This window comes from Salvelinus namaycush, chromosome 21 (assembly GCF_016432855.1).
Source record: "Salvelinus namaycush isolate Seneca chromosome 21, SaNama_1.0, whole genome shotgun sequence".
NCBI lineage: Eukaryota > Metazoa > Chordata > Actinopteri > Salmoniformes > Salmonidae > Salvelinus > Salvelinus namaycush.
The window spans coordinates 45,153,513-45,297,691 of record NC_052327.1 but is presented as its reverse complement, the minus strand read 5'-3'; the positions used below and the strand labels follow the sequence as shown (position 1 = coordinate 45,297,691).

The 144,179-nt window shown below is 42.0% G+C and overlaps 3 protein-coding genes and 1 pseudogene across 11 annotated transcripts; 1 reads left to right on the top strand and 3 right to left on the bottom strand.

Moving 5' to 3' along the window:
* Positions 1-4,509: 4,509 nt before the first annotated feature.
* Positions 4,510-62,263, bottom strand: ppfibp1b (PPFIA binding protein 1b). 4 transcript variants are annotated; one of them, XM_039017765.1, is made up of 26 exons: positions 62,129-62,263; positions 33,884-33,968; positions 32,447-32,658; positions 30,274-30,363; positions 26,147-26,260; positions 25,877-25,996; positions 24,917-25,009; positions 23,224-23,341; positions 21,556-21,617; positions 21,375-21,456; positions 20,884-21,029; positions 20,318-20,430; positions 19,745-19,801; positions 19,530-19,590; positions 16,065-16,263; positions 11,477-11,636; positions 10,899-11,036; positions 10,339-10,489; positions 9,769-9,880; positions 9,442-9,530; positions 8,856-8,978; positions 8,443-8,568; positions 8,042-8,230; positions 7,672-7,836; positions 7,240-7,305; positions 4,510-6,518 (listed from the first exon to the last, which is right to left on the bottom strand). In XM_039017765.1, exons 2-26 carry the CDS (start codon positions 33,945-33,947, stop codon positions 6,435-6,437), a joined length of 2,934 nt encoding a protein of 977 aa, XP_038873693.1. In that variant the 5' UTR covers positions 33,948-33,968; positions 62,129-62,263; the 3' UTR covers positions 4,510-6,434. The 4 variants fall into 4 exon arrangements, with proteins under 4 accessions (XP_038873693.1, XP_038873694.1, XP_038873695.1 ...); XM_039017766.1 differs by having other exon boundaries at positions 16,065-16,242; XM_039017767.1 differs by lacking the exon at positions 19,745-19,801.
* A 525-nt stretch (positions 62,264-62,788) lies between these two features.
* On the bottom strand, positions 62,789-64,749 carry LOC120065921 (annotated as a pseudogene).
* Positions 64,750-70,536: 5,787 nt separating this feature from the next.
* Positions 70,537-93,788, bottom strand: arntl2 (aryl hydrocarbon receptor nuclear translocator-like 2). 5 transcript variants are annotated; one of them, XM_039017763.1, is made up of 16 exons: positions 93,315-93,788; positions 86,837-86,963; positions 86,324-86,377; positions 86,170-86,211; positions 82,698-82,855; positions 82,133-82,305; positions 78,832-78,949; positions 78,017-78,166; positions 75,601-75,850; positions 75,141-75,247; positions 74,588-74,738; positions 74,385-74,431; positions 74,142-74,256; positions 73,172-73,262; positions 72,959-73,070; positions 70,537-72,684 (listed from the first exon to the last, which is right to left on the bottom strand). In XM_039017763.1, the coding sequence occupies exons 1-16, from the start codon at positions 93,370-93,372 to the stop codon at positions 72,527-72,529; spliced, it is 1,911 nt and encodes a 636-aa protein (XP_038873691.1). In that variant the 5' UTR covers positions 93,373-93,788; the 3' UTR covers positions 70,537-72,526. The 5 variants fall into 5 exon arrangements, with proteins under 5 accessions (XP_038873691.1, XP_038873689.1, XP_038873688.1 ...); XM_039017761.1 differs by having other exon boundaries at positions 74,385-74,434; positions 93,315-93,787; XM_039017760.1 differs by having other exon boundaries at positions 74,364-74,431; positions 93,315-93,787.
* Positions 93,789-109,491: 15,703 nt separating this feature from the next.
* On the top strand, positions 109,492-137,957 carry slc17a8 (solute carrier family 17 member 8). Of its 2 annotated transcripts, XM_039018221.1 has the most exons (12): positions 109,492-109,592; positions 118,971-119,223; positions 121,179-121,297; positions 122,475-122,589; positions 122,836-122,923; positions 125,177-125,263; positions 130,958-131,100; positions 132,668-132,817; positions 136,041-136,173; positions 136,510-136,620; positions 137,049-137,176; positions 137,469-137,957. In XM_039018221.1, exons 1-12 carry the CDS (start codon positions 109,492-109,494, stop codon positions 137,808-137,810), a joined length of 1,770 nt encoding a protein of 589 aa, XP_038874149.1. In that variant the 3' UTR covers positions 137,811-137,957. The 2 variants fall into 2 exon arrangements, with proteins under 2 accessions (XP_038874149.1, XP_038874150.1); XM_039018222.1 differs by lacking the exon at positions 132,668-132,817.
* The last annotated feature ends 6,222 nt before the right edge of the window (positions 137,958-144,179 follow it).

The window sequence follows — 144,179 nt, the reverse complement described above, 5'->3', positions numbered from 1 at the left end:
CTGTTCACCCACGACTGCATGGCCAAGCACAACTCCAACACCATCATTAAGTTTGCTGACGACACAACCGACAACGATGAGACAGCCTACAGGGAGGAGGACAGAGACCTGGCAGTGTGGTGCCTGGACAACAACCTCTCCCTCAAGATGAGCAAGGCAAAGGAAATCATCATGGACTACAGGAAAAGGAGGGCCAAACACGCTGTAGTGGAGCGGGTCGAGAGTTTCAATTTCCTTGGTGTCCACCTCACTAACAAACCATCATGGTCCAAACAAACCAAGAAACTTGTGAAGAGGGCACAGCAACACCTTTCCCCCCTCAGGAGACTGAAACGATTTGGCATGGGTCCCCAGATCCTCAAAAAGTTCAACAGCTACACCTTCGAGAGCATCCTGACCGGTTGCATCTCCTTCTGGTATGGCAACTGCTCGGCATCCGACCATAAGGCGCTACAGAGGGTAGTGTGTACGGCCCAGTACATCACTTGGGCCAAGCTTCCTGTCATCCAGGACCTATATACTAGGCTGTGTCAGAGGAAGGTCCAAAAAATGGTCAAAGACTCCAGTCAACCAAGTCATGGACTGTTCTCTCTGCTACCATACGGAAAGAGGTACCGGAGCACCAAGTCTAGGTCCAAAAGGCTCCTTAACAGCTTCTACCCCCAAGCCATAAGAAGGCTGAACAATTAGTCAAATGGGTACCCGGACTATTTGCATTGATACCTCCCTTTGTTTTTACACTGCTGCTACTCGCTGTTTATTATCTATGCATAGTCACTTCAACCCTATCTACAAATTACCTCGACTAACCTGTACACCCGCACATTGACTCGGTACCAGTACCCCCTGTATATGCAGTACCGGTCAAAAGTTTTAGAACACCTACTCATTCAAGGATTTTTCTTTCATTTTTACTATTTTCTACATTGTAGAGTAATAGTGAAGACATCACAAATATGAAATAACCCATATGGAATCATGTAGTAACCAAAAAAGTGTTAAACAAATGAAAATATATTTTATATTTGAGATTCTTCAAATAGGCACGCTTTGCCTTGATGACAGCTTTGCACACTCTTGGCATTCTCTCAACCAGCTTCACTTGGAATGCTTTTCCAACAGTCTTAAAGGCGTTCCCACATATGCTGAGCACTTGTTGGTTGCTTTTCCTTCACTCTGCGGTCCTACTCATCCCAAACCATCTCAATTTGGTTGAGGTCAGGAGATTGTGTAGGCCAGGTCATCTGATTTAGCACTCCATCTCTCTCCTTCTTGGTAAAATAGCCCTTACATGGTCTGAAGGTGTGCTGGGTCATTGTCCCGTTGAAAAACAAATGATAGTCCCACTAAGCCCAAATCAGATGGGATTGCTGTGGTAGCCATGCTGGTTAAGTGTGCCTTGAATTGTAAATAAATTACAGTGTCATCAGCAAAGCACCCTCACACCATCACACCTCCTCCTCCATGCTTTACGGTGGGAAATACACATGCAGAGATCATCCATTCACCCACACCGCGTCTCACAATGACGCGGTTGGAATCAAAAATCTCCAATTTGGACTCCAGACCAAAGGACAAATTTCCACTTGTCTAATGTTTCTTGGCCCAAGGAAGTATATTCTTCTTATTGGTGTCCTTTAGTAGTGGTTTCTTTGCAGCAATTCGACCACGAAGGCCTGATTCACACAGTCTCCTCTGAACAGTTGATGTTGAGATGCTCTACAGAGTTCAAGTAGACACATTTATTTGGGCTGCAATTTCTGAGGCTGGTAATTCTAATGAATTTATCCCCCTTTTCCTGTGGCGGTCCTCATGAGAGCCAGTTTCATCATATCGCTTTATCGTTTTTGCACTTGAAGAAACTTTCAAAGTTCTTGAAATGTTCCGTATTGACTGACCTTCATGTCTTAAAGTAATGATGGACTGTCGTTTCTCTTCCCTTTTTTGAGCTGTTCTTGCCATAATATGGACTTGGTCTTTTATTAAATAGGGCTATCTTCTGTATACCCCCACTACCTTGTTACAACACAACTTATTGGCACAAATGCATTAAGGAAAGAAATTCCACAAATTAACTTTTAAGAAGGTACACCTGTTAATTGAAATGCATTCCAGGTGACTATTTCATGAAGCTGGTTGAGAGAATGCCAAGAGTGTGCAAAGTTGTCATCAAGGCAAAGCATGCCTATTTGAAGAATCTTAAATATAAAATATATACTGACACTTTTTTGATTACTACAGGATTTCATAGTTTTGATGTCTTCACCATTATTCTGCAATGTAAAAAATTGTAAAAATAAAGAAAAACCCCTGAGTGAGTAGGTGTTCTAAAACTTTTGACTGGTAATGTAGCTTCATAATTGTTATATTTTTTAAAATTATAATTGTATTATATTTTACTTTAGTTTATTTAGTAAATATTTTCTTAACTCTAATTTCTTAAAACTGCATTGTTGGTTAAAGGCTTGTAAGTAAGCAATTCACAGTAACCTGTTGTATACGGCGCGTGTGACAAATACAATTTGATTTTATTTCAGGTCGCCCAAAAAGTGACGTATTGCAGCTTTAATGTATTCTGTACAAATTAGGAACAACATACACTGAATCAGATCATATTATAAGTAAATTGAAAGCTTTATTTAGGGCACTAATAATAACACATCAACTACAGTAAATTAAATTAAATAGTCAACAACTGTTCAAATGCAAGGCAAATGCCTGATCTCCACCACTAAATTACAGTGCAGGTATAAATCCTGGTCATTGACATTTTTATCCTTAACGCTTGCATTCCACTATTGCCAAATTAAATAAATGAGAGGACAGCACTCAAACATTTGTTTAATTAATCAATGTTAAATGTCTGTTTTTCCTCAGCCAGCTCCTGAGTTTCCCAGGCCCATGTTGGTAGCAATCATCAACCTACTCTACTGAAATCTAAAATCTAAAATTTTACCTAGAGCAAACTTTTTAGTCTACAGTTGTGGCCAAAGGTTTTGAGAATGACAAATATTAATTTCCACAAAGTTTGCTGCTTCAGTGTCTTTAGATATTTGTCAGATGTTACTATGGAATATTGAAGTATAATTACAAGCATTTCATAAGTGTCAAAGGCTTTTATTAACAATTACATGAAGTTGATGCAAAGAGTCAATATTTGCAGTGTTGACCCTTCTTTTTCAAGACCTCTGTAATCCGCCCTGGCATGCTGTCAATTAACTTCTGGGCCACATCCTGACTGATGGCAGCCCATTCTTGCATAATCAATGCTTGGAGTTTGTCAGAATTTGTGTGTTTTTGTTTGTCCACCCGCCTCTTGAGGATTGACCACAAGTTCTCAATGGGATTAAGGTCTGGGGAGTTTCCTGACCATGGACCCAAAATATCGATGTTTTGTTCCCCGAGCCACTTAGTAATCACCTTTGCCTTATGGCAAGGTGCTCCATCATGCTGGAAAAGGCATTGTTCGTCACCAAACTGTTCCTGGATGGTTGGGAGAAGTTACTCTCGGAGGATGGGTTGGTACCATTCTTTATTCATGGCTGTGTTCTTAGGCAAAATTGTGAGTGAGCCCACTTCCTTGGCCGAGAAGCAACCCCACACATGAATGGTCTCAGGATGCTTTACTGTTGGCATGACACAGGACTGATGGTAGCGCTCTCCTTGTCTTCTCCGGACAAGCTTTTTTCCGGATGCCCCAAACAATCGGAAAGGGGATTCATCAGAGAAAATGACTTTACCCCAGTCCTCAGCAGTCCAATCCCTGTACCTTTTGCAGAATATCAGTCTGTCCCTGATGTTTTTCCTGGAGAGGCTTCTTTGCTGCCCTTCTTGACACCAGGCCATACTCCAAAAGTCTTCACCTCACTGTGCGTGCAGATGCACTCACACCTGCCTGCTGCCATTCCTGAGTGAGCTCTGTACTGGTGGTGCCGCGATCTCGCAGCTCAATCAACTTTAGGAGACGGTCCTGGCACTTGCTGGACTTTCTTGGGTGCCCTGAAGCCTTCTTCACAACAATTGAACCGCTCTCCTTGAAGTTCTTGATGATCCGATAAATGGTTGATTTAGGTGCAATCTTACTGGCAGCAATATCCTTGCCTGTGAAGTCCTTTTTGTGCAAAGCAATGATGACGGCACGTGTTTCCTTGCAGGTAACCATGGTTGACAGAGGAAGAACAATGATTCCAAGCACCACCCTCCTTTTGAAGCTTCCAGTCTGTTATTCAAACTCAATCAGCATGACAGAGTGATCTCCAACACTCACACCTGTGTTAACGAGAGAATCACTGACATGATGTCAGCTGGTCCTTTTGTGGCAGGGCTGAAATGCAGTGGAAATGTTTTTTTTGGGATTCAGTTCATTTGCAAGGCAAAGAGGGACTTTGCAATTAATTGCAATTCATCTGATCACTCTTCATAACATTCTGGAGTATATGCAAATTGCCATCATACAAACTGAGGCAGCATACTTTGTGAAAATGTATATTTGTGTCATTCTCAAAACTTTTGGCCACGACTGTAGAGCTAATGAAAAAGTGTTTCCCCCATTAGAGCCAAAATTTTAAAGACAATCAAAAATACTAAAACCATTTACAAGACTCTTAGATGAGTTGTGTTATTTTCCTTCAATGAAACCTCTAGTCATTCCTTCATTATGGAGTCACAGTAGTATCCAAGGTTCAGCTCAGCACCAATATATCATGCTGGAATATCAAGAGGATTTCCATGCAAAACACATTGTTCAGACTACATCAATAGCAGCCAGCTGTGAATGAGGTGGTTCAGTTATGGTTTCACATGAGCAGCATACTTTACTTCTGCCTGAACAGAACTGGAGGAGCAATGCTCCTGCCCCTAATGTATTTTACTTTTAATGCGTGTAAATGTGTTCATGTTCATCATGCTGCAAATAATGGCTTGTCAAACCTTTAATTTAAAGTGCACACAATGGGTAGGCTACAGTGTACACAGTTGTTCAATTTGGGCAACTACTAACAAAAATAAGGGTCTGTACGTGTTGACAAAAATAAGGGTCTGTACGAACATGGATGCTTTTAAATGGTATTGAATCTGCACTGCAGAGTAAAAATTACCTATACACTTTATGTTCTACATTTCCAAGCCTCCTACTTGAGCATTGAAAGACATCACTTAGTTTAAATTACTTTATTAACCTTAGAATTGGGTAAAACCTCAACCAGTACACAGTATACACTTCCTTCTCATGTGGTTAGGACGTTCCATAATAGAATCTTTGCTTTTGAGACATTCTTGCATTGCTTCAGCTCTCAACACGCTACAACGTAGCCTGGGTGCCAGTCACTTTCTACTCTCTTGTCAACTCCTTGTCACTCCAAACAATATGTTTGGCATGACAATTCCATAAGGAGTTGGCAAGAGAGCAGAAACAGACAGGCACCCAGGCTAGCTACAATACTCTGAAAATAACTATGCTATTTGGCAATTTTTAAGAATAGTTCTCAGTACAATGATAAAACAAAGTCTGTCTTCTGTTGGCAGGTGTACAACATTTTGGCTACAAGAAAGGCTTCAATAACATGCATTGATGACACTTAACAGGAATAATTTGCATTGAACTGTGTATTGTACTAAAATACATACAGTACGGTATCGGTGCCAATGCATGCAAAGAAACACCATTACTGGGAGTGTCTAGGATATGGCGCGATATGTTGAAAGTATAGAAATGATGCAGCTAATAGCCTGGTTTTCTGCATAAACCATATCAACTGTTTTGGGGCATACCACTTAACTTGGGCAAATCTGCACAGCATATACCGTTATTTTTCAACTGTCAGTAAGTTCGTTCAAAAGCCAAGCATATTCTTTAAAATTATATATTAGATTTTGCAATAGTCCTACAGTACATCTTACTGTAAAAAAAGTATGAGATATTGATATGGCTCACTTTAATACTTAATTCCACAGAAAGATGGCCAGTATACAAACAAGGATTACAAATGTCTCCAGTATCCAGCTGGCGTATTGCTCTGAAATAAATCCTCTCCCAATAGGTCTGTTAAAATGGATTGGCACCTTACAAAAACAGTTCACATGACATCAGACATGGTCTTGAATTTCTTTAAAATATAGATTTTTTATACCTCATCTAAAATACTAAAAGGAGTTCTGGTGCTTGCTCTGCGAGGGTTATAGGGGTTACGGTGGAGTCTGGAGTGTGTGCTAGTGGAGGACCCGGGTTGAAATCCGTTGAGCGTTTGCTTTAGCCTGCCTGGAGTGATAGATGGGCAGACTTTTCTATTCCCATTGTATTCCAACAGGCAAGCTCAAACAAGCACAGCTGAAGTATTTGAAATGATTTCAAATAGTATTTGAATCCTGGTCTGCTAGTGGAGAATGTTTCGTTCACAACGGCACTAGGGAACAGGGTCACATGGCGACGGTCAGCGTCACATGTTGGAATCGTCATCTGTTATGCTGGGGTTGGGTGAGTTGGAGAGCTCTTTGAAAAATTCATCGTCTTTCAGCATGCTCTGGAAACACAGGGACACAATGCATGAAATAATAAATTAATACTGGAGAATAAATGTAAGAACCTATATTTATGTCACAAATGCCTTACATATTTATACCGTGCCTTCAGAAAGTATTCATACCCCTAGACTTATTCCACAATTTAAAATTGATTTAATAGATGCCTTTCGCATTTATACACAATAATGACATTTTTTTTTTTAATGTTTGCAAATGTATTGAAAATGAAATATGCCTCGTCACAATTCTAGTTCCTTGGACTTCATGGTATAGTTTCTGCTTTGACAACAGTGGGACCTTTTCTAGATAGGCGTTTCTTTCTAAATCATGTCCAAACAACTAAATTGGCTCCAACCAAGTTCTAGTGACGACTCAAGGATGATCAAAAGACAACGGATGCACCGGAGCTCTAATTTGGAATGTCATAGCATAGGGGTGTGAATGAGATATCTTGATTTCATTTTCAACACATTTGCTAAAATAAAAACATGTTTTCACTTTGGCATTATGGGGTAGTGTGTGTAGATGAAAAAACATTTCCCCCCCAATTTTTAATTCAGGCTGTATTTTTTTTGGTAATACATCAAGTGGTATGAATACTTCCTGAAGGCACCGTAGCGCTTATACCCTAAATATTGTTATCCACAAACCATATCAACATAGCACAGCACATCAACATAGCACAGTTAAAACAGAAAAAAAGAAAAGATTCCTTTTTACCGTCAAGTTTTGGATGCCCTCGGAGAACGCTCCGATCTGCCTCACAGTTCCCTCTGAGTCCTCCATCTGCAATAACAGATATGGTTTGACACTCAACACCATTACTAAGAAGACCTGTCTGTGCAGCTGCTCTGAGTGAATATAGAAACTAGGCAGTGCTGCCATCTCCTGTCACTAGGCAGTGAACTCTCAAAAAGGTCTGTATGTAATACAGGCAGACTGGAAACATCGAGTAGAGAACAATCTAAAAGGTGGAGGTTGAATCTTAGTATTGATGAGATGACTTACTAATTACTTGGAGAACTTATTAAGTGTGTACTGAGCACCATGCAACCTTTACAGAGAAATGCTTTGCCAAAATGCATGGTCTGACAATGACCATAGGAGTTGGCAAGACAGCACAAACAGACTTAGGACCAGACTAAAGTTTACCTGCTCTAGCCGGTCAATGTCGTCCTCGTAGAGCTGAAGCTCATAGCCTTTCTGGAAGCTACGTCCCTTTGGCATCTCCACGTCCATGGGGCAGACATACTCCTCACTGTCATCCTGCCTCTTCTTCCTCAGGCTGCCGAAGCTCCCGAACGACATCTTCCTCGGCTGGTGGGAACAGATTATTTCTCAAATGATTATAAATTGAGACCACAGCTCATAACCAAAACCTGTGTCAAACACATGAAAACAATCTTACCACACCCAAACACACGTCTTCCCCTTCTCCATCACTCCTTACCCCTACCCAAAACCATGGTTGCATCCAAAATGCACCCTATTCCCTATATTGTGCATTACTTTTGACCCCTACCTTGACCTTGGCGGTGGCGGTGAGCAGGGTGTAGTCGGGATTCTCCAGACAATCCTGTTTGAGCCCCTGGGCCTCAGAGCCTACTAGCAGGTTGAAGTGGGTGGCCAGGTGCCTCCGCAGCAGGGTCTTGTTGGGGGGAATGTTCAGCAGCAGGGCCATAGTCTCCACGTTGAACCGTGGCTCCAGCACCTGGGGGAAGAGGGAACATTGTAAGATGTGAGCTAGGTTGAGACGCATTCCATTCTAAGATAAAACCCCATTGTCATTTCTATGTAGTCTCCAACTGGTTTTAGCCATTTAGTAATTTTTCAAAAACAACAAAAAACATTGGTCTTATTTAACCAAGACCACTGTGGGCCACATTAAACCTGATCACATGCTCTCTGATAATTCTCTCTCACCATGAGTCCCCCGTGAACGCCGCTGCCCCTCAGGTTGGGGGCGTACTCCGCCAGGTCCACTGATCTCAGCCACTCCATCACTCTGTGATTGGTCCACTGGGAGATCTCTGCCGGCGTGATGTTGTTCTGACCAATCAAAAGACAGAGAGAGAAAATAATGTGTTTATCAACCAACCAAATGATTGTGCGCCAATATTTGTTAAATATTTGTTTAGCTTGAAGAAGTGGAGAAGGAGTACACAACAAAAAGTGGATGGTACAGTAGCATTGACTAGTGTTCATGTATTCCTGGAACCAGGGTTGTCTTCATTAGGGCACACACCGGAAAACTATATAAAACATTTGCAACAGAAAGCAAAAATGTGCCCGTTTTCTTCTATTTGGGGCATAATGAAAACAACCAGTGGACCTACCTCGTCGGAGGGCCGTCGGCGCAGGCAGTTGGGCTCGTAGTTGTTGAGGCGCAGCACCTGAATGGCTCTCTTGATGCTGAGGTGGTGGAGCACACTGCCCACCTTCAGAGATAGCAGGTCATCCTGACAGAGGACACAGGAGCAAGAATGTTAAAAAGAGTGTCAGGTCAGATGGAAATAGTTAGCAGGAGGACTCCTACATTGAGTTAGTGAGGATTTTACCATTGCGAAAGAAAAAACTATTTCCCAGCAGGTAAGGTCTGACAATCTAATGAGATTATTTTTTGATTGTACTAATAGTATTGGTATATGGCTACTGTTTGTTTTTGCCGTCTTGTTTCAAGCCATTGTGTAGTCATTGCATCCACAGAGGGTGAGACAAGGCCTTCTCCAGTGTTACTAATCACACTCTGTAGTCCATGCTGTACAGTCTGTTCAGCTTAATGTGAACTGGCAGTGTGATCATTAGGCCTAGAGCCATACAGTATCTCAATCTGTGGCTCTGAATCTGATCAGGCCTATCCATGCATGGCCTGAAGACAGGAGTGTCAGTGTGTGCGTGTCTGTCCATCTCTTCGACACTCACTACTGTCATGTAGTGTAGCATGCGGCCGTCCACCCTCCCCTCATCAAACTGAGTCTTATACTGAGGCAGGCCAATGTCATCCAGCCACCCTATGGGAGGAGATGAGAGAGAGGGGGGGGGGGTCTGTCAACCTGCCAGTCAATTTCCACATTAGAAATCAAATAATCAAAACGTACATCTCGAGAGCACTTGAATCAAATTCAGAACTTGTTAATCGGATTACAATTAATTTGAAACGCCCACCATAGAATTGACAACATGAGATGTTAAGCATAGTAAAACCCCAGTATAAACCATGACTCCCATACTGGCAGTTCATCTACTCACTGGTCACCCAGTTGTAGTCCAGTTTGCCCTTGTTGTCATCCTCCTCAGAGCCCAGGGCCTGCAGGGCCAGCTGGAGCTTCTTCCTGTGCAGCGGGTGTTTAATGCCCAGCTCCTAAACACACACACACACACAGAGATAACAACCACCCAGAGCCACACCCCAGGACAGAGGATTTGTTCCATCCACTTTCTCCGGTCATAGAGTACAGTATTTTTGGCCACAGAGTATAAAGAGAGGCAGTGCCTAGGTTAACAATAAAGTGCTGAATGAATAATATTTTCATTTATGTGTAAAGTCACCCTTAGTGACCCATCCCTTACAGGATTATTTGAACCCATCCCTTACAGGATTATTTGAACCCATCCCTTACAGGATTATTTGAACCCATCCCCATCCCAGGTCCTTAACGTACAGTAGTTACCCGGGTAGCGTCAACCACAAACCTAATGGGGCGAATTGCCTCATAGGGGATCAATACAAATGACATCTGGCTGTACTGCGGAGTCCAAGTGTTTTTATTCATACAGGTTAGTCTCATTGAAATACAATCTCTCCTTCTCAGTGCTCACCCTCTCTAGGTCCTGCTGTGAGCCCTGCAGCAGAGTCTGTCCAGAAGAGATCCACACGCGGGCCATGTTCAGGTAGAGCCCCAGCCCCTGCTCCTGCAGCCAGTCACACACCTGCTCCTTGGACCAGCGGGCAAACGGGGTGTCCAGGTCACTACGAGCGAAAGAATGAGGACATGCTGTCTTAACGTGGGTCACCCGCTCATAAAGGAACACAGTATTGCCTTCTAACAATGACTTGACCATGGTAGGGCGCAAAACCGGACTAGTTTAGATTCAACTTCCTTTTCATCACATTGCCTGGTCCCAGATCTGGCTAGGCTCTCTATGCCTGTAGGAGTTGGCAAGAGATCACCAACAAATCTGGGACCAGGCTACATGATTGGATAAGAGTAGTGTAAGAGAAAGTCATTTCTAGCATTGTTTTTCCTCTGTGTATTTCAGCACACAGAAAGCTAAAGGAAAGCCAAGTGACGCACATGATGTTTCTCAGTGCTCAACGGGAGTGCACTGAGCACAAAAACTGGTTTCTCATTAAAGGTGAAATCACAGTGCACACTAACTTCTTGGGTAATCGCTGTAGGTCACGGGACCAGCCCAGTCTGGGACCTGCTGTGGCTCGGACTCCGCCTCTCTTGAACTCGACCGCCTCTGATAGGTTGTCATCCAGGTTGAACGTGGTGGACTGACTTCTCCTCAGCCTTTAAATACATAATTTAAATTCAAGTCTGGTCATGGTTGAAAGTTAAGCACTTATGACTCCAAACCATGGTTGCGGTGGGGTTACCATAGCTGAAAGCATATTATTTTTTTTTATTATAAAAGAATACACAAAACATGTTTCTCTTCCTTATATTGCAAGCTTAGTTTTTTGATTAGTCAAGACTTAAGAGTTTTAAATCAGATCAATATTAACCAGGGTTGTATTCATTAGGGCACACCGTAGCAAAATGTTTTGCAACAGAAAACAAAAAAAATAAGCATTTTGTATTGAACAAGTTCAAGTACTCCCTCCCCGTTTCAGTCAGTTTCCTTCTGTTTTGGTGCCTAATGAAAATGACCCAGGCACCCAAAACTCAATATTGATGTCTTACAGGACAGTGTCATTAAGAGTTCTGTACCAAACAAATGTAACACTTACTTTCCAAAGAGCCCCTTGATTCCCTTGGACTTCTTCTTGCACTCGGGGGATGTAGTGGAGGTCACACTGGTCAGTGTGTTGGTGCTGTCGCTGTTGGCTGACCTCTGGGGTAGACCGGCCAGGTCCAGATGGTCAGTGCCCTCCTCTCGCTCAGTCTCAGCTGTAGAAACAGGACATCAGCAATGACAACAGGGCATCAGCACCGCCATGTCACCATGGTGACAGCCATGGGGTGCATCCAAAATGGCATCCTTTTGGCTCTGGTCAAAAGTAGTGCAATATAAATCAGGTGTAGGATCTTAAATTGATCTTCCTGTTGTTGTAGGAAATGTTCTGCACAGCAGGAAATGCAAACTTGTAGGTTTAAAAAGGATTCTAAATGTGTAATTTTCACTTTAAAATGTTAGACTTGATTTGCCCCAAATAAAAATGTATCGACCCCTACAAAAATATCCATTCATTATAATCCACACAATTCACATTTACTGTTGCTGCAGGATTACTTTCTTGCTGTGAAAAACCGGTCAAAGATTCCTCACCTGTAGGGAATAGGATGGCATTTCAGATGCAGCCATGCACAGATATCTGCATCTCAGGGCCAGAGGCTGTGGCCCAGAAACACCCCGGCCAGCCACACAACTCCCAGACAGAGAAATCATAGGGATGGTATAACACTAATACCCAGACAATGCTACTCACTGTTTATTATCTATGCATAGTCACTTCACCCCCACCTACATGTACAAATTACCTCAACTAACCTGTACCCCCGCACACTGACTCGGTACCGGTACCCCCTGTATATAGCCTCGTTATTGTTATTTTATTGTGTTACTTTAGTTTATTTGGGAAATATTTTCTTAACTATTTCTTGAACTGCACTGTTGGTTAAGGGCTTGTAAGTAAGCATTTCACGGTAAGGTCTACACTTGTTGTATTCAGCACGTGACAAATAAAGTTTGATTTGAATCTGTTCTGTTAATGTCTCCATGCAATGGAGTGGAGACTCCTGAAGCACTAAAGAGTTATTTTATTTTAGTTGCAGTCAAAGACTAGTTGTGCACTGGTGTATAGACAAAACATGCATAGAATTCAAATGTCAATATTATACTTTTAGAGATATTGGAAGCATCCTAAATCTTGAACAGATTGTTTATTTATTGAACCTTTATTTAACTAGGCAAGTCAGTTAAGAACAAATTCTTATTTCACAATGACGGCCACTCCCTGGTCAAACCCTCCCCTAACCCGGACGACGCTGGGTCAATTGTGCATCACAACCGATCAGGGCCGGTTGTGATACAGCCCAGAATCGAACCAGGGTCTGTACTGACGCCTCTAGCATGGAGATGCAGTGCCTTAGACTGCTGCGCCATTCGGGAGCTAAAGAGTGTAATTCATGCACACACACATTCCTAAATGAGACTCACTAGGCCTCTGGTTACAGCATGCATGACCGCTTCACTGAACACAACTTGTACATGGGAGAGTGAGGTGGTCTAAGTTAGGAAACCACAACATAATCAGGATCTAACTATGTTATGTGGGTTTAAGAAAAAGGTTATTTGAATATTTGGAGTTGAATTTAGCTTTCAGGAATAGTGAACAGCATATCAACTGATAAGAGCCAAAACATCAGGAAGAACATAACATTCAAGTAAAGAAATGTACTTCATGAAGACTATCAGGGAACATCACTGCAGATGACATCTGGTTATAAAACCGGGATATGGTTTGTTGCGAGGGGCGTCTGAACAGAAATAGAAATGAGCATATACATGCAGTTTGCCGACACACAGAACAAAACATACAAAAAAGGCTCCGATCTTTGATGTTATCTAGCCATGTTGCAAAGCTGTTTGCCTCAGAACAATTGCTGGTAACATGGGTGTGGTTGCATGTGAGGATGTCTACTGTAGAATTATATACCAAAATAGCAGCAACGATAATGCCTTGCCATGGGCTAATGGTTGCCGGAGAGTAAGTAACCTCTTTTCAAATGTCTAATGTTTAGAGTGGAAATTCAAACCTTCTATGTGAGAACTCCCAAGTTATATCTACATGAGCATGCTTCATTAAGTCTTGAAATAACGAGGTCACCACCAAGACCTAGCATAAGACTTGGGTTAATCATTAAATATATATATATATATAAATTCCTACCCTTACATCTCTATCAACATGAGCCTGCTTATGAAATATGTAGAAGTCACCTTCAACTCATATTCCATATAGAGCGGTCACCGAAGAAAGAAAGAAATTGTCCATTTTTTAACTAAGTCTGGGGAGAATCATGATTTATGAAATTGAATTACAAAAGACAGTTCAGCTCACATAACATTTGTGAGTTAGGTGAAAGTAGAAATTCAACAGTTGGTTGAGAGGGTTTGGGAAGGAAGGGGACGGAGGGAATGTTATGAGGTCAAGGGTCATATCCAGTAGTGGTAATTCCCCCAGGGAGGCCATACTGCTGCCCTGCCTTGCCCTGAGGACATGATGGCTCCATTATACTGTACCTAGCATAGGCGCACTCGCACTCCGGCTGCGATCTTCACAATGTGTTACACAAAGCAGACATGACACGAGAGGAACAAGACAAAGGTCAAAGGTTACCGAAGGGAAAAAACAACAGGGGAGAGTCACAGTATAATGGTAGGAGGAGGAGACAGATAAGATACATATAACACAACTACAAAGCACACACAGTAGGCAAAATTTTCATAATTAGACCGGGAGAAGTTTCTGGGACTAGTCATTATGGTGTTCGTATGTATTTTAACTATGGGTGTGGTTTTGGGGAACATAATTTAAAAAAAAATAAACATTAAAAGCTGCATAGAAAAACCAAGCTCTTTGTTAAGAACCGCTCAGACTTCAGAATAAACCAAAAGGCTGTGCAGCGCTGTAATGGTAACATTCCCCAGCACGTCACATACGACACCGTTTCCACCATTTCTCTCACTTGCCTGTCTACCCCTCTAAGTTCCTTACTGTCTGAATTAAGTGGCAGAAACACCTAAAATATATATACACTATATATACAAAAGTATGTGGACATCCCTTCAAATGAGTGGATTTGGCTATTTCAGCCACACCCATTGCTGACAGGTGTATTAAATCGAGCACACAGCCATAAAATCTCCAGAGACAACCATTGGCAGTAGAATGGCCTTACTGAGGAGCTCAATGACTTTCAAATGTGGCACCGTCATAAGATGTCACCTTTCCAACAAGTCAGTTCGTCAAATGTCTGCCCTGCTAGAGCTGCCCCGGTCAACTGGAAGTGCTGTTATTGTGAAGTGAAAAGTGGTAGGCCACACAAGCTCACAGAACAAGACCCGTGAAACGCGTAAAAAACGTCTGTCCTTGGTTGCAACAATCACTACCGAGTTCCAAACTGCCTCTGGTAGCAATGTCAGCACAATAACTGTTCGTCGGGAGCTTCATGAAATGGGTTTCCATGGCCGAACAGCCGCACACAAGCCTAAGATCACCAGGCGCAATGGTGTAAAGCTTGCCGCCATTGGACTCCGGAGCAGTGGATACATTTTCTCTGGAGTGATGATTCACGCTTCACCATCTGGCAGTCCGACGGACGAATCTGGACTTTGAGGATGCCAGGAGAACGCTACCGGCACTAATGGATAGTGCCAACTGTAAAGTTTGGTGGAGGAGGAATAATGGTCTGGGGCTGTTTTTAATGGTTTTGGCTCCTTCGTTCCAGTGAAGGGAAATCTTAATGCTATAGCATACAATGACATTCTAGACGATTCTGTGCTACCAACTTTGTTGCAACAGTTTGGGGAAGGCCTTTTCCTGTTTCAGCATGACAATGCCCACGTGCACAAAGAGGTCCATACAGAAATTGTTTGTCGAGATCGGTGTGGAAGAACATGACTGGCCTGCACAGAGCCCTGACCTCAACTCCATCGAACGCCGACTGAATTGGAACAAAGACTGAGCCAGGCCTACTCGCCCAACATCAGTGCGCAACTTCAGTGCGCAACTTCACTAATGCTCTTGTGGCTAAATGGAAGCAAGTCCCCACAGCAATGTTCCAACATCTAGTGGAAAGCCTTATCAGAAGAGTAGAGGTTGTTATAGCAGCAAAGGGGGGACCAACTCCATATTAATGCCCATGACTTTGGAATGAGATGTTTGATGAGCAGATGTCCACATACCTTTGGCAATGAAGTGTATTTTTTTTTTAATAAAAAAAAGACTACCATCTCACAAATCTAATCATACCCAACATGAATTGGTCAAAATGCACAAGATACCACATCATACAAGTCAAAAGAGCCCAAAAGAAGCAGAGTTAGCAGGCAGAAACCAGTGAGTAGCAGTGTTTTACAGTATCTGGGCCTAATTCATAAAGCATCCCAGAGTATGAGTGCTAAACTAGGATCAGTTTGGCCTTTTAGATCTTATTAATGAATAAGATTATACAGACGGGGAGGATCTGATCCTAGATCAGCACTCGTAGTCTGATACGCTTTGTGAATATGGGATCTGTTACCACAAAGCTTCCACCTGAGACCCAGAGCCCATCCACCCACACCAGGCCCATCCATCCACCCTCTCTTACCCAGGTTAGGGGTGCTGGCTGTCCTCTTGCCTCCCTTGATCTTGAAGAAGCCCCGGCCGAAGGAGGAGCGAGCCTTCTTGTTACCGAAGCGGTCATCCTCCGTGGTCACGGGGTGAGACGAAGAGGGAGACTTGGGCAGGCTCTCGCTGATCTTACTGATCTCCTCCACAGCCTTATTCTGAACAGTAGCAGAAAAGAGCTGACATCAAATGTACATGTTGGTCATTTAGCAGAAGCTCTTATCCAGAGCAACTTACAATCAGTGCATTCAACTAAGGAAGGTAAAAACAAACACATGACAATCATTGAAAGTCAAATTATTCTTCAAAATAGCCACCATCTGCTAAATCAGTGCACACAACGCCAGAACCATGTCACATCACACACACGCAATAACAGATTGTTTTATATATGGGAAATTGGATTTGAAAATACCAGACAGTGCAGAGTTGGCTTAGTGTAAAGTCATACATTTCAATTGAATGTGATAAAAGGCAGTCAAATGCATGCAACGAAACCAAGGTGACACACACACGGATGGGAATAAACATTTTTATTTTGCTGTTCGAGAGTACTCAGATTTTACTTCAAGTACTCAAATGAATAAATATTTATTTATTTTATTTGTTACATGCAATGGAATTTCTCTCTTGCGCATTTATCAATATTATTTTTTATTTAACTAGGCAAGTCAGTTAAGAACAAATTCCTATTTTCAATGACGGCCTTTTTACCTTGTCAGCTCGGGGATTTGATCCTACAACCTTTCGGTAACTAGTCCAAAGCTCTAACCACTAGGCTACTTGCCGCCCCAACAGATCGGAACAACGCCTAATTTATCGTAACCATTACAGATAACACATCCTAATTGCCCCATATACTGTATATTCAGTCAATAAAAAAAGCAAGTGCCATTTAAGATTAATTTATTGAAACCGTAATATCAACTGGTTATATAACATTGTGGAACACAATCTTCCAAAAGGCAGTAACCTCAGTAGTGGAGATGAGCAGAGATGGGTGGGATGGTCTGAGGGAAACTGAGGGTTGGGATGTGGAATTGGAGACAAGTTGGAGAGGAGTTGCTGGGCGGGGGATAGAATGATGGTCAAAGATTAAAAGTATAAAAAATAAAACATAATAAAAAAGTTTGAATGATACTGAAAGGCAGTGTTTTTACAGCCAATGCCGGATTGCCTGAGGCTGATGCCGTGCAGGTGTTTGTACACACGCATACACACACACACACACACACACACACACACACACACACACACACACACACACACACACACACACACACACACACACACACACACACACAAATACACACATACACATGTAAATAGTGCCAGACATGCACTCAAACATATACAGTTGGCCTTGCTGTTATGATTTTATTTGTCCTTTGTTTATTTGCATTGTTTACTGTTTTGTCTTTTTCTCTCTTTAGTTCATTTTCTTGGTTGTTGGTGCATTGGGGGTGGGGAATGGAATTATTTTTATTTTTTCTTGGGGGGGGCGACGACTGTGGGAGGGATCTCGGATGGTTGAGGGGTAGCTCTTGGGGAACTGTGGGGGGGAATCTTGGAGGATTCAGGTCCCCGTTTTTGGCCTTGTGGGAGATCTGTCGATGTGCCCTTGAGCAGGGTGTTGAACCTGGATGCTTCTGTGTGTCACTCTGAATGGGAGTCTGTTGGATGACTGGTATGATGTAGTTGTTGAGCGTCTTCACTGCAAGTATATTGTATGTTTTGGATATTCAATCAAATAAAATGAAATAAATGAAGTCGTGGTGATAGCTTGTAGAAGCCTATCGCTGTACAATGGCAAAACCTTGTTTTGTTAATTTAGCAGACAAGACGCTCTTATTTCCAGTCAAGACACCCATTTTATGTTTGGGGAGTAGGCATATGCTTAATGATTCTAATGAAAATACGCTCTGTCTTGATCAAACTAATGTTATTGCATATTTTCAGTGTGGATCCTGTCCATGTTTAGGTGGGTAATAACCTAGGCCAGGGGTATTTAACACTTATCCTACAAGGTCCAGAGCCTGCTGGTTTTCTGTTCTACCCGATAATTAATTGCAAGCACCTGGTGTCCCAGGTCTAAATCAGTCCCTGATTAGAGTGGAACAATAAAACAATGCAGTGAAACTGGCTTTGAGGTCCAGAAATGAGTTTGAGGGGCCTAGGCTAACCAATTCTAAATAACACTAGCAGTTTGCAAAGTAGCTTAAGCAGAAAATAGACAGGACAAATTTATTCCATAACTGCAGCTCGTTTTGGAACACATATTTCCTACTTCAATCAACCAGTCCATTTTGAATGTGTGATAAAAGTCATTTGGCAAGGAATGTAGCGTGTGTATCCCATCATTTAGATATACGTTTTTATAGGCATTTACACAGTCTCCAAAACATTAGCAACACCTGCTCTTTCCCTGACAGACTGACCAGGTGAAAGCTATGATCCCTTATTGAGGTCACATGTTAAATCCACTTCAATCAGTGTAGATGAAGGGGAGGCGACAGGTTAAAGAAGGATTTTTAAGCCTTGAGACATGGATTGTGTACGTGTGCCATTCAGAGGGTGAATGGGCAAGACAAGATTGAAGTGCCTTTGAATGGGGTATGGCAGTTGGTGCCAGGTGCACCGGTTTGATTGTGTCAAGAACTGCAACGCTGCTGGGTTTTTCATGCTCAACATTTCCCCATGTGTATCAAGAAGGACATCCAGCCAACTTGACACAACTGTGGGAAGCATTGGAGGCAAAATGTGGATGTGGAATGCTTTGAACCCCTTTATAGAGTCTATGCCCCGACGAATTGAGGCTGTTCTGAGGGCAAAAAGGGGGGGGCACTCAATATTATGTTTGTATACTCAGTGTGTTTCTATAGGCCTAAAAGGAGCTTGTATGCACAGTCAGCAAGCGTGTATGGAGGGAGAGGTCGGAACGGATGGGAAAGGGAATTTAGGTAAAAGAACGGTGTGATGCTTGGCTTGGTTTCTTTTTTGTTGTGCCCCGCAAATGCACATGTACAAAATGGAACACGAGGGTCAAAGAAAATTTCACTTGCCACAAATCACATTCCACCAAATAGTTTTTACAGTATTTGAAAAAAATGTGAGCTCTCGTTAAAGATCCAGCTTTGTCATCCGTTCCAGTACACATGTCCATCCCTACACACACACTCATAAACATTAGCCTTACTGAGGATGCTAACCTTCAGGAGGCTTTCTAACAAGACGGAAGAGACAAAAAGGAAGAGAATATAAAGAATGATAAAGAGAGGATGAGCAAAAAAGTGTCTGACTGAAATTTGGAAAGAAGACCAGAGAGAAAAGACTCTCCTCTGTTGGCTTTTCATCCATCACCAATGTAATCTGGCACAGATGATGAGATGGAGTGTTAGTGGTGAAATTCACTGAGGACTTTAGAATTCATCAGAAATCTCTTTACCTTTTCGCTGTTGCTGACATACAAGTTGTCCTGACTCCCTGAATTGGGGCTATCCAGGGTCCTGAAATGACAAAGTTCATCACAGTGAACATTAACAACATCTGGCCAACATATGTACTGAACCGCTGACCTTTGGGAGGAAGGAATTCTGACAGAAGCTTGAAGCGTAAATCGACAGGATATGACATGCAGCTTCACACCATAGACATACTCACTGTGGAGTATCACATGAAAGGGGGGCCTCCTGTGACTCTTCCTGGCCCCCTGCCTCGCTGCAGGGGATAAACAGACAAGTGTTGGGATGCTAACCCGATGCTAACATGGACAAGATGCGAGCAGTCTGCTGCACGCTATACTGTATACTGGCTGTGGTCAAACCTGGGTGTGGAGGCTATAAATACTTGTCCAAGGAAGCCATTTTACTCATTCAAGCTGATTTATACACCCTTGTGAGACACATTGGACCTTGTGGTGTCGACATGTCATCGATTATTCCGCATTTGTCATGCTAAGGGCGAGATGAGATAGCTCGCCTAGATATTGACCTTTTCCAAGGCCGGTCTCATTTCAGGAAGTAGGTCTACATCATAGCAAAAACAAACGTTTACTAAAGTAAGAATTGGAGAAATTCAGGTAGGTCCGTTCCTGTTTGGTTCCTAGCGAAAACACCCCAGCACTGGACAGACACCAATGTTGTTCTGGAAGAAATTTGGAAATTGTCCCACAGGTTTAGACAAAGCCTGTTGTTTTGAGGATTATAGAGCATTATTATCTCTAGTTCAGCTCACCTCTCTGGTTCAGGTTGGTCCAGCTCTGGACCACTTTTTGGATCGCATGCTGACTGGACTGAAGGGCTGAGTGTGGGCGAAGACACTTCAGTAGCTCCATAGTGCATCTCCAGCTTCGCAATGAAGCAGAGGACCAAACGGGAAAGAACATTTAGTAAAGTACAACTGCCAAAAATGCCAGAGTTGACCTTTCTCGTGTCAGTGTTGTCACAATTTAGTAGATTAAGGGTAACGAGCAGTAAAGATGGTGCTTGTCATAATTCAAAACAGACAACCATCCAAAGTGTCATTGCAAAGTGATATTGAATGTTATCATCCTAATTTGACGAAGTGACAGTGACTCAACACCTCGTTCAATAATGTGTAACTGGCTGTTTTCTTGGTTGGAGGACATCTGAAGGCTTTGAGGTTTTCTGAGGATGAAACATTCATTCATAGAAATATAATCTGTTCTGTGATCAGATGGCCAGAAATATAATCTGTTCTGTGATCAGATGGCCTTGACCCGTTCTAGTCAATATATTTCTATGCATGAAGCTAAGTAGTTATGACATGTCATCTTGTACCTCGTCTGGGCTTTTCCCTGCTACTTCCTCGTCTCCGGCTAGAGCGTGCCTTTCCAACTCCATGGCAACCAGGGGGGTTGTCGTTGACATCACGGAGAGGGAGCTGTCGCTGTTACTCTCTTCACTCTCGCCGTCTTGGGTTTTCTCTGGAATGGAATATGAAAGTTATTTTTATCAGGCAGATATTTATGTAGCCCAGAGAGAGAGAGTTCAGAGTTGGCCATTCTATTGGAGCCCACTGCCAGATATTTGAGGCTTTGACGTTCAAATTCTTAAAATATTTACCTCAAGAACATTTCTATCTGCTCTTACAAATCACTGCTAACATTAAACTGCATCTGACTGATCATTCACAAGGTCACTCAGCATTGTTTGTAGTTACTTCTTTGATCCTGAACAAACAAACTACAGTATGATAAGAGTGTTTCTCACCTAGAAAAAGAACATGATAATAGCACATTGTTTTAGAGAGAGAACATGGTTTCTCAAACCTTTCTTCCCTTGCATTGAACTCCTGTCCTGGACCTTTTTGTAGCGCAGCAGCGACTGCCTCAACTCCTCAATTTTACGATCCTACAGGTGCAGAGGAGTCACAAAGATCAAACTTGACAAAACTAACCATCTAAGAATCATGAGATGGAGGGCGGTGGGGTCAACTGTAGTTTACAGTACCTTCTCCTCATTGGCTGCCATCAGTGATTCCACTGCTTTTTTCATTCTCTGCACTTCCACATCTGAAGGGTAAAGAAATGGATTTTTGCCAGAGAATATACTGCTGGGTCAACTCTGGGCAAAGGTATGTCTGGGGTCCTCTGACTAACTCAACCATAGTGATCTATGGTACAACAGTACATCTATTTAGAGAGTTGTCAATATATATTAGTATCCAACAGTACCATCTAAACAGTCAGGGAGACCTCCTGAGGGACATTTTGACTCCCTATCCATGTAGTCTAACTACTTTCTAGCCTCACAGTGAAATAAGCACCACATCTAACAGTTGAGGGAACCTTGAGGTGAAGGATTTGGACTTGGTGGGTAAAACTATGTCAATGCGCTTTTCTATAGCTGTCACAAAGACATGAAGATGACAAGGATGATGGACTGCCGATGAGGGTTAGCAGACAGCACGCTGGGTGTTGATGGAGAGAGCAAGTGGTGAGAGGAGAGAAGGGTAAGGAAAGGGTGAGGAGGAGAGGTCTGTGGTAAAAGGAGGTGTTGGTTAAAGGAGAAAGCAGGAAGATGGGAGCACAGGCTGAACAGTGAGCGAGCGGGCATCTATACCATAACAGATGAGAGGAAGGGACGTTTTTACATGTAGACGGTCTATCATCGTATATATTTATAAATCCCTAGGGCAGTCTTAAAGGCACAATCCATAAATTCGATTTACATTGTAATCAATATGTTGTGTAGAGAGCTTTTGGGACCGTTGCAATCACAATACCAAAGAAGAGCAGGTGAATAAATTTGAACAACATATTTCTTGTTGTTGTGTATAGGTTGCGTTTTACACGTTTAAACTTCATCTAGTTGCCATGGAGGACAGAGAACTAACAGATTGCACCTTTAAGATACTTCCATTAAGTCAACTAACTTTACCATTCTTACAGTACATAAAGGCAAAAACCTTTCTGCAATACAAACCACTGATATCATCTTTTCATTCACTTATTTGAGTTCTAAAATATCGGTGGCTGAACTGATAAAGTTATTTCACAGAGTATATACACTGTATTAAATAGCTTTCCAATGGGTTATGGACAAGCAAAGTTCAGATGGGCCATTCATGCCCATACATGCAAACAGGGGACAGATGTGCAAGAGCAAATAATAATAAATACAAGCATTGATAAAACGCATAACCTTACATTTCTCTTTCAGCCTCAATTTAAGAGTTTCATCTGGGTGAGAGACTAAACAGGACACAGAATTACTGGCTTCAGTTTCTGAAGACTTCAGTTTCATCACGACTTCTATCAAGACTGTATTCTTTTAAATCATGTTGATTGGTTACAAAATATGACAAACTGCAATTTCAGAGACATAATATATTATAAGCATAATAATAAGACAAATGCTCATACATGCTTATGAAACATTATAATGCATTATACCGGTCTGCTTTCAGTAAAGTGTTACCAAAATGTTATCTTTGCTTAATGGAACTGGTACATGTGTCTTACAAGGTGGGTTTCCCGGACACAGATTTAGCCGAGTCCAATGGAAAATCTCCATTGGGCAGACTTTTTAGTGTAGAACTAGGCCTAACCTGTGTCCGGACACCGGCCCATTGAGTAAAGACACAGACAGAAAGTCAACTGCGGCCCATGATCTCACCTCTGTCTCCACTGTCCATTCCAACCGGTGTGATGCCTCTGAACCCAGTCTCGTCGTGTAACCTCCTCAGCTCTCCGTCCCTTCCCTCCAGATGCCTCCTCAGCATTGCCAGCTCCTCCTGCTCAACACACAACAGTTAGTCAGCGACATCCTCACAAAAAACACTGGTTGCATTCCAGGCCACCTACACTGCAGACGTACTGCAGCATTGCATCAACAAATGGTTGTGTGCCACGTCATCGACTGCGCAGTCAATCAAGAGAATGGTCGTGTTCCCCTGCTTTGACGTTGCATTGCATCAAACAATGGTTGTGTGCCATGTCATCGACTGTGCCGTCAGTCACCAGATTGCTATAACATATGTGGTTAGCTGATATAAAATACCTATCCAGGGGTTGTAAATTCTGGCATGCATCAGCAACACCTGGGCAGAGGAACGCACCCAATAACTATGGTGTGGTTAACCGATATGTTAACCACTTATCCAGGTGTTGTGAGATCTGGCAGGCTTCTGCAATGTAGTCAGCCAGGAACATGGCCACTGACTTAACGCCCCCTCTCCCACCACCATCCTTACCAAACACCCACCATCACAAACAAACCACAACACAAACATTCAGATGCTGACTTGACAGGCAGAGACAATGATACACACACACCCAGAACAGGTGTGACTAAGGGAGGAGGTGGGGATTTGGGGGTCAGTGCGGGGGTCTGGGGTGGTTGATGTCTCATCAAGTGTTGGAGGAGCCATTTTACATGGCAGTGTCATAATAGCCTTGCCGCAGGCCTGTTTGTGCCGTCTTGCCAAATCCATTGACCACAGGTGTTGGCAAAACAACACAAACAGATCTGGGACCAGGCTAGTGTCAAAATGTCATGGGATAGAACATTGAGCATGAATTATTTCAAAACTAAACAGAGAAAGTACATTTCATCCATAAGAAAGAGGGAGGGAGGAAAAAACAGACTTCTAAAAGAGGTCACAAAAGCCCAAAATGAAGACATACCTGTGGTTTACATTAAATATGCTATATGCTTAAATTAGTGTCTTGTGGATGTCGCCTAAAGGAAGTGGTGTATTTCAGGATATGTTTAAATTTGTATGTATAAGTGCTTAGCTTTCTGCACCGGCACCAAAAAAAGCACATCAATTTAACCATTTGGATCATTCGATTGTTTTCTATGATAAGTCAGTTGAGTTCTGCTAACACACCTTTAATCTTGGCTAGAAATATGTAAAAACAAAAAAAACTGAACACCACACAAAAACAAGGCCAAAAGCCCATATCAGATGGCAACAAGCAGAAACCCTGGGAAAAGCCAACCTTCAGGGCCTGCAGTTTGTTTTCCTTCCTCTGTTTCTCATACTGTATCTGGCCCACTTTGATTTTCAGGCTAGAAAGCTTGGCCATTAATGACTAGTAGCGGTGGAGAAAGTGGTAAGCCAAGGAAAGAGAGAGAAAAAGACAGATGTTATATAAAAGAAAAGACAGCAAAAGGGGGAGGAGAAGGGGATACTCAAGATTTGAAAAATAGTAAAAGAAAGAAGAGGATATATGTGTAAAGAAGAAATAGGCTATTGGGAAAAGTTCTCCTTCTGGAGGTAGATTTCTTTTCGCAGAATGAATCATTCATGCTTACATATTGCAGTGTAGGTAGGCCTACTCCACAGGACCACATGATAACTCACCTTAGTGGATTTCAGTTTCTTCTCATACTGTAGTCTTTCACTCTCCATCTCGGTCACTCTGTACCTCAGTTCATTCATCTCCAGAACCATGTCCTGATAGGGGAGAGAAAGACCGCATTACCCACAGTGTACTGGGGAAGGAGGGAAGCTGCATACAACATGCTTGTTCAATCAGAGAATTTCTCAAAGTTAAAAGGAGTCCTAGAACAGTCACCTCGATGGCTTGATAAACCATATAGTAAGATTGCTTGTTCCTCATGCGCTACTTAAGATACGTCAAAACTTGGCCAGGGTTTTCATTTTATCAAAATAAATATTTTGAACCCTGAAGAAGGCAGCTTAGCTGTCGGCTTATTAGACTTATCACATCGAAGCGATTCGAGTGTGCAGGTTTGCTTTTTCTTATCAAAAGAAGCCTATACAGAGAATTTTCTCCCACATACTCCAAGGCCAACTACTGATCCCCACGGAGACCTTATCAAGTGATGAGGGACTACTTTCCAGGGACAGTAGAAATCCCAGAGCTGTTCTGCTTTGCTCCGAACTGCCGTGCAAACAAGATATGAACAACCTTTTTGGTCTTTGTTGGCAACCATACAACCAGAGGTAAGCCAAATCTTCACATTTCCCCATTATCAAAACCCTAATGCCAGACATTTATGTGTAAGAGCAACTCATGCATATCTTCAAACAAGGCACAATTCCAGTGCCCCTGGCCATGGTAACTGGCATTCTCTTGGCAGTGAACAATCTCTTCACTTGCCCCAACACACTGCGGCTTTGAACACATGATGACATAAGCCTCCCCTCCCCACACAGTTTTCAGGCAGCAAGAAAGGGTGTGTGTGTGTGTGTGTGTGTGTGTGTGTGTGTGTGTGTGTGTGTGAGTGAAAGAGCGAGAGGGAGAGAGAAATACTGCAAGAAGAATTAATCCTAAAGCAGAGGCCTCCCATTCCATACCTCATTGTCGCTGAAGTCAAAGTGCAGTCTGTCCTTCTCAAATGAGTTCAGCTTCAGGTTGGACACCTCAGCCAGCAGGTCCTGTTTCTGAGTCTCTAGAGCCGTTCTGCACAGGAGTTCCTGCGAAACCACAAAACACAGACTAAATATAGACAACACACACACGCACAGAGCTTGCCTTGCTTGCTTGGTTTTGCTGATCAGCAGTGGTGACAATAATATAACTTCAACAGAGCCCCATGTTCAGGGGCCGTTCTCCTCCAAACTGACCTGTTGCAGCATCTCCTCAGTGGCGTTCAGTTTCTCCCGGTGCTCATCCAAACACATGTCCAAGTCCCTTATCTTCTCCCCCTGCGCCTCCACCTGGTCTGTCAACACACTCACCTGCACAGGAACACATGGGTAAGACTAAGTTGCTCTTATACCTGTGTAGTAATACAGTAATTACAATATTAACATAAACATTATTATGGTGCATAGTAATGGAGTTGAGTTACGACACCAAGTTCATTAAAGCCTGGTCCCAGATATGTGTATGTGCTGTATAGCCAATTCCTCAAATTTTATTGGTCACATACACATGGTTAGCAGATGTTAATGTGAGTGTCGTGAAAAGCTTGTGCTTCTAGTTATGACCGTGCAGTAATAACTAACAAGTAATCTAACAACTTAACTTCCGGCGCCGACAAAGATGGCCGCCTCCTTCGCGTTCCTAGGAAACTACGCAGTATTTTGTTTTTTTACGTGCTATTTCTTACATTGGTACCCCAGGTAATCTTAGGTTTTATTACATACAGTCAGGAGGAAGTACTGAATATAAGAGCAACGTCAACTCACTATCATTACGACCAGGAATTCGACTTTCCCGAAGTGGATCCTCTGTTTTGCCCACCACCCAGGACAATGCATCGGAACCCAGCCGGCGAACCAAAACAACGTCGCCGTAAAAGGGGCAGACGAAGCGGTCTTCTGGTCAGGCTCCGGAGACGGGCACATCGCGCACCACTCCCGAGCATACTACTCGCCAATGTCCAGTCTCTTGACAACAAGGTTGATGAAATACGAGCAAGGGTAGCGTTCCAGAGAGACATAAGAGACTAACGTTCTTTGCTTCACGGAAACACGGCTCACTCGAGACACGCTATCGGAGTCGGTACAGCCAGCTGGTTTCTTCTCCATCGCGCCGACAGAAACAAGCATCTTTCTGGTAAGAAGAGGGGCAGGGGGGTATGCCTTATGATTAACGAGACGTGGTGTGATCATAACAACATACAGGAACTCAAGTCATTCTGTTCACCTGCCTTAGAATTCCTCACAATCAAATGTCGACCGCATTATCTACCAAGAGAATTCTCTTCGATTATAATCACAGCCGCATATATTCCCCCCCCCCAAGCAGACACATCGATGGCCCTGAACAAACTTTAATTGACTCTACGTAAACTGGAAACCACATATCCTGAGGCTGCATTCATTGTAGCTGGTGATTTTAACAAGCCTAATCTGAAAACAAGACTCCCTAAATTCTATCAGCATATCGATTGTGCTACCAGGGCTGGTAAAACCCTAGATCATTGTTATTCTAACTTCCGCGTCGCATATAAGGCCCTCCCCCGCCCTCCTTTTGGAAAAGCTGACCACGACTCCATTTTGTTGCTTCCAGCCTATAGACGGAGAATAAAACAGGAAGCTCCCGCGCTCAGGTCTGTTCAACGCTGGTCCGACCAATCTGATTCCACGCTTCAAGACTGCTTTGATCACGTGGATTGGGATATGTTCCGCATTGCGTCCAACAACAACATTGACGAATACGCTGAGTCGGTGAGCGAGTTCATTAGAAAGTGCATCGGTGACAGAATACCCACAGCAACGATTAAAACATTCCCAAACCAGAAACCGTGGATTGATGGCAGCATTCGCGCGAAACTGAAAGCGCAAACCACTGCTTTTAACCAGGGCAAGGTGACCGGAAACATGACCGAATACAAACAGTGTAGCTATTCCCTCCGTAAGGCAATCAAACAAGCTTAGCGTCAGTATAGAGACAAAGTAGAGTCGCAATTCAACGGCTCATACACAAGAGGTATTTGGCAGGGTCTACAGTCAATCACGGATTACAAAAAGAAAACCAGCCCCGTCGCGGACCAGGATGTCTTGCTCCCAGACAGACTAAACAACTTCTTTGCTCGCTTTGAGGGCAATACAATGCCACTGACACGGCCCGCTACCAAAACCTGCGGATTCTCCTTCACTGCAGCCGACGTGAGTAAAACATTTAAACGTGTTAACCCTCGCAAGGCTGCCGGCCCAGACGGCATCCACAGCCGCGTCCTCAGAGCATGCGCAGACCAGCTGGCTGGTGTGTTTACGGACATATTCAATCAATCCTTATCCCAGTCTGCTGTTCCCACATGCTTCAAGAGGGCTACCATTGTTCCTGTTCCCAAGAAAGCTAATGAGGCTAAACGACTACCATCCTGTAGCACTGACTTCGGTCATCATCAAGTGCTTTGAGAGACTAGTCAAGGACCATATCACCTCCACCCTACTTGACACCCTAGACCCACTCCAATTTGCTTACCGCCCCAATAGGTCCACAGACAACGCAATTGCAACCACACTGCTCTAACCCATCTGGACAAGAGGAATACCTATGTGAGAATGCTGTTCATCGACTACAGCTCAGCATTTAACACCATAGTACCCTCCAAACTCGTCATCAAGCTCGAGACCATGGGTCTCGACCCCACCCTGTGCAACTGGGTACTGGACTTCCTGACGGGCCACCCACAGGTGGGGAGGGTAGGTAACATCTCCACCCCGCTGAACCTCAACACTGGGGCCCCACAAGGGTACGTTCTGAGCCCTCTCCTGTACTCTCTGTTCACCCACGACTGCTTGGGCAGTGGCTCGGGTGGTTGTTGTCCTTGATGATCTTTATGGCCTTCCTGTGACATCGGGTGGTGTAGGTGTCCTGGAGGGCAGGTAGTTTGCCCCGCAGTGATGCGTTGTGCAGACCTCACTACCCTCTGGAGAGCCTTACGGTTGTGGGCGGAGCAGTTGCCGTACCAGGCGGTGATGCAGCCCGACAGGATGCTCTCGATTGTGCATCTGTAGAAGTTTGTGAGTGCTTTTGGTGACAAGCCGAATTTCTTCAGCCTCCTGAGGTTGAAGAGAAGCTGCTGCGCCTTCTTCACCACGCTGTCTGTGTGGGTGGACCATTTCAGTTTGTCCGTGATGTGTACGCCGAGGAACTTAAAACTTATTACCCTCTCCACTACTGTCCCGTCGATGTGGATAAGGGGGTGCAACCTCTGCTGTTTCCTGAAGTCCACGATCATCTCCTTTGTTTTGTTGATGTTGAGTGTGAGGTTATTTCCCTGACACCACACTCCGAGGGCCCACACCTCCTCCCTGTAGGCCGTCTTGTCATTGTTGGTAATCAAGCCTACCACTGTAGTGTTGTCTGCAAACTTGATGATTGAGTTGGAGGCGTGCATGGCCACGCAGTCGTGGGTGAACAGAGAGTACAGGAGAGGGCTCAGAACGTACCCTTGTGGGGCCCCAGTGTTGAGGTTCAGCGGGGTGGAGATGTTACCTACCCTCCCCACCTGTGGGTGGCCCGTCAGGAAGTCCAGTACCCAGTTGCACAGGGTGGGGTCGAGACCCATGGTCTCGAGCTTGATGACGAGTTTGGAGGGTACTATGGTGTTAAATGCTGAGCTGTAGTCGATGAACAGCATTCTTACATAGGTATTCCTCTTGTCCAGATGGGTTAGGGCAGTGTGATTGCGATTGTGTCGTCTGTGGACCTATTGGGGTGGTAAGCAAATTGGAGTGGGTCTAGGGTGTCAGGTAGGGTGGAGGTGATATGATCCTCGACTAGTCTCTCAAAGCACTTCATGATGACGGAAGTGAGTTCTACGGGGCGATAGTCGTTTAGCTCAGTTACCTTAGCTTTCTTGGAAACAGGAACAATGGTGGCCCTCTTGAAGCATGTGGGAACAGCAGACTGGGATAAGGATTGATTGAATAGGTCCGTAAACACACCAGCCATCTGGTCTGCGCATGCTCTGAGGACGCGGCTAGGGATGCTGTCTGGGCCGGCAGCCTTGCGAGGGTTAACACGTTTAAATGTTTTACTCACGTTGGTTGCGGTGAAGGAGAGCCCGCAGGTTTTGGTAGCAGGTTAGGAGGTTATGGTCATTGTCATGCCAAAAATTTTTGTAAGTTGGCTATTATAAGCACAATCAGTTCTGGGACAAAGCTAAGTTCATTACAATAAAAAGGTAATTTACTGACAATTAATTTTGTTGTAACGCCCTTAAATGAGCCATTTAGGCTGCCTGGGTAAGATGGCTACTAGCTATGACATGTTGTTGTGTACTGTACACTACCTGAAGCACCAGGGATTCCTTGTCACCCTCCAGCCGAGACAGTCTCTCCTGGTAGAGGTCCCCACCCATGGAGATGTGGTGACCATTGGACTGCAGGCGGGCACAGAGAAGACAACATGAAGAGTCAGTGAAAGAGTGGCACTTGGGATTGGTCTGTGAGTATTAACATACATCCTCCAATAGTATTTTGTGATAGACTGTTAAACATAAATGTTCATCAAGTTATGAGTAGCTGGACAGCGTGGACACAAGAGGTGGTTTTGTGTTCTGAGATGAAGCCTCTATTACACTGGTAAAGCTTTACGACATGCTCAGTGCTTAATGTGTCAAGATCAAGTCAGATCAAGCTAAAGATCGATGCTGTGGCACCATTTGTCACTGAGGTACACTGGAGTATGTCCTAGGGTGAACACTGAGGTACACTGGAGTATGTCCTAGGGTGAACACTGAGGTACACTGGAGTTTGTCCTAGGGTGAACACTGAGGTACACTGGAGTTTGTCCTAGGGTGAACACTGAGGTACACTGGAGTATGTCCTAGGGTGAACACTGAGGTACACTGGAGTATGTCCTAGGATGAACACTGAGGTACACTGGAGTATGTCCTAGGGTGGAACACGGCATATTTGAAGTGCCTTAAACACGGACAATTATCAGACAACATATCGCACAAGAGTCTTTCGAGTGACAGCTTTGTGTGATTGATGCTGCATTTGCCCTTTCCTTTGCCTGCAACACCTTAAATGGTCGAAGAGACTAGTGTACACACAGAGTGAGTTTCAGCACAGAGTTACTGGTGTACACACAGGCTCTGGCATTTCCCTGGCCCAGATCCTAGATCCCAGTGGTCTCTGCAGCAAGCAGTTGGTTCCCACCACATCAATGGTTTGTTTCTCACAGCGGTCTGTCACAAACCCTGGCTTTTAGCTTATTGACTACAGCATACCCTAAGAGTTCAGCGAGATGTTTGCTTTGTAACCACCGAGGACCTGTTCGTGGACATTGGAGACTCATATTAGAGGTGTTCTTGTAACATTCAAAGCGAGGACAGGCTGAAGAACTGCGAACAAGATGATCAATGGCCAGATGGGCTTCACATAGTTAGTTTGAACTCAGTGTTCCAGAAACATATCTGCTGTAAAACAGAATGGAACGGAGAGCACACACAGAGAGCAAAATATATAGGCTTAATCATTCATATACTATTAGTCGGCACAAAGAATCAACGTTTTTACCAGTTAAGCTTTGAAAAGGGTGTGCTGGCTGGTTGCTCTACAGCCAGATCCTCTAGCTGCCCAATGGAGCTTCAACCCCAACCAACATTTCCCCTCACCAATATTTAGAGGGTTTATATATTACTACTCTGCTGCTAAAACTGACCAGGAAATGTCTCTGATAATGTATCCCCTCATACCATACTTCTCCTTTCACCCTCATACCATACTTCTCCTTTCCCCCTCATAACATACTTCTCCTTTCACCCTCATACCATTCTTCTCCTTTCACCCTCATACCATTCTTCTCCTTTCACCCTCATACCATTCTTCTCCTTTCACCCTCATACCATTCTTCTCCTTTCACCCTCATACCATTCTTCTCCTTTAAACAGCAGTAGAGCTCTTCAACGTACCATCCCAGATTCCCCACCAGACATGTTGTTTTTGTAGTGACACAGGAGGGAATAACAGGAGGGACACCACAACAGAGGTCCCCTTTGTGGATCTAACCTTATCACACCGTAAATCACCACAGCAACAGCAGGCCTATATTTACACATTCCGTGACATGTCTGGACAAACACCAGCCGTAACTCGACACCGCTGTGGAGACTAATGTGATGAGGGATGTCATCGGAGCTGAACATGAACTTTAAATGAATGCAACAGTCGTCTCCCATGTCGGTTTACAGTACATCTGACATTCTCTTAGTCCTCTCATCACAGATGTGTGTCTCTCCCTCGTCACTAGATATGACAAAGGATTTCATACACATGGCTTTGAGAAGGTGCTAGATAAAGTACATTTTAGCACCAGCGAAACCAGGAAGACTTTGCAGTCCACACACTGTGATACAGTACATTCAACCACAGAGATGTATCATCAACATCATGGGTGGATGCATCTGAAACAGCACCATATTCCTTATATAGTGCACTACTTTTGACTGGTCTCACCATCAGGTGTCCCTGCTGCAGCCAGTCCACCAGGCTGTCTGCGGTGGCGTCAGGGATCTGGCAGCGCAGGCCCTCCCTCTCCTCTGTGTCCATCAGCTCCAGCACGCCCCGGAGGTCCTCCAGCAGGTTCAGCGCCCGCAGGCTGCCCATGAAGGGAGAGGTGGGCGACTGGCAGTCAAACAGCCCGTTGGAGTAGTCCATAGCCTTGGAGCCTGGGGGGGGAAACACTCAATTAAACAGTTTCCATACTTTAAAGATGGAGAAATATGCTCTATTTGCACTTAGCCTCCCCATGAAAGAAGTTCAGTCATTTATAAGGTATATTAAATGGTATAACTTCATCAAATGACTATGTTGTATTTTAGCCCAAGAAAGAGGACAGTCTGTGCAATGTTTAACAGGTTCACAACAGCCCTGAGTAGAGTGAAAACAACGCTCGGTTATACCATTACGTCACTGCTCCTCATTACAGGAACTAGCCGACACGACAAGTGAGGAAATCTAGCTCATTTACACACAAGACTCTACAGGGAAACACAGCTACAGGCCAGAGAAAGAGTGGGATAGCGAAAGAGAGACAGAAAGAGACAGAAAGAGCTTGAATGAGGACAGAAGAAAGGCTAGAGTTACTTGGGAAACAGACATGTGATCGGACAGTTAACTGAAATGTCAGGCCTATAATTAACCCAATGCTGAAAATAAGATTAGCCTTAAAGCTTGTCTATGCTGACTCTGTGCATTAACATTACTGTACTAATACAGCCATACTGAAGTACTGAGATGGGCTTGCAGTTCTGAAATGGGCTTCACATTTATCCCCATCAGCTACAGTACTACATTTAACTGCCACATGTTGAATTCATCTATCAAACCACAATGGGAAATGTCCACTTCTTGAAGAACTTTAGGGAATGGCCTGCCATAACAGTTCTTGCCTGAAAACATGATCATCAAAAACAGTTAACATTAGGGATAGAGACATGAGGGGATAGTACTTGCTCAAACTAGCCTGAGTGTGTGATCATCACAATGATCTGGTCTTCACAGTTAATTAGTCAGTCTAAAAATGTTCTTCTGCCTCTTGAAATGTGTGTTGCAGAGCTACACTGGTTGGGCCGGGTATGACCATTAATCCTTCAGTGAGCATTGAGAAAGGCATATTGTACTGTAAATGAATTTCTGTATGTATCAAGTGTCTCAGAGGAAGAGTGCTGCTCTAGGATCAGCTCTCCGCCCCCGTCGATATAATCTTATTCATTATGATCCAAAAGGCAAAACTGATCCCGAATCAGCACTCCTACTCAGACTCTTTGTTAACACAGTCCCAGGTCTAACTATCCAACTCCGATAGTGTTGCGCCAGTGAATGTGATGCTGAGAGATCAGTCCTTGTTCTTCAGCATGCCAACGCAGCAGTGACAGAGACAGATATTCTTACCTGCTATTATCCCATCCATCTGCTCCAAGGCTGCTGCCAACATGTCACTGGCATCAGACATCATCTTCAACACTCAGTGGGCACCCTGGGAGAAAGAAAAGGGACAATGAACCATTAAGCTGTATTTAATTAAGGGATAGAAGTTTTTCCTGACCCACTAGGGTTAGGCAATACATGCCACTTATTATTGACTTCACAGGAAGTTGGTGGCACCTTAATTGGGGAGAAAGGGCTCATGGTAATGACTGGAGCGGAGTCAGTGGAATGGAATCAAATACAATAAACATATGGTTTCCAGGTGTTTGATGCCATTCCATTTGAGCCGTTCTTCCCTCAGCAGCCTCCACTGACTGACTTACTTTGCAGTGAGTGCATACATTTTTTGTATGTGATCCCTGTGGGATGGAACCCATGACGGTGGCATTGCTAGTGCCATGCTCTTACCAACTGAGCCGTGGTCGGGAAAAACTGCTGGCCATAGGTATAGGCTTGTAGGTCTACTTACACCTTATTACTTAGATGTAATCGCCACATCACTAGAGCAAGAGCTTTTAAGAGATTTTGAAGTCATGAATAAAAAAAAAAATAATAAAAAAAAATACATTAAAAAAACTAACTATGGAGTCTGAAAAGGTAGGAAGTGAGGGGAGGAAATTCCTGCTAAGATATATGCAAAACTTTCTTATCGTCAGTCGGCTCAGTGTTTCACAGGAAAATATAATTACTGGGTTTCTGACACAAAAGCCATTCTAAGAGATTGCTAAGAACCAGAATGCGCAAGGACATAAAAAAAAAAAACATGGCTAGGTTTTGGCTATTTTTATTTAACTAGGCAAGTCAGTTAAGAACAAATTATTATTTACAATAATGGCCTACCAAAAGGCCTCCTGCGTGGATGGGGGCTGGGTGAAAAAATAAATAAATAAATAAATAAATATATATCACAACAAGCGAGACACCACAACACTACACAGAGACTTAAGACAACATAGCATGGTAGCAACACCAAATGACAACATGGTAGCAACAAGAAGAATACCATTAGAACTTAAAAGGATTCCTCTTAGTCATACATGGCTGCTGACAACATAGCCGGTCATGAAAACACATGGTTGGGTAGAATAGTTTTCACTAAGTAGACAATAACTGTTGAGGAGACAGAAATATGCAAGTGTAGACTTGCAGTTAATAACGTCATATCATGGAGGAGACGTGACAAACGGAGCATCATCATCATCTTAGAGAAATGTCATTCATAGATCTGTATTCTGTAAATAGTCTGTATTTCACATGGACTTGTCTCCACAACACCGTAAATGTCAGTCATCATAAATAAGCTACAGTACCACAGTGGCTCTGTGTGTATACAAGGGCAGCAAAACAAGGAACTGAAAATAATAAAAGTATAAAGAAAATAAGTGCAGGGCATTCTGGACCAGAATCATGTTGTAAAAATGATGTTGTGCATAGTTAATGTTACTCTTTTGGAAAATACAAATAGCCAGACATCTTTGGATTTAGTAGTATCAAATATTTGAACAACTTTTGAGCAGCCATGTAGTAAATCCAGAGCAGTCTTAAAACAAAGCCACAGCAGCAGCTCCCGACTGTACACCTCAATAAGGAGCTGTGTTGATAAGCCTGTCATTTCATAATCTATCCACCCAGAACTTAGGCCCGGCCTGCTCAAAGGCAATGGGAATGGATGCATGACATTAGAAAATAGCCTCTCAAATAACACGTTTCAGTCCTATTATATTATACATTTGGCTGTTAAATCAGTTTGGCCAGAAAGAAAAGTGTAAGAAAAGTGTAAGAAGTACTGCGGGTTAAATTTGACTGCACATAATAACCATTAGTACTAGAGAGTGTTTTCTACAGGTGCGTAAGTTTAAGAATCATAACGCATTAAAAATCTAAAATAAACATGCACACAGTTTTGGCTGGAGCCATGAAAGACCGTAAGATGAGGAGGATTTAGCAAAACATGAAAGTGTCGTGATACAACATCAAAAGTAACAACTTTTCTACCTACTCTGGCACTGCTTCTTTTAAAACATTTGAACCTGAACGTGTTTTTAATACATGGCAGCCGGTGGGGTTCAAATGAACATCCAAACGAGAAATACGATCTCCTTCTTGTGCTTGAGGTAAAATGTTGGCCAATGTTAAGCCCTTCCTGTGTTCCCTAGGTTACCCTGTCAGGCGTGGGTCATTGGACACACATTTAGAATAATAATTAAGCCTTTTACCCCACTTATTGGCACAGTGAGTGAGCCACCGCTATGGACACTGGACACTTTGTTTTGGAGACCAGCGAGGAAACATCTTCTGGGACCTAGCTTGGAGAAAGGCCCAAAAAGCACAGCAAGGCCATTCTCTCAGTCTAGCTTCCTGATCAAAAGGCTGCGCACACACACACACAGAGAGACTCTTCATCACTGTAACAATACAGGCCTTTTCTATGCCAAAACTACATTCTCAGAGAATTAATGTTTTGAGCTACAATGGTCTTGCATGAGTACGACACTGCTTTACAATTTGAGTCCATAAGGTTCGGCCTGCTTCTCAGACAATCATCACGGTCAATTTAGGCAGCCCCCCGCACTGCTCTGATTCAGAGGGATGGGGTTAAATGCGGAAGACACATTTCAGTTGAATGCATTCAGTTGTAAAACTGACTAGGTATCCCCCTTTCCCCATGTTCTCCATGGTATGGGCCAAGGTAAACTCCACTCCTGAGAGCTTTCCTTCACTGGCTGCTGACTCACTTCCTGGGGGGAGGACCCCAATGTGTTAGGGCGTAACACTGTTCTACTTTTTTATGGAAACCACCCAGCCACCTACCACTGTCATTTCAGCATTCCTGTGGTCAACATCTTCCTTATGGAAAATACATGCAATGAATGCATCAGGATTTTCCCTGCTTACAGTGTTGAAAATGCTGTTGAAAACACCTACATCATACAACGTTGTTTTATCGTTATCAGATGATTTATGAGTCATTCATATCTTCAGCAAATTGTGGTGTGTAAATTGGAGATTTTGTTGAGATGATTTAGGCTACAGTAGCTAACAACCAAAAACCTCTGCCTAGGTTTTTGAGAGAAGGCCTGAAATGAACTTCACACTAACGTAACGAGCTGTGTTAAGTAAATTAGTATTTAGCTGCCATTTTCAAAAGAGCACAAAAATGTGTGCTTTGCTAACCCCCCAAAAGGTCTCCATACATAATTTGGGGCTAATCAGCCATTTTAAAGTCATTAACAGGATTTCTGTTAAACACTTTCAAGAGTTGCCGTTCTAACAACCTTTTATCTTTTCTCTCTCCCAGAAATGTAATTCCAGAGTTCCTGGTAAATCTTTATTTAGTAACTTTCAGAAGCAGTCGTTTTTCTAAATAGTTTGGATTTGTATCAGGCCATTGGTTGCAGTCATTTCAAAAGGTAAAAATATTCCAAAACTCATGACCAAAAATAGAACTAGCCTAGTCATGTCACCAAGACAATGAACATCAGTGACACAAAACTGTCATAAAGCACAACAAAAGTCAGTCGCTTTTCTTTCTAAAAAGTTGCATCTTCACTGATGTAAGCAGCAAAACGTTCAACACTTTAAAGATTACAGAGAGATTGGAGATTGAAACAGACTTGTCTCACGGCAAAAATCAGTTAAAAAAAATTATTTTATTTAGTCTTTTCACTTGTTAGACAGCCACAGTAGACTGCACTTGACTCAGCACAATAGAAAAAAAAAGACCACGAACTCTTCAAGGTCAAGGGAAATATGCTATTAGGCCCCATTCCCACTACGAGATATGAAGGAGAGTGAGGAGTGGGGTGGTGAAAGAGATATCTACTTTTCAAATCACATTACATCCTTGCCTTTCGTTGTCTGGCAATGCGACATTCTTGGTCCACAGCTCAAATTTACCGTAAATATCAAAGTAACCAGTAAGCACAAACTATTCAACAATGACAAACTTTTCCTCTTAAACATATTACACTTAAGAAATAAGGCACATCGAAGGGCTGTTCTTACGCACGTGCAATGCGGAGTGCCTGGACACAGCTCTTAGCCGTGGTATATTGGCCATATACAGTACCAAAAACCCGAAGTGCCTTATTGCTATTACAAACTGGTTACCAATGTAACTAGAATAGTAAAAATAAAATGTTTTGTCATACCCATGGTATACGGTCTGATATACCACGGCATTCAGCCAATCAGCATTCAGGGCTCGAACCACCAAGTTTATAATTAAGCAATAAGGCACGGATGGGTGTGGTATATGGCCAATATACCACGGCTAAGGGCTGTTCTTATGTACGACGCAACGCAGAGTGCCTGGATACAGCCCTTAGCATTGGTATATTGGACATATACCACAAACCGTGAGGTTCCTTATTGCTATTATAAAAAGTGGTTAACAATGTAATTAGAGCAGTAAAAATAAATATTTTGTCATTCCCATGGTATACGGTCTGATATACCACGGCTGTCAGCCATTCAGCATTCAGTGCCTGAACAACCCAGTTTATAATATTGAATAATGCAACCAAACCATATTACACTCTTGAATAATGCAAGATGTGAGGACAATTAAAGGGTTTATTTTCCCGTCTGTTGGTTTCACTAATTACATTGTAGCTTCAAGACAAAAGCACAGAGTGGCTAAGAGCAATTCTTCAAGTAAAGTTAGCCTACCAAAAATGAATGATTAATTAATACGAAAATAAAAGTACAGTAGGCCTACCTTAAAAAAATTAAGCCTGGTTTGTTTTATCAATATCATGCAAATCAGTACATGTGGTAAAAGCAAATTGCAACTGAAAAAGTGAATTCAATGCAACAAGTTGTTTTATATGGAAGACCTACTGCCCCTTTAAGAGCTAGAATTTATTTTGTACCCCGTTGTGATTTTCACCAAAAAATGTTGCCTTCTCACACTATTCAAATCCCACAATCGAATTAACAGTTAATGAAGCGCTCTTAGCCTATGAATTACATATAGCAAACAAATAATCTTTACTACAAACTCCACACATACAGTTGAAGTCGGAAGTTTACATACACCTAAGCCAAATAAACTGAGTTAAAATGTTTCACAATTCCTGACATTTAATCCAAGTAAATATTCCCTGTTTTAGGTCAGTTAGGATCACCACTTTATTTTAAGAACGTGAAATGTCAGAATAATAGTAGAGAGAATGATTTATTTCAGGTTTTATTTCTTTCATCACATTCCCAGTGGGTCAGAAGTTTACATGCACTCAATTAGTATTTGGTAGCGTTGCCTTTAAATTGTTTAACTTGGGTCAAACGTTTTGGGTAGCCTTCCACAAGCTTCCCACAATAGGTTGGGTGAATTTTGGCCCATTCCTCCTGACAGAGCTGGTGTAATTGAGTCAGGTTTGTAGGCGTCCTTGCTCACACACTTTTTCAGTTCTGCCCACAAATTTTCTATAGCATTGAGGTCAGGGCTTTGTGATGGCCACTCCAATACCTTGACCTTATTATCTTTAAGCCATTTTTCCACAACTTTGGAAGTATGCTTGGGATCATTGTCCATTTGGAAGACCCATTTGCAACCAAGCTTAAACTTCCTGACTGATGTCTTGAGATGTTGCTTCAATATATCCACAATTGTCTTTCCTCATGATGCCATCTATTTTGTGAAGTGCACCAGTCCCTCCTGCAGCAAAGCACCCCCAAAACATGCTGCTGCCATTCCCGTGCTTCATGGTTGGGATGGTGTTCTTCAGCTTGCAAGCATCCCCCTTTTTCCTCCAAACATAACGATGGTCATTATGGTCAAACAGTCCTATTTTTGTTTCATCAGACCAGAGGACATTTCTCCAAAAAGTACGATCTTTGTCCCCATGTGCAGTTGCAAACTGTAGTCTGGCTTTTTTATGGCGGTTTTGGAGCAGTGGCCTTTCAGGTTATGTCAATATAGGACTCGTTTAACTGTGGATATAGATACTTTTGTACCTGTTTCCTCCAGCATCTTCACAAGGTCCTTTGCTGTTGTTCTGGGATTGATTTGCACTTTTCGCACCAAAGTATGTTCATCTCTAGGAGACAGAACGCGTCTCCTACCTGAGCGGTATGACGGCTGCGTGGTCACATGGTGTTTATACTTGCGTACTATTGTTTGTACAGATGAACGTGGTAACTTCAGGCATTTGGAAAGTGCTCCCAAGGATGAACCAGACTTTTAGAGGACAACAATTTTTTTCCTGAAGTCTTGGCTGATTTCTTTTGATTTTCCCATGATGTCAAGCAAAGAGGCACTGAGTCTGAAGGTAGGCCTTGAAATATATCCACAAGTACACCTCCAATTGACGCAAACGATGTCAATTAGCCTATCAGAAGCTTCTAAAGCCATGACAATTTTCTGGAATTTTCCAAGCTGTTTAAAGGCACAGTCAACTAGTGTATGTAAACTTCTGACCCGCTGGAATTGTGATACAGTGAATTATAAGTGAAATAATCTGTCTAAACAATTGCTGGAAAAATTACTTGTGTAATGCACAAAGTAGATGTCCTAACCGACTTGCCAAAACTATAGTTTGTTAACAAGACATTTGTGGAGTGGTTGAAAAACGAGTTAATGACTCCAACTTGAGTGCAAGTAAACTTCTGACTTCAACTGTATATTCAAATTTTTGTGCATCATTGACAATCGCTAATCAATATCCAAAAACAGCACATGTATTTTTCTGTGAACCTGCACATCACCCCTCTTTTGTGGCACCAATGTGAGGGTTTATGGCAAGGGAAACAGTGTTGCAGTAGTCTAGTGTGACTCCTTTGGAGTGTTTACACTGCGTCCACAAAAACTGGCTGAAAGGGACCAAGTTTGAAAACACCCTTGGTGATAGCTGGGTTCTCAACACTGCACTGGAGAATCCATTGGAAAAACAGAGTGAGGACGATTTACAGCAAGGCTATGATCTACTAAGCCACAACATCACAAAGCCAACCCCCCCCCCCCCCCCCCCCCCACCCCACCAAAACCCTATATTCAGCACATCTCTGGAGACAAATAGTGGCATGCCTGCCTGGCTCACACCTGCCAAACACTTGGGCCCTCAACACACTTCAAACAGACAGGCATCTCCACAACAGATGTGCTCACTGCTCTTAAGTTTTCTGCCCACTTGCCATCCACTTTAAGTTCACAGGTTTAGGAATCATGTCTGAACACTTTTAGCTGAGCTGTTTGGACATTGTATCAGCCTTCAAGGCCTCCATGCATTCAACGTGTTAGTGCTGTGTACGCAACGGCTCGACAACTAACAAAGCATGCTTAATTAGACCACAGTGCTCAGCCCTGGTCTTGGAATGCCTCCATTGTCTCGCCGTATGTAAACACAGAGCTTACTCCAGTTGAGCATGGCTGGCCTTGAATAGTGCTGGGGTGCTTACTCTGCAGGTATGTTCCACTGATCGCTCATAAACAACTGTTTGCAGCCAGCATTTACAACACAGTGAAAGCCAGCCCTGGGTTCAAATACTGTTTAAATAATTACAAAAACTTCAGCTGGGATGGATAGAGCTTGCTTGGTACAATGGAACCAATGGAAGTCACACAAATGCAAACACCGCCCATCTGGCAGGCTAAAGCAAACACTAAACATATTTGAACCCAGGTCTGCTGAAAACACATTGTGTCACAGCGTCTGTTGATTCACAAGGATAATCACAAGTAGGTTTGGGCAATATCCAGATTTTCATACCGTCATAATACAATTTCTGTACCATACCGGGGCATGCGGTATTACCGAATGTGCACACAAGGTGTGCTATTTAAAAATAATTTTAAAAATCATATACACTGAGTGTACAAAACATGAAGAAATCCTTCCTAATATTGAGTTGAGCTGTTCATTGACTACAGCTCAGTGTTAAACATTAGTGTGCCCCCAAGCTCATCACTAAGTTTAACACGGAACCCAAACCGGCTGCGTGCGTGCGCCATCGTGCATAAATGTATTTTGTCCCCCACACCAAACACGATCACGACACGCAGGTTAAAATATCAAAACAAACTCTGAACCAATCACATTAATTTGGGGACAGGTCGAAAAGCATTAAACATGTATGGCAATTTAGCTAGTTAGCTTGCACTTGCTAGCTAATTTGTCCTGGGATATTAAACATTGAGTTGTTATTTTACCTGAAATGCACAAGGTCTTCTACTCCGACAATTAATCCACACATAAAACGGCCAACCGAATCATTTCTAGTTCTCTCCTCCTTCCAGGCTTTTTCATCTTTGAAATTATATGGTGATTGGCATCTACACTTTTACCACGACAACCAGCAAAACATTTAGTCTTTCAATCACCCACGTGGGTATAACCAATGAGGAGATGGCACGTGGGTACCTGCTTCTATAAACCAATGAGGAGATGGGAGAGGCAGGACTTGCAGCGCGATCTGCGTCAGAAATAGAAAGGAGTTCTATTTTAGCCCTTGGCAACGCAGACGCTTGTTGGTGCGCGCGAGCACTGTGGGTGCAACCAGCGACTAAACACCTCCCTCTGCAACCTGATCCTGGACTTCCTGACGGGCTGCACCCAGGTGGTGAGGGTAGGCAACAACATATCTGCCACGCTGGCACCCTCATGAGTGCTTAGTCTCTCCTGTACTCCCTGTTCACCCATGACTGTGTGGCCACGCATGACTCCAATACCATCAATCAATTTGCTGACGACACAATGGTGGTAGGCCTGATCACCGACGACGAGGCAGCCTATAAGGAGGTCACAGACCTGGCAGTGTGGTGCCAGGACTACAACCTCTTCCTCAACGTGAGCAAGACAAAGGAGCCGATCGTGGACCACAGAAAAAGGGCCGAGCACACCCTCATTCACATCGACGGCGCTGTAGTGGAGCAGGTCGAGAGCTTCAAGCTCCTTGGTGTCCACATCATTATGAACCTATCATGGTCCAAACACACCAACACAGTCGTGAAGAGGGTACGACAACGCCTATTCGCCCCAAAGGAGGCTGAAAATATTTGGCATGAGAACTCAGATCCTCAAAAAGTTCTACAGCTGCACCATTGAGAGCATCCTGACTGGTTGCATCACAGTTTGGTATGACAACTGCCTGGCATCCGACAGCAAGGCGCTACCGATGACAGTGCGTACTCCCCAGTATGTCACTGGAGCCAAGGTTCCCGCCGTCCAGGACCTCTATACCAGGCAGTGTCAGAGGAAGGCCCTAAAAATTGTCAAAGACTCCAGTCATAGACTTTTCTCTCTGCTACCGCACGGTAAGCGGTTCCAGAGGACCAAGTCTGGAACCAAAAGGCTCTTTTACAGCTTCTACCACCAAGTCATAATACTGCTGAACAGTTAATCAAATGGCTACCAGGACTATTTACATTGACCCCCTTATTTTATTATTTTTTACACTGACTCTCTTGCTCAGGCTTGATGTACACTCACTGGACTAACCATACACACACACAGCTGCTGCTACTCTCTTCTTATTATATACAGTGCATTCAGACCCATTCACTTTTTCCACATTTTGTAACATTACAGCCTTATCCATTTTTGAATATGTAGCCTGTACCAGCCCCATTTCTCCCACTGGCCGGTATAGGTCTGTGACTTATCTTCTTCCTCTCACTGAGGTCAATGGTGCATGAAGATCCCTACAGGGTTGAATCCTCAGGGTACATTTTACAGGTGAAAGAGTGTAGTTGATGTCTAGAAGTTATTTTCAGTCATAAGAGACGGTAGCAGCAACATTATGTAAAAAATCAAATAAAAAGTTACAAACAACGCAAATAAACGGACAAAAAAAAACTAATCGGCTGGGGCACGTAAAACTTCTGCTTCCTTATCCGGCGCCATCTTCTTGTATTGTCGGACAATTCCTTCAACTGTGGGACCTTATATATAGACAGGTGTTTTCCTTTCCAAATTATGTCCAATCAATTGAATTTACCACAGGTGGACTCCAATAAAGTTGTAGAAACATCAAGGTAAACAGGAAGCACATGATCTCAACTTCGAGTCTCAAAGCAATGGGTATGAATACTTATGTAAATAAAGGTATCCGTTCGGAAAAACTTTTTTTTGCTTTGTCATTATGGGCTATTGTGTGTAGATTGATGAGGAAAAAATATTATTTAATACATTTTAGAATATGGATGTAACGTAACAAAATGTATAAAAAGGGAAGGGGTCTGAATACTTTCCAAATGCACTGTATGTATAGTCACTTTACCCCTACATACATGTTAATATTACCTCAACTAACCTGTATCACAGCACATTGACTCGGTATTGGTACCCCTTGTATATAGACTAGTTGTTATTTTATTGTGTTACTATTTTTCCTTTATTTCGCTAATTTGTATTACTTTTAAAAAACTGTTGGTTAAGGGCTCGTAAGTAAGGATTTCAAGATAAGGTCTATCTACACGTGTTCTATTCAAATCAAATTTTATTGGTCACATACACATGGTTAGCAGACGTTAATGAGAGTGTAGTGAAATGCTTGTGCTTCTAGTTCTAACATTGCAGTAATATCTAACAAGTAATCTAACAATTCCCCAACAACTACCTAATACACACAAATCTAAAGGGGTGAATGAGAATATATACATATAAATATATGGATGAGCGATGGCCGGAGTGGCATAGGCAAGGTGCAGTAGATGGTATAAAATACAGTATATACATGTGATATGAGTAATGTAAGATATGTAAACATTATTAAAGTGGCATTATTTAAAGTGACTAGTGATCCATTTATTAAAGTGTCCAGTGATTGGGTCTCAACGTAGGCAGCAGCCTCTCTTGAGTTAGTGATGACTATTTAACAGTCTGACGGCCTTGAGATAGAAGCTGTTTTTCAGTCTCTCGGTCCCAGCTTTGATGCACCTGTACTGACCTCGCCTTCTGGATGATAGCAGTGTGAACAGGCAGTGGCTCGTGTGGTTGTTGTCCTTGCTAATCTTTTTGGCCTTCCTGTGACGTCGGGTGCTATAGGTGTCACGGAGGGCAGGTAGTTTACCCCCGGTGATGCGTTGTGCAGACCGCACCATCCTCTGGAGAGCCTTGCGGTTGAGGGCGGTGCAGTTGCCGTACCAGGCTGTGATACAGCCTGACAGGGTGCTCTCGATTGTGCATCTGTAAAAGTTTGTCAGGGTTTTGGGTGATAGGAGGCTAAAGAAATTTGGCCTGAGGTCTGTGTGGGTGGACCATTTCAGGGTCTGTGATGTATACGCAGAGGAACATTAAACTTTCCACCTTCTCCACTACAGTCCCGTCGATGTGAATAGGGGGGTGCTCCCTCTGCTGTTTCCTGAAGTCCACGGTCATCTCCTTTGTTTTGTTGACGTTGAGTGAGGTTATTTTCCTGACACCACACTCAGAGGGCCCTCAACTCCTCCCTGTAGGCTGTCTCGTCATTGTTGGTGATCAAGTCCATTACTGTTGTGACGTCTGCAAACTTGATGATTGAGTTGGAGGCATGCATGGCCACGGAGTCGTGGGTGAACAGGGAGTACAAGAGAGGGCTGAGCACACACCCCTTGTGGGGCCCCAGTGTTGAGGGTCAGCGAAGTGGAGATGTTGTTTCCTACCTTCACCACCTGTGGGCGGCCCATCAGAAAGTTCAGGACGCAGTTGCACAGGGCGGGGTTGAGACCCAGGGACTCCAGCTTGAAGATGAGCTTGGAGGGTACCATGGTGTTGAATGCTGAGCTGTAGTCAATGAACAGCATTCTTACATATGTATTATTTTTGTCCAGATGGGATAGGGCAGTGTGCAGTGTGATGGCGATTGCGTCATCTGTGGACCTGTTGGGGTGGTATGCAAACTGAAGTGGGTCTAGGGTGGCGGTGGTATGATCCTTGACAAGCCTCTCAAAGCACTTCATGATGACACGGGGCGGTAGTCATTTAGTTCAGTTATTTTTGCCTTCTTGGGTACAGGAACAATGGTAGACATCTTGAAGCATGTGGGGACAACAGACTGGGATAGGGAGAGATTAAATAGGTCTGGAAACACACCAGCCAGCTGGTCTGAGCATGCTCTGAGGACGCGGCTAGGGATGCCGTCCGGGCCAGCAGCCAATTGAGGTTTAACAAGTTTAAATGTTTTACTTAGCCACTGAGAAGGAGAGGGGGGCTGCAGTCTTTGTTAGCTATCCACAACGGTGGCACTGTATTATCCTCAAAGCGGGCAAAGAAGGTGTTTAGTGTGTCTGGAAGCGTGATGTCGGTATCTGTGACGTGTAGTTAGTGATTTCTTGTAGACCCTGCCACATACTTCATGTGTCTGAGCCGTTGAATTGCGACTCCACCTTGTCCCTGTATCGGCATTTCGCGTGTTTGATTGTCTTGCGGAGCGAATAACTACAATGTTTACACATTCAGCCATAACTCCAGACCTTTTTCCATGGTTAAATGTGGTGGATCGCGCTTTCAGTTTTACGCGTGACGTGGCGCATGTGACAAATAACATTTTATTTGACAAGTGAAATCAATAACGGATCATAGTTTGTGCATGTCATGGAAGGAGCTTTGTGTTTTGTACACTCAGTGTAGACAGTACCAGTCAAAAGTTTGGACACACCTGCTCTTTCAATTTTTTTATTTAAAAAATATATTTTCTACATTGTAGAATAATAGTGATGACATAAAAACTATGAAATAACACATGGAAACATGTAGTAACCAAAAAAAGTGTTAAATTAATCTAAATATATTATATATGTGAAATTATTTAAAGTAGCCACCCTTGATGACAGCTTTGCACACGCTTGGCATTCTCTCAACCAGTTTCATGAGGTAGTCACCTGGAAAGCATTTCAATTAACAGGTGTGCCTTGTTAAAAGTTAATTTGTGGAATTTCTTTTCTTCTTAATGCGTTTGAGCTAATCAGTTGTGACAAGGTAGGGGTGGGTATACAGAAGACAGCCCTATTTGGTAAAAGGCCAAGTCCATATTATGGCAAGAACAGCTCAAATTAGCAAAGAGAAACAGTCCATCATTACTTTAAGACATGAAGGTCAGTCAATGCAGAACATTTCAAGAACTTTGAAAGTTTCTTAAAGTGCAGTCACAAAAACCATCAAGTGTTATGATGAAACTGGCTCTCATGAGGACCGCCACGGGAAAGGAAAACCCAGAGTTACCTCTGCTGCAGAGGACAAGTTCATTAGAGTGACCAGCATCAGAAATTGCAGCCCAAATAAATGCTTCACAGAGTTCAAGTAACATACACATCTCAACATCAACTGTTCAGAGGAGACTGCGTGAATCAGGCCTTCGTGGTCGAATTGCTGCAAAGAAACCACTACTAAAGGACACCAATAATAAGAAGAGACTTGCTTGGGCCAAGAAACACGAGCAATGGACGGATGATCTCCGCATGTGTGGTTCCCACTGTGAAGCATGGAGGAGGCGCGCTGGTGTAGGGGTGCTTTGCTGGTGACACGGTCAGTGATTTATTTAGAATTCAGGGCACACTTAACCATCATAGCTACCACAGCATTCTGCAGTGACACGCCACGCCATCCCATCTGGTTTGCACTTAGTGGGACGATCATTTGTTTTTCAACAGGACAATGACCCAAAACACACCCTCAGGCTGTGTAAGGGATATTTGACCAAAAAGGATAGTGACTGAGTGCTACATCAGATGACCTGGCCACCACAATCACCGGACCTCAACCCAATTGAGATGGTTTGGGATGAGTTGGACCGCATAGTGAAGGAAACACAGCTAACAAGTGCTCAGCATATGAGGGTGGCAACTTTAAAGAATTATTTCATAGTTGATGTTTACACTATTATTCCACAACGTAGAAAATAGTACAAATTAAGAAAAACCCTTGAATGAATAGGTTTGTCCAAACTTTTGACTGGTACTGTATTGCATGTTGGCAAATGTTTGAAAATTAAGTTTTATTGGTTGCTTCCCGGGCACGTTGTACGGCACCACTTTTTCCTAATGGAAACCCTGACACGCACATCAAGTCTCTGTGCGTTCCATAAGCGCCACTTCTACTTAGTGCAAGAAGACACAATCAGCTATTGTTGACGCTGAAAGGGGTTTGAACTGACAAGCTCAAAGACTATAGGCTATAGACTATAGCAAAACATCACAATGACGATACCAAGCCGCAACACACTGCACAGTAATGGCAGCTGTCTGACTGAATATGCTTTTCAGACCTACAGTACTCTACTGAGTAAAAACATTATTCAATAGTCACTCACAAACACTCTTGTCCTCAAGAGGAAACTTCTGGCATGCAATCCACTGGGGCAGAGTAATGAGCTCAAGGGAAAGAAGGGAGAGAGACTCACTAATGGCTTTTCAGATCCATCAGCTTTGGGCTCTTCAGGCTAAGAAAGCATCACAACCCATCCTCTGCACAGCACAAAGCACTAAGCTAGTCCCAGATTATATTTAATCAGGCACCAAACAGAAGAAAATGGACTGAAACAGGGAGGGACAACTTGGACTTGTCCAATAAGAAATGCTCATTTTCATTTCAGTTGAGAGACGTTTTAAAATGTTTTCCGCTGTGTGCCCTGATGAACACAACCCTGACATACAAAACCCTGTCCTATCCTGAACTCTGTCTGCCTGCCTAACATAGAGAAACCCATCTCCTGGTACATGCTGCAAAAAAACACTGTCCTGAGGGCCACTCATCTGGGAAGAAAATAAGCATTTATAGCAGCCATGCAACTCTGGGAGCTGGCTCTGACTTCCAAGAGATCGAGCTGAGACGCGTTGCGATGCATTGTTTCTCTGGCAGGAAAGTGCTCTGTATAGGAAAGAGGATTTTATGACGTTAGCACCAATTCCTATGTGTAGCATCAGACAGCCAGTGAGGGACAGTAATGTTTATCCAGTTGACAATAAAATAAATGCAAATCTAAAGATACTCATAAACACACAAATCTCTGATTCAGCCAGTGCTGGATCTACCGAAGAGGTCATTTAAAGAGTTGTAGAAAGACTTCCCTTTGAGGATATGATCTCGAGTTGACTCATATGCCTTGACTAAACTCCTCCCCCCATTAACGACACTGAACACGCAAACCTTTTGACCCATTCTGAGCCTTGCTTTCTTACTCTATAATATTCTCCTCTTAGCTCCCAGGCGTAATGCACTCCCCAGCACAGGAAATAGCAACACCAGACTGCTGTACTGAGGATGAAGGACAGACGGTAATAACATTGCTAAGTGACAGAGCACTGGAGGTTACCTGGATCTTTTCAGTCACAAAAGTTATTTAGCTCATGCCATATCTCTTGCTATTCAGCATGCAGCACCTTCTCGTACAGCAGTATTCGCTGCGGTCTAGTGATGTTTTTCTACTGTAAGTTTGGTTCCCCAATAAATCTATTATATAGCTCTCTATTGTACGTGCCCCATTTATATATGCCAATGTACGTGAAACAAACACAGTGCCAGTATGCCTACATGTTGCCATTTACACTAAGGATTACTTGCGAGAGTATTCTTTTTTTTTGTGTGCCTATTTTATCTAACTTGCGCGAGTCGGTTTGGCTACTTTCACCCTCCCCCTAGATGTCAGACACACCGACCTCTGCTCCTCTCGTGCCCCTCCCCACCTGTGTGTGAGGAAACAAGAACAGTTGACCGCGTGAGCAAGTCCCCATTGAAGTAGAAAAAATGAAATGTCTTTAAAAAACACATGCATTGACTATTCGGATATCCCGAACCCCCCAAAAATTATACACTGCTCAAAAAAATAAAGGGAATACTAAAATAACACATCCTAGATTTGAATGAATGAAATATTCTTATTAAATACTTTTTTCTTTACATAGTTGAATGTGCTGACAACAAAATCACACAAAAATGATCAATGTAAATCAAATTTATCAACCCATGGAGGTCTGGATTTGGAGTCACACTCAAAATTAAAGTGGAAAACCACACTACAGGCTGATCCAACTTTGATGTAATGTCCTTAAAACAAGTCAAAATGAGGCTCAGTAGTGTGTGTGGCCTCCACGTGCCTGTATGACCTCCCTACAACGCCTGGGCATGCTCCTGATGAGGTGGCGGATGGTCTCCTGAGGGATCTCCTCCCAGACCTGGACTAAAGCATCCGCCAACTCCTGGACAGTCTGTGGTGCAACGTGGCGTTGGTGGATGGAGCGAGACATGATGTCCCAGATGTGCTCAATTGGATTCAGGTCTGGGGAACGGGCGGGCCAGTCCATAGCATCAATGGTCTAGCAGGTCTAGCATTGTCTTGCATTAGGAGGAACCCAGGGCCAACCGCACCAGCATATGGTCTCACAAGGGGTCTGAGGATCTCATCTCGGTACCTAATGGCAGTCAGGCTACCTCTGGCGAGCACATGGAGGGCTGTGTGGCCCCCCAAAGAAATGCCACCCCACACCATGACTGACCCACCGCCAAACCGGTCATGCTGGAGGATGTTGCAGGCAGCAGAACGTTCTCCACGGCGTCTCCAGACTCTGTCACATGTGCTCAGTGTGAACCTGCTTTCATCTGTGAAGAGCACAGGGCGCCAGTGGCGAATTTGCCAATCTTGGTGTTCTCTGGCAAATGCCAAACGTCCTGCACGGTGTTGGGCTGTAAGCACAACCCCCACCTGTGGACGTCGGGCCCTCATACCACCCTCATGGAGTCTTTTTCTGACCGTTTGAGCAGACACATGCACATTTGTGGCCTGCTGGAGGTCATTTTGCAGGGCTCTGGCAGTGCTCCTCCTTGCACAAAGGCGGAGGTAGCGGTCCTGCTGCTGGGTTGTTGCCCTCCTACGGCCTCCTCCACGTCTCCTGATGTACTGGCCTGTCTCCTGGTAGCGCCTCCATGCTCTGGACACTACGCTGACAGACACAGCAAACCTTCTTGCCACAGCTCGCATTGATGTGCCATCCTGGATGAGCTGCACTACCTGAGCCACTTTTGTGGGTTGCAGACTCCGTCTCATGCTACCACTAGAGTGAAAGCACCGCCAGCATTCAAAAGTGACCAAAACATCAGCCAGGAAGCATAGGAACTGAGAAGTGGTCTGTGGTCACCACCTGCAGAACCACTCCTTTATTGGGGGTGTCTTGCTAATTGCCTATAATTTCCACCTTTTGTCTATTCCATTTGCACAACAGCATGTGAAATTTATTGTCAATCAGTGTTGCTTCCTAAGTGGACAGTTTGATTTCACAGAAGTGTGATTGACTTGGAGTTACATTGTGTTGTTTAAGTGTTCCCTTTATTTTTTTGAGCAGTGTATTATTCTAATAGTAGTGAAATCATTTCCATCCCTAATTTACACATGTGCTGTCCTCACGATCAGAGCTGTCCAGAAGTATTCCCACCTGCATATGATCATGGCATTGCTATTCGCCAGGCAGCAGATGCATTTGAGCCATCCAGGGCAGGCAGCCTCTAGGACACTGGCTGATCTGAAATAGCCCCCAGCTATTTCAAACCTGGGTCTGGGTGAGATGGCAAAATATATCACAAATGTTATACCCCACACAACTATAAGAAAAGAGATGGCTAAAGGCTAAATGGGGCCTTCGTCTGTACTAGAGGTCGACCGATCATGATTTTTCAACGCCGATACCAATTATTGGAGGACCAAAAAAAGCCGATACCGATGTAAATCGGTCGATTTTTTAAATTATTTGTAATAATGACAATTACAACAATACTGAATGAACACTTATTTTAACTTAATATAATACATCAATAAAAATCTATTTAGCTTCAAGTAAATAATGAAACATGTTCAATTTGGTTAAAATAATGCAAAAACTAAGTGTTGGAGAAGAACGTAAAAGTGCAATATGTGCCATGTAAAAAAGCTAACGTTTAAGTTCCTTGCTCAGAACATGAGAACATATGAAAGCTGGTGGTTCCTTTTAACATGAGTCTTCAATATTCCCAGGTAAGAAGTTTTAGGTTGTAGTTATTATAGGAATTATAGGACTACTTCTCTCTATACGATTTGTATTTCATATACCTTTGACTATTGGATGTTCTTATAGGCACTTTAGTATTGCCAGTGTAACAGTATAGCTTCCATCCCTCTCCTCGCTCCTACCTGCTCGAACGAGAAACACATCGACAACAGCCACCCTCGAAGCAGCGTTACCCATGCAGAGCAAGGGGAACAACTACTCCAAGTCTCAGAGCGAGTGACGTTTGAAACGCTATTAGCGCGCACCCCGCTAACTAGCTAGCCATTTCACATCGTTTACACCAGCCTAATCTCAGGAGTTGTTAGGCTTGAAGTCATAAACAGCGCAATGCTTGTAGCACAGTGAAGAGCTGCTGGCAAAACGCACGAAAGTGCTGTTTGAATGAATGCTTACGAGCCTGCTGCTGCCTACCATCGGTCAGTCAGACTGCTCTATCAAATCATAGACTTAATTATAACATAATAACACACAGAAATATGAGCCTTTGGTCATTAATATGGTCGAATCGTACGTACGTACAGAGACTGTAGGAACGTACATACATATGCATGTATATACACAGATATATACATACACATATATACAGTTGAAGTCGGACATTTACATACACTTAGGTTGGAGTCAATAAAACTCGTTTTTCAACCACTCCACAAATTTCTGGTTAACAAACTATAGTTTTGGCAAGTCGGTTAGGACATCTACTTTGTGAATGACACGCAATTGTTCCAACAATTGTTTACAGAGAGATTATTTCACTTATAGTTCACTGTATCACAATTCCAGTGGCTCAGAAGTTTACATACACTAAGTTGACTGTGCCATTAAATAGCTTGGAAAATTCCAGAAAATGTAATGGCTTTAGAAGCTTCTGAGGCTAATTGACATCATTTGAGTCAATTGGTGGTGTACCTGTGGATGTATTTCAAGGCCTACCTTCAAACTCAGTGCCTCTTTGCTTGACACCATGGGAAAATCAAAAGAAATCAGTCAAGATCTCAGAAGAAAAATTGTAGACCTCAAGTCTGGTTCATCCTTTGGAGCCATTTCTAAACGCATGAAGGTACCATGTTCATCTGTACAAACAATAGTAAGCAAGTATAAACACCATGGGACCACGCAGCCATCATACCTCTCAGAAAGGAGACATGTTCTGTCTCCTAGAGATGTACATACTTTGGTGCGAAAAGTGCAAATCAATCCTAGAACAGCAAAGGACCTTGTGGAGATGCTGGAGGAAACAAGTACAAAAGTATCTATATCCATAGTAAAACGAGTCCTATATCGACATAACCTCAAAGGCCGCTCAGCAAGGAAAAAGACACTGCTCCAAAACCACCATAAAAAAGTCAGACTAGAGTTTGGAACTGCACATGGGGACAAAGAACATACTTTTTGGAGAAATGTCCTCTGGTCTGATGAAATAAAAATAGAACTGTTTGGCCATAATGACCATCGTTATGTTTGGAGGAAAAGGGGGGATGCTTGCAAGCCGAAAAACACCATCCCAACCGTGAAGCACGGGGGTGGCTTGCATCATGATGTGGGGGTGCTTTGCTGCAGGAGGGACTGGTGCACTTCACAAAATAGATGGCATCATGAGGAAAGACAATTGTGGATATATTGAAGCAACATCTCAAGACAATAGTCAGGAAGTTAAAGCTTGGTCGCAAATGGGTCATCCAAATGGACAATGACCCCAAGCATACTTCCAAAATTGTGGCAAAATGGCTTAAGGACAACAAAGTCAAGGTATTGGAGTGGCCATCACAAAGCCCTGACCTCAATCCCATAGACAATTTGTGGGCAGAACTGAAAAAGCATGTGCAAGCAAGGTGGCCTACAAACCTGACTCAGTTACACCAGCTCTGTCAGGAGGAATGGGCCAAAATTCACCCAACTTATTGTGGGAAGCTTGTGGGAGGCTACCTGAAACATTTGACCCAAGTTAAACAATTTAAAGGCAATGCTACCAAATACTAATTGAGTGTATGTAAACTTCTGACCCACTGGTAATGTGATGAAAGAAATAAAAGCTGAAATAAATCATTCTCTACTATTATTCTGACATTTCATATTCTTAAAATAAAGTGGTGAGCCTAACTGACCTAAGACAAGGAATTTTTACTAGGATTAAAAGTCAGAAATTGTGAAAAACTGAGTTTAAATGTATTTGGCTAAGGTGTATGTAAACTTTCGACTTCAACTGTATGTATGTATGTATGTATGTATGTATATGCTTCGTTAACTGTGAAAATACTCAATCTCTATGGCATTTTCATATGCACATGGTGCAAGACAGGTTGCCTGATGACTTGAACTGAATACGTCTGCTGATCTATGTTTGCTACATACTTCAGTCTGACTGCCATTGTTGAAGTCGATTGTGGTGATGTACAAAACAAAGTCATCAGCGATTGGATCATTTCTAATCAGAGTATCAAAGCCAACGACGAAGTGTCAAAACATATTTTTCCCACGTGTGTTCTTGCTCTGGCCCAACCCATCGACTTCTGGGACCAATCAGAACAGTTAGAATGCGTTTGCTTTCTAGAAATCCGTGGGTAGATACTCAGATCCAGACTCATCACGGAGAAGAAACTAACGTCTTTGGCAGTGGGGTATCGTTTGGCCGGAGCAAGGACTGGGTAGTCAGGCAACAAAACTACTACATGCATGCCTTGTTCAGTTGGTTGGAGGATAGGCTATTGCTATTCTTTTAGATAGCATAAACTTGGCTGACCGATTAATCGGAATGGCCGATTAATTGGGGCCGATTTCAAGCTTTCATAACAATCGGAAATCGGTATTTTTGGACAGCGATTTGGCCGATTTATTATACTTTTTTGAACCTTTATTTAACTAGGCAAGTCAGTTAAAACTTATGGCTGCGATCCCGTTAACGGGATCGATATGACAACAGCCAGTGAAAGTGCAGGGCGCCAAATTCAAACAACAGAAATCTCATAATTAAAATTCCTCAAACATACAAGTATCTTATACCATTTTAAAGGTAACCTTGTTGTTAATCCCACCACAGTGTCCGATTTCAAAAAGGCTTTACAGCGAAAGCGCCACAAACGATTATGTTAGGTCACCGCCAAATCACAGAAAAACAAAGCCATTTTCCCAGCCAAAGACAGTTGTCACAAAATGCAGAAATAGAGATAAAATTAATCCCTAACCTTTGATGATCTTCATCAGATGACACTCATAGGAATTCATGTTACACAATACATGTATGTTTTGTTCGGTAAAGTTCATATTTATATAAAAAAATCTCAGTATACATTGGCGCGTTATGTTCAGTAGTTCCAAAAACATCCGGTGATTTTGCAGAGAGCAACATCAATTTCCAGAAACACTCATAATAAACGTTGATCAAAGATACAAGTGTTATACATGGAATTTTAGATCCACTTCTCTTTAATGTAACCGCTGTGTCAGATTTCAAAAAAGCTTTACGGAAAAAGCAAACCATGCAATAATCTGAGGTTGGCGCTCAGAGCCCAATCAAGACAAAAAGATATCCGCCATATTGTGCAGTCAACAGAAGTAAGAAATAACATTATAAATATTCACTTACCTTTGATGATCTTCATCAGAATGCACTCCCAGGAATCCCAGTTCCACAATAAATGTTTGATTTGTCCGATAATGTCCATCATTTATGTCCAAATAGCTACTTTTGTTAGCGCGTTTGGTAAACAAATCAAAACTCACGAAGCGCGTTCACTAGTTGCAGACGAAATGTCAAAAAGTTCCGTTACAGTCCGTAGAAACATGTCAAACGATGTATAGAATCAATCTTTAGGATGTTTTTAACATAAATCTTCAATAATGTTCCAACCGGAGAATTCCTTTGTCTTCACAAAAAGCAAATGGAATGGGAGCTACCTCTCATGTGAATGCGCGTGACAAGCTCCTGGCACTCTGCCAGACCTCTGACTCAATCCCCTCTCATTCAGCCCCCCTTTACAGTAGAAGCCTCAAACAAGTTTCTAAAGATGGTTGACATCTAGTGGAAGCCTTAGGAAGTGCAACATGACCAATATCCCACTTTATCTTCAATAGAGGCTGAGTTGAAAATCAACCAACCTCAGATTTCCCACTTCCTGGTTGAATTTTTTCTCAGGTTTTTGCCTGCCATACGAGTTCTGTTATACTCAGACATCATTCAAACAGTTTTAGAAACTTCAGAGTGTTTTCTATCCAAATATACTAATAATATGCATATATTAGCAACTGGGACTGAGGAGCAGGCAGTTTACTCTGGGCACCATATTCATCCAAGCTACTCAATACTGCCCCCAGCCATAAGAAGTTAATATTGCCTGCTTACATGAATTTCTTTTAACTAGGGAAAATGTGTCACTTCTCTTGCAACAGAGTCAGGGTATATGAAGCAGTTTGGGCCGCCTGGCTCATTGCAAACTGTGTGAAGACTTTCTTCCTAACAAAGACAGCCAACTTCGCCAAACGGGGGATGATTTAACAAAAGCGCATTTGCAAAATAAGCACAATCGTTGCACAACTGTACCTAACCATAAACATCAATGCCTTTCTTAAAATCAATACAAAAAAGTATATATTTTTAAACCTGCATATTTAGCTAAAAGAAATCCAGGTTAGCAGGCAATATTAACCAGGTGAAATTGTGTCACTTCTCTTGCGTTCATTGCACGCAGTGTCAGGGTATATGCAACAGTTTGGTGCGAACTCATTTGCCAGAATTTTACGTAATTGTGACATAACATTGAAGGTTGTGCAATGTAACAGGAATATTTAGACTTATGGATGCCACCCGTTAGATAAAATATGTGACGGTTCCGTATTTCACTGAAAGAATAAACGTTTTGTTTTCGAGATGATAGTTTCCGGATTCGACCATATTAATGACCTAAGGCTCATATTTCTGTGTGTTATTATGTTGTAATTAAGTCTATGATTTGATAGGGCAGTCTGACAGTGATGGTAGGCACCAGCAGGCTCGTAAGCATTCATTCAAACAGCACTTTCCTGCGTTTTGCCAGCAGCTCTTCACTGTGCTTCAAGCATTGTGCTGTTTATGACTTCAAGCCTATCAACTCCCGAGATTAGGCTGGTGTAACCGATGTGAAATGGCTAGCTAGTTAGCGGGGTGCGCGCTAATAGCGTTTCAAACGTCACTCGCTCGGAGACTTGGGGTAGTTGTTCCCCTTGCTCTGCAAGGGCCGTGGCGTTTGTGGAGCGATGGGTAACGCTGCTTCGAGGGTGGCTGTTGTCGATGTGTTCCTGGTTCGAGCCCAGGTAGGAGCGAGGAGAGGGACGGAAGCTATACTGTTACACTGGCAATACTAAAGTGCCTATAAGAACATCCAATAGTCAAAGGTATATGAAATACAAATCGTATAGAGAGAAGTAGTCCTATAATTCCTATAATAACTACAACCTAAAACTTCTTACCTGGGAATATTGAAGACTCATGTTAAAAGGAACCACCAGCTTTCACGTTCTCATGTTCTGAGCAAGGAACTTAAACAATAGCTTTTTTACATGGCACATATTGCACTTTTACTTTCTTCTCCAACACTTTGTTGTTGCATTATTTAAACCAAATTGAACATGTTTCATTATTTATTTGAGGCTAAATTGATTTTATTGATGTATTATATTAAGTTAAAATAAGTGTTCAATCAGTATTGTTGTAATTGTCATTAAAAAAAAAAAAAAAAAAAAAATTGTAATAAACGGCCGATTTAAATCCGTATCAGCTTTTTTTGGTCCTCCAATAATCAGTATCGGCGTTGAAAAATCATAATCGGTCGACCTCTAGCATAAACCACACATTCTAACGTTACTCAGACTATACACCCGAGTGAACGTAAGAGAAGCAGTTATTCAGCTTTGGTGCTTAAGCATTCCAAAAGCACAAATAGGAAGAAACACTTGCATTACAATTTGGACCTCTCTAGAGCAGATCAGACTCACTCCCAGAATGTTAATTTAGAGCCCTGCTATTTAATGTCACCAAAGCCCCATATACTACCTACCATTGCGACCTGTATGCTCTCGTTGGCTGGTCCTCGCTACATATTCGTCGCCAAACCCGCTGGCTCCAGGTCATCTGTAAGTCTCTGCTAGGTAAAGCCCTGCCTTATCTCAGCTCACTGGTCACCATAGCAGCACCCACCCGTAGCACGCGCTCCAACAGGTATATTTCACTGGTCACCCCCAAAGCCAACACCTTTTTGGACGCCTTTCCTTCCAGTTCTCTGCTGCAAATGACTGGAACGAATTGCAAAAATCACTGAAGTTGGAGACTTATATCTCCCTCACTAACTTCAAGCATCGGCTGTCAGAGCAGCTTACCGATCGTTGCAGCTGTACACAGCCCATCTGTAAATAGCCCATCCAACCAACTACCTACCTCATCCCCATATTTGTTTTTCTGCTCTTTTGCACACCAGTATTTCTACTTGCACATCCTCATCTGCACATATATCACTCCAGTGTAAATTGTTAAATTGTAATTACTTTGCCACTATTGGCCTATTTATTGCCTTACCTCCTTACTTAATTTGCACACACTGTATACATATTTTTCTATTGTGTTATTGACTGTATGTTTGTTTATCCCATGTGTAACTTTGTGTTGTTGTTTTTGTCACACTGCTTTGCTTTATCTTGGCCAGGTCGCAGTTGTAAATGAGAACTTGTTCTCAACTGGCCTACCTGGTAAAATAAAGGTGAAAAAAATTATAAATGCCACTCAACGAAAGACATTAAACATATGCCTGATAAGGGAACATACCAATGATTCCATTGAACAGTCAAACTGATTTTACCATTCACTTCTATTTCACTGAAAGATATTTGCTATCGGAAAAGTCTAAGTGGGATCCTTGCAATGGGGTGACATCCAGCTCTGACGTCACCCCATTGAAGTTGCCATTTAAAACGGTTAAGGTACGGATTAAAGTTAGGGATGTCCCAAGGATCCCACTTAGCATATATTTGCTATTGTGCAGTGGAGAGGAGAGCAAGCTCTGACAACTGGGCTCAAGGGGTTCCCTGACATTTGAAACAGTGTAGCAGCACATCTGTGGAAAAGACAGGAGGAGAGCAGTGCTCTGAAAGAGGCAAAATTATAATTGTTGTCATCTTGAAGTCTATTTGCTACAGTAGCCTCCTTTTGAGAAGCATTCTCCATCGAAAAGCTCATGCAGAAATATAAACTAACAGAAGACGTTAGAGCAGGGCTCGCCAACCCTGTTCCTGGAGAGCTACCCTCATGTAGGTTTTCAATCCAACCAGTTGTAACTAATCTCATTCTGCTAATCAACCAGCGAATTATTAGAATCAGGTGTGCTAGATTAGAGTTGGAGCGAAAACCTACAGGACGGTTGCGCTCCAGGAACAGGGTTGGAGAGCCCTGTGCTAGAGAAATAGAACAAAATATATATTTTTTTTAAAGTCATAACAGTTGACTCAACTAGTGTGTGGATCAAAATAAATTCTACCTTATAAGCTTAGCGAAAACAATGAATCAACCTGAATCTAGGTGAGAACATACGTGGCCATCTGTTAAAACGCTGCTGTTTGAACGACTGTTGCGAAATCGGTAACATATTGATGACTGGCAGCAAGTGTTTGAAAGCATCACAGCTGTCTGTAGATCAGGGGTATGCCCTCTAGGGCCCGCGGAGGTACTGCAGTTGGTCCGCTAAAATATGGATTGGTCCCCCCCCATGTTATGAATATTGCTAGCAACCGAACAACCAAACTTTGAATTACATAACTACAGTATTAACAGAGGAGAGAATCTAATGTCAAATTATGTCAACTTTATTTTTCAAGTCCTAATATTGAGCAAATTACACTCATTGGCGCCAATTATTCTCACTGGAGTATTTGACATAGGCTTTGAAAAAGCACCCGTGTAAAGGCTTTCTTGACTTGGACATACATTTTGCCAACACATGGCTAACCTTTGTTTAACTAGCTAAACAGCTGCTCTTAGCGAAAATGTGGTTTGGAGTTACAGTACCTTTCTAACTAATAGACTATAGAACAGGTTTCACCAAATGGCGGCCCACAGGCCGAATTTGGCACGCGGGTGATTTTACTTGGCCACCCAAGTGCTTTGCTTGGCCTTACTGAAGAGCTCAGTGACACTTTCAACATGGCAATGTCATAGGATGCCACCTTTCCAACAAGTCAGTTCGCCACCGAGTGCTGAAGTGCGTAGCGAGTAAAAATAGTCTGTCCTCAGTTGCAATACTCACTACCGAGTTCCAAACGCTCTGGAAGCAACGTCAGCACAATAACTGTTCGTCGGGAGTGTCATGAAATGGGTTTCCATGGCCGAGCAGCAGTACACAAGCCTAAGATTACCATGCACACTGCCAAGCATCGGCTGGAGAGGTGTAAAGCTTGCCGCCATTGGACTCTGGAGCAGTGGAAACGTGTTCTCTGGAGTGATGAATCACGTTTCCCATCTGGCAGTCCAACAAACGAATCTGGGTTTGGCAAATGCCAGGAGAACGCAACCTGCCCAAATGCATAGTGCCAACTGTAAAGTTTGGTGGAGGAGGAATAATGGTCTGGAGCTGTTTTTAATGGTTTAGGCTCCTTCGTTCCAGTGAAGGGAAATCTTAACGCTACAGCATATAATGACATTCTAGACAATTCTGTGCTTCCAACTTCGTGGCAACAGTTTGGGAAAGGCCCTTTCCTGTTTCAGCATGACAATGCCCCCGTGCACAAAGCGAGGTCCATACAGAAATGGTTTGTCGAGATCGGTGTGAAAGAACTTGACTTGCCTGCACAGAGCCCTGACCTCAACCCCACCGAACACCTTTGGGATGAATTGGAACGCGACTGTGAGCCAGGCTTTAACACCCAACATCAGTGTCTGACCTCACTAATGCTCGTGGTTTAATGGAAGCAAGTCCCTGCAGCAATGTTCCAACATCTAGTGGGAAGCCTTCCCAGAAGGGTGGAGGCTGTTATAGCAACAAAGGGGGTGACCAACTCCATATTAATGCCCTTGATTTTGGAATGAGATGTTCGACAAGCAGATGTCCACATACTTTTGGGCATGTAGTGTATGTTACGTGTGGTATGGTTACATAAGACATATGGTTATTTAAGGCAAAAACAAAAGTCGGGGTGGGTGTATAACGCGAACGTCCAGCTAGCTAACATTAGTCACCTAGTTAGAATTGTAACAAATCATACATTTTGCAAATTCGTAACATGTAGTACATTTTTCAGATTTGTAACATATTGTACATTTTGTACATTTTGCTAATTCCTAACATATAATACAAATTGTAATTAGTAACATATTTAAAAAATAATAAATAACCCGTATTTTACCAGGATGAATGAGCCAATTCTAGACTGGGGATGATTAGTTGACTGTATGAGGGCCAGATTGGGAATTTAGCGAGGACACAGGGGTTAACACCCCTACTCTTACGATAAGTGGGATCTTTAGTGACCACAGAGAGTCAGGACAGCCATTTAACGTCCAATCCGAAATGAATATAAGGTTTATGACATCCACAAATTAATACATACCATACGAAAAGTAACAACATATCATACTAAATCGAGTGTCTCAGATTAACAGACAGAATGAGACCAGGTTGGGCGCCCTGACCATCGCTCAAGAAAAAAATAAATTGTCCCGCAGCTATATCTAGTTGAAAATCCCTGCTATAGAGTTATACTTCCTCTTCCAACAACGTGGGGAGGTCAATAATTTAAAAAAAATCACAATTATATAATTTTTTAAAATGTTGATTACTTCTCCTTGCCATTATCATTCACCTGACAGGACGTGACATTTTTTTTGTTAACATATGATTGGGGTCCCTGGGTCGCCGGTTTGCCTGGGAGGGGGTCCCTGGGCAAGAAAAGGTTGAAGTCCCCTACTGTAGATTACAGTGAGAAGCCACGTTGCTGGCTACATGCTATCTGTTAGGGTTGAATTATTATAAAATGTCACTTTTTTAATAACTAATTTGACGTACGTAGGCTACATTCATTCACTGGAACAAACTAAAAGCTGTCAATAAGTTTCCTTGCAAAGAACTCAATGTGCAAAACTAACATTGCAAAAGTATGTCATTAAAAGTGCTAATATTAGAATGAGTTGGATAAAAGTAACATTACGACTGTCAACATTGTCATTGTTGCCAAATCACAGCAGCCACTACTCACTGTGACTGAATTAGATGGATACAAAACATCTGCATAAATGTCGCACTTACCGAAACTTTGCTTGAATCCTAGTTACAACTTCCAACTGTTTATATATCCTCCTACTGAAATAACGAAATCCCTGTACTTTATCAACTTTTCCGCTACAATGCCAGCCCGCTGCGTTGCCTCTTCTCTACGCCATGTCGGAAATGGGACGATGGGAAGTTGGAAAGTGGAAACGTCATCGCAGACAGGCACATCCCGCCCCGCTCCCGACTGGATTGGTTTGGCAAGAGGGAAGTCTCTGTGATCTTTTCAGAGTTTGGGACGTGCCTGCCAATCAATTTTAAAAAGCAAGACGAACCCATGTGGTCTGTAGGGGGCACACACGTAGCCTAAGTGAAATGGTCTGGAAAATGTGTTTCATAATTACTTTTCAAATTTCCAGTGTTCTATTGCCTTTCTTGTACAATAAGGGGGAAAAACATCGTAGACCTTGTTAATAGAATGGTATTTTGTTTAGGAATGGAACTCAGCTACAGTGTTGCTTTCAAGATCTGTAACACATAAAAACACTGATAGTCTTGGCGTTTGGAAACGTTGCACAGATAGCTAGATTCCAGAGATTGTCTCAGCCCATATGTCCAGTTCAGTGCATCAGCTGACATCAAAGAGAGAATGAAATGAAGGTCTGGATCCATCCACATCACCTCTCTGTCTGTCTTTACTCAAGCGCCATCCTTTCCACATTCAGTGTTGGGGTCACACTCCAGCATCTCCCTGATCCACTCATCATCCAGGGCCCCCACAATGAACTCTTCCAGGCTGATGGCTAAATAGAACTGAATGTTATAGAAGAAAATAGAATACAATAGAATGATCAAAATTATATGTTTACAGCCTTGTATTGGCTGCACACTCACAAGATGTAGTTACAATCACAAATCCCAGAAAATACAGTTCAAGGCAGGGCTGGATGATTAGAATAGAGGGAGAGGAACTGCAGCAATAGCTAACTGGGATGCTGTAGGTTTTGTAACCTTACATTAGGATTACCTGTGTTTTGAAATGGTTCCTGTGCGATCCTTACCATTGTTGTCTTTATCCAATCTTACAAATATTCTGTTGGTGTGCTCCTCAGCTGTAAGTGGGTTCGGCTTGGTGAACAAGGCTGCCACACTCATCTTGTACACAGCCTGTGTAATCAGAGACCATATACTTTGTGAAATTTGACATTTAGCACCATCTAGTGAATAACAAGCACAGTAACATCTGCTACAAATGCAGTTGGGGCAAGTGCCACTGCCAGTGCAATGCAGTGGCCAGTAGGTTCCCAGCCTCCCATGGCACCCACATAAATTTCACTAATGATTCAATTATATTGAATTCCCCTGAGAAGTGATCTGATCTTGAGCAAAGACGTTTGAGCAAGGCAAAGAACAGTAGCATTGTTCAATTTTCATCCTCATAATGCATTGCATCTACAGTACCCCTTGGGATGACATAATGAAATATAATGTATTATACGGTATCTCTACTGGGCTAACTTCAATCAGCATACTGATGGCTGTCACATACTCCCGTAAACCAACAACCCCACCCTGTGCATAACCACAGATCCCCAGTCTCTCACACAGTATTAAATATTCTGGTAACACTTTGCCTTAATTTGCCCTATACCTATGTGGTAACGTCTGTTCCCTATTCCACTTGTGTAAAAAAGGCTTAATTCTACTACTATGCAGTTACCTGTACTGACAATATATTAGTACAATTTTGTTAGATAATAGTTAGTGATACTACAACAGTAGCAGAGTAACAAAAGGTAAAGTATTGCCAGCATTTTGTAAAGAATTATGCAAATACCAGTGCAGCAATACAGAGCTTCTGTCTGTTCTGAGGATGGCTAACATTGAACAAAAATATTGAGAAGACTGAAAAGACAAAAGGAAAAAGAGTTTGTTTAAAGATAAGAAAAGTATGTTTTTGGTGCCTACCCTGTTATTATCCAAGATGGTGAATATCTGCTCAGCGTAGCTGACTCATTGCCCCCAGTTCCATTACAGAAGTATCTCTGGAACTCATGCAGAGTAATCAGTCCACCGGGGCACACATTCATAAACTTTCTATCCCAAATAGACAACCAAAGAAAAGAACACAGAGATAAATATTTTGAAATGAAAAGATTAGAGTTAAACGATACAATTATATCTAATCAATCAATAACGTAAAATTATATAGATTCAGCTGTATTTGTAACGGTTTTAAAACCACTTTTAAAGTGTCTGTTTCTTGGTTGAAACATTTGTACTGTATGTCACAAAGACAGAGTTCCATAGAGTGATAGAAAATGGCAAAAACAATGGTAGCTAGACTAACAGAAGCTTATCTTTTCCCTGTCATTCTCAGATACTTTTTCCTACTTTTGTCCCAAAAAAGTTAAATGGATTTCTTTTAAGAGCTTCAATGTGTAATACAGTAGATTGCTTTTCTTGCTTTTAAGTTGAATGTCCTTTGGTTTTTATGGTCAGTTTCTGATTGCTATCATTCGTGAACAAGAGACATTATATATTTAACTTAACAAAAAAAAATATATTTTGAAATGACACAGCTGGAATTCTTACCTAAACCACTCATAGAGCTCTGTGACATAGGTAGTCCCTCTCCTGCAGGGTAGAGATGCAGCCTGTCATATCAACAGAATGGACCCTCCACAGTGCCGACTTTATGTACACACCACAACCCATATTCACAAAGCGTCTTAGAGTAGGAGCGCTGACATAGAATCAGGTTCCCCCAGTCTTAATTATTATGATCTGAAAAGCAAAACTGATCCTTAAAGCATCTCAGAGTAGGAGTGCTGGTTATGAAAACAGAACTTTACACCAGCTTACCATGGGCACACTTAAATCACACTTACCCAAGTGGTATCACATTTGTAAAATTATGGAAATGTAATTCTCCTAGCAGGGGGGCTAAAAGGAGGAGAGGGCAGGGTTGATCTAAATATAATTACCAAAAAGCAGCTGTAGTCATGAGTGATCTCATGATCTCACTACAGGGAAAGTAGTCAAAAATGTTAGAAAAAGCTGTTGCGCAGCAACTCACTGCCTTCCTGAAGACAAACAATGTATACGAAATGCTTCAGTCTGGTTTTAGATCCCATCATAGCACTGAGACTGCACTTGTGAAGGTGGTAAATGACCTTTTAATGGCGTCAGACCGAGGCTCTGCATCTGTCCTCGTGCTCCTAGACCTTAGTGCTGCCTTTGATACCATCGATCACCACATTCTTTTGGAGAGATTGGAAACCCAAATTGGTCTACACGGACAAGTTCTGGCCTGGTTTAGATCTTATCTGTCGGAAAGATATCAGTTTGTCTCTGTGAATGGTTTGTCCTCTGACAAATCAACTGTACATTTCGGTTCCTCAAGGTTCCGTTTAGGACCACTATTGTTTTCACTATATATTTTTCCTCTTGGGGATGTCATTCGAAAACATAATGTTAACTTTCACTGCTATGCGGATGACACACAGCTGTACATTTAAATGAAACATGGTGAAGCCCCAAAATTGCCCTCGCTGGAAGCCTGTGTTTCAGACATAAGGAAGTGGATGGCTGAAAACTTTCTACTTTTAAACTCGGAAAAAACAGAGATGCTTGTTCTAGGTCCCAAGAAACAAAGAGATCTTCTGTTGAATTTGACAATTAATCTTGATGGTTGTAAAGTCGTCTCAAATAAAACTGTGAAGGACCTCGGCGTTACTCTGGACCCTGATCTCTCTTTTGACGAACATATCAAGACTGTTTCAAGGGCAGCTTTTTCCCATCTACATAACATTGCAAAAATCAGAAACTTTCTGTCCAAAAATTATGCAGAAAAATTTATCCACGCTTTTGTTACTTCTATGTTAGACTACTGCAATACTCTACTTTCCGGCTACCCGGATAAAGCACTAAATAAAATTCAGTTAGTGCTAAATACGGCTGCTAGAATCCTGACTAGAACCCAATTTTTTTATCATATTACTCCAGTGCTAGCCTCCCTACACTGGCTTCCTGTTAAGGCAAGGGCTGATTTCAAGGTTTTACTGCTAACCTACAAAGCATTACATGGGCTTGCTCCTACCTATCTTTCCGATTTGGTCCTGCCGTACATACCTACACGTACGCTACGGTCACAAGACGCAGACCTCCTAATTGTCCCTAGAATTTCTAAGCAAACAGCTGGAGGCAGGGCTTTCTCCTATAGATCTCCATTTTTATGGAATGGTCTGCCTACCCATGTGAGAGACGCAGACTCGGTCTCAACTTTTAAGTCTTTACTGAAGAATCATCTCTTCAGTGGGTCATATGATTGAGTGTAGTCTGGCCCAGGAGTGTGAAGGTGAACGGAAAGGCTCTGGAGCAACGGACCGCCCTTGCTGTCTCTGCCTGGCCGGTTCCCCTCTCTCCACTGGGATTCTCTGCCTCTAACCCTATTACAGGGGCTGAGTCACTGGCTTACTGGTGCTCTTTCATGCCGTCCCCTAGGAGGGGTGCGTCACTTGAGTGGGTTGAGTCACTGACGTGATCTTCCTGTCTGGGTTGGCGCCCCCCCTTGGGTTGTGCCGTGGCGGAGATCTTTGTGGGCTATACTCGGCCTTGTCTCAGGATGGTAAGTTGGTGGTTGAAGATATCCCTCTAGTGGTGTGGGGGCTGTGCTTTGGCAAAGTGGGTGGGGTTATATCCTTCCTGTTTGGCCCTGTCCGGGGGTATCATCGGATGGGGCCACAGTGTCTCCTGACCCCTCCTGTCTCAGCCTCCAGTATTTATGCTGCAGTAGTTTGTGTCGGGGGGCTAGGGTCAGTTTGTTATATCTGGAGTACTTCTCCTGTCTTATCCGGTGTCGTGTGTGAATTTATGTATGCTCTCTCGAATTCTCTCTTTCTCTCTCTCCGAGGACCTGAGCCCTAGGACCATGCCTCAGGACTACCTGGCATGATGACTCCTTGCTGTCCCCAGTCCACCTGGCCGTGCTGCTGCTCCAGTTTCAACTGTTCTGCCTATGGCTATGGAACCCTGACCTGTTCACCGGACGTGCTACCTGTCCCAGACCTGCTGTTTTCAACTCTCTAGAGATAGCAGGAGCGGTAGAGATACTCTTAATGATCGGCTATGAAAAGCCAACTGACATTTACTCCTGAGGTGCTGACTTGCTGCACCCTCGACAACTACTGGGATTATTATTATTTGACCATGCTGGTCATTTATGAACATTTGAACATCTTGGCCATGTTCTGTTATAATCTCCACCCGGCTCAGCCAGAAGAGGACTGGCCACCCCTCATAGCCTGGTTCCTCTCTAGGTTTTGGCCCTTCTAGGGAGTTTTTCCTAGTCACCGTGCTTCTACACCTGCATTGCTTGCTGTTTGGGGTTTTAGGCTGGGTTTCTGTACAGCACTTTGAGATATCAGCTGATGTAAGAAGATGTATACATTTGATTTGATGTATACATTTGATTTGATGTAAACATTTGATTTGAAAGTGTCGCAGTAAGGCTATGGATTGAAAGAGGACATTTGTACAGACAGGAAACATTGATTTAATTTAATATGAAGTGCGCATGTGTGTGCGCAGACTGTACACGTGTGCATAACCGAAACACCACTGTGAAGTAAAAGGAAACTAATGTTTATTAAGAATAACCTTTTTTTTCCTTCTTTTTTTTCATAAGACAGCTTAGAGACAGCTTCTCTGCCATAAACCAGACCTGTTGAAGCAGCAATAATGCCATGAATCTTTAAGTGCTTCTTAAGCCCACTAATAAAACAAACAAACCAGATATACTAAAAGTAACAAATACAGTATGTTAAAAAAAAACAGACAGGTGATTTTGAAGCTGTAAATGTGAATGTGTCACTGACTAGCCTCCCCTGCTAACAAACAGCTCTTCTCTGAGCCCACAGGTAAAGAAGGGCCTTGCTTGTGTGTGGATAGGCTAAAAGGCAAGGCTAATAGGCTAAGTGGCCAACTGGGATCCTTGTGCCACAAGCACTATAAAACATTGGTTTGTGGTATATCTAGATTCTAGGGCAATTGGGAAACAGCACTAGTCTGGGAAACAGTTTCTGAAGCCTTATCAGTCCACAGATAAGTTTATGGTTACTCATTCACACGCCTACACACATACCGGTCTGTCTCATACCCTAGTTTGTCTTATAAGGCAAACACAAAAAATGTATTCAAAAAAAACAAAAAAAGGATACAAAAGCAGCTGCATGCAATAAGATCAACTGAGCGGGATATAAAAGGAACCAAAAAAACAACTCAATCTAACTATACCTTGGATAATGTTTAGGATTTCAAACTGGGACAGGGGCAGTTGAGGTCGACTCTAACCAAAGTACAGAACAGTACTCGACTTCCACTCAATGCCACCACACAATGACAATTGGGTGGGCGGCAGCACTACTGTACAAACCTACACTTAAACGGTTTCACAATTCAGGGCATTCACAATTACAGTACAATGATATTAGAAGAAAAAAATAATCTTAAAACAAACTAAAATCATACAACTTTTTTCCTTTTATAGGACCAGCCTGTATCTATGGCACATGCCATAGCTTGTTGAATGCCATCATCTGTGATCAGGCTCGTGATTGGTACGTCAAATCCAGCCACCAATCGTGTTTCATACATCCGATTAATCCCATGATCCAATAAACAGTCGCGAGGGGAAATGCCATACCATTTAATGTGTTGAGAGGTAAGGTGGGACTGATGGTTTGTAATATACTTCTCAGGTATCCATGCAGAAATGGCATGAGGCACTTCAGACACAGACAGGTAGTGGGGGTCCTAGTGGATTGGTGCCTCCCTCAGTATTGAAGCAAAAGTGGAGCTCCAGAGACAGTGTTCTTCAGAACTCACAATACACCTCCATACATCCCACCCTCAGAACCGAATCAAAATCAGTACTGGCACAAAATGTGAACAGACTTTAAAAAAGGGACGACCGTGGCGGGATGGGCTAAAACAGCAGTATGCACACAGGCATTGGAGTTTAAATAGCATAATTTTAAAGACATTTCATGACTTTAGTCTTACCTCACATAAGGCTGCCACAAAACCATTATTCATTCAAAGCATGGTGACCATAGACCAATCAGTGTGACCATAGATGGCAGGTGATGGGCTTACTGACATGACCTCGAGCCACCACATTTAAAAAGCATGCTTATCCAGCTTCAGCTTCTTATAGTTTGGTGGGGCAATGGTAACATGGGCAACTCCAAATAAAGTAGTTGGCTATTTGTGTCTTGTCCAGGTCTTGTTACTTGTTTCTTTGTCCATGTGTACCTGTCTTACCAATAGCAACACAAATTTGATCACAAAAAAAGTAATTGGCTATGGAATCCATATTGCTTGACGACAACCCACTTAAATTCTCAATCATGCTTCATATCATATTCTCATTATGGCAGCATGCCCATTAATTTATAACCTCTGAGTAAACTTGTTTGTCAGACAATAACGATTTTGTTAGGTTGTGACTAGGAGTTGGAACAGGTTCAGGGAACAAAACCAAAGACTGGAAAATAACAACAATTGAGGAACAGAATCAGAACGAAAGTGATCTATACTGTTCCGGAACAAAATCGTTATTTTTGAAGGGAACTGGTTAATTTGTTCGTTTACATTCGGGGCCCCCCCCCAAAAAGCACCTATGCAAGGCCCTCACTCTGTCACTCAGAAATGTATTCCAGTGTCTGTCTGCCAGCTGAAAATGTTTGCCAGTGTGTGTAGGCTACCTATCTCTCGCCCTCCGAAGCATAGGCACTTCAGACACAGACAGGTAGTGGGGGTCTTATTCGAGTGTGTGTATGGCATGTACTCTATTGAGTAAGTAGGGTGTGGTGGCCTACTGACATTGCGAGTGTGATTATTCCGAAATTAGGGAGATAGATTTTTTTATTTGAGAAGAATGGATAAACTTACACAATACTAGTTAAGGATACTATACTTATGTTTCAAGTTGGCTTTATTAACTACAAAAAGGTAAAATGTGTTTTTATTTTAATTCTGGTGACGCTCTGCACACACACACACAAGCTTCTGGTCCAAAGTTAAGCCAAGTCTTGGAAGTTCAAAGACGTTCAAAGTTCCTTCATTGAATCTGCTCCTCCGCAAGTATAATGCTGTGATCCTAATTCAGATAATGCATGTCATAACAAAATGCCCAGCACTTCAAGCCAAGCCTCCTCCACCCTCTATTGCTCGCTCTCTCTCTCCCCACCCGCAAAATTTCAGTCACATCTTGTGCCCTACACTTGTCTGTCCAATGCATGTAAACATCTATTACAGCTTTCCCACTCCATAGCAAGCTGCTCTATCCACAGTGATTGGTGAAGTAGTTTAATGTTGAGCTAAAGAGGTTTAAAAAGGAAGAGAAAGGAATGATATAAACCATTATTTTTTAGGGGTTTTGAACTGGTTCAGAACTTTATTTTGATGGTCGGAACAGTGGAATGCAACGAAAAATAATTATGGTTACAACCCCTGGTTTGAACAATAAGCGAGAGACAGATGTATATTGATGTTCTGGAATGTTCACTCTGCATAGTAGTCCCTTAAAGAATCCACACACCACAAACTACTCGGTTTACCTCTGACGTAGCACCTCCTGAACGAGCCGTATAAGACTGTTGTCTATCAGTGCATTATGACACATGAAATTAAGTCAAAGCATGGGCGTCAAAGCCGAAAAACGTTGTAAAAAACAACAAATCACTTTACAACAATACCAACGTCTGTACTGCCATGTACTATAGGTGTGTGATATATAGCCTGAGAAAGAAATACTGCTACAAGTGATAAAAAAAGTGTAAAAGATTGAATAAACATGAAATGGAGGAATGAGGGGTGGTTTCTGTTCTGTTGCTCCCTGAGTGATCCCTGATTCAGAGATAATTTATAAACTGTACACTTTGATATAAGGTATTTGATACATCTCTACTTTAATAATAGAATTTAAGTCTATTCCCTTAAACCTCCATTTCTGTTTTTAAGACTGTGTCAAGATGGTGGGTGAATGTGGCATTTATCCATACCAGGTCTTCACACGTCGGTCCAAATGCTGTGTGCCAGAGTTGGTGGTTAGGCCGTGACACGCACACACCCACCCACTCAGTTACTCTGATGGTGGGAAAATCTCTAAGTGGCACATTGATAGCAGACTATCAGTGACTCTCAATGTCAATGTCAACCAGACCTGTGTATTTAAGTTTTTTCAAATAATGTGGTGCCGAATCAACTACTTCTATTAGAAGTATTTTCAAATGATTTCCTATAAAATAGCCTACTATTTAAGCCTAAGTATTTTCAAATGGTTACTTCCAAATATATTATTTAAAATAAACCTAGGACCAAACAGACCTGTATTTAAATATTTGTATAAATACTGGTTATTTTCAAATACATGCCAATACTTTCCAAGTGTATTGCCAAATGCATTCCAATATTCAACTACTTGTATATTCAAATAAAAGTATTTGCGCAAACTCAAAACATATCGCGGAGCGTGTCGGGATAGCACTTCGTTCTAAAGCCTGCAGCCTTGTTTGCTTGGCTGTCTAATTAGCCCCTACACCCTTGACAATTTTCACTCCCTCTGCTTTGGGACACTTGTGCATATGGCGGAGGCAAGCGTGAAAGCACGAATGGAGGGTCAAGGGGTGAAGGGAGTGATTTGGGATTCAGCCATGGCCTTACAGGATGACACAAAATGGCTGCTGCTAAAATAGGCCACACCTCCTAAGGCCACTCCAGAGATGGGGAGAGACTGTGGGCGCGTTCCTCTGCCCAGGCGTAGCTGATGCATGCCAGATCTTACAACCCCTGGATAGGTATTTTACGTATCAGCTAACCACATATGTTATAGCAATCTGTCAGTCGATGACTTGGCACACAATATTTGGTAGACGCATGCAACGTCTGAGCAGGGGAACGTGATCTGTAGGTCTGAGGAAAGCAGATACGGACAATTAGCCGCCAAGAACAGTCAAAATGGCCACCTGAAAGGCTTTGTAGGCACAGCCTCAGACTCTTCTCTTCCTCCTACTGAAAGTGGTGGAGAGCTGTTGTCCCTTATCGCCAATCGATCCCATTGTCTTTAAAAAAAAATTGTAAACAGCCACCTGAAGATTACACAGCTTATGTGGAAAAAACTAAAACAACTAATAAATAAATAAAAATATGTTTTAAAAAGGGAGCCAATACCTGGTGATCGAGAAAACTGTACTGAGGGAAATGTGTTTGGGTCGAGTTATTGAGAGCTGTAGTGTGTTTCAGAGAGCCAAGGGGGGGGATTTCAGAGAGGCTGCGAATTTCAGTGAGCTGTGGCAAGTTTGAGAGATCAGTGCAGTCAATTTTAGTGAGACGTGGAGAGTTTCAGTAGAGATGACACAAAGAGGGACCAGTTCAGAGGGACCAGTTGATCTCATCCATGACCACGGCCTCGCCCAGGTCGGCGTCCGTCTCCAGCAGGCTCATTATCACTGCCATGGCCGCCTCGTCATTACTAAGGCCTCCCAGGCCAGGGTCCATCACATTCTCCATATCCAGCTGGGAAGTTTCCACTGGGGGAGCAGAGAGAGGGAAGAGAGAAAGATGGTCAGAGAAAAAAAAAGAAAAAAAAGTCAGAAAGAGTGTGTGAGGCAGAGAAAGAGAGCAAGGAAGAGAGAGAGGGGCCTTGAAAGAGGATTACAAACCAGTCACAGAACCACAATCTACGACTGAACAATGGATCTTCAGCGAGAAGAGTACCATCATCAAAAACTCTGTTCAGTATCACAAAGGACAAATTCTAAACTAGTCAAGATTGTAATGGGCTACAGGGATGAGATGATGTACCCATGAGTGATTCTCCTGCAGGGAATTGTGGTCTTTTGTGTTCTTGTTGTTCTCCTTCCTCTGAACTGGACTTCCCTGGCATCTCCAGGTCTGCCACCTCTCCATTTGGCACCTCAACGAGACAGGGGGAAAAAGGTTACTAAAGCAATACATACATGAACACACACGCTCACACAGAGACTGTGCACGCACACACACACACTAGAGACTTACGTTGCTGCTGTACAGTGTAAGTTGCAGAGGAGACTTGTCCTTCAGCACAGTGAAGGGGCTGACATTACCACTGGATGGGGACGAGTTCATCCTAAAACAGACAGATCAAACTGATCTCAACAATCACACCTCAGGCATTTCTGAGCTTGTTTACTGCTTTGGTACAGTGACAACAATGCCAAACAGAATATATCCAGTGAGGTACCAACAATATCATTGAGCACATTCAAGCCTAGCTTGAACAGCATACTTAATTCATAGTGATATAAATTAAATAACATATTTTGACATCTCCAGGCGCGGGTCCAAACTTGTGCGCCTTTCACACCTGCAACTTCTCAAGAGTGTTTTTGAGAGTTTGACAGCTTATTGCAGTTTGAAAAGTTTCACCAGGACCTTGTCAAGAGGGTGCCAAGCACTGAACATTTCAGATAGAAATGTCTTGTAGAGCTGACACGATTCCCCAAATGAGACAGGGAAGCATACCGGTTCTACATAAAATAGTTATATTGGAACGTTGCCGCCGCCGCCCCCCCCACTGAACGCAACCCAGTTCTATAGCTATTCCTTCACAGGCTGCTATTCTTCATTCACAAGTTGATGGGCATCCAATGACATTATTATCCATAAATAATAATAAACATATAAATAAATGCCAGTTCCAGTAAAAAGTTTGGACAACTGGTCTTTCCAGGGTTATTCTTTATTTTTACTATTTTCTACAACGTAGAATAGTGAAGACATCAAAACTATAAAATAACACAAATGGAATCATGCAGTAACCAAAAAGGTGTTAAACCAAATCAAAACATATTTAGATTTTTCAAAGTAGCCACCCTTTGCTTTGATGACAGCTTTGCACAACCCAAACTTTTGACTGGTAATGTACACACACACACACATATCCTCCCCCCCATTTCTCTGCCACATGTCCATCTTCACTGATAGGCTACCACACCCCATCACCCACCTGTTGTAGTCCAGCAGCTCATTAGCGATCTGGGTCCCGATGCTCCCTGCATAGATCATGGTACTGGAAGCACTGGAGATCCCCGGGATGATGGGAAGAGACTTACTGCCATCGTCTAGGAGGAAAACATTCATTAGCCACAGGTTTGGTCTATTTAGCTATAGACCTCAATGCTTATATAACACCAATTGTCAGCTTTTTCAAGTTGACATCTCAAATAACCTTCAGAAGCCTTGGAATTACTTGACTGTTCTGCTTTGTTCCCGGATCTGTCTGTTGGACTGTGGTCACTGCTGGAGACGTGAGAGAATGTGGACACATGAGAACCGTTTTGGGAAAGAGTTTTGAGAAGAAAGGTTGAATTACACAGTGTCACAAAGCTACAACCTCAGTACAGAAAGATCAGTGCCGATCCTAAGGAGGAAAAGGAAAATATTTGTACTTACGATATGACAGTATTGGTTGACACTATGTATTCTACTTCTTTGGTCCAGGGATTTATGAAACTAAACATCCGACTTTGTAGTGTGACAAAAGAGCCATGTTTCGTTTTGAATTTGTAGCAATTTGTCTCTATTTTCTCTTTACTCCGCAGCACTGAAAGGAAAAGGTGTGAAAGTTTAAGTTAGAGGAGATAGATATTCTTTATTCCATTTAACATCTAGGTATGGTTAGAACAAGAGTAATAATAGCATAAAAGCTGCTTATGGCATGCAAATAGGAATGTTTTTCTTTTTCATTTTTGATGACCATTTCACGGGAATACCGGAAGAAAACAACGGGGGGGGGGGAAATGTAGTGGTTTGAGGCCCTACTGGTGGGTTGTGGCAAGCCTCTGGCTCTTTGCTCCTGGGTTATGATTTGATTCCACATTCTAGGAATTCTAGGGAAGACTTTGAATGTTTCTCGTCTCTCGGTTGGTAACAGGAAAGGCATGGTGCAAGCGACAGCATAAACTAGTTTGGTAACCAACCACTGGCTGAACCAACGAGATCCTACCTTTTCGATGTCGTTCTGCTAAATGTGGCAAGTCATCTTGATGGAAGTATTCGTAGCATGACGTTCCAAGCAGCTCCTGGGGTAAGTATCCTAGGACAGTGGTGGCTCTGTAAGGAGTAGAGGTGTAGAACATATTGTTAGTAATCATGTGATTTCAAGTCATTACTTCTTCAGAGGAGCCAATGTGGTTATGATGAGATCAGTCTGATATGGACAAATTTGTGCTGTTCTTCAATTAAAGGCAACTCGAGTCTGAGTGATATGAGTCAGTGACCCAGACTCTCTAGAGACACCACATCCACACTGTCATGGGTCTCATGGGATAATTACATTATCCAGTTTTCATTATACATTATTTGCCATCCAGTGCTTGGAGACCAAGAGGACGAACTTTGAACCCCTTCCCATTGAGTTTAATAAGAACTTAAACATTAAATAAAAAAAAGAGGAAAACAATCACCGTTGGTCGACGAAGGTGAACTTGCCATCCATGGCGTAGCGCGTGACGAACTCCGTTGCTTTGACCAGGACCTCGTTGACCCCGTTGACAAGAGAGGCGGCGTGGGGGTGGACACGGCCCACGGCCACCAGGCAGCTGAAGTGGGAGCTGTCCTTGTCAGCCTCCCCCTCACCCCCCTCCTCTCCCAGCTGACTGGTGGGCCAGCTGCGAATGTAGCCCGTGCAGTGGACAGTGCAGTACTTCTCAGACTCTACATGGGGGGACAGCGCGACAAGGAGACATTTTACGTCCATTTGTTTTACCATTACAGTTAAATCTAAAATGAACATATTTACATTCATTGTTTAGCAGCTACTCCAATCAAGAGAATACATTTCATTTTATGTTTTATTATGAAAAAAAGGGCAGTCCTGCCTTATACAAACACACACACAAACCTTTAAGGAACAGATGGGAAACTATTTTCCTTCACACCAATCCACATTAACCTGTTTGGGCTGCAGGGGCAGTATTGAGTAGCCAGATAAAAGGTGCCCATTTCAAACGGCCTCGTACTCAATTCTTGCTCGTACAATATGCATATTATTATTACTATTGGATAGAAAACACTCTCTAGTTTCTAAAACCGTTTGAATTATATCTGTGAGTAAAACAGAACTCATTTGGCACAAATTTCCTGACCAGGAAGTGGAAAATCTGAAATCGATGCTCTCTTCTAGGTCCTGCCTATAAATTGGCATGATACGTATTAGTATACATGCACGTCATACACCTTCCCCTGGATGTCAAGAGGCTGTGAGAGAAGAAATGGAGTGTTTATCTTGGTCTGAGTTGGAATAAATCGTCTTGGAATGACGTGTCACCCATTTCCTGTTTTCAGGAAGGCGCGAGGTTGGACCTGGATTTGCCTTCTGAAAAGCTTTCGTTATAGGCGACTACTATCTCCGGCTTTGATTTTATTTGATACATGTGACAATATCATCGTAAAGTATGTTTTTTCAATATAGTTTTATTAGATTTTTGAAATTTATTCGGGACGTTAGGCGTGTTGCGTTGTGTGCCTTTGTTCAGAAAGGAGAGCTTTGCGCCACTTGGCTAGTGCGCTTGCTAATTCAAGAGGGAAAAAGGACGTTCTAAATCCAAACAACGATTGTTCTTGACAAAGGATACCTTGTACAACATTCTGATGGAAGATCAGCAAAAGTAGGACCCATTTTATGATGTTATTTCATATATCTGTCAAACTGTGTACTCTTAGTTTTGCGCCCAGGTTTTGGGCACTCGGTCGCCATAACGTAAGCCTTATGTGGTAATGAAGTTATTTTTAGAATTCTAACACGGCGATTGCATTAAGAACTAGTGTATCTATCATTTCCTATACAACATGTATTTTTTAGTTATGTTTATGAATAGCTATTTGGTCAGAATATGTGTGTCAGAAAAAGTGTCAGAAAAAAATCCGGACGTTGTGGGAAAAAGTAGCTACGTTAGCACAATGTATAACCACTGATTCCAGCTCTAAATATGCACATTTTCGAACAAAACATAAGTGTATGTATAACCTGATGTTATAGGACTGTCATCTGATGAAGAATATCAAGGTTAGTCAAAAATTATATATCTTTTACTGGTTTGTTACGATCGCTAACTTTTGCTGCTGGGAAATGGCTTGTGTTTCTGGCTATTGTGGTAAGCTAATATAACGCTATATTGTGTTTTCGCTGTAAAACACTTAATAAATCGGAAATATTGGCTGGAATCACAAGATGCCTGTCTTTCATTTGCTGTACACTATGTATTTTTCAGAAATGTTTTATGATGAGTATTTAGGTATTTGGCGTTGGTGTCTGTAATTATTCTGTCTGCTTTCGGTGCAATTTCTGATTGTATCTGCAATGTAAACTATGATTTATACCTGAAATATGCACATTTTTCGAACAAAACATAGATTTATTGAATAACATGTTATAAGACTGTCATCTGATGAAGTTGTTTGTTGGTTAGTTTGGTTGGTTCTTGGTTAGTTAGGTTGGCTTTGTGCATGCTACCTGTGCTGTGAAAAATGTCTGTCCTTTTTTGTATTTGGTGGTGAGCTAACATAAATATACGTGCTGTTTTCGCTGTAAAACATTTTAAAAATCGGACACGTTGGCTGGATTCACAAGATGTGTACCTTTCATTTGCTGTATTGGACTTGTTAATGTGTGAAAGTTAAATATTTCTAAAAAATATATTTTGAATTTCGCGCCCTGCACTTGAAGTGGCTGTTGTCATATTGATCCCGACTTAGGGCTTGCAGACAGAAGAAGTTAAAGAGGGGAGAATATTCTCTCAATGTTATACAGACAGGTTCCATATGTCATTTACATTTATGAAGACCATACTTTTTATAAACGGGGACAGACTTTTCCCCTACCTTTCTTTTTCGATGTGCTGGACTGGAATTCCTTGTCCTCCTGTTTGACTGAGATCTTGTGGTACTTCATGCGGCAGAAGAAGGAGCGTCGCGCGCCCGGACACAGCCGAGCTGCTCCAACCGAGAGGTCAGCCTGGACCTGCAGGCCCGCTGGGGAGAAGAAAGGCCGATTAGACAGAGGCATACACACAGTAGAGTGAGTAACACACAGGCATACGGACACGCACACACACAGTGGAGATTCAGTCACACTCACACAATGCCAGGGCAATTCCTCACATTTACACATTTTTGTAATTTAGCAGACGCTCTTATCCAGAATGACATACAGTTAGCAGAACATAGTGTAGACACACACACAATAGATCAGCTGAGACGATTAATCACTGCAAGTAACAATACAGGTATTTTCTATGTCAAAACGACATTCTCAGAAATTGATGTTTTCCACTACAACTGTCAGGCATGAGTACGACACTGCTTTACAATTCGAGTCCAAAAGGTCCTGCCCACTCCTCAGACAATCATCAAAAAGACCCACTCACACAGTGCAGTATGCTCCATGGCTTGGGCCAAGTTAAATTCCACTCCTGGGAGCTTTCCTTCACTGGCTGCTGCCTCACTTCCTGGGGGGAGGACCCCAATGTGATAGGGCGTAACACTGTTCTACTTTTTTATGGAAACCACCCAGCCACCTACCACTGTCATTTCAGCATTCCTGTGGTCAACATTTTCCTTATGGAAAATATACACACACACACACCTTACTTTGCACACCCTGTCCCCGCACACAGCTGAGAGTCACACATACTTACTTTTGGCATCTATTAGTCTCTCGCGGGGGTATAACTCAGAAGCTGAGAGCTGCTCCTTTACTTTCCCCATGTCCTTTGGGTGAATGTAGTCAAAGAGACTCTGTCCAATCAGTTCTGTCTGTAAACAAAAACAACCAATCAACTCCATTTGCTGATAATAAGTAACTACTTACATTGACTACATCTCCATAACACATTCATTACATATCTTTAAGCATTTCATGAATGTGTTATAACAGGTCCTAACCACATTACCAGTCTAAGTGAATATGCCAAAAGGACAAACCACGTTCTGAAAATGATGCTGATATGTAGCCTGTACCAGCCCCATTTCTCCCACTGGCCGGTATAGGTCTGTGACTTACCTTCTTCCTCTCACTGAGGTCAATGGTGCATGAAGATCCCTACAGGGTTGAACCCTCAGGGTACATTTTACAGATTAAATAGTGTAGTTGAGGGTCATAATTCTTTCGTACTTCATTGACAGCCCTCCTCCACATCACAATTAAGTTGGTCCTACTGGTCTGGAAAGTATTCATACCCCTGGCCTTTTTCCACATTTTGTTACAGCCTTAATCAAAAATGGATTACACACAAAACCTCATAAATACAAAGCAAAAACAGGTTTTTATTTTCAGGTCTCTCCAGAGATGTTCGATCAGGTTCAAGTCTGGGCTCTGGCTGGGCCATTCAAGGACATTCAGAGACTTGTCCTGAAGCCACTCCTGCATTGTCTTGGCTGTGTGCTGTTGGAAGGTGAACATTCGCCCCAGTCTGAGGTCCTGAGCGCTCTGGAGCAGGTGTTCATCAAGGATCTCTGTGTACTTTGCTCCATTCATCTTTGACTCGATCCTGACTAGTCTCCCAGTACCTGCCGCTAAAAAACATCCCCAAAGCATGATGCTGCCACCACCATGCTTCACTGTAGGGATGGTGCCAGGTTTCCTCCAGACGTGACGCTTGGCATTCAGGCCAAAGAGTTCAATCTGGGTTTCAGACCAGAGAATCTTGTTTCTCATGGTCAGATTCCTTTGGCAAACTCCAAGCAGGCTGTCACGTGCCTTCTACTGAGGAGTGGCTTCCGTCTGGTCACTACCATAAAAGTCCTTATTAGTGGAGTGCTGCAGAGATGGTTGTCCTTCTGGAAAGTTTTCCCATCTCCACAGAGGAACTCTGTCAGAGTGACAATCGGGTTCTTGGTCACCTCCCTGACCAAGGACCTTTTTCCCCAATTGCTCAGTTTTAGGCAGGCGGCCAGCTCTAGGAAGAGTCTCGGTGGTCCTGTCACGACTTCCACCGAAGGTGGCTCCTCTCCCTTTTCGGGCGGTGCTCGGCGGTCGTCGTCGCCGGCCTACTAGCTGCCACCGATCCATTTTTCCTTTTCGTTTGTGTCTGTCTGTATTGTTTACACCTGTGTCTTGTTAGTTGATTTCGGTGGGTATATTTACCTCCGCTGCCTGCTAGTCTTTGTGCGGGATTGTTTTCTGTGGTGACGTTATTTAGGGGTGCGTGTCTGCACCACGGGGTTTCTTTTCTCTTGGCAGTTGTGCCGTTTTGGTATTGAGTTTAGTAGTAGAGGTTTCTCCTCCGTGTGTGTTACACGATATTCCCTGTGTGTGTGCCAATCTCGTTTTGGGCATGTTTTAGTTGTAGTTGTGTTGGGACTGCTCATTAAACTTTTGCCACTGGGATTTCCTTGCTCTCCTGCTCCTGATTCCTGCACCTTCCTCCGTTAGGAGGCACCCTAACAGTTCCAAACTTCTTCCATTTAATGATGGAGGCCATTGTGTTCTTGGGGACCTTCAATGCTGCAGAAATGTTTTGGTATCCTTGCCCAGATCTGTGCCTCGACACAATCCTGTCTCAGATCTCTACAAACAATTCCTTTGACCACATGGCTTGATTTTTGATCTGACATGTACGGTCAACTGTGGGACCTTATATAAACAGGTGTGTGCCTTTCCAAATAATGTCCAATCAATTGAGTTTCCCCACAGGTGGACTATAATGAAGTTGGGTCTGTAAAAAAAAAAAAAAAAAAATTGTATATATATATATATTTTTATATATATATATATATATATTTTTTTAAATACATTTGCAAAACTTTCTAAAAACCTGATTTCGCTTTGTCTTTATGGGGTATTGTGTGTAGATTGATAAGGGGAAAAAATAATTTTATCCATTTTAGAATAAGGCTGTAACTTAAAAGTGGAAAAAGTCAATAGGTCTGAATACTTTACATTGACTGCATGGAATTCATAAATGCAGTGCATTCGGAAAGTCAAATCTATTTTCCCATTCATAAAGCATTTATAGTTCAGCACTTCATGGTAATTAACTGCGCAGTTTGCCACTCTGGTAAGTCACAGGCCGATACCTACTGGCGGGGGAAATGCGCTAGTTCAGGCTGTATATCATCATCATTCTTAAAACGGGGGTTTAACCTTTTGGCATATTCACCAACACCAGTATGATAAAAATCACACTTTTGAGAACAGCCATAATGATGACAATATGCTGTCATTGCAATGATGCATCTATTAAGATACATAAATATGAGCTATTGCATTGCTTGACACGAATGCGCTATAGATATGCTATGGATATATTTCATTAACCTTTACTATACCCTGGCATTAGTGAATACTTGTTTCTGATTGATTTGAAGAGCATTCTAGATCGTGCATAATTTCCTATAACGCACAGTATATTTGCATAGCAGAATTCAATGGCTATAGTTATTTTTGACATGTTCTATGTTTGAGCTGCTTTTGAAAGCAAAAGTCAAATATACATTTTTTGGGGCATTGTTGAATTTGATTCTCATAATGGCAAGCTCCGACTGATGGCTTGGTTAGCTAAACTATCAAGTCTGTTTGGTTACCACGGCAACTACTGTAGCTATCTAGCTACTTCAGTGGATGTTGAACACATGTTTACCGGCAAATGTGTTTATCACTTTTATACCATGGCTATAATGTAATCAACTCGGGGCTCTATGTGTTCTCTGAAAAATAATGCAACTCCATGGAAGGTCAGTTCCACTCCAACATATCTTCCACGTCGTTCATTGATTTTCCCTTACATAATGCGGTTGGGACCTGTTCTAACACATTAATGAAACGCTTATATAAATGAATTGTGGATATGTTGTCAAAGTAAATCATAACCTAACGTTGTTCCAATGCAACCTAAAAATGGATAACAAAGAACATCAGAACTATTATTCTGTAACAGAAAGTTTGTGTGAATCGTTTGAAAATGTTCATAATAAGTGTGTAGTGGTGAGATTTCTCACCTGGCTGTAATTCAGTGTCTTGTTGATGGACTCTGAGACAAAGACTATTTTTCCGCGATCACAACCCACTACGAACAGGAACCCATCTGCAGCCTTGAGAATGAGGTGTTTGAGCTCGTCATCAGGGAGGAATGAAGGCTTATAATTGGCTTCAGCAAAGGAACAGGTGGAACCTGGGTATGTATAACAGAGGTTAGAAAGGACAGAGGATTTGTTGTTTCTGTCAAGTGGCAATAATGCAATATATTAATGTCTGTGATATTTATGAGATATTGCCAAATAAGAAAATAATATACTTGGACTTTTCTTCATAAAAATAATATCAGGTTTACAGTTAATACAATGTACAATATACTTAACAATTTGCGACATAAAATTACCCGAAACCATCTAAGACAAGGTGACAGTTGGCGGTTAAACTATCACCATGTCTCCTAAGAAAGTATTAGTATAAATAAAGTATTACCTCGTATTAGTACAGTATTAACTCACATTACTTAAGTCTACCTCATATTTGTAAAGTATTAAGTGGGTGAGCAGGCCAACCAACTGTACAGTAGGCTACCTTTGAGGGATTTGAGGTGCTGCACAGCCATCCTGAGCACAGTGAGTTTGTCCAGCTTGCGGGACATGGGGTTACAGGTGGGAATCATGGCTGACAGCTCGTCGATCAGGTTGTTCATCTTGTCCCGCCGCCGCTTCTCGATCTGGCTGTGAGGTTCCCTGGAGAGAGATGGACACTCAATGACACCAGATGTGGTGAACCCATTTTCTCTCATGACACCTCCCTACTTCTTGGTCTGGCTTTATGGGATTGTGTTCTCAAAATTCAACCTTACATTATCCACTTACATTATTCATACCCCTTGACTTATTCCACGTTTTGTTGTGTTACAGTCTGAATTCAAATTGGATTAAATATATTTTTTTCTCTCTCCAATCTACACACAATACCCCATAATGACAAAGTGAAAACATGTTCAGACATTTTTCCAAATTTATTGAAAATAAAATGCAGAAATATCGGATTTTACATAAGTATTCACACCCGAGTCAATACCTTACAGCTGCAAGTCTTTCTGGGTAAGTCTAAGATCTATCACACCTGCAACATTCTCCAATTTATTCTTTCCAAAATTCTTCAATTTCTGTCAAATTGGTTGTTGATCATTGCTTGACAACCATTTTCAGGTTTTGCCATAGATTTTCAAGTAGATTTATGTCAAAACTGTAACTCGGCCACTCAGGAACAGTCCCCATCTTCCTAGTAAGCAACTTCTGTGTTTTATGTCATTGTCCTGCTGAAAGGTGAATTAATCTCCCAGTGTCTGATGGAAATCAGACTGAAGCAGGTTTTCCTCTAGGATTGACTGTGTAAGTGCCATTCTGTTTGTTTTTTATCGTGAAAAACTCCCCAGTCCTTTACGATTACAAGCATACCCACAACATGATGCAGCCACCACTATGCTTGAAAATGTGGAATATGGTACTCAGTAATGTGTTGTATTTGCCTCAAAAATAACGCTTTATATTCAGGACAAAAAGTTAATTGCTTTGCCTCATTATTTGCAGTATTACTTTAGTGCCTTGTTGCAAACAGTGTTCATGTTTTGGAATATATTTATTCTGTACAGGCTTCCTTCTTTTCACTCTGTCAATTAAGTTAATATATTGGAGTAACTACAATGGGAAACCCAGATGCGAGCTGCCCAGTGACGCGAGCCTACCAGATGAGCTAAAATGCCTTGTAGGCTCACTTCGAGGCAAGCAACAATGAAGCATGCATGGGAGCACCAGCTGTTCTGGACGACTGTGTGATAACGCTCTTGGCAGCCGATGTGAGCAAGACCTTTAAACAGGTCAACATTCACAAAGCCGCATGGCCAGACGGATTACCAGGACGCTACTCAAAGCATGCACGGACCAACTGGCAAGTGTCTTCACTGACATTTTCAACCTCTCCCTGACCGAGTCAGTAATATCTACATGTTCCAAGCAGACCACCATAGTCCCTGTGCCCAAGGAAGCGAAGGTAACCTGCCTAAATGATTACTGCCCTGTGGCACTCACGTCGGTAGCCATGAAGAGCTTTGAAATGCTGGTCATGGCTCACATCAACAGCATCCTCCCAGATACCCTAGACCCACTCCAATTCGCATACCGTCCCAACAGATCCACAGATAAAGCAATCTCTATTGCACTCCACACTGCCTTTTCCCACCTGGACAAAAGGAACACATATGTGAGAATGCTGTTCATTGACTACAGCTCAGCGTTCAACACCATAGTGCCCACGAAGCTCATCACTAAGCTAAGGACTCTGGGACTAAACACCTCCCTCTGCAACTGGATCCTGGACATCCTGAAGGGCTGCCCCAAGGTGGTAAGGGTAGTCAACAACATGTCTGCCACGCTGATCCTCAACACTGGGGCCCCTCAGGGGTGTGTACTTTGTCCCCTCCTGTACTCCCTGTTCAACCACGACTGCGTGGCCAAGCACGACTCCAACACCATCATTAGGTTTGCTGACGACACAACAGTGGTAGGCATGATCACTGACAACGATGAGACCGCCCATAGGGAGGAGGTCAGAGACCTGGCAGTGTGGTGCCAGGACAACAACCTCTCCCTCAATGTGAGTAAGACAAAGGAGCTGATTGTAGACTAAAGGAAAAGGTGGGCCGAACAGGCCCCCATTAACATCGACGGGGCTGTAGTTACTTTTTTACTTTAGTTTATTTGGTAAATATTTTCTTAACTCTTTCTTGAACTGCACTGTTGGTTAAGGGCTTGTATGTAAGCATTTCATGGTAAGGTCTACACTTGTTTTCGGCGCATGTGACAAATAAAATTTGATTTGAATGTTGATCCGTCCTCAGTCCTCAGTTCTCCCATCACAGCCATTAAACTGTCTTAAAGTCACTATTGGCCTCATGGTGAAATCCCTTAACGGTGTCCTTCCTCTCAGATAATTGACTTAGGAAGGAAGCCTGTATCTTTGTAGTGACTGGGTGTATTGATACACCATCCAAAGTGTAATTTTTTTAATCTACCAAGGCATTGGAAAACCTCCCTGGTCTTTGTGGTTGAATATGTGTTTGAAATTCACTGCTTGACCGAGGGACCTTACAGATAATCATATGTGTTGAGTACAGAGATTAGGTAGTCATTCAAAAATCATGTTTAACTCTATTATTGCACACAGAGTGAGTCCATGCAACTTATGTGACTTGTTCAAAAGGTGCACTACGCAGAAATCGCTCCGCCATTTCCGGGTTGCTAAAATTCAAATAGTTCGGCTAATTTGAGTTTGAGACAAAAGAAGCAAGTATAATGTAGAGTCATTGTACAATATTTTCCATACCCAAAAATATTGTATTTTCAGCTCTTAGGAAGCTGGTGTACAAAACCGCAAGTAAAAGAACCAAAACGAAACTCAAGAATGGGAAGCATAGAAATAGCGGACATAGAACAAATATACAGCTTCTTAGACTTTCTTTCAATGAGAATGTCAAATCTATAACTAACATTTCTAATTGAATTTGGTCGCGTCGCCCAAAAAGTTACATACTGCAGCTTTAAGCATAGGGGTTGAATATTTACTGACTCAGCTTTAAGCAAGGGGTTTGCTCACTGACTCAAGACATTTCAGTTTGAAATGTTGAATTAATTAGTTTAAAAAAATTGAAAACATAGTTCCACTTTGACATTATGGGGTACTGTGTGTAGGCCAGTGACAACAAATCTCAATTGAATCCATTTTAAATTCAGGCTGTAACACAACAAAATGTGGAAAAGTCAAGGGGTGAGAATAATTTCTGAAGGCACTGTAAACCTGGGCTGTAGTTCATTCACCAAGTTATTGGATATACTGTATTTCACCCACATTTTATTTTCCATCCATAACTGCATGTATTTACTAGCCTATTACATGATAATTACATAGGATATTTAACTTATACATATAACCTCTCTTATTTAAACTCACATAACACCAAAAAAGTTGCCCGTTTGTGGTCAATGAATAACCCAGATACCTGAAGCATTTGATTTTAGCCTGAGAGTCCTCCCCTTCAGACCTGTAAGAGAGATACAGAGAGTAGATTAAAATCAAACCACATCTACAGTCTAGTGAATTAATAGTGTGTGTTGAATAGAGCGCTCAGAGCCCTGAGAGTCATTGAACGGTACCGGTCTTCTTCATCTTTCATATCTGCAACCAGATTGGAGGCCGATTTGATTTCCCTGGGAACAAAGTGCATGCTTATATTTAAACTCAAAACCAATTACATCTGCTGTTTTAAAAAGCCAATTGCACTGCCTAGTTAGCCTGGCTGATACCAAACATAAGTTCTCCTGACTTCAGTCTGGACTCTGGAGATGCTGTTAAGATGTTGTTTGCATGATGCATCGATAATTAAGGGTGCTGTGCTTTTACTGGTTTGTCCTCATGTCTCTCACTCAAACACCCACATGCACAGCCACACACACAGCAAATCCAAACAGTGAGAGGTATCAACCCTCCAGGGGGGGAAAAAACAGACGCAAGCAGGCACATAAAGCGCAACCACCACACACTAACTAATTTGTACAATTTTGTAATGTAATTTTATTTACTAAATGAAAATGGTGTCCAATAATCTTGTAAGAGATGGATGTGACAATGGCACAGATATATATATTTTTTTAATCAGACACACTTACATGTCCATGCTTCCCTTGCGTTTCCGGGGCAATTCCATTCCTGAGGTCATGCCAGCGGCTGAGGTGGGGGTCATCAAGCTGGGCAGAGAGACAGAATGGCTTTGGTTTTCCTCCACCAACACATCCCCTACAACCAACACACACACACACACAGTATCCATTAACAATGGATTAAAGATCTGAGTAAACAATCCTAAGAACAGTAGGTGAACAACTGTGTTGGTCATCCAGGCTGGAAATGGACAGTCCTACATTTTCATTGTATTTAGGCTTGTTGTAGCCTATTTAAGAGGATGTTTGGCAACAGGCTCTTTAAGACACTCCGACATGGAGGGAAAAAAACAGCTGTGCCTTTCTTTCGCTAACACGCCCATCTGTCTTTCCTCACTAGCACAGACTTTGCTGATAGTTGTTTTATTGAAGAACGGTTTTACTTACTATAACTGTGATAAGGGAGCTAGGTGAGCCAACCACATAAGACAAATGCACTAACTCCATGTTGCTCAGGGTAAGAGTCTGCTAAATGACAAATGTAAAAGACCGGACCCTAACCTGCTCACTGAGCACTGCGCGTGAGTGTGCACGTGTGTCTGGTCATGACTCATGATAGGTCCAGGCCAGGGGACAATAACACAGGATAGGCCAAGCGTAGCTCCTGTCCCTGTCCCCTATCTATTACACAGTGCCTGTTCCACAGACCCAAATAACCCCATTACCAGAGCTGATGTTTAATCCTGCTCTCGCCACTGAAGATCTGTAGAGGGATTGCCGGGCTTTGGATAGGGGACGATGTTCAGGCCACACGCACCCCTCCATCTCGTTCATTCACTAACTCACACTCATCCCGAATCAGTTTCCTGCACTCACATAACCTACTGTCCAGGGCTCACTCACATGAGAACTACACAGGAGGAAGAACATTCAGTTGTAGCAGGGTGAGGGACTCATTGATGCCTTATGAATCTAAAACCCTCTTTTGTAATAATCACTTTGTAGTTATTTGACATTATAATGAAATGCTTATATTTGTATTTGAAGGTATGTTTAAGCTTATACAAAACAGTATCTGTTCCAGGTGTGTAGGTATTACATTTGGAATACTGGAAGAGATGACACCTACACGGTCAAAATAGAGGAATAAATCCAAAATGGAAGCTTGAATGCAAATAATAGATGTTAATTTGGACAACATAATGGCCAAAAGTTCAAAATGCATGAATAAAAAGGTGAGAAAGCAAAACACAAACGTTTTGGGAATCAAGCCATCATCCATGTGAATGGTGAGCACACACACCAGGCTTCTTTTAATTGCATATGTCAAAAGATCAAGTGAGCAAATCTATACATGCAAACAAGTACATAGTACAATGCATAATTAAACTACAGAAGCAGACAGAACTACTATTTTTATTATTTTTTACATATACCATGTGAACATTTCCTATGAAAAATGAAGAGGTGGGAACTAAAGGGCTTGAAATACCACAACACTGGCGCTCTACACCCCCATCAAGTTACAACAACAAATGGTTACTTAAGGCAAAAATGAAAGTAAGGTGGTTGGTCGGGGTGGGTGTATAACACGAACGTCTAGCAACCGGAAGGTTGCGATTTCGAATATTGTCACGGACAACTTTAGCATTTATGCTAATTAGCAACTTTTCAACTACTTGCAACTTTTCAACTATTTTGCAACTAATGTACATAGCATGTTAGCTAACCCTAACCCTTCCACTAACCTTGAACTTAACTCCTAGCCTAGCTAACTTCAGCCAGCTAGCTAATGTTAGCCACCTATCTGGAATTCGTAACATATAGTACATTTGAAAATGTCATGACATATTGTACGTTTTTCAAATACGTAACATTTAATACTAATTCTAATTCATAACATATCATTCTAAATGGGTAATCTTAGATTTACATACAGAATAAGATGAAATATCTCTGAGACCAGGTTGGGATAGGAATACCAAGGTGCTGTTACCTCAACAAAGAAATACTAATATTGAGCTGTATTGTATGCGCAAAAAAAGTATATTTTATACTAATACAATTGCTCAGAAAAAGAAATTGTTTAACAAGTAATAAAAAATAAAGATGGGTCAAAATGATTGGATCCCGGTTTCAATACTCCAGCACCTTCCCCTTGCAAGGATAATGACAATCTAAAATGTTTTATAAGATTGGAGAACACATTGGGAGGGATCTTAGAACATACCTCTATACAGAATCTTTCCAGATTCTTGATATCCTTCCTGCGCTTATGGACTGCCCTTTTCTACTCAAACCACAGGTTTTCAATGGGGTTCAGGTACGGAGACTGAGATTTTGTGGTCAATTAACCATTTTTGTGGATTTTGATGTGTGCTTGGGGTTCTTGTCTTGCTGGAAGATTCAATTGCAGCCCAGTTTTAGCTTCCTGGCAGAAGCAACCAGGTTTTTGGCTAAAATGTCCTGGTACTTGGTAAAGTTCATGATGCCGTTGACCTTAAAGGCGTCTGCATGCTTCCCAGTATATGCATATATTATGACAACATTTTGTGATGTCTGAGGGCGAGGGATTTTCGGCTTTTGGACTTCGTTGGGGTTTTTTGGGCTGTTCGGGCACACATTTCTTTCTGGAGGCAATCTGAAGTTCGGAGCAGAAGTCTACGCCCCTTTGTCGGTGATTGGTCAACAGTAGGGATTCTTCAATAAAGTCTTTGTTGTCATTCAATGAGAGATGACTCGTTTTCATGCACAGTTTTTAATTGAAAAATACTGCACCAAACATCTTAGTTAGAGGTAAAATTGTGTGACTAAGAGCTCTTCGGCAAAACATTAAATTGATGACAGAATTAATCTAGATAACTCAAGAAATCTAACTACTTTGAGGAAGTGTATACTGGCTACAGCGTCTCAAAATAGACAAAATGTACTATTGCCGCTTTTTTCTCGTTTTTTCTCGTTTTTCGGCTAGCTGCCAGCCAAACTGAAGCATGCTCATCTTTATCAAGGGATGCACTAATTCCAGGCCCCACTGTATTCACTGTATCCATATTTTTCCATAAAGAGTTTAATTTAAAAGGGAAACTGAACACAAAAAAACTACTTCTGTTAGAAAACAATCTATGTGGCATCGATATTAGTCAGAAAAATTGATTCCATTGACAAAATAGTAGGATCATTCTGGTCATAAAGTCATCATATTCCAAAACAGATTTGAGAGACAATCATGCCCACTAACACGGGATTGTAATGCTTAGGGAGAATTGTTAAACAGCTGCGGTGATTGCAGGTACAGCAAACTACCACAAAAATATTGCAATATTGTCAAAAATATTATCCTGATATGTAACTGTATTGATTGCCGCCGCCAAAATGTCTTACCACCAAAACCGTCTGAAAGCTACTCTTCCAAATAAGGCAGCAGCTACTCTTCCTGGGGTCTGGCAAAATGAAAAACATTACATCTCATAACAGATTACACAACACACTAAGTGTGTGCCCTCAGGCCCCTACTCCACAACCACATATCTACAACACAAAATCCGTATGTGTGTATAGTGCGTATGTATGTTTGTGTTGCTTCAGTCCCTGCTGTTCAATAAGGTGCATTTTTAACAGATTTTTTAAATCTGATTCTACTGCTTGCATCAGTCACCTAATGGGGAATAGAGTTCCATGTAGTCATGGCTCTATGTAGTACAGTGCGTCTTCCATAGTCTGTTCCGCACTTGGGGACTGTGAAGAGACATCTGGTGGCATGTCTTGTGGGGTATGCATGGGTGTCTAAGCTATGTGCTAGTCATTTAAAACAGAGAGCTCAGTGAAATCAACATGTCAATACCTCTCACAAATTCAAGTAGTGATGAAATCAAATCTCTCCTACACTGAGCATGTACCTCAGAACCGGCACCAATACTCCCTCTTAGCTGTCCTAACGATCCTCCTTACTACTGCTTGTGCTTGTTTATACTGAATCAGGTGCTGGTAATTATGGGACCTTTTCAACATTCTGAAAGCACTGTTCCTACTCTTCACTGCTTCTCTACACTCTTCACTCCACCAGGGTACTGCATTACTCTCTCTCCCCTGTACCCATAGGAATCACCTGCATTGCGGCCCCTACTATTGTGTGCTTCTGCTCTCAAAATCCATGCCATTATCAACTACATTACCGTTGAGACGTTTTTATATAACGTCACATTAGATCGGCATGAAATTGTCACTTTTGCCCTTGTTTTTAAGGACACACCTCAAATATTGTCACCCCTCCCACCTCAGCAGAAGTGAGCTGATGTTAGATAGGTAAATTGGCGAACCTTGCATTAGGGCTGGAAAATGCCAAAGTGACAGATTTTAGATGACAACATTTCAAACTAACTTGCGCTTGACACTTGCCCTAGGTCTCAAGGACTGTGTGTGTGTCTATAGCTGTTTGATAAAGCATATGCAGTGTGTGCAAGCATCCATTATGGTTCTGAGCCATTGTATGGAGGCAAAATGGCTCCATGTGACTTGATATGATGTAGGCTACTCTGACAGGCAAGGCGGCAGATATCTCTAAGTCTAACATATTCACCACACAACTTTGTCAACAAAACTACAGTTTAAGAGCATATGAATGTTGACAATTGTAGCCTAAACAATGTTGTAGTTCTGTAAATTAGTGCACGAGACTTATTGAGACTAGCTTGAGGGGAGAGAGAGCACAACATAATCAGGCCTAGAAGAGTTGCTGTTTGACCTATATAGGCCTATTGCATAACTGTCACACCTCAGCACTCAGCCTGCCCATAACACACAGACAAGGAACATCTTTATGAAATGATCGAACAGTGAATTTTTTCTAATATACAGATGATGAAAAACCATAGTGTCAAAACAATTCAAATACAGGCCATGCTATCATTATTTTCTCTAGTCCTTAAAAACTGTATTTTGTTTTGGTGATTTCAAATCAAATCGTATTGGTCACATACACGTGTTTAGCAGATGTTATTGTGGGTGTAGCGAAATGCTTGTGCTTATAGTTCCGATAGTGCAGCAATATCTAACAAGTAATACCTAAAAATTTCTCAACAAATACCTAATACACACAGATTTAAGTCAAGGAATGGAATTAAGAATAATAAATATATGGACGAGCAATGTCAAAGCGGCATAGACTAAGATACAGTAGAATAGTATAGAATACAGTATATACATGTGATATGAGTAATGCAAGATATGTAAACATTATTAAAGTGGCATTATTAAAAGTGACTAATGTTCCATTTATTAAAGTGGCCAATGATTTCAAGTCTGTATGTAGGCAGCAGCCTCTGTGCTAGTGATGGCTATTTAACAGTCTGATGGCCTTGAGATAGAAGCTGTTTTTCAGTCTGTGTGTGTATATTCACAGCTATTAGGGGCTTAAACGTGGAAAACTTTGCCTCATATTTATGTTTAGGCCTAATTTAATAATATATTTCCCTAAATACATGTTTAAAAAAAGTATTATCAACAAATAGCCTATAGTATAGGGCAATGTAGGCCACTAGTGAGTGCACTATGGTTGCACAACCACTAGGCTCTCTCTTTACCACAGTCATCAGGCATACAATAACGATTTAAAAAGTTGTTTTTCTGCAATATAAATGTTACACTCGTTATTGGACTGTTTGTTAACGGTAACTGAAACGAAGTAGGCCATCTTCAATTAACACTTCAATAATGGCAGTGATATAATCACACAATTTACTGCAAGTAACAAACACAAAATGCAACCCAAAACTGTTGTATTTTCTACATTTGTAGCAATCAAAGACAAAAAGTAGCCATACCATTTTGGCTACGGCCATGGCCTAAATATCAGGCTATTGTTTTTGGTATAGCCTTTCGTTGCAAAGAGTAATAACATAGGCCTATATGTAGGCCCATCAAATTAAAAGTATAACTTTTAGCTTATCAACCACTTGCATATCTTCCTACTTGCTGCAGCGTATCTTTAGAAAAATTACCCCAAATCATAAGCCTACATCATTTTTTATCGCTTAGTCTGAATTGTAGCAGATTTCGAACCTAACGTTGACAATAGAGGCCTGTAGGCTACTATGGAATAACATAGCATAACATAGCCCGACCCACGGTAGACTATAGCGCACTATGCTAAGCTATTCAAGGAAACATGTACTATTAGACGTGTGTTCTTGCTACAGTTGCCGACAGTATTCATAAACCTCGACGGCGATACATAGTAGCTACCTAGCTACCTAATTCGCCTACATTGTCAACAGGAATACCGTAGTGTAAGATTGCTCGACTGATCTACTGACCTAGTTTTGGATAGGGCGCAGAGGAGCTTTGGCCAATCATTGAGACGTTTGCATAGTTCCCCATACCCCTCTGCGGCCACTTTAGAAAGGGCATTCACTTGCGAGTCGACACAGGCCGAAAAAATAACACCAGTAGAAGCTAACAGATATGGTGGGTGTCCTATAATGTAATTTACCTGTCTGTTCCCCTGTCGCTCTGTCACCGCCGCCAGCCGCTGCATTCCTTGCCGACATGGCTGGAGCCGGTACGCCGGGGCCCAAGACTCCAATGCATGTGGATAAGGCGGTAGTATTGGATAGGGAGGAGGGGGGCAGATTGTGTTGTATAATTGACTGATTTATTCTTCCAAGGGTGGAGCGATCGGGGACACAAAAACGCGAAAGGAAAGTACACGGTGTAATCGGGACACAACGTAACCTACAAATCCGTGAACATGCGGAAGTGGAGACACAGCGTCCATCCACGGTCTGGCCAAAGATGGTTTAGTATGGTAGGCATCACTGCACTCAAATCACCCATTAAAAAAGCACCGCTCTTCACGGATTTTCTTGCTAAACCGGGGTGAGAGAGGGCATAGAGAGAGATAGTAATGGCGCCTTTTTATAGGCGATAACTCTGCCATGGTTCGTTGGACCAAGTCTATGAGACAAATTAATGGCGTTTTGTAGTTTTTTGGGGAATAATCACCGAAACTAATGATTAAGGTAAACACAGGCTTAGGCGATACGTTTTGTTCTTTGACCATCTTTATGAGCCAATGTCGCTTTTTGTGAAATTTGAAGAATGTATGTAATAATACAAATCACATAAAGGCTTCATAAAGGTCATGTTAACTGACGGTATGTCATAGAACAAAACGTATATACTATCCTAAACCTGTGTTAACCTCAGACCTTATTTTCGGCTTCTATTCCAAAACCCTATTCTTTCCGCATTCATTTTTTCCAAAGGGATGGCTGAACGAACCATATGCGAGCTCTATAGTGAATATTACGAAATTAAGGTCACGTGATCACGAGCTAAATTTCAAAATAAAAGTTTCCCAGATTTTTTAAAACTTAATTTACAGGAAATGTTTCTGATTTAAAATCACAAAATCATAGTTTAAAGTGACTTAAGCATACATTTATTGAAGGAAAAAAATGACATTATTGAAATAAATAAACAAAGATTGCCCTTCATAGGTTCCTGCCTTCTGAGGAGCTTTTTTTAGCCACTGTGCTTCTGCATATACATTGCTTGCTCTTTTGTTTTTTGGCTGAGTATCTGTAAAGCACTGTAAAGAGCTTTATAAAATAAATGTGATTGATTGATTAGTCTACACATGTTTGCTTCTGTACCATTTAAACTAAAGAAGGCATATCACTCTACAGCTATTTGCTACTGTACTGTCAGTTCTATATACAGTGGATTCGGAAAGTATTTAGACCCCTTGAATTTTTCAAAATTTTGTTACGTTACAGCCTTATTCTAAAACTGATTAAATTGTTTTCCCCCTCATCAATCTACACACAATACCCCATAATGACAAAGCAAAAACAGGTTTTTAGAATGTTTTGCAAATATCTAAAAATAAAAAACTGACATATCACAGAATTATTCTGACCCTTTACTCAGTACTTTATTGAATCACCTTTGGCAGTGATTACAGCCTTGAGTCTTCTGGGGTATGATGCTACAAACTTGGCACATCTGTATTTGGGGAGTTTCTCCCATTCTTCTCTGCAGATCCTCTCAAGCTCTGTCAGATTGGATGGGGAGCGTCGCTGCACAGCTATTTTCAGGTCTCTCCAGAGATGTTCGATCAGGTTCAAGTCCGGGCTCTGGCTGGGCCATTCAAGGACATTCAGAGACTTGTCCTGAAGCCACTCCTGCATTGTCTTGGCTGTGTGCTGTTGGAAGGTGAACATTCGCCCCAGTCTGAGGTCCTGAGCGCTCTGGAGCAGGTGTTCATCAAGGATCTCTCTGTACTTTGCTCCGTCTATCTTTCCCTCGATCCTGACTAGTCTCCCAGTACCTGCCGCTGAAAAACATCCACACAGCAGGATGCTGCCACCAACATGCTTCACCGTAGGGATGGTGCCATGTTTCCTCCAGATGTGACGTTTGGCATTCAGGCCAAAAAGTTCAATCTTGGTTTATCAAATAAAACTTTATTTGCCACATGCGCCAAATACAACAAGTGTAGACTTTACCATGAAATGCTTACTTACAAGCCCTTAACCAACAGTGTAGTTCAAGAAGAAGAAAATATTTACCAAGTAGGCTAAAATAAAAAGTAACACAATAAGAATAACAATAACGAGGCTATATACAGGGGGCACCGGTACCGAGTCAGTGTGCAGGGGTACGAGCTTGTTGAGGTATTCTGTACATGTAGGTGGGGGCGAAGTGACTATCTAGAAGAAAAAGAAACGCACACCTATTTAGGCGAGGTGCTGGCTAGCGGAGTAGAAAACTTGAAAATAAAGGAGCACACTCTAGGAGCTCAGATGCAAAAATATTTAATTTACCAACGTTTCGACAGGCAAGCTACCTTCATCAGGGTACAATCACAGACACTGCGGGATGACTCGTTTATATATAGTGTCAAGACACACAGGTGTCTGTAATCATGGCCAAGAGTGGCCTAATATCATTGGGCGAAGTGACTATCCATAGGTAACATTGAGGGAGAGGTTGTTGTTCTGGCACCACCCTGCCAGTTCGCTGACCTCCTCCCTATAGGCCGTCTCATCGTTGTTGGTGATCAGGCCTACCACAGTTGTGTTGTCAGCAAACTTAATGATGGTGTTGGAGTCGTGTTTGGCCACGCAGTCGTGGGTGAACAAGGAATACAGGAGGGGACTGAGTACACACCCCTGAGGGGCCCCAGTGTTAAGGATCAGCGTGGCAGACGTATTGTTGCCTACTCTTACCACCTGGGGGCGGCCCGTCAGGATGTCCAGGATCCAGTTGCAGAGGGAGGTGTTTAGTCCCAGAGTCCTTAGCTTAGTGATGAGCTTTGTGGGCACTATGGTGTTGAACGCTGAGCTGTAGTCGATGAACAGCATTCTCACATAGGTGTTCCTTTTGTCCAGGTGAGAAAGGGCAGTGTGGAGTGCGATTGAGATTGCGTCATCTGTGGATCTGTTGGGGCGGTATGCGAATTGGAGTGGGTCTAGGGTGTCCGGGAGGATGCTGTTGATGTGAGCCATGACCAGCCTTTCAAAGCACTTCATAGCTACCGACGTGAGTGCCATGGGGCAGTAATCATTTGGGCAGGTTACCTTCGCTTCCTTGGGCACAGGGACTATGGTGGTCTGCTTGGAACATGTAGATATTACAGACTCGGTCAGGGAGAGGTTGAAAATGTCAGTGAAGACACTTGACAGTTGGTCCGCGCATGCTTTGAGTACACGTCCTGGTAATCCGTCTGGGCCAGCGGCTTTGTGAATGTTGACCTGTTTAAAGGTTTTGTTTGCCTTGGCTACTGAGAGCGTTAACACACAGACCAGAGAATCTTGTTTCTCATTGTCTGAGAGACTTTAGTTGCCTTTTGGAAACTCCAAGTGGGCTGTCATGTGCCTTTTACTGAGGAATGGCTTCCATCTGGCCACTCTACCATAAAGGCCTTACTAGTGGAGTACTGCAGAGATGGTTGTCCTTCTGGAAGGTTCTCCCATCTCCACAGAGGAACTCTGGAGCTCTGTCAGAGTGACCATCAGGTTCTTGGTCACCTCTCTGACCAAGGTCCTTCTTCCCTGATTACACAGTTTGGCCGGGCGGCCAGCTCTAGGAAGAGTCTTGATGGTTCCAAACTTCTACCATTTAAGGATGATGGAGACCACTGTGTTCTCGGGGGGCTTCAATGCTGGTACCCTTCCCCAGATCTGTGCCTCGACACAATCCTGTCTCGGAGCTCTACGGACAATTCCTTCGACCTCATGGCTTGGTTTTTGCTCTGACTAGCACTGTCAGCTGTGGGACCTTAAAAAGACAGGTGTGTTTCTTCCCAAATTATGTCCAATCAATTGAATTGTCCACAGGTGGACTCCAATCAAGTTGTAGAAACATCTCAAGGATGATCAATGGAAACAGGATGTACCTGAGCTCAATTTCGAGTCTCATAGCAAAGGGTCTGAATACTTATGTAAATAAGGTGTTTCTATTTTTTTATTTGTAATACATTTTCAAAAATGTCAAATAATCTGTCATTATGGAGTGCTGTGTGAAGAGGAAGGAAAAAATGTATTTAATCCATTTTAGAATAAGGCTGTAAGGTAACAAAATGGAAAAAGTCAAGGGGTCTGAATACTTTCCGAATGCAGTGTAAGTTGTCTCCAATAAAGGGGGTGATTTGGAAACCTCAGAGACTGTTCTAATAGTATCTGTGTCATATCATGAAGATTTGAATCATTAGGGTCTTTTTTCGTCAGAAAGCTACGGCCACCGCTGACAAAAATCGCCATTTTCGATGCAGACCTCTTTTACAGCACTGTACAGCTATTTTCTAATGTACTCTTAATGATATATAAGTTGTCTCCAATAAAGGGGGGGATTTGGAATCACCATGGGCATATAAAAGTTCCAGAGTGGGATCTTATGGCCCATTTTTAATAGAGAAATTGGCATAGGATGCAATGTAACCGGCAAGTATCCTCGTGGTTAGAGGTTTGGGCCAGTAACCGAAAGGTTGCTAGATCGAATCCCCGAGCTGACAAGGTAAAAATCTGTCGTTCTGCCCCCGAACAATGCATTTAACCCACTGTTCCTAGACCGTCCTTGCCTAGTTAAATAAAGTTTTTTTTAAAATTACAAACAATATCACAGCCGTCCTTTTACTTGCACATCCTGCAGAGGGTGAACACTTTGAATCCATTTCCACATTTACTCTGTTGTTAATGCTTACAATTTGTATTCCAACTCTAAAAGTAGCAGATATCGCACTCTGAACTTTGATATGCCCGTAGAGTATTAGGTTCAACGCTTCCTTCATTCCAGGAGGTAGAGAGAGTGTGCATGGAGACCGCAAAAGCCCTGTCAAGCCCCATTTGTACAATCTCCACTTTTTTAGTAGCTACAGTATTAGAACACTACAACCTTGGACTTTTTCGACTATCCTGCATTGGCAAAAATTATGGAGCATTTTAGTTTCATGCATATTCTTTCCCTCTGATCATACACTATTGGACAGCGTCCTGAAGACTTTTACAGTGAGTACAGAGCTCATTGAGTGAGGAAGGTGTTAAAAATTCCGTATTTCTCTGTATTTTGCAGTACATGAGTCCTTTTCCATTTCTGGATTTGAACATTGAAAATAATAGTTCCATGACAGACACTATGATATTGCTGTGTCTCTGTATGGTTGGCTATATAGTTGGTATATTGGTTCAGTAATACTGAAGTCAGTTCTGGTCCCAGAGGGAGGTCTAAATGCTATGATAACCAAGTTACCCTGAATAAATTAATTATGTATAATTCATTATTGAATAAATGAATAGAATAAATGAATTATTCTCTGAATTAAACCAGAATTAAAAATGAAGATGTTCTTGTCATTATTTTATTTTAACTTTACATGATACTTTGTATTATAATTGGTAACTGGTGAATACAGACTACACACTGTATTCACATTTCTAACCACATTTCTGTCCACAAATTTTGAATCAGGTAATAATTAATCAAATACATGTACTGTCTGTCCAATTGATGTAAACTTTCGACACAAATATTCATTTAAAAAAGCTAAAGACCTTCACAGCATAGGTCTGTTGTTTAAACAATGTAATACAATTTATAATGTTACACGTGTCAATAACAGTTTATAGTAGTGTAACATAACTGTTTATAACAATGCACAGCACATCTACCAATCCACTGATGCCTTTCAAGAGCATAAACTATTTTGTTTCTGAATCCAGAGACCACGTACTAGGTGCTGCATGGGGGACAGTGCCATCTAGGGGAATGGAAGTATTATTCTAGATATTATTTAATGAAGACTATTGAACTGTCAAAAATGCATTCCTTTTCAACTCATTAATATTTAACATTGTTGTTTAATACACATTTCGATGTCCCCTTATTAACATAACATTAATTATGATTTTGAACATTTACTGATTGCATATTTTATTTAATTTACCCCAGTAGATGTAATTTCTTCCCTGCACGGGACCTCCCAAGCACGCGCACCCAAAAAATGTATGGGCATACAGTACCAGCCCAGGCCTGGACGTTTGGCCACACTAGGCGAGACAAAATATTGCCGCCACACCCTATTCCGGTTTAACTATAATAGGCTACTGTACAGCAGGGGTTCGCTATAGGTTTGGTCGCGGGACAATTTTTCTCTATACTAATAGTTGGCGGAACATAATAGCGGCCCAATTCATAGGCATATTAAACAAAAATGTATAATCAGTCAAATGTCAATAACATGTTCTAATATCTTCTCTGCTTACAGTGATAATATCACCAATGTCTCTATTAAATTCGTTGATTGGGGAAAAACAGCTGGCAATCAAGAGAAACTTTCTGAAAAAGTCTCAAAAGAAAGGTGGAAAATGAAAATAGATGTTTCAGGGAATAATGGACAGCATAATAGGCTTTCTTACCATATTTGTTCAATGTCAAACCAGAGTGTCTTGTTTGCAACGAAACAGTTGGCAAAATGCCGCCCTTGCGGCTTTAGGCGGCTGCCTAATCCTGCCTAAAAGGCGTCGACCGTGGGGCCTAATCATATAATTATATTTAAAATCTCTATAAATTCAATAACATCTCTGTGTGCCTAGACATAAAGATTTGTCATTTAACTTTTAAAATGTAATACCTTTTATAGTGGCATTAACACAACTAGTCATAAGGTTTTCATCTGATTGTCAAACAATCACTTCAAAGGGCTCCTTTACTAGGCTACCCGCGCATGTTCATCCATTCACAACATATTTCCAGCCTCCAAACAGTGGTGAATTGAAAGAGACATCTGTTACACAAAACACCAAAAAGTGTAATGACATTTGGTGATTGTCATTAAACCAGAATTAATGCCTCCAATGCTGTCAGCACATGTCTCGGTGTCAGCCACTCATCTCTGCCTTGGCAAAACCACATTACATTTTGGAGTGTAGGGTATAGGCCTACCACTTGTTTTTAAGTCCATTCGCTCTTTTTTCATGTCTCTGACATATGGTAATGATAAATAATTATGTAATAGCCTACTGTTTTCTTGACATTTTGTTTTCATTATTGTGATAGGCTGATGATTTACCGGTAGGACATACACCCGCTATTTATTTTGCAGGTGCATTTATCCACCTTTGCAGAGTACCTATTTACTATGGGTGGGTCTAATCCTGAATGCTGATTGGTTAAAACTGAATTCCAGCCGGTGTCTATTCCACAAGTAACCACTGGCTAAATCTATGACGTTAAAATGCCTATTTACTCTGTTCCAACTGACTCCGCAATCCACTGTCTCATCAGCCCAGCCAGGCAATTTATAAACTTGATCTCCTCTATAAAAAGCATCTAGACATTATCTCACATTTCTTTTAGACTAACATTCCGTTTTCAACAGCAGAGATTTGTATAAACCTTGCTGTCTGTCTCTCCGACATTTACAGCATTGTTTCAATATTCAAATTCGAACTCCAGCTGTCCCATAGTAATGCACGTGTCGGGAGTCGGGGTGAGACAGACAGGTAGGCAGCTGTTCTCAGCCAGTCGAAATCTTGAATCAGCATAATTTTTATGGATATATACAAACAACTATCAATAGAAAACGAAGTGCTGCTAGTTTGAAGTCTTTCCAACTTTAGTTTGAAGTGATTGTGTTAGCTGTGTTGGTGGCTAGCTCTCGAACAACAGTGTCCTGACGAAAGATAAAAGGTTCTATGCCAGGTGAAATGGCGCATCATTAGCTCATTGTTATGGATGTATCCAAATAAATGTTACTAGAAAACAGCTTAAACAAATGCAAATGAAGCTACTTCGTTGTTATTCTGGCTGCACTGTTTGACGTGACTGTAAATTCACGCAAGGGGAAGTTAGAGCATTCATTATGCATTTGGGTCCCAAGGTTTTTATATGACCAATCATATCGAGTGTTTCCAATGAGGAATTTGACGCGAGCCACCCGCCCCTGGTGACTTTCTTCAGCAAAGATGGGTGACAAAACATTATGGTGGTGTAACGGTTTTCTTCCTGGGATGAAGGAGAGGACCAAAACGCAGCGCGGCTAGTGTTCAACATGTTTAATAAAGAATAATAACGTGAACACTACAAGCTACAAAACAATAAATGTGAAAACCGAAAACAGTCCTATCTGGTGCAGAACACAAAGACAGAAAACAATCACACACAAACCAACAGTGCAAACAGGCTACCTTAAAACTTCTTGTCAATAGGGGGGCGCCATTTCGACTTTGTAAAAATTCGTTCCCAAATTAAACTGCCTCGTACTCAATTCTTGCTTGTACAATATGCATATTATTATTACTATTGGATAGAAAACACTCTCTAGTTTCTAAAACCGTTTGAATTATTTCTCTGAGTGAAACAGAACTCATTCTGCAGCACACTTCCTGTCAAGGAGTGAGATTTCTGAAATCGAGGTCTCTGTTCTAGGATCAGTTTATAAATTCCCATGTAAGCTATGGGGCTACATGCACTGCATACGCCTTCCTCTAGATGTCAGTAAGCGGTGAGAATTTGAATGGAGTGGATTGCACCATCTGGGGCACTATAAAAGCTTTTGGAACGGAAGGTCCGTTCTTTTCAACGGGGCGCCTGGCGCAGGAGGGACATCACAATGGCGTCCTGAAAAGCTTTCGTTTTAGCAGTTCTATATCTCCGGCTCTGATTTAATTTGATTTTTGTCTTAAAAACTTCATAAGGTAGTTAATTTAAACCGACTTATAGCAGTTTATATCAGTTTATTGCGATTTTCTGGAATTTCTTTGTCACACACTATCGCTAGTTGGACACCTCTCCGGCACATGGCTAGCGTTAGCTGCTATTTCTACAGGAGAAGAGGACATCTTTCAACCAAAAGACGATTGTTCTGGAGAAAGGACACCTTGCCCAAGATTCTGATGGAAGCTCGTCAAATAGTAAGAAGTCTTTATGCTGTTAATTCGTATTTATGTTGACAAATGTTAAACAATAATTCCGCCATGAATTTCGGTGCGGTCTCGCTTTAGCGCACGCTGTATGCGCAGTAACGTTAATTTTAAAAATCTAACACAGCGGTTGCATTAAGAACTAATGTATCTTTCATTTGCTGTCCAACCTGTATTTTTTAGTCAAGTTTATGAATAGCTATCGATTAGATTAGGTGCCTCTCCAAGATGGCGCCGGACAGATTGCTTGAAGTTTGGCCACTACTCACATTGTATAACCACGATTTGTGCCGCTACATATGCACATTTTCGAACAAACCCTATATGCATTGTGTAATATGATGTTACAGGACTGTCATCTGAGGAAGTTTATGAAGGTTAGTCAAAAATTATATATCTTTTGCTTGCTTGTTACGATCGCTAACCTTTGCTGCTGGTAAATGGTGTTGTGTTTCTGGCTATTGTGGTAAGCTAATATAATGCTATATTGTGTTTTCGCTGTAAAACACTTAAAAAATCTGAAATATTGTCTGGATTCACAAGATGTTTGTCTTTCATTTGCTGTACGCTGTGTATTTTTCAGAAATGTTTTATGATGAGTATTTAGGTAATTCACGTTGCTCTCTGTAGTTATTCTAGTCGCTTTGGTGAGAGTTGTGATGGTGGCTGCAATGGTAAACTATGATTTATACCTGAAATATGCAAATTTTTCTAACAAAACATATGCTATACAATAAATATGTTATCAGACTGTCATCTGATGAAGTTGTTTCTTGGTTAGTGGCTATTTATATCTTTATTTGGTCGAATTTGTGATAGCTACTGATGCAGTAAAAAAATGGTGGAGTAAAAAAAGTGGTGTCTTTTGCTAACGTGGTTAGCTAATAGATTTACATATTGTGTCTTCCCTGTAAAACATTTTAAAAATCAGAAATGATGGCTGGATTCACAAGATGTGTATCTTTCATCTGGTGTCTTGGACTTGTGATTTAATGATATTTAGATGCTAGTATTTACTTGTGACGCTATGCTAGGCTATGCTAGTCAGCTTTTTTACTGATGGGGGTGCTCCCGGATCCGGGATTGGGAGGAATTAGAGGTTAATATGGTTCCCAATCAGAGACAATGCAAAACACCTGCCTCTGATTGAGAACCATATTAGGCCAAACAACAAACCCAACATAGAAACACAAAACATAGACTACACCCACCCAGCTCACGTCCTGACCAACTAAACAAAGACTAAACAAAGGAAATAAGGTCAGGAACGTGACAGGTGGAAGCTAATTTAAGTAATTATCACATCATAACGAGTCAAGCAAAACATTTACAATTGAGAGGAATATGTTAGTTAATGTCGAGAACTCCAGCTGTCCCATAGTAATGAACGTGTTGGGAGTTGGGATGAGACAGTTTGCAGACTTTCCAGCTTCAGAAGTGATTGTGTTAGCTATGTTGTTGGCTAGCCCCTCTGAACAACAGTGTCTTGATGAGAGATCATATGCCAGGCGAAATCGCGCCTCATTAGCTCATTGTTATGGATGTATCCAAATAAATCTCACCAGAAAACAGCTTAAACAAATGCAAATGCAGTTGCTTTTCTGTTATTCTGGCTTTTTGACGTGACTGTAAGTTAGCCGCAGTTGGCTAGCTAGAAAGCAAGGGATAAGAACGTTGCCAGCCAGTATGGCAATGGAAAATTTAGAACGAACGACTGGGTCCCGTCCATAGATACAGAACAAGAAGACTGAACAACGGGGTCGTGTTTCTGGCAACCGAACGAACAACCAGCCAGCTTGGGAAGCAACCCTAGATTTGTGTCGGGACTATAAGCATTGAGCTAAAGGCTAGCGCTGCCGCTTTCAAGGAGTGGGAGACTAATCCGGACGCTTATAAGAAATCCCGCTATGCTCTCAGACGAACCATCAAACAAGCAAAGCGTCAATACAGGATTAAGATTGAATCCTACTATACCGGCTCTGACGCTCGTTGGATGTCGCAAGGCTTGAAAACTATTAAGGACTACAAAGGGAAACCCACACGGGAGCTGCCCAGTGACGCGAGCCTACCAGACGAGCTAAATGCCTTTTATGGTCGCTTCGAGGCAGGCAACACTGAAGCATGCACGAGAGCACCAGCTGTTCTGGATGACTGTGTGATTAAACCAAGCCATGACGTTGAAGGAATTGTCCGTAGAGCTCCGAGACAGGATTGTGTCGAGGCACAGATCTGGGGAAGGGTACCAGCATTGAAGGTCCCCGAGAACACAGTGGCCTCCATCATCCTTAAATGGTAGAAGTTTGGAACCACCAAGAATCTTCCTAGAGCTGGCCGCCCGGCCAAACTGTGTAATCGGGGGAGAAGGACCTTGGTCAGAGAGGTGACCAAGAACCTGAAGGTCACTCTGACAGAGCTCCAGAGTTCCTCTGTGGAGATGGGAGAACCTTCCAGAAGGACAACCATCTCTGCAGTACTCCACTAGTAAGGCCTTTATGGTAGAGTGGCCAGATGGAAGCCATTCCTCAGTAAAAGGCACATGACAGCCCACTTGGAGTTTGCCAAAAGGCAACTAAAGTCTCTCAGACAATGAGAAACAAGATTCTCTGGTCTGTGTGTTAACGCTCTCAGTAGCCAAGGCGAACAAAACCTTTAAACAGGTCAACATTCACAAAGCCACTGGCCCAGACGGATTACCAGGACGTGTACTCAAAGCATGCGCGGACCAACTGTCGAATGCCTTCACTGACATTTTCAACCTCTCCCTGACCGAGTCTGTAATACCTACATGTTCCAAGCAGACCACCATAGTCCCTGTGCCCAAGGAAGCAAAGGTAATCTGCCTAAATTATTACTACCCCGTGGCACTCACGTCAGTAGCCATGAAGTGCTTTGAAAGGCTGGTCATGGCTCACATCAACAGCATCCTCCCGGACACCCTAGACCCACTCCAATTTGCATACCGCCCCAACAGATCCACAGATGACGCAATCTCAATCGCACTCCACACTGCCCTTTCTCACCTGGACAGAAGGAACAATGCTGTTCATTGACTACAGCTCAGCGTTCAACGCCATAGTGCCCATGTAGCTCATCACTAAGCTAAGGACTCATGGACTAAACACCTCCCTCTGCAACTGGATCCTAGACTTCCTGACGGGCCGCCCCCAGGTGGCAAGAGTAGGCAACAACACGTCTGCCACGCTGATCCTTAACACTGGGGTCCCTCAGGGGTGTGTACTCAGTCCCCTCCTGTTTTCCCTGTTCACCCACGACTGCGTGGCCAAACACGACTCCAACACAATCATTACGTTTGCTGACGACACAACAGTGGTAGGCCTGATCGCCGACAAACAATGAGACGGCCTATAGAGAGGAGGTCAGAGAACTGGCAGTGTGGTGCCAAGACAACAACCTCTCCCTCGATGTGAGTAAGACAAAGGAGCTGATCATGGATTACAGGAAAAGGCAGGCCAAAAAGGCCCCCATTAACATCGACGGGGCTGTAGTGGAGCGGGTCGAGAGTTTCATGTTCCTTGGTGTCCACATCACCAACAAACTGTCATGGTCCTAACATACCAAGACAGTCGTGAAGAGGGCACAACAAAACATTTTCCCCCTCAGGAAACTTGGCATGGGTCCCCAGATCCTCAAAAGGTTCTACAGCTGCACCATCGAGAACATCCTGACCGTTTGCATCACCGCCTGGTATGGCAACTGCTTGGCATCTGACCATAAGGCCCTACAGAGGGTAGTGCGAACGGCCTAGTACATCACTGGGGCCAAGCTTCCTGCCATCTAGGACCTATACAATAGGCGGTGTCAGAGGAAAGCCCATACATTTTTCAGAGACTCCAGTCACCCAAGTGTATAGACTGTTTTCTCTGCTACCTCACGGCAAGCGGTACCGGAGCGCCAAGTCTAGGACCAAAAGGCTCCTCAACAGCTTCTACCCCCAAGCCATAAGACTGCTGAACAATTAATAAACTCGCCACCGGACAATTTACATTGACCCCCCCCCCCCCCCCTTTTGCACACTGCTGCTACTCGCTAGTTTATTATCTATGCACAGTCACTTCACCCCCACCTACATGTACAAATTACCTCAACTAACACACTGAATCGGTACCGGTGCCCCCTTGTTATTGTTATTCTTATTGTATTACTTTTTATTATTACTTTTTTTACTTTTTATTTTAGTCTACTTGGTAAATATTTTCTTAACTCTTCTTGAACTGCACTGTTGGTTAAGGGCTTGTTAAGTAAGCATTTCACGGTAAAGTCTACACTTGTTGTATTTGGCGCGCATGACAAATAAAGTTTGATTTGATAATGCCCTCAATGCCGGCCCTCAACTTGGTCTCGGGCCTAACAACACCCGTTCCAATATATCCTCCAAACACCTGCTTCTCGGGCATTATCACTTAAATAACCACTAGAACTCAACAATAAGCCTCAATACCTACTAAAATAGCATGAAAGGGAGAGGGTAGAATCAGAGAAAAATAACGTATCTTGAAACAGGAAAAATGTGCTACGATTTGTTATCTTGTGTTCAAGTAAGCTGATAACTTTTATTTTGAAGCTTTTTGCTCATTTAGTCCCATTAATGTCCCTTAATGCCGCAGATTTCACGGAGCTGTGAGAGTCAACATAGCCTACAGCAGTCGTCACTACCACAGCCACAAAGTCATAAACCCCGCCTATTTCTTAAATTTCTCTTCTTAAAATCTGATTTTAAACCTAACACTAACCGTAACCACACTGCTAGCCTTATGCCTAACCTTAAATTAAGTCCAAAAAGCTGATTTTTGTTTTCATACATTTTTATAATATAGCCCATCTTGACTTTGTAGCTGTGGTAACTAGTGACAACCGCCTACAGCAGGTGATCTATTCTACTGTATACAGCTATGTACTCAACAGCAGGGGCGGTACCAGAAGGGGGGCCGTGGTGGCACCAGCCCCTCCTGAAAGATGATTGGCCACCTTTGTGTGCCAATTTTCAATGCTATTTCTGATACAATTTGCAGATTTTCCATGGCCACCCATGACTGGTTCTTGGTCCCCCCATTAGAATATTACTAGAAACGCTCCTGTTCAACAGTGAGGCATTGGTCTAGCTATGGCTGTCCATGACCCACCATCGACAGCTCCAATGCCCTCCACATTAATCCAGCGCAAGTTTTGATGGATTTAAACTTAAGGTATCTTGTATGGAGGGCTGAGGCTTTAACATGGAAATAGGCAGACATACTATCCAAATTAAATAGATAGACACACTCTTTTCTCTCTGGAATTATTAACAAAGAAGAGGTGAAGCAATATTGCTTAGAGAACCACTTTAAATGATGCACCTTCTATAAAGGGGTTATAGACTTAGCAATCGGTTCATTATAGATATGGTCTAGGCCTGTACCTCCTTCTAACCACTAGATGGTAGGCACGGCTTTTCCTGAAAGTGTAAAGAGAAGAACCCCAACGGAGTTGAATGTACACTCCGGACCCCATTGTCTCCGACAGGTGGCATCATTTTAATGTGACGCATCTCAAATGAACATTAATGCAAACTTGAAGAGTCGTTGCTCTATCTGACGTGAGACAACGCTCCAGGCCCTAGTTTTATGGCCCTATCAATGACCCATCATATGAAACCACAACCAACATATCATCATGTCATCCCAGATAGCATCTCCATCCCAGATAACTCCATACTGAGTTACACTCCTAGAGCATCATCTCCACCTCAAGGAAAACAAAATCCAGAATTCCTTCATTTCCTCTTAGACTAAATGTTCTTTCCACCGAATTGGAGGGTCTGGATAGTGGGTCCTTGCAGAGAAAGTGGCTGCAGGGCATTTTCACAACACACACAGAGACATACACAAACACACATACAAACACACACACACACACACACACACACACACACACACACACACACACACACACACACACACACACACACACACACACACACACACACACACACACACACACACACACACACACACACACACACACACACACACACACACACACACGCAGCACTGCCCCAAGCCGTCACTCTGGTGCAACCCATTAGTAAAACAGAGTCTAGAGCTCAGTGCACCACCCAGCAGTTTACTGATACATTTTTAAAACTCAATATCCCCATGCATATTTAATGACCCGGCAAATAAAGAGAGTCACACTGGAAAAAGGTGGGTTGGTGGGGCTTGCCCGTAACAGTTAAATAAGCATGAAGTTAGTGAAACCCCCATAAAGGTGTCATTTGGTGTGACTGAATAGATGCACATGCAGGTAAGTGTATACCTGCAGAGCAGTATGACACTGGCAATAGCTAGCTACAGTATCTCTGTCTGAATAGCTCACAGGTAGCTAGCTCTGTTGCTGCTGACAGATAATCCAAATGTCAGTCCTATGGAAAAGCTGCCAAAGAATGGGGAGTGGTGTACCGGGAACATGATTATAGTTGAGTCTTATGTTTCACCACAGCAGCCACGGTACTCTTGTCTCTCTTTGAATGCAGCTTGTCAATATTTAATCATTCATCCACTAGGTTGGTATCAGATGAACATGGTTGGCTGAGGAGGTTGGGCTAGAGGGCTGGGAGCTAATGAGGGAACGGGGGGTGGACTTTAGGAGGGGAGGCAGACAGGTACCCCAGCCCCTCCACGCAACAAGTGGTGGAGCTATCAGAAGGCGAGGAAAGCAAAGGGGGCTGTTCACTCCTACTGCACCCACCCACACAAAGCTCACCATGCGAAGATACTGAGGTGGTGGATTGTACTCTTTCACTCTCTCTCCCTCCCTCCATGTATCTCTCTTCCCACTGAACCTTCTGAAGGTGATGTGACCTGTGCCATGCTAGGAGTTCTATCTGGTGCCTTGGACCTTGAGGTGTACATCTGCACACCCTTAGCCTCAACAAGAACACCCTCCACCTCCACCTAGTCATTCCTCACTGTGCCCATCATCCCCTTGCCTCCCAGTCTGATCCCCTGGTCACGCCAGAGAGAGGCAGACAGCACGAGCCCATCTCACATCTGAGAAACGTCTGAGGGACCCGTGGCACCACACAAAGGCGGAGCCAGCCCCATGGTGCATAAGAACTCAGGAAAGATGAGCAACCACATCTAGCAGATCTTTTTTGTCTTTTTCAGAGCAAAGTGTACAAGAAATAGGGGGAGAGACATACTCCTGTGAAATAAAGAGAGGGAACAGGACAGGGAGAAACAGAAGAGGATGCCTTTTGGGGGGTTTTCGGGGCTGAAGGAGCGGGTTCTGAAACCAGGAAAGGAGGAGGTGAAGAATACAGTAGGAGACGGTCTGGGGAACCTGCAGAGGTGAGTCTGGGACAGACTGGAAATGATGGGGGAACTGGGATTGTATAGGTGTGAATCCCTACTCTCTGACTGAGAGATGTGTGTGACTAAATGGGGGTGAAAGCACGGCACAGTGCGGGTTTGATATCTACTTATAGCAATAGATCCGATAATTTCTCATAAGTGAGTTGTAAGATAATATTTCGGAGTACTTGTAGGTATTGTATCTTAGTTATCTTATTGTATTTTAGGATCTTTATATAAAAATCTGTATATACACTGTTAAACAATTATGGTCCTATAATCCCAAAATTCTTAAATCTATGAACAAAGCCAGTGGTGGGGACCAGGAGGGTTGAAGAACATTAGAGGCAGAACATGAAGCTCACCATGTACTGTACCCAGAGATCCCAGAGATAACTAAATATTCGATTATTTTTCTTGCCAGGCAATCCCAGTGATGTAATCAAAGGTTTTATTTTAAGACATTATGATACATATTTCATATCTGATACATATTTCACAAGGGGAGGATGATGAATATGGAACTTCCACGTATGAGGTAGATTGTTGTCTTAAAATAGATAAACCAAGTAAGTGGGCAATTTCCTGTGAAAGGGAATTTTGCATGTTGAGAGCCAGAATGTTCACTGTGTAGTCTGAAATAGATCAAGAGCAAGCCAAACAGTGTGAACAGTTGATTGATTATTTCAGAATCTACAATATGAAATTGTATAAAGAAGGTGAACTGGATATATTTATCCAACAAGCAGTTATCATGTACAGTATATAAGGATTGTAATATCAGAACACTGAAAATGTGTTTTCATTTCAATTGTATCAATCTGTGGTCAGCTAACTTTATATTTTATGTCATACATTTACATCAGTTTAATTTGAAACACTGTACAAACACCGAGAAAATGCTGAATTAAATGTTTTATTAAAGTCTACAAGGATCCATGCTGTGGGAAAATGCTATTCCACCAAACTGCTAAAATCAATACTAGCAGGTGAAACTAAAGAAATGTGAATCCAGAGAGACCAAGAGAGGAAAAGAGGAATTAAGCATGAGCAGAATGAATCATTAGGCTAAATCTCATTTTCAGATGAAACCTTTTTTTTTCCCCAGGAGGGTATTCCAGGTTGCTCTGGGACAGACTACATTATTTATTGAGTTATATATTATGGATCCAGTTAATCACTCTTTCAGTTTTGCCTTATGAATCAATTATAGCCTGACTATGAAGTGAGCATCATGAAAATTATTTGTTTCAATAATTAACTTAACACTTAATTTGACACAGAAATGACCAGGTATTTTCTACTGCGCTAAATGGTAAAAAAAAAAAATCATACCAAAGCAAAATAATTTTTCCCATGAGACGTCATTTATTGTCTGAAATACAAAAATCACACGGAATGACATGGTTCTCTCAATAGGGTCTCTCTAGAATGTTGCAGATGCTGACCAGTCTGTCTGTTAACTGACACTATTTAAGCCCATTCGTAATAGCTTCTTTAAATATAAGCTGTCCTTGGTACAAAAAAGGTTGTGAGATAATGACATTGAACAATAAAACACACAGCCTCTGTTCTGTATGACCTGAGTGACAACTCAACAGTCATAGAACTTCATAGACACAGTGGTGTAAAGTAAGTAAAAGTACTACACTCTAAAAAGAAAAGGTTCCTGGAGTATCCTTGAGGGGTTCTTCAAATTGAAACTGTGGGGGAACCACTGTAACATATTTGAAAAACCCTTTAAAAGGGTTCTTCAAAGAACCCCTTTTGATGGTTACTCGAATAACCTTTTGAATAACATTTTTGGGGTTAATTTTTTAACTACCCCTCCCCTATTATTATTATTATTAATATGCATAACAATAACACCATATTTTAGTTGTCAGTGTTTATTTTAATGGCAAAGCAGAATTAAGAAATCAAAATATGAAGTAAACTCCCAGCAGAGCCCCAAGTCCAATTGGTTTATCCTCTGGCGTGTTGATGTTAATGTGTTGATGTTCTCCGTACCCATAGCCAGAAGGATTTTGCAGTGCATGGTGGTCGAACAGGTTTCCTGTTATACTCATCAGAGGTTTAGGGAGGGCGAAGTCTGTGAATCCAAAAAATAGTAATTATACAGATGATTAACAAAATATGCACACAATACTATTCATACCTTGATTTTTGTGGTGAATGTGAATGAAAAAACTGTTTTGATAATGGTTTTCATACACATACCTTGTCCATAATGTAGAGGCTTATGGGATATTCATTGAAGAGGTAAGGGAGGAGGATGGTAAATGTGATCTGCATAACATACCATTACCAATTGACATACCTTTGTATGCCTCCTCGTCAGTATACCTGCAGACACATACACAAAAGCAGTTCAGTTATCTTCACCCTATACAGCTAGCCTTCAACATATTCTTACCTATTTGATTGATATCCATTGAATTGTGTCCATTTACTGTTTTAGAAAAATTTGCACAAATATGAAAAGATTGATGGTATCATCGTAAAACAGTATCAATTTAGATCATACAAGGGACAAACCTTACCTTAAATTGAGGAGATCTTTAAATATTTCAGTTAAGTGCCTGCACCTGCGGTCCTATCAAATCCAAATGTTTCAGTTGGGCAGGTTCCTGCAAGAACCCCCACCAACTAAGGAGGTTCCTCGATGAACCCCACCTCCTATGGGGTTCTTGGAATAACCTTTTGTGGCAATTTTCAGTGCTCTTAGAAGAACCCTTGTTGAACCCATACTTTTACAGAAGTATTTTGGGGGGGAAACTGTACTTTCCAATTATTCTTTTTTTTACTACTTTTACTTTTACTTCACTACATTCCTGAAGAAAATATGTACTTTTTACTCTCATACATTTTCTCTGATACCCAAAAGTACTTGTTTCATTTCGAAAGCTTTGCAGGACAGGTAAAAGGTTGAATGTACTTATCAAGAGAACACGTAGTCATCCCTACTGCCTCTAAACTGGCAGACTCACTAAACACAAATGCTTCATTTGTAAATTATGTCTGAGTGTTGGAGTGTGCTTCTGGCCATCCGTAAATGAAAAAAAATTGTGCAGTCTGGTATATGTAATATATTTAATTTGAAGGGATTTATTGCATTTACTTTTAGTTTTGATACTTAAGTATATGTTAAACCAGATACTTTTAGACTTTACTAAAGTAATATTTTACTGAGTGACTTTCACTTTTACTTGAGTCATTTTCTATTAAGGTATCTTTACTTTTACTCATGTACGACAATTGGGAACCTTTTCCATCACTGGATAGACATAATGACGTCATGGATCTCATGCAGACAGGATGATGTCACACTTAACTTTCATCTGACTGGAAAACAATAAATCACTTTGGATTTATCAAGACATTTATCAATTAAATGTTGTTCTTGTGATTTTACAGATCAATTTTAAACAGGGATCCATACTCTTTGTCTTTAAAAGACAAGGAGATTGACAAGGAAAACAACTTTGTTTATTATACCATCAGTTGACATGATATGTCAGTTGAATGTCAGAAAGTACAATATAGGTAACAGTTGGCCGTTTTTGATGTTGGCACTGCAGCTTTGACCAAAATGATGAAATTGAAAACAAGCTCTTGAGAAAGAGAGATTGTTTTCAATTCTCTGTTGAGGCAAAATTATCTCCATGTTCTTTATTCACTCCGTAGATCAGAGATCAATTTGGTCTACATAGAGGATAGAAACTACTTTATTAAAAAGGCACTAATACTATTTTATTAGTGTTGAGGCGAGCCAAGCATCATTTCCTCCTTCTGATAATGATCAACCATTCTCATAGCATTTGTCCAGTCTATTTTAGATAAAAGAGCGCACGATCTGTGAGCTGGGAAATAGGGATGGGGGATGGAGAAAGCAGGGGTCCCTTACGGAAAAAACTGATGAATTTCACAAGATCTTTACATGTGACAACATGCAAAGCAACATGTGATAACATGAAACTACACATGTGAAAACGTGTTCACATGTAAAGTGTTCCAAAATAAATAATGTAATGTTCTGTAAGAGGTGAGTTGGGGAAGATGGATAGGGGCTGGGAATGACAGGGGTGAGTTGGGGAAAGACAAGGGTGGCAAGCTGTGGGAGGCAAGCTGTGGGAGGCAGGGATGAGTTAGATTCTGCTTGCTAATAGGTAATGGGAGAAAACAGGCTTTTGTTCATTTACGAATGTGGGCCTTTCAAGAAACTCCTCATAAAGGTGTTCTTGCACATGAAAGACTTGTAAATGAATAGAGGACTGGATAGTTTACATACTATAGACCTCTAAAGAGTGCATGGGAGTAGGAATGGAGCCCAGCATCTTTGACAGCAGGGGACTAGATAAAAACTATATATATACAGTACCAGTCAAAAGATTGAACACACCTACTCATTCAAGGGTTTTTCTTTATTTGTACTATTGTCGACATTGTAGAATAATAGTGAATACATCAAAACTATGAAATAACACACATGGAGTCAGGAAGGAAGCAAAAAAGTGTTAAACAAATCAAAATATATTTTATATTTGAGATTCATCACAGTAGCCACCCTTTGCCTTGATGACAGCTTTGCACACTCTTGGCATTCTCTCAACCAGCTACATGAGGTAGTCACCTGGAATGCATTTAAATAAGCAGGTGTGCCTTGTTAAAAGTTAATTTGTGGAACTTCTTTCTTTCCTTCTTAATATGTTTGAGACAATCAGTTGTGTTGTGACAAGGTAGGTGTGGTATACAGAAGATAGCCCTATTTGGTAAAAGACCAAGTCCATATTATGGCAAGAACAGCTCAAATAAGCAAAGAGAAACAACAGCCCATCATTACTTTAAAACATGAAGTTCAGTCAAAGAGGAAAATTTCAAGAACTTTGAAAGCTTCTTCAAGTGCAGTCGCAAAAACCATCAAGCGCTATTATGAAACTGGCTCTCATGAGGACCACCACAGGAAAAGAAGACCCAGAGTTACCTCTGCTGCAGAGGATAATTTCATTAGAGTTAACTGCACCTCCAATTGCAGCCAAAATAAATGCTTCACAGAGTTTAAGTAACAGACACATCTCAACATCAGCTGTTCAGAGGAGACCGTGTGAATCAGGCTTTCATGACCGAATTGCTGCAAAGAAACCACTAATAAAGGACAGCAATAAGAAGAAGAGACTTGCTTTGGCCAAGAAACACGAACAATGGACATTAGACTGGTGGAAATCTGTCCTTTGGTCTGATGAGTCCAAATCTGAGATTTTTTGTTCCAACCGCTGTGTCTTTGTGAGGCGCAGAGTAGGTGAACGGATGATCTCCGCATGTGTGGTTCCCACCGTGAAGCATGGAGGAGGAGGTGTGATGGTGGTGCTTTGCTGGTGACAATGTCTGTGATTTATTTAGAATTCAAGGCACACTGAACCAGCATGGTTACAACTGCATTCTGCAGCAATACGCCATCCCATCTGGTTTATGCTTAGTGGGACCGTCATTTGTTTTTCAACAGGACAATGACCCAACACACCTCCAGGCTGTGTAATGGATATTTGACCAAGAAGGAGAGCGATGGAATGCTGCATCAGATGACATGGCTTCCACAATCACCCGACCTCAACCCAATTGAGATGGTAGGGGATGAGCTGGACCGCATAATGAAGGAAAAGCAGCCAACAAGTTATCAGCATATGTGGGAACTCATTCAAGAATATTGGAAAATCATTCCAGTTGAAGCTGGTTGAGAGAATGCCAAGAGTGTGCAAAGCTGTCATCAAGGCAAAAGGTGGCTACTTTGAAGTGGCTACTACTTTCAGGCCAGGGTTTTAGAAATGTTTGCACATGTATAACATTTTTTAAACAGAAATACCTTATTTACATAATTATTCAGAGCCTTTGCTATGAGACTCGAAAATGAGTTTCCATTGATGATCCTTAAGATGTTTCTACAACTTGATTGGAGTCCATCTGTGGTAAATTCAAAGGAGTGGACATGATTTGGAAAGGCACACACCTGTCTATATATATTTTTATTTTATTTAACTAGGCAAGTCAGTTAAGAACAAATTCTTATTTACAATGACAGCCTAGGAGCAGTGGGTTAACTGCCTTGTTCAAGGGCAGAATGACAGATTTTTACCTTGTCAGCTCGGGGATTTGATCTAGCAACCTTTCGGTTACTGGCCCAACGCTCTAACCACTTGGCTACCTGCCGCAGTGCACTGTCCCACATGCACTGTCCCACAGTTGTCAGTGCATTTCAGAGCGAAAACCAAGCCATGAGGTCGAAGGAATTGTCCGTAGAGCTCCAAGACGGGATTGTGTCGAGACACAGATCTGGGGAAAGGTACCAAAATATGTCTACAGCATTGAAGGTCCCCAAGAACACAGTGGTCTCCATCATTCTTAAATGGAAGAAGTTTGGAATCACCAAGACTCATCTAGAGCTCGCCGCACTGCCAAACTGAGAAATTGGTGGAGAAGGGCCTTGGTCAGGGAGGTGACAAAGAACCCGATGGTTACTCTGACAGAGTTCCAGAGTTCCTCTGTGGAGATGGGAGAACCTTCCAGAAGGACAAACATCTCTGCAGCCCCCCACCAATCAGGCCTTTATGGTACAGTGGCCAGACGGAAGCCACTCCCCAGTAAAAGGCACATGACAGCCCGCTTGGAGTTTGCCAAAAGGCACCCTCAGACAATGAGAAGCAAGATTCTCTTGTCTGATGAAACCAAGATTGAACTCTTTGGCTTGAATGCCAAGCGTCACACCTGGAGAAAACCTGGCACAATCCCTACCGTGAAGCATGGTGGTGGCAGCATCATGCTGTGGTGATGTTTTTCAGTGGCAGGGACTGGGAGACTAGTCAAGATCGAGGGAAGGATGGACAGAGCAAAGTACAGAGAGATCCTTGATGAAAACCTGCTCCACATTCACCTTCCCACAGGACAACGACCCTAAGCACACGGCCAAGACAACGCAGGACTGACTTTGGGACAAATCTCTGAATGTTCTTGAGTGGCCCAGCCAGAGCCCGGACTTGAACCACAGTACTGAGTAAAGGGTCTGAATACTTATGTAAATGTATATTACATTTTTGTATTTTTTATCAATTTGCAAAAATGTCTAAACCTGTTATTGCTTTGTCATTATGGGGTATTGTGTGTAGATTGATTTAATTTTTGTGATTATTATTATTTGACCATGCTGGTCATTTATGAACATTTGAACATCTTGGCCATGTTCTGTTATAATCTCCACCCGGCACAGCCAGAAGAGGACTGGCCACCCCTCATAGCCTGGTTCCTCTCTAGGTTTCTTCCTAGGTTTTGGCCTTTCTAGGGAGTTTTTCCTAGCCACCGTGCTTCTACACCTGCATTGCTTGCTGTTTGGGGTTTTAGGCTGAGTTTCTGTACAGCACTTTGAGATATCAGCTGATGTACGAAGGGCTATATAAATACATTTGATTTGATTTTTGATTTGATTGATGAGGGGGAAAAAACTATTTAATCCATTTTAGAATAAGGCTGTAATGTAACCAAATGTGGAAAAAGTCAAGGGGTCTGAATACTTTCAGAATGCACTGTATATTGCATTTGTGGTTGTTCTATGTTTTGCTACCGCTAATGCTTTGACTAGGGTTGCAAAGCTACTGGTAATTTACCAAAGTTACTGGAAGAATGGTAATTAACAATATATGGTAATCTATGGCAATTCTGGTCATTTATCATTGAAAAAGAAAATATGAATATATAGTATTCATTTTTTGTATCTGTGTCCAACTGTCCATATTGTCTATGAGTCTCTAGTATATAGACCATATGGTTCAAGAGAAAATAGTCTAATTAATGAAAAAGCATCTTATCAACAATGTCATTATTTTCAGTTAACTCTGCAACTCTTCCAACTCTGGTCTTATTTCACAACTGCCACCATTATGGCCCCAAAACATTTACAACAAAGACATTTTGACATAGTAAAATAAATAAAAGTGTGTAAAAAAACAATAGAATGTGTTGAAATCCTCATATTAAACATTAAATACAGGTTTATAATTTTTTAAATGTTAAAATCAGAAGATCACAGATTGCCAGAGATAATTACAGACACCTCTTATAATCTGAAGTACCCCAAAAAAGACACTAGATGTCATCTGATCAAATTCTATATATTCCTTGAAAGTTAAAAAGCTTCTGGTAGTTTGCTGGTAAACTTCAAAAGTTTCAGGTAATATACCCTTCCTTTGCAAGCCTAGATTTGACACTTTTAATGTTTTTAAGTGCTTTTAAGGTGCACTTTACCGGTTCTGCAGCAGATAAAATTAGAGCTCTATACTCTCATGCACTACTTAGGGAACCTGATTATGGTGCAAATTCTAAAATGGCTGACTCAGTCTGTCAATGGACAACACTAAACACTATGGCTGAAGACAGTTGATAAGATGCTTCACTCACACATTTCAAAGGGTTGGGTCAAAGGTAGCAAATAAAGCCTCTACAGCTTCTCTATAGGGCACAGTTTCCTGTCCCTTAACATAACAATTGTAGCAAACAAGGGATTTTTTCACGGTGTCTTATAAGATTGGATACGAGTTTGCAAGACTCTCCTTTTTGCCCACTTGTCCATCAAACACTCTGTCTGTAAGCTGCCTGGAAGTGTGTTGAGAATATCTATTACACTGTCATCCATTGGATTTGTGCTGTGCAAATGAACTCCACACCAATGTAACACAAAGAGGCTGATACTGTTTACATTCAGTTTGTTTGTGATTGATGGGATGACCCTTCAAACACTGACCGTATTTGCCTGTGTATCACGACAGCTGTCCATATGAAGGGGATTGAAAACATATATATACTTAGGACATACCATTCAATAACAATGGCGGTATGTGCTAGGGAGACTAAATGCATGATAAAAACAAGACCCCTTGAACCCCATATTAATTTCTTCCCAGATAAAGGTACTCAGGTGGAGATCTGAAGCGGCCAGATGAAAGCAATTCCTGCTCGCTGCGGGATGAGGGCAGAGAGGGACACTGGGTAGTGGAACAGGTGTACAGAAGTGGGGAGGATGGTGAGGGGGAACCAAGTATCAGATGCACAGTGACCTTTTCAGAATGGCATGCTGAGTTCACCTTGTAACTCTCATAGGTAGTGGGCAGTCTCCTCTCCTTCCTGTCTTTTAAAGATCATAGTAGATTTCATGTAAAGTGTCATTCAAGGGTATCAGGTATACAAATACTTTTTGTATACACCATACTTGATTGTAGTAGGCCTGTGTAGTGTAGTATGACAATGTCATCCATTAAACACTTACCAATGTCATCCTGTTGAACTTTGTAGGAACGTTGACTGTTTTCTCAACTCCCATGTTTTGTGTTACAGGAAAATTGATGGGACCAATGTGGACGAGGATGACCAGATGGAGCTCACGGAGGACGGGCAACCGGTGGCTCCTCGCCACAATGCCCCTCTGTTTGACTGCGGTTGCTGCGGCCTGCCCAAGCGCTACATCATCGCCATTCTCAGCGGACTGGGCTTCTGCATCTCCTTTGGCATCCGTTGCAACCTGGGGGTGGCCATTGTGGAGATGGTCAACAACAACACAGTCTACATCAATGGGACACCTGTACTCCAGGTGAGAGAGAAAGACGGAAATCACTGACATAAAATAAATAAATGATCCATAGGGGCCTCCCTAGTGCCGCCACTAGAGACCCGGGTTTGATCCCAGGCTGTATCACAGCCGGCCGTGACCGGGAGACCCAAGAGGCGGTGCACAATTGGCCCAGCGTCGTCCGGGTTAGGGGAGGGTTTGGCCGGCCAGGATTTCCTTGTCCCATCGCACTCTAGTGACTCCTTGTGGTGGACCTGGTACCTGCAAGCTGACACCGGTCGCCAGTTGGATGGTGTTTCCTCCGACACATTGGTGCGGCTGGTTAAACAAGCAGTGTGTCAAGAAGCAGTGTGGCTTGGCAGGGTCGTGTTTCAGAGAACACATGGCTCTTGACCTTCATCTCTTCTGAGTCCGTAGGGGAGTTGCAGTGATGGGACAAGACTGTAACTACAAATTGGGGAGTAAAAGGTGTAAATGTACCAAAAATGATTTTTTTTAAAGAATCCATAGTGCATTATGGGGTGTGTATAATAGGAACCTTGTAGGATAGCAGTTGTAAGGGCAATGAAGCAGCATTGGTTCATAGGTGGAGCTGTGGTTCCAAGGCCTATTTACAAAGTTCAAAGTTCAATATTCAAAAGAAAATAACCTTCAGGCTTGAATGCAGCAACACATGACACCACTGCCTTTAAATGTAATTGGCATTTCACCAAACTCCTATATTCCAATCATTCATGGTTGTCTTGTAAAAATATTGAAACATACTTAAATATTTTGTCACTGAAAGGTCTGGACACAAGACAGATTGGTAGGCGGGCATCAAACATTTTGGGGAAATACAGACTCAAAAGAAAGGAACAGTTTCTTGAGCGAAATAAAAAACTTCTTCCTCATATGTAGTGAAAAACCGCAGCTCCGAGTATCAAACAGTAAATAAATGCAACAATATACAGTACTGCATATCTTTTTTATTGTCACATACACCAGATAGATGCAATGAAATGTTTTGTTTCACAGGATCATCCATAGTAGTACAGCACCCCTGGAGCAAATTAGGGTTAAGTGTCTTGCTCAAGAGCACAACAACAACTTTTGCACCTCGTCGGCTCGAGTATTCAAACCAGCGACCTTTAGGTTACTGGCCCAATGCTCTAACTGCTTGGCTACCTGCAGCCTCATAATGAAACAGATAGGAAACACACTAGTTGAATCAACGTTGTTTCCACGTCATTTCAATGAAATTACGTTGAACCAATGTGGAATCGACGTTGAATTGACATCTGTGCTCAGTGGGTAGCTGTCTACAATGTTGCAAAAAAACGGCAATGGAATGAAGTAATGTAACGATAGCGATTATTGTAAGATTATATTGAATATAGATTTAAGAAATATGTTGTTTAACTTGAGAAAACATAAAACATTTTCAATACAGAAACAATGCGTTTGATCAATTGGCGGGAATTTGGAGAGTGCACCAGTGGAGAGACGAGCCTAGTGTGCCTTCGCCACAGAATGATATCAGTGCCAGTGAATGAATTTTGCAAACATACCTTTTTTATATCACTCCATAGTAGTGAATGGGCATGTGAAATAGGCTTCTTAGACGACAATAGTCAATAATCAATGATTAATCTAGCATCACCGGTTAGCCAGTCATCAACTCCATTAATCATCCATTCCTGAAACAGGGGAACATGATAGGAGATGAACAAACCCTTGAATGTTGTTTTATAGTAGCATTGTAGCATTGTAATTCAACAGCTGATATTTGGATGGAAAAGTTAAAGCGTTGTTCTGAAGGACAGCAGAATCACCCAAACAGTCCTCTGACTCTATTTTCAATCTCTAACTTCACAATAGCACCCGACACACACACACACACACCAACACCAACACCGACACACAGACACACTTTTTTTATGTGAAAGAACTCGTAACCAGTTAAATACCCTATATTATATTACTCTGTTCCCCAGCCAGCTCAATTCAACTGGGACCCAGAGACTGTGGGACTGATCCATGGCTCCTTCTTCTGGGGTTACATCGTCACACAGATCCCTGGAGGCTTCATCTCTAACAAGCTGGCCGCCAACAGGTTAGGCCTTCCCACCGCTAATGATCTCCCTCCTTGAGACTCTGAAATTAAAGGGAAATGTAAGGTATTTTGATAGAACTGGTTTGTGGGTGGACTACAGAGGGTTAAATAGGTGACAAGGGTGGGTTTGGAATGGATACTTGTGCTGAGGGCAGCGACAGACAGATTGGGTGTCTGAAATAGGCAGTCAGTCAATGTGTGTGGTGAGGTTTAGAACAGAAAGATAGGGTATTTGGAATTGTTAGTCAGTGTGTGGAGTCAGAGCTATAAGAGAAACGTTTTAGGAGCCTAAGTGAAAAAGGCATGTAGTGTTTGTGTGTGTGGTAAGGGTTAAACTGGTGTGTGTGTGTGTGTGTGTTAGGTAAGGGTTAAAGCAGCAAGGGGTAAAGCCGTCTGGTGTGTGTGTGTGTGTGTGTGAGATGAGCGTGCAGATCTGATGGGGCCGATAGCAGTCCTGTAATAAAAGTTTCACAGGAAAAGAGGACACACCATTGACAGAGTTAATAATGAAAGATCCTGCCTCTGATTTCTCCCTGAGACGCCAGCCACTGGAATATTACAAGTGTCACTTACACCCGGTTTTGGAAAAGGGAGGGGTGGAGCGAGGAAAGAGGGGAGCAATGGTAATGAAGCATAATCGTATGGGATCTCTGTATCTCTGTCTGTCCTTCAAAGGCAGATATATTAGATCTGTCATATTGTAATGTTGGATTGGTCATTTTAAGCTGGCACCTTCCAGAAGGGCAGGTTAGGGGAGAACTAGTCTTGCAGTGCCAGAGATCACACCGTATTCTCCTAGAACGGCTAGAGTCGAGGATAGGGGAGACCTGGGAGGGACTGACTAATTCAGGAACATTGATGATTGGTGTTGAGTTAATGGAGGTAGTCTTTGGTGCTCACATTTTTTCAACTGTGACTGTTTATAACATTTAAGTCTACAGCAGTACAAACCATGACAGTATGTGGTGGGTTGTTGTTGACCTGGTTGTTGTATGTCACAATTGGTCAATGTTCCATCAAGCTTTTATAATGGTCTAAGTACATGTTATGTTACATTCACAGTATTTTTAGCTCATATGTAATTTTTTATGCATTATTGAAAGAACGTGCAATGCTACCCTTTTGTACGCCATTGTTGTCTACAACCCAGTCACACTATAATGTAATGTTTCCACAGAGTGTTTGGGGCGGCCATTTTTCTCACGTCCATACTGAATATGTTCATCCCTTCAGCGGCCAGAAGGCACTACGGCTGTGTCATGTTAGTCCGCATCCTGCAAGGCTTGGTGGAGGTGAGTCGTCTTCAGTGTTGCCAGATTTCATTGACACTTTCAGGTCGGATCTAAGCCAAAATCTCACCAAATCTACTAAATGTAGCACAATTGAAGGTGTCAACAGTCGTCGTCATAATGACTGATCATTTGACCAAGCTCATATACAGTACATATGTAGACAGTACAGAGACACATGTTTATCTGTATCTCTTTACTCAGGTTGATTATTCAGAATAATGATGCCATATAACGTTTCTTGTACAGGGTGTTACCTACCCTGCATGCCATGGGATGTGGGCCAAATGGGCCCCTCCCCTGGAGAGAAGTCGACTGGCCACCACCTCATTCTGTGGTATGTGATATGAAAATTGACAAGCTTAATATAGGTGCAATGTTTGAGTCAAATAAAGTTAATCAAATTTCTTTCCATTCAACTGTTTTTCTTCCCATCCAATTGAGCTTTATGAAATTGTGCTGACGATTTTCCACAATAGCAAAACTTTCATGTGAAAAGATGTGGTAGAAGACTGGAAAACAAAAATGTAATTAATTCAGTAAATCAAATGGATATTCAAAAATACCCTGCCTGCCTTTCTGTTGAACCCATAACCACAGTCAACCCTATTAGTTTAAAGGCCTAATGCATCCATTTTTATCTCAATATCAAATCATTTCTGAGTAACAAGTATATAGCTTGTGATGGTTTTCAATTAAAATTGTAAAAAATATATTTTTAAATAGATTCTTAGTAAAGAGCAATTCAAGCAAGAATTTTGCTTGGACTGTCTCAGAGTGGTCTGAGTGGGGAGGGAAAACTGAAAACTAGCTGTTAATGGCAGAGGTTTGGAACTCTCTTATTGGTCTATTAACAAAATAGCCGTCTGGTGATGTCATCAGGCAGGTCAAAACCTCCATCCCACCAAAACAAGCTTAAAATTTCAGGCGGTCTTTTCCAGTGGTGTAAAGTACATAAGTAAAAATACTTTCAAGTACTACGCGAGTCGTTTTTGGGGGGTATCTGTACTTTCCTATTTATATTTTGGACAATTTTTACTTCACTACATTCCTAAAGAAAATAATGTACTTTTTACTCCATGTTTTCCCTGACACCCAAAAGTACTAGTTACATTTGAATGCCCAATTTGTCAGGGCGTGGACTCTACAAGGGGTGGTGGACCATTCATGATACACGCGGGAAACTGTTGAGCGTGAAAAACCCAGCAGCGTTGCAGTTCTTGATACAAACCAGTGTGCCTGGCACCTACTACCATACCCCATTCAAAGGCACCTAAATATTTTGCCTTGCCCATTCACCCTCTGAATGGCACACATACATAATCCATGTCTCAATTGTTTCAATACTTAGAAATCCTTATTTAATCTGTCTCCTCCCCTTCATCTACACCACAGGAGGTTGGTGGCACCTTAATTGGTTTCCATTTGTTTAATACCATTCCATTTTCTCCGTTCCAGCCATTATTATGAGCCATCCTCCCTTCTGCAGCCTCCACTGATCTACACTGATATAAGTGGATTTAACATGTGACATCAATAAGGGATCATAGCTTCACCTGGTCAGTGTGAGCCATGGAAAGCGCATGTTTTGTATACTCAGTGTATACAAAACACTGAAAACCACGTTTTTGGCTGCACTGGGCCTTTAACTGAATCCATTGAATAGATATATCATTGTTCTCTGTCTAGAGATGTTTAGCATTGTGGTAAAATGGCTGAAAATAGGGACTGGGAAGGTTGTTTTGTTTTGCAGATGTCGGCTGTTGTTCCCCATGAAAATGCATTAAAACAGCCATCTTTCATAATAAACTGGTGCCATGACAACCGGCGCTTCCAAACCCTCTTGACATCGCCTCTGAATGAAAGATTGCCCTCACGCGCTTCACCTGCACTTTCTGAAGGAGGTCCTCTCCCATTCAACCCAAATGAAGTGTCATATTGCCTACTGTCCAAAAGCACAATCATGCTCCCGGGCCTCTACAAATCGAGAGTGTTTATAAGGCCATCAGATAATATAATATACATTAAAACATCCTCTCCCAAGGACAGTTTCAATGAGTCCTAATTTGATGAGTCCAATATGGTTGCTGTTGCATCTACGCTTACCAAGATGACCTATGAGACATGGAATACTCTTAGAAAAAAAGGTGCTATTTATAATCAAAAAGGGTTATTCGGCTGTACTCATAGAAGGACCCTTTGAAGAACCCCTTTTGGTTCCAGGTAGACCACTTTTGGTTCTAGGTAGAACCCTTTTGGATTCCATGTAGAACCCTTTCCACAGAGGGTTCTACATGGAACCCAAAGGAGTTCTACCTGGAACCAAAAAGGGTTCTCCTATGGGGACAGCCACAGAACCCTTTTGGAACCCTTTTTTCTAAGAGATGTTTTTCTAGTCCTGTGTTGAAGAAGAGTTGCTGAGAGGCTGCAGACTGATGATAATGCAGACCTACCTCTGGATCGTTGTGATACCTTGGCATCACTATTTAATCATTTTATTGGGGTTTCCTTTAGATGGAGTCCCATTACACACCAGACAGAACAGCACTACAATAGCGGCATGGTCATATTTCCCTTTCCTTGTTTCCAGGTTCCTATGCAGGTGCTGTGATTGCCATGCCTTTAGCAGGAGTCCTGGTTCAGTTTGTTGGATGGCCCTCAGTCTTCTATATCTATGGTAAGATTCAAAAACTCAATATAAAAGGCAAATTGTTAAATTGAATAGCTGTGATTTACAATTCTTTGTAAATTTGTACAATTTGTACAATTCTTCTCATACAGGTATGCAGATCAAGGATTTCATATTGAGTTTGGGTAGGGAAAATCATTGAAATGCATTCACCTAAATTCAGATACTCCAGATGGCTGACATTACCAAAGATAGTAATCTTTGTAAGACAGGGAGATGTCTATGATCTAACTAGCGATAGGGGGAAAACTGTCTATTGATTTGCTAAATGTGTATCCAATCTCAAATTACTTACAGTACATGACTTCAGAACAGCATTCACAAGACCAGGCCTAACTATGATAACGTGGGTGGGTGATTCCCATTTGAGCAGCAATCCATGTATTACACTAGGTGTCACTTGTGTGACATGCAACGCATTATACCATCAGTATTACACCAGTCTCAGGTTGTTCTCTGTTTTGCTTCATCAGTTTTGTCCATTTGATCTAAACTGTTATTTGATTAAGATATATGCACAATCTCATAAGACTCTTTGTGCCAGCTGCATTTCAATATCACTTCTGTAGCTCTGTTGTGATCTAATCACATGATTAATTGACTGAAATTAATGTTTTCCTGTTTGGGATTGCTACCTAATTAATCTTTCATTTTGTTTGAATAATAAAAAATCATTGAGGTCTAGAATAGGTCAAGGCCCAGTTCTAATTAGTTTGCCATATTTTTTTATTTCACCTTTATTTAACCAGGTAGGCTAGTTGAGAACAAGTTCTCATTTGCAACTGCGACCTAGCCAAGATAAAGCATACCAATTCGACACATACAACAACACAGAGTTACACATGGAATAAACAAAAAATACAGTCAATAATACAGTAGATAAAAGAAAACAGAAAGTCCATATACAGTGAGTGCAAATGAGGTAAGATAAGGGAGGTAAGGCAATAAATAGGCCATGGTGGCGAAGTATTTACAATATAGCATTTAAACACTGGAATGGTAGATGTGCAGAAGATGAATGTGCAAGTAGAGATACTGGGGTGCAAAGGAGCAAGATCAATTATTAAATGCAGTATGTGGATGAGGTAGATAGATGGGCTGTTTACAGATGGGCTATGTATAGGTGCAGTGATCTGTGAGCTGCTCTGACAGCTGGTGCTTAAAGCTAGTGAGGGAGATATGAGTCTTCAGCTTCAGTGATTTTTGCAGTTCGTTCCAGTCATTGGCAGCAGAGAACTGGAAGGAAAGGCAACCAAAGGAGGAATTGGCTTTGGGGGTGACCAGTGAGATATACCTGCTGGAGTGCGTGCTAAGAGTGGGTGCTGCTATGGTGACCAGTGAGCTGAGATAAGGCGGGGCTTTACCTAGCAGAGACTTGTAGATAACCTGTAGCCAGTGGGTTTGGCGACGAGTATGAAGCGAGGGCCAACCAACGAGAGCATACAGGTCGCAGTGGTGGGTAGTATATGGGGCTTTGGTGACAAAACGGATGGCACTGTGATAGACTGCATCCAATGTGTTGAGTAGAGTGTTGGAGGCTATTTTGTAAATGACATCACCGAAGTCGAGCATCGGTAGGATGGTCAGTTTTACGAGGGTATGTTTGGCAGCATGAGTGAAGGATGCTTTGTTGCGAAATAGGATACCGGTTCTAGATTTAATTTTGGATTGGAGATGCTTAATGTGAGTCTGGAAGGAGAGTTTCAGTCTAACCAGACACCTAGGTATTTGTAGTTGTCCACGTATTCTAAGTCAGAACCGTCCAGAGTAGTGATGCTGGAAGGGCGGGCAGGTGCGGGCAGTGATCGATTGAATAGCATGCATTTAGTTTTACTTGCATTTAAGAGCAGTTGGAGGCCACGGATTGTATGGCATTGAAGCTCATCTGGAGGTTAGTTAACACAGTGTCCAAAGAGGGGCCAGAAGTATACAGAATGGTGTCGTCTGCGTAGAGGTGGATCAGAGAATCACCAGCAGCAAAAGCGACATCATTGATGTATACAGAGAAGAGAGTCGGCCGGAGAATTGAACCCTGTGGCACCCCCATAGAGACTGCCAGAGGTCCGGACAACAGGCCCTCCGATTTGACACACTGAACTCTATCAGAGAAGTAGTTGGTAAACCAGGCGAGGCAATCATTTGAGAAACCAAGGCTGTCGAGTCTGCCAATAAGAATGTGGTGATTGACAGAGTCGAAAGCCTTGGCCAGGTCAATGAATACGGCTGCACAGTAATGTCTCTTATCGATGGCGGTTATGATATCGTTTAGGACCTTGAGCGTGGTTGAGGTGCACCCATGACCAGCTCTGAATCCAGATTGCATAGCGGAGAAGGTACGGTGGGATTCGAAATGGTCGGTAATCTTTTTGTTAACTTGGCTTTCGAAGACCTTAGAAAGACAGGGTAGGATAGATACAGGTCTGTAGCAGTTTGGATCTAGAGTGTCACCCCCTTTAAAGAGGGGGATGACCGTGGCAGCTTTCCAATCTTTGGGAATCTCAGACGATACAAAAGAGAGGTTGAACAGGCTAGTAATAGGGGTTGCAACAATTTCGGCAGATCATTTTAGAAAGAAAGGGTCCAGATTGTCTAGCCCGGCTGATTTGTAGGGGTCCAGATTTTGCAGCTCTTTCAGAACATCAGCTATCTGGATTTGGGTGAAGGAGAAATGGTGGGGGCTTGGGCGGGTTGCTGTGGAGGGTGCCGGGCAGTTGACCGGGGTAGGGGTAGCCAGGTGGAAAGCATGGCCAGCCGTAGAGAAATGCTTATTGAAATTCTCAATTATAGTAGATTTATCGGTGGTAACAGTGTTTCCTAGCCTCAGAGCAGTGGGCAGCTGGGAGGAGGTGCTCTTATTCTCCATGGACTTTACAGTGCCCCAGAACTTTTTTGAGTGTGTACTACAGGATGCAAATTTCTGTTGGAAAAGCTAGCCTTAGCTTTCCTAACTGCCTGTGTATATTTGTTCCTAACTTCCCTGAAAAGTTGCATATCACGGGGGCTATTCGATGCTCATACAGAACTGGAGGAGAACAGGTCTGGAGTGAACCAAGGACTATATCTATTCCTAGTTCTAATTTTTTTGAATGGGGCATGCTTATTTAAAGAATAACCAGGCATCCTCTACTGACGGGATGAGGTCAATGTCATTCCAGGATACCCCGGCCAGGTCGATTCGAAAGGGCTGCTCGCAGAAGTGTTTTAGGGAGTGTTTGACAGTGATGAGGGGTGGTCGATTGATCGCAAGGACATTACGGATGTAGGCAATGATTGCTGAGATCTGGATTGAAAACAGCAGAGGTGTATTTGGAGGGCAAGTTAGTTAGGATGATATCTATGAGGGTGCCCGTGTTTACGGATTTGGTGTATCACTTACATAGAGATGGATAGAGGGCGCACTTGTCACGAAGCCTGTTTAGCATGTGCAACGCCACTGAAGGCTTTCATAATTTTAAAGTTGTCAACTGTGTGGGACTTCCTATGGGTTAAAGGGATAATCCACCCCAAACCACTAATTCCTATGATTAACAGTGTTAAATAACACTAATATGTGAAAACAATTTTTTTTTGTGAACAAATGTTTCATTGTGTCGTTATAACAAGCTTGGTAGAAATATGTGAAAATTGTTTTGGGAAATCTGTTGCAGCTGAAATCTACTACAAAACCCACAATGCAATGCCCTCTGAGCTGGCAGGGTAGCTAGCTAGGTATAAAACAAAGCTACACACAATAATACCAAAGCCATTATCAGCATGTGAAGTAGCTAGCGACCTGTAAAATCGGCTAAAAAAACTGCAATATCAATTTAGGAGTCTATCTCACTGAGTCCAACTTGCAGTTCGTCTCTGACCAGAGCGAGAGCAGAGTACGTTTCTTTCCCGCAGAGATTAGAATCGTATTAGCCCATTGTGTACATTGCCCATGCGTCGCCAATGGGCCGCGCGGTGCATTCTGAGCGATTCTGGGACAAGGAAAGCTCTCCTTCAAGGAGTGAATGGGAATCAATTGGGTGCTAGCTCAAAAACTGAACATTAGCATGTATTTCGTGAACAAGAAGTACAGCATTGCAAATATTTTCCAAGATGTGAGATAATTAACTTGTTCTCTGTAATATCGTACAGCTTTGGAATCGTGATATTACATACCTTCGAGGAAAATAGGCAGGTTTCTCGACTCATACCCTGACTTTGAGAAGGGATTGTGTGACGATTAGTTTAACAGCCGCGTGACGCAGCATGACAACATGAATGTGATGGGTCGACAGTCAGTTGGGTGGGACGTTTCTCCATTCATTTCCCAATGGGATTCCTCTCTCCTCCTTTCTGTAATATCTATGTTTCCCCACAGACATAGAGCGCAAAGCGACATATGGTACAGTACTTGAAGGAGAAGGGGAGTTGAATAATTTGGTACACACTGTTTAAATTGAGCACATCTATGCAATATAACGGATGGATGTGTTCTAGACAAGTATGCCTATACCATATATTGGCTAATTTGGCGATATGGAGTGCAGATAACTGTTTTAAAAGTGTTATGAAATGTGTTATCCCTCATCTCCAGTGATGAGAATGATGTAGCTATGACGTGTACCTACACAATTTCCAGATTTTTACAGATAGACCACTTAGAAGTTAAATCATGGGGAATTTTTATATTTTACCCACTGATAGAACATAGGCTTTCACCAAATTTACAGGACTTTCAGGATTTCTATTTCTGGTGGGGTGGATAAGGAGGGATCATATAATTCCATTCATGTCAGCAGGAGAGATGAGCCAATGAATGAGGTGTTCCCTCTTTCCATCTCTATGATCTTTTACAAATCCTGGACACAGATTAAGCCTAATCTTGGAATAAACAGATTTTCAATTCAAATTCTCCATTGATCTTGTTTTTAGTCCAGGACTATGCTTTTTAGTTCAGGACTATGATTAAACAGTGTCCAGGAAACCGCCCATAAAAGCTTCACATTTACAATATGAAAAATCATCTGTAAATCTGTTGAAAACAGACTGTAGCTCCCTCCAGTAACCAAGAGCACAACCGCTCCTTGATTTTAACTGCCGGCTTTATTCTGTAGTTTTAGTCAGAATGATCACCTTCCGTGACAACTATAAAGTAAATGAAAATACAGTTAAGCACACTTACAACCTTATTGTCTTACGAGTGACTTATTAGCTTGGTATAACTCTGAAGTGCTTCCATACATAAACAGTTTAGCCGGAGCTATAACAGTATCAGATTAAACACATGAATAAAGGAAAAATACCTAATTGGCTGCTTATTATAGAAGGGAGGAAATCAAAACTTCATACATTATTCCTGGCATGAATTCACGCTTCATCCTTAATTATTATAACGTTACCATCCTAACATACACACTTCAACCTTTACGAACTACACCCAATGACATGAAAATTTTGCTAACACAGCGCGGGATTGCCTTCACTCCAAAGGTGTGTTGCTACGATAATGATCCCCGTTACAACAGTTATTAGCCACGTAGTTCCGCTTGTTTTATCATTTCCCCCGCATAGCGAACACGTAAACAATTCAAACAAAAAACAACGACATAGATTTACAGGTTAATTGTCAGTTACACAGACTATTTTTTGTTAGATCCATATGACGATATGAGCATGGATGATAAACTGTTTTTCGTATTTCTATGCATTCAGGTGTATTTGGGATTATATGGTACATCTTCTGGCTCCTGCTTGCCTATGGGAGCCCAGCCGCCCACCCCACTATAAGCGATGAGGAGAGGATCTACATAGAGACCACCATTGGCGAGGGTGTCAAAATATTGAGCGCCACTGAGGTATGCCTCTGCTCGATCTGGCTGCGGTCAGATGCATTAGTATAGAGTATCATACACCGGAAAAAATACATAAATGCCACATGTAAAGTATTGTTCCCATGTTTCATGAGCTGAAATAAAAGATCCGCGAAATTTTCCATATGCAAAAAAAGCAAATTTATCTCAAATTCCGGCACATATTTGTTTACATCATTGTTATTGAGCATTTCTAATTTGCCAAGATAATCCATCCACCTGACAGGTGTGGCATACCAAGAAGCTGATTAAACAACATGATCAATACACAGGTGCACCTTGTGCTGGGGACAATAAAAGGCCACTCTGAAATGTGCAGTTTGTCACACAACACAATGTCACAGATGTCTCAAGTTTTGAGGGAGTATGCAATTGGCATGCTGACTGCAGGAAAGTCCACCCGAGCTGTTGCCAGATAATTGAATTTACATTTTTCTGTTTTTCTCTAAAACGACGTTGGAAGCGTCGTTTTAAAGAATTTGGCAGTACGTCCAACCGGCCTCATAACCGCAGATCACATGTATGACGTGATGTTTTACGAGTGGTTTGCTGATGTCAATGTTGTGAACAGAGTGCCCCATGGTGGCAGTGGGGTTATGGTATGGGCAGACATAAGCTATGGACAACAAACACGATTGCATTTTAGCGATGGCAATTTGAATGCACAGAGATACGAGATCCCGTGACGAGATCCTGAGGCCCATTGTCGTGACATTCATCTGCCGCCATCACCTCATCTTTCAGCATGATAATGCAATGCCCCATGTCGCAAGGATCTGTACACAATTCCTGGAAGCTGAAAATGTCCCAGTTCCTCCAATGGCCTGCATATTCACCAGACATTTCACCCATTGATCATGTTTGGGATGCTCTAGATTGAGGTGTACATCAGCGTGTTCCAGTTTCCGCCAATATCCATCAACTTCGCACAGCCATTGAAGAGTAGTGGGACAATATTCCACAGGCCACAATCAACAGTCTGATTAATTCTATGAGAAGGAGATGTGTTGCGCTGCATGAGGCAAATGGTGCTCATACCAGGTACTGACTGGTTTTCTGACCCACGCCCCTAGGAGTTTTTAAGGTATCTGTGACCAACAGATAATGTACATATCTGTATTCCCAGTCATGTGAAATCCATAGATTAGAGCCTAATTTATTTATTTAAATTGATTGATATCCTTATATGAACTGTAATTCAGTAACGTCTTTGAAATTGTTGCATGTTGATATTTCTGTTCAGTATAGGTATAAGATTTATGTTATTTCAAATATTCTGTTCTTGTAAGTACTGTACTTAGAGAAGTTTTATGACACCCATATAAGATGTTATCAAGCTTGACAAATGAAAACATAAATGGAGACATAAGCAGGTTTAACAACAGTAATGCACAGGCTACCCATTTGAGTGCAGTTGACCCTTGAAATTGGTGACAAGCTTGACAAATGAAAACATAACCCAATACATAACCCAGGTTGACCCCTGAAATTGACCCATGAAATTGAGCCATGAGTCAGTGAGATCAGGTCCCTCTTCTCTGGCCCACCACAGAAATTCAAGACTCCATGGCGCCGTTTCTTCACCTCCATGCCTGTCTATGCCATCATCGTGGCTAACTTCTGCCGTAGCTGGACCTTCTATCTGCTCCTCATCAGCCAACCAGCCTACTTTGAGGAGGTGTTTGGCTTCTCCATCGGCAAGGTTGGTCTCACAGTCACTCTGTGTGGTATAGATCTAAGTCTCTATGCAATTTGTTATCCATGAAAAATGGGACCACAATCAGGGGCGAATTGGACATAATGGCAATTCTGACCAGCAGTCCATGTGCCTGTTTTTTTTGTTGCGTAATTTCTCTGTTAAACTAATCTATTATGGATGGTTTTCTGACAGGCTGAGCTGAGGTCATGCAAACTCACATTCAAAGTTAAACGCTTCATCAGTTAAACGCTTCATCAGCAAAGAGACCTGCTCCGACTCTGTCATCAGTTAGAGAGCCAAGATCATGGATTGTAAAAAAACGGTAAAGGTGCCTATAAACGTTGAAAGAGCTCAGCAAATGGGACAACACATTGTATACAATACTAAGCAGTACAAGTGGAATCAATTATCATCAGACTCAAATGGATCATAATTTTCAACATCTAGATTATGTCTTACATGAAAGAAAGTACAGTATGTTAGAGAAATGTTTGGCATGACACTGAACATAATATTAATAAATCATAGCAAATCAAATTTATTTGGTCACATACACATGGTTAGCAGATTTTAATGCAAGTGTAGCGAAATGCTTGTGCTTCTAGTTCCGACCGTGCAGTAATATCTAACAAGTAATCTAACAATTTCACAACAACTACCTTATACACACAAGTGTAAAGGAATGAATAAGAATATGTACATATAAATATATGGATGAGCGATGGCCGAACGGCATAGGCAAGATGCAGTAGATGGTATAGAGTACAGTATATACATATAGATGAGTAATGTAGGGTATGTAAACATTATATAAAGTGGCATTGTTTAAAGTGACTAGTGATACATTTATTACATCCAATTTCTAATTATTAAAGTGGCTAGAGACTAACTCAATGTTAGTGATGGCTGTTTAACAGTCTGATGGCCTTGAGATAGAAGCTGTTTTTCAGTCTCTTGGTCCCAGCTTTGATGCACCTGTACTGACCTCGCCTTCTGGAGGATAGCGGGGTGAACAGGCAGTGGCTCGGGTGGTTGTTGTCCTTGATGATCTTTTTGGCCTTCCTGTGACATCGGGTGCTGTAGGTGTACTGGAGGGCAGGTAGTTTGCCCCCGGTGATGCGTTCTGCAGACCTCACTACCCTCTGGAGAGCCTTACAGTTGTGGGCGGAGCAGTTGCCGTACCAGGCGGTGATACAGCCCGACAGGATGCTCTCGATTGTGCATCTGTAAAAGTTTGTGAGTGTTTTTGGTGACAAGCCAAATTTCTTCAGCCTTCTTCTCCACGCTGTCTGTGTGGGTGGACCATTTCAGTTTTTCCGTGATGTGTACGCAGAGGAACATTAAACGTTCCACCTTCTCCACTACTGTCCCGTCGATGTGGATAGGGGGGTGCTCCCTGTGCTGTTTCCTGAAGTCCACGATCATCTCCTTTGTTTTGTTGACGTTGAGTGTGAGGTTATTTTCCTGACACCACACTCCGAGGGCCCTCACCTCCTTCCTGTAGGCCGTCTCGTTGTTGTTGGTAATCAAGCCTACCATTGTAGGGTTGTCTTTAAACTTGATGATTGAGTTGGAGGCGTGCATGAACAGTCATGGGTGAACAGGGAGTACAGGAGAGGGCTGAGAACGCACCCTTGTGGGACCCCAGTGTTGAGGATCAGCGGGCTGGAGATGTTGTTTCCTACCCTCACCACCTGGGGGCGTCCCGTCAGAAAGTCCAGGACCCAGTTGCACAGGGCGGGGTCAAGACCCAGAGTCTCGAGCTTAATGACGAGTTTGGAGGGTACTATGGTGTTAAATGCTGAGCTGTAATCGATGAACAGCATTCTTACATAGGTATTCCTCTTGTCCAGATGGGATAGGGCAGTGTGCAGTGTGATTGTGATTGTGTCGTCTGTGGACCTATTGGGGCGGTAAGCAAATTGGAGTGGGTCTAGGGTGTCAGGAAGGGTGGAGGTGATATGATCCTTGACTAGTCTCTCAAAGCACTTCATGATGACTGGAGTGAGTGCTACGGGGCGATAGTCGTTTAGGTCAGTTACCTTAGCTTTCTTGGGAACAGGAACAATGGTGGCCCTCTTGCATGTGGGAACAGCAGACTGGGATAGGGATTGATTGAATATGTCCATAAACACACCAGCCAGCTGGTCTGCACATGCTCTGATGACGCGTTTAGGGATGCCGTCTGGGCCGGCAGCCTTGCGAGGGTTAACACGTTTAAATGTTTTACTCACGTTGGCTGCGGTGAAGGAGAGCCTGCAGGTTTTGGTAGCGGGCCGTGTCAGTGGCACTGTATTGTCCTCAAAGCGAGAAAATAAGTTGTTTAGTTTGTCTGGGAGCAAGACATCGGTGTCCGTGACGTGGCTGTCTTTTTGTAGTCTGTGATTTCCTGTAGACCCTGCCACATACGTCTCGTGTCTGAGCCGTTGAATTGCGACTCTACTTTGTCTCTATACTGACACTTAGCTTGTTTGATTGCCTTGCGGAGGGAATGGCTACACTGTTTGTATTCAGTTTTGCGCGAATGCTGCCATCAATCCACAGTTTCTGGTTGGGGAAGGTTTTAATAGTCACCGTGGGTACAACATCACCGATGCACTTTCTAATAAACTCGCTCACCGAATCAGCGTGTACATCAATGTTGTTGTCCGATGCTATCCAGAACATATCCCAGCCACGTGATCGAAGCAATCTTGAAGCGTGGAATCAGATTGGTCAGACCAGCGTTGAACAGACCTGAGCACGGGCGTTTCCTGTTTTAGTTTCTGTCTATAGGCTGGGAACAACAAAATGGAGTCGTGGTCAGATTTGCCGAATATGAGGGTGAGGGAGGGCTTTGTATGCGTCGCGGAAGTTAGAGTAGCAATGATCCAGAATTTTGCCAGCCCGGGTCGCGCATTCAATATGCTGATAAAATTTAGGGAGCCTTGTTTTCAGATTAGCCTTGTTAAAATCCCTAGCTACAATAAATGCAGCCTCAGGATATGTGATTTCCAGTTTACATAGAGTCCAATTAAGTTCTTTCAGCGCCGTCGAGGTGTCTGCTTGGGGGGGATATACACGGCTGTGATAATAATCAAAGAGAATTCTCTCGGTAGATAATGCATAAGGAGTGCACATTTAGTTTTTTGCGTTAGCACTACACAGCCAATAAAAATAATCAACTCATCCTCTAGCCTGATGCTCTTACCATTATTTCTGGGTGTTGTCTTGTTCCTCCTCACAGGTGGGGCTCCTGTCTGCTGTGCCTCACATGGTGATGACCATCGTAGTGCCTATCGGTGGCCAGCTAGCCGACTTCCTACGCAGTCGTAAAATCATGTCAACTACAAACGTCCGGAAAATCATGAACTGCGGAGGTATAGTACCCAGGACAGAATGACTTAATTTCCCTTACATTGTACTTAGGTAGGGCATAAAACTAGCACTGATACAACGTGACTCTATACTTTTTTATAACAATTATGGCATTTCCTTCTCCTAATGTTGACATTTTGAAAACATTTGTGGAATATTATCTCTGACTTTAGCTGAAAACAAAATTGAGACTTCCTTGGAATGTTACCTAACGTTGTAGGAATGTTCACTGTTTTCTGTATATGGTACTGTATCAGGTCTGATAAAACTAGTAAAGCATTGCATCCCAATCAGGATTTGATAAGGTGGCCTTTGACCTTGCCCTGTGACCCCTGTAGGTTTTGGAATGGAGGCGACTCTGCTGCTGGTGGTGGGGTTCAGTCACACACGTGGGGTTGCCATCTCCTTCCTGGTGCTAGCTGTGGGTTTCAGTGGCTTTGCCATCTCAGGTATAAAGCTTCAGTTCAGCACCATTTAAATGTATTTATAATGTATAAAAGCCGTATTCAGTCAAATCAAGTTCCAAACATCGTTATTTGTGTGTTTCTGTTGTAAAGTCCTGAGCCCATGAATAAATGTTGAGTGTGGGGTTTTATCCTTCTCTTACTCCTGTATGGGGCAAGTAAGAGTAAGACGGATATTTAGGGTTTTCCTCCTGACTTGGTGCATTACATTACTGTTTGGCTAAATGGTTATTTATTAATTCAAATTGACATTTTTAAAACAACATTTATAAGAGACAGCATCAATAGTGTGTGGTATTCGATATCTAATAATAAATAATACATGGGATTTATGTAGCGCTTTTCCCAAATATGCTTCTACAGTGGGGTAAACAATTTATTCTGATATATTGTACTTGTTATGGCATCCTCAGGGTTCAATGTAAACCACCTGGACATTGCTCCTCGCTATGCCAGTATCCTAATGGGCATCTCCAATGGTGTTGGCACACTGTCTGGAATGGTGTGCCCCCTTATTGTTGGAGCACTGACTAAACACAAGGTATTGTAACATTCAACATTACAGATACATTCTAACAGCTGTCAATGAGATGAGCAAAATTTGCAAGGATAAGACTTCAGCATCCATGTTAGGAAGTCCCTCAGTTGTCAGACAAAACTCCCCCTAAGGGACTTCCTAATATGGATACCATATGTAAGTAACATGACTGGTGCACTAGACTATGACATACTTATTTTACAACATTGTCACTCATATCAAATGTTACATCAAAAAGTTACAGTATGTGTGTGACAGTTTGGTCACTGACTCATGTCTGTCCCCTTCCCCGTAGACCCGCCTGGAGTGGCAGAACGTGTTTGTGATAGCCGCCATGGTGCACTACACAGGGGTTATCTTCTATGCTATCTTCGCCTCAGGCGACAAGCAGGAATGGGCAGAACAAGAGAGCACCAGCGAAGATAAGGTCGGTATTATCGACGAGGATGAGCTGGCCGAAGAGACAGAGCTCAACACCGAGATTGCCATGGCACCCAAGAAAAGCTATGGAACCACAGAGAACTCATCAGGTCGCAAACAAGGCTGGAAGAAGAACAGAGGAGTCACCATGCAGGAAGATAAGGATGATGGGAACTCGCACCACGGGAATGGGAACTACCAGGAGCAGTATCAGTGATGCGCCCTAATAATCAGGGGCATTGGCTGTATAGATTCTCCACATTTTTCCTGGAGTGTGCACTTGCACACTTTCTCACAAAGAAAACCAGAGGAAACCAGAGAAGGCTTAGTGGGAGGAGCTATAGGAGGATGGGCTCATTGTAATGGCTGGAATGCAATGAATGGTACGAAGTCAAACATGTGGTTTCCATATGTTTTATGTGTTTGATACCTTTCCATTTATTCCATTCCAACTCTTACAATGAACCCGTCCTCCTATAGCTCCACCCACATGTCTCCTCTGGTGGAAACTCCATCCAGTCATTGCTTACACCAATCCTATGCTTTTATATCCATGACGTGGAGTGTGCAAATGCCCACTTCTGGAAAAGGTTATAGAACCAGGACACAAAAGTATCTCTATTGACCCCCTATTCACTGTGCACTACTACTACAGGGAATAGGGTGGCACAGTCACTTGAGCAGCACTGCAGGACTTCCCCTTCACGTCAACATCCAGTGAAGGAAGAAGAGTAAAATTCACACAGCCCGGCAGAACTATCAGTGGTCATTCTTCTGAGAAGTTACAAAAGAAGTTACAGCATCTATCATTTACCACAAACGGACCTTTTGTTGTTGTTTGGTCATTTGTGACGACCACCTCTATTAGGTCTTATGTTGCAAAATTTGAAATTGTGTTTTTTTTACATAGGATAAAAGTAGAGAGTCAGAGCTAAAAAAAATGGCACATCATACTCTGCCGTTGAGGAACAATGGGAAAGTAATTCTGCTTTGAAAGTTGAACAACTTTTGAGAAAATGGCCCTTTGTCTACACCTATTCAACATTGTTCACACCCTCTTAAGCCCCACCCATCTCTTTAATGATTCACATGTGAGGCCATGTGCTAAACAGAGTGAGTAAGGTAGTGTAGTAAACAACCAAAGATTTCAAGACTAAAAGTGGTGAAAGTAGTAGCTTACAATAAGGAAAAACACCAGGTAAAAATACACTTTATCTAGTCCTTGGCCTATATCCTAATCTGACTTTGGTACAGGTCATGCTGTTCTTCACATTACTGTCTATTGTAAACACACACTATATCAAATAAAATGTTTATTTGTCACATGCACAGGATACAGAAGATGTAAATGGTTACTTGCGTATTTGCATAGTAGCAATATCAAAAATAGAAAGTGTCCAGTCACTTTTGTTTAGACATGTACATATGTTCATGAAATCCAATAGATGGCTGTAATCACCCCCAGTCACACCTGGCTAATTTGATGGGTCATGTAATCATCTGGCAAATTGGAGTATTTTGTTTAGACATGTGAACCATAAACTAAACCCATAGTACTAGTAATACAAACGGATTGTCATAGCTAGCTACCATGCATGAAATGCTGTAGTATGAATCTGCAGGTAGCCAAAGCTAACCAACTTGGTTAAATGTTAGCAAACTACCTAACATTAGGCTATAACTAGCCATGCAAATGTTTTTCTGAAATATTAATAATATTACTACACAGATCATACATGTAACGTAATGTTAGCTAGCGAGCCAGCAAGCTAACATTCGCTAGCTTGCTAACAGTAGGCTTTAACTTGCAATGAAAACAGCTTTGACAAAATTAGAAACCTATAATATGTAGCTAGACTCTTACCTGTATACATAGATGAACGCTTCACAGCAGACTGGAACCCTTTTAACTAAGTAAGACGTACTGTGTCGTTTCCGTTTTGTTTGTACAGCTTGTTTGGCCTGCTGTGTCAAGTCATTCCGGTTTACACTGACTGTGTACAGAAAGTAGTCCATCACAACTTTTTCCCACTGATCTTTGTCAATAGCACCAGCTACATTCTGGGCAGCAATGCTGTTGAGAGCAGTAGCAAAACTTGTGCAGTTCTCCATGACTAATGTTATATATTTAAAAAAAGCTGTGGTAGCAAGGACTATCTACACATACTGAGCAGCTCATGTTAGCTAAAGACAGAAACGTGCTACATGGCAGACCAATCTGAACTCATATCTTGGCATGTCCAGCCCGTCCATTATCTCAGCCAATCATGGCTAGCGGGAAGGTTCCTGTCTTTTTCCGTGGCTAAACCAACTAGGCTCGTAATTTAACAATTTTATTCGTATTTACAGATGGCATACACGTTTGTTATTAAGGCACATGAAATTTCACATGTTCCAGAAAGCATTTCTGTCCAAAAAACCCGATGTAATAATTACGTTAAAATGCCTCTCCTGTGAAGTAGTGACGTGTGACTTACGCCTAGCTTCCTGAAACGGGTCACATTTTGTCCATTTGACGGTTTTACCTCACACCAAGAAATCTTTTCATTATTGTGTGATCCCTGATGATGACGTCACATTTTCAGTTACAAAGTATTGTCAAATGAGAGACAAATTAGACACATTTGTCTGGTAGGAACTCATTACAATATTTGATGTAAAAATATATATATTCAGCTACTTGAATGTATTCAACTTGGGTATAATGCTGCCTTCAATTGCTCCTTGGAATCTCATATTTCCCATTTGTGAAGTCGTAAAAAACGACATAATTGTGTTCAAGTTTTGAAGTCAGAACAATTATCAGACCAATAAGATTTTAGCTAGCTAGATGGGCTAACTAACATTGATAATAATAAAGTAAGCTAGCGTACTAACATTTTCAACAATAATGTTAAACTAGCTACATTATCCACATTGTCAAAGTTTAACATTGTGAAAAATGGCTTTGATTTATCATGGGAAAGGCCAGTGATGAAATGTCACAAATCATAAACTTGCGAATCAAAATTATCCCCACTTTCCCAATTTTCCCCACTATCCCACTTTGACTTGGAGGATCGTTCAAGTGGTTATTTCCAACTCGGAACCTTGTAATTCCAAATTTCCGACAGCACTTGAAGGCAGCATCAGACATGACAAATTAATACATTCATATTTTATGTCATTATAAATCTAATCAACATAAAAAATGTATTTATCAAGCACTCATTTATACAGTATTGGTCTGTACATAAAAACCGATTGATCAAATGCAAGATCAATCAAACATACAAATATTCATAAACGGATACCACATCAGAATTTCTATGACACATGGTTTTGATACACTAACATGTTTTTAACTCAATTTATCGGAATTTAAAGAAACGTAACACTTCTGTCATACCTCTCTCTCTTCCTTACTGCTGACCAACCTCCTTTGCACAGTAAGTGCAGATGGAACCTACTGTAGTGTGGCTTACCTTTAATTTAATGTAAATAGCTTTGTTTGGTGTCAGCTATGCAACTAAGGGGTATGTGCATATCATGAATGTGACTGGTTTGCTTTCCAATAAGAAGACCACAATGTTAAAATGATCTGCCTTTTTTGTTGCTTGTACCGATTTGCTACTGTTCAGTGATGACACTCTACCACAGCATTCAGCCTGCTGTCCATGCCTTAGCAGGCCCTAGTCCCACTGTTCCCCTTTAATGCACTATTTTCAGCATTGCTATGTGTAATTTTGGTGCTGTAAGCTCTCAGTAAGACACATGTACTGTGGAAGGTAAAACTGCATATATTCTCCAATTCAATATCTCATGGAGTGGGTTGATGTCACATATCATCATGCAATCATCTACTGTTTATCTATTTGATATTCATGTTTATTCCAAAAAATAAATAAACCATTTCTGAATGTAAATAAGAGGTAGAATGACTACTCCTCAAACTACTGCAATCTATTGATGCAATTACATTTTAGTCAACATTAAATGGGATCAATATTATTGCTATTTTTGGGATTATAAAATCAGTGATACATGGATTTTTTGTTTTTTTGTACAGTATATAATTATTTGTCCTTCTATTGTTTGCGGAATAGTTGATTTAATATATGGACTTTACTATTTTCAGATTTGCCAGCTTTTAACCTAATATGATCTATTCGAGGTTTATTGTTTAAAAAAGTAACCACACTGAACAAGTCTTAAGTCTTAACTATGGATCATTGAGTAATGTAAACCAAGTTGTTTTTCATTCCACCACTGATTGTTCATTTCAAAGTTCTTTGTGGTAAATCCACCATCAAGTGCAATTCGTCAATTGTTTTATTTCAAAATAAATCGTGCAGTTTGAAACACAATTTATCCGATTGTAAATGGTGGCAAAGCTGCTTTCAGGCTTGTGTGGACGTAATTATTTACACTCCAACATGTACACCTCAAACTGACCTCACACACAAGGTCAAAGAAACCACAAGGCCTTACGGTAAATTCCATGTATGGTTTGAAGGTAAACATTCTTTGCCATGAGTAATTGAACGCCTTAATAAAAACCACATTCACACCTGTTTCCTCCCATGGAAGTTGGACTGTCTTTATCTGTCACTATGACACAAAATGACAAAATGGCCACTCTACAATCAACACTAAGCTGTGTGTTTACATTGGTGGCTCAAATTAGCTCTCTTAATCAATGTGACAACTCCACAGACCGCTCTGTTTCCCATCTCTCAGTAAACATCCTTCACCTTATCTGTTCTGTTTCTAAACACTTACATCCATCAGTAAGCTGCTTCATTCTCACATTGATTGATAACTAGCAAATTAGTGGGACACTTTAGGTTACAGTAATTTGTGTAGGCAAACACTGTGTTTATTATAATTCCTGATTTAAAATGGGCTACTATAAGTGGAATGCTCAAGCGGTAACTCAGGATGAATATAATGAATAAAAAATAATGAATTGAAGCGTGTAATTTCAATATAGGCTATTACTTGTTCTTTCTATCCTGTATAAGACTGGTTGTAGGGATTTTCAGAGGGGAATGCTGTGTCAGCTTGCTATATTCTTGTTATCTGCTATTGTACAGTATGTTAACAAGTTGTTCTGACAGATAGACCTGAGAACGGTTCAAGGTTATGGACCTTGTTATTGGTTCATATTCATTGGCATTTTTGCGACAGTCCTTGGAGGTGGTTCAAAATAGTAAACAGTCAGCTTTTCCATTCACAATCAATAACTAAACATGAGGTGAAAGGAGAAAGGGTGAACGTGCACGAGGAGTGAAAAGAGATAGCATATTGTACACTACAAAAGTAAGGGTGATTCATTTTTTGAGGGCCATACTATACAGTATATGAAGCAAGCCATTCAACACTTGTCTGTGCTTTGCTGTGACACCCCAAAACATGCTGCATCTGTAGCACCATTACTTCTGGCAGTGTTTATTGGTTATGACCACACTACAACATGTCCAGCACGATAAAACAATGGAAATTGCACCCTTATCGGTAACCATACCCTCACTCAAAAACATCACTGGAAAGCAATACAATCTAATAGTGGAGAAAATACAGTAGCCTACTGTACACGTTACATGGTTCTCAGACCCACTACGTGTCCTTCTCATGAGGCTATCACAAACCAGTCACCTCCAAAGCCCTTGGACACAGAGCAGCTATTTAGTCCACAAACAGGCAGCAGTCAAACGCAAAGGTCCTGTTTATTTCAGATCGACTGTCTGTTCTGTTGACTCAGAAGGGCCCCTTTGGATGGAGCAACAGACCCATTAATGATTAAACGCTTGTTTTTTTAAACATATATATATATTCCTCTACGTATTTATTTGGACAATGAAGCTACAACTTTTAATTTGTCTCTATACTCAAGCATTTTGGATTTGAGATCAAATGTTTTATATGAAGTGACAGTACAGAATGTCATCTTTTATTTGAGGGCATTTTCCTACATATTTGTTTTACCGTTTAGAAATGAATGCACTTTATGTAGCTAGTCCTCCCATTTGAAGGTGTCATAAGTATTTGGACAAATTCACTTATAGTGTATTACATTTAGTTAAAAGTGTATTATTTGGTCCCATATTCCTAGCACGCAATTACTAAACTCAGCAAAAAAATAATCGTCCTCTCACTGTCAACTGCGTTTATTTTCAGCAAACATAAAATGTGTAAAGATTTATATGAACACAACAAGATTCAAAAACTGAGACATAAACTGAACAAGTTCCACAGACATGTGACTAACAGAAATGGAATAATGTTTCCCTGAACAAAGGGGGGGGGTCAAACTCAAAAGTAACAGTCAGTATCTGGTGTGGCCACCAGCTGCATTAGGTACTGCAGTGCATCTCCTCCTCATGGACTGCACCAGATGTGCTAGTTCTTGCTGTGAGATGTTACCCCACTCTTCCACCAAGGCACCTGCGAGATCCCAGACATTTCTGGTGGGAATGACCCTAGCCCTCACCCTCCGATCCAACAGGTCCCAGACGTGCTCAATGTGATTGAGATCCGGGCTCTTCACTGGCCATGGCAGAACACTGACATTTCTGTCTTGCAGGAAATCACGCACAGAACGAGC

Bases quoted from the DNA above. Each gene is read 5' to 3' on its own strand.
- ppfibp1b (XM_039017765.1), bottom strand. From the start codon at position 33,947: ATGATGTCTGATGCCAGTGACATGTTGGCAGCAGCCTTGGAGCAGATG. The intron at 32,659-33,883 runs GTAAGAATATCT...TTCCCCCCCCAG, and splicing joins GATGGATGGGATAATAGCAG to GCTCCAAGGCTATGGACTAC. The intron at 11,637-16,064 runs GTAAGAGAGGGT...CTGTTTCTACAG, and splicing joins AGCCAGCACCCCTAACCTGG to CTGAGACTGAGCGAGAGGAG.
- arntl2 (XM_039017759.1), bottom strand. From the start codon at position 93,372: ATGTCGGCAAGGAATGCAGCGGCTGGCGGCGGTGACAGAGCGACAGGG. The intron at 82,856-86,169 runs GTATCTGGGTTA...ATCTCTCTCCAG, and splicing joins GCTAAAATCAAATGCTTCAG to GGAACCTCACAGCCAGATCG. The intron at 78,167-78,831 runs GTAAGTATGTGT...TCTTCTCCCCAG, and splicing joins GAGACTAATAGATGCCAAAA to CGGGCCTGCAGGTCCAGGCT.
- slc17a8 (XM_039018221.1), top strand. From the start codon at position 109,492: ATGCCTTTTGGGGGGTTTTCGGGGCTGAAGGAGCGGGTTCTGAAACCA. The intron at 109,593-118,970 runs GTGAGTCTGGGA...TTTGTGTTACAG, and splicing joins GGTCTGGGGAACCTGCAGAG to GAAAATTGATGGGACCAATG. The intron at 136,174-136,509 runs GTATAGTACCCA...TGACCCCTGTAG, and splicing joins GAAAATCATGAACTGCGGAG to GTTTTGGAATGGAGGCGACT.